This window comes from Canis lupus, chromosome 6 (genome assembly GCF_048164855.1).
Source record: "Canis lupus baileyi chromosome 6, mCanLup2.hap1, whole genome shotgun sequence".
NCBI lineage: Eukaryota > Metazoa > Chordata > Mammalia > Carnivora > Canidae > Canis > Canis lupus.
The window spans coordinates 51626710-51770888 of record NC_132843.1 but is presented as its reverse complement, the minus strand read 5'-3'; the positions used below and the strand labels follow the sequence as shown (position 1 = coordinate 51770888).

At 39.3% G+C, this 144179-nt stretch overlaps 1 protein-coding gene and 3 long non-coding RNA genes across 8 annotated transcripts; 2 read left to right on the top strand and 2 right to left on the bottom strand.

Moving 5' to 3' along the window:
* Nucleotides 1-34874: 34874 nt before the first annotated feature.
* On the bottom strand, nucleotides 34875-42741 carry LOC140635619 (uncharacterized). Of its 2 annotated transcripts, none has more exons than XR_012032957.1 (5): nucleotides 42557-42741; nucleotides 42142-42296; nucleotides 40414-40518; nucleotides 39313-39468; nucleotides 34875-35054 (listed from the first exon to the last, which is right to left on the bottom strand). It is a non-coding gene; the product is annotated as an uncharacterized lncRNA (long non-coding RNA). The 2 variants fall into 2 exon arrangements; XR_012032958.1 differs by having other exon boundaries at nucleotides 40434-40518.
* A 61-nt stretch (nucleotides 42742-42802) lies between these two features.
* LOC140635618 (uncharacterized) lies at nucleotides 42803-99728 on the top strand. Of its 4 annotated transcripts, XR_012032954.1 has the most exons (4): nucleotides 42803-43008; nucleotides 46244-46436; nucleotides 94067-94259; nucleotides 99522-99728. It is a non-coding gene; the product is annotated as an uncharacterized lncRNA (long non-coding RNA). The 4 variants fall into 4 exon arrangements; XR_012032956.1 differs by lacking the exons at nucleotides 94067-94259; nucleotides 99522-99728 and adding an exon at nucleotides 82281-83120 and having other exon boundaries at nucleotides 42821-43008; XR_012032955.1 differs by lacking the exons at nucleotides 94067-94259; nucleotides 99522-99728 and adding an exon at nucleotides 47964-48110 and having other exon boundaries at nucleotides 42822-43008.
* LOC140635620 (uncharacterized) lies at nucleotides 63749-84637 on the bottom strand. Its single transcript, XR_012032959.1, has 4 exons — nucleotides 84177-84637; nucleotides 66400-66491; nucleotides 64576-64641; nucleotides 63749-64115 (listed from the first exon to the last, which is right to left on the bottom strand). It is a non-coding gene; the product is annotated as an uncharacterized lncRNA (long non-coding RNA).
* Nucleotides 99729-115168: 15440 nt separating the features above from the next.
* Nucleotides 115169-140320, top strand: DPT (dermatopontin). Its single transcript, XM_072830505.1, has 4 exons — nucleotides 115169-115588; nucleotides 124806-124931; nucleotides 135205-135312; nucleotides 139133-140320. Exons 1-4 carry the CDS (start codon nucleotides 115284-115286, stop codon nucleotides 139197-139199), a joined length of 606 nt encoding a protein of 201 aa, XP_072686606.1. The 5' UTR covers nucleotides 115169-115283; the 3' UTR covers nucleotides 139200-140320.
* Nucleotides 140321-144179: the final 3859 nt, after the last annotated feature.

The following is a 144179-nucleotide window of genomic DNA, read 5'->3' as shown; positions in this document are numbered from 1 at the left end:
CTCCTTTATTTTAAGGGTTCCCACAGTGTCACACTTTTCCAGGGTTGGGATGGAGGTCAGGATTAATGTTTACATCAAACATGATCTTCTTTTTTGAAAGGGATAATGAGGAATGATTTTATGCTGTTTTATTCCCCTTTACAACATTTTTTTTTTGAAATATCTTAGCCATAGGTACTCCAGACAATGAGGACAGAGAACCCATTTCTTCCCTCCTTGGGAAGGAAAGAATCAGAAAAAGGTACTCTTTCAAAAAAGAGATGCCATTGCTCCTATGTCTAACTTATCCCAGACAATGCTGGGGTGTCAATATGACTTTTGTTGGATTTTTTTTGACCTTTCCCTACATTAAAGAAATTGTAGAAATTGCATTTAATGCATCTGAGTAGTCTTTTCTCCCTCAGATACATATTATAGATTGTGGATTGCAAACATGTCTCTATTTTAGTAATTGAGCTTCTGAAGCTTATCCCAGCCTCCAGATTTCTTTCAAGTATATTGGAGTGTGAAAATGGATCTCCCACACATCTAGACAAGGAGTTGTTAACCTTGGGTCCATGAACTTGGATGGAAAAAATTACACCTTTATTTTTACTAACTTCTTACTGGAGTTTATCATTTTGTTCCATTTTGACAATTAGTAACAAACAACAAATCACCACTAAAAAAAATTACACCTTTATTTTTACTAACTTCTTACTGGAGTTTATCATTTTGTTCCATTTTGACAATTAGTAACAAACAACAAATCACCACTAGAACCCCCACTACATGAGAATTGTTTAAGAGTTATATCAAAATTCTGTGCATATTCATCACTACCTTGAAGTTATCATGGTTACTAGATATGCAGTACAGTCCAATCTCATTTCTTGAGTTCATAAAGAATATATATACACATATTCATTCATATCACAAATTTGATTTTTAGTATTCTGAGAACTGTATTTAAATTGCTTTCCTAGGCAGCCCGTGTGGCTCAGGAGTTTAATGGTGCCTTCGGCCCAGGGCGTGACCCTGGAGTCCCGGGATAGAGTCCACATCGGCCTCCCTGCATGGAGTCTGCTTCTCCCTCTGCCTGTGTCTCTGCCTCTCTCTGTCTCATGAATAAATAAATAAAATCTTTAAAAATAAATAAATAAATTGCTTTCCTTTGTAATAAATTGTATTTCATTTTATGCTTTTTAAAAACACCTTGAGAAGGGGATAAGTAGGTTTCACAGACTGTCAAAGGGGTGCATGGCAACATGAAAATTAAACAACTTCTAATCTGCATGTTTGTACTCTATCTAGTGTTACCATCTTTGTTTTTAGGTTAGCTGGGTCTTAAGAAGCAATTGGATCAATCCTTTTCATTTTATTTATTAAAATCCCTTAAATATTGAGCCATGTCCCCCACATGATTTAGACTTTGTCAAATATGCCCTAGCTCTTTTTGAGAGCAGGTGATTTTTTTGTTTTGTTTGTGTGTGTGTGTGGGGGGGGGGGGTTAAGTTTTTATTTCAATTCCAGCTAGTTAACATATAGTGTTATATTAGTTTCAGATGTATAATATGACTCAACACTTCCATACATCACCTGGTACTCATCACCAGTGTACCCCTTAATCGCCATCACCTATTTCACTCATCCTTCCACCCACCTCCCTTCTGGTAACCATCAATTTGTTCTCTGTAATTAAGAGTCTGTCTCTTAATTTCTCTCTCTTTTCCTTTGTTTATTTTGATTCTTAAATTACCCATATGAATGAAATCATATGGTCATCTTTCTCTGACTGACTTATTTTGCTTATTGTTATGCTCTCTAGCTCCATCTATGTCATAGCAAATGGCAAGATTTGCTATGACAAATCTAAGAAGGATCTTTTTTATGGCCAAATAATATTCATATATATAGTTTTTACATGTGATATATATATATATATTATACTATATACATACCACTTTTTTTTATCCATTCATCAATGAATAGGCACTTGAGCTGTTTACATATCTTGGCTATTGTAGATAATGCTGCTATAAGCATAGGGGTGCATGTATCCCTGTGAATTAGTGTTTTTGTATTCTTTGGGTAAATACTTAATAGTGCTATTGCTGGATCATAGGTTTGTTCTATTTTTAATTTTTTGAGGAAACTCCATACTGTTTTCCACAGTGGCTCTACCAGTTTGCATTCCCACCAACAGTGCAAGAGAGTTCCCTTTTCTCCACATCCTCACCAACACTTGTCTCTTGAGTTTGTTGATTTTAGCTATTCTTACAGGTATGAGGTGATATCTCCTCCTGGTTTTAATTTGCATTTCTCTGATACTAAGTGATGTTGAGCATTGTTTTCATGTGTCTGTCGGCCATCTGGATGTCTTCTTTGAAGAAATATCTGTTCAGGGATGACTGGGTGGCTCAGCGGTTGAGCGTCTGCCTTTGGCTCAGGGTGTGGTCCCAGAGTCCTGGGATGGAGTCCTACATTGGCTTCCCTGCATGGAGCCTCCTTCTTCCTCTGCCTATGTCTCTGCCTCTCTCTCTATCTATCTATCTATCTATCTATCTCTATCTATCTCTATCTCTCATGAATAAATAAAATCTTTTTAAAAAAGAAATATCTGTTCATGTCTTCTGCCCATTTTTAAATTGCACCATTTGTTTCTTGGGTAAGTTTTATAAGCTCTTTATATATTTTGGATACTAACTCTTTATCAGATATGTCATTTTCAAATATCTTCCCCCATTCTGTAGGTTGCCTTTTAGTTTTGTTGATTGTTCTCTTTGATGTGTGGACGCTTTCTATTTTGATATAGTCCCAATAGTTTATTTTTCTTTTGTTTTTCTTGCCTCAGGAAACATGTCTAGAAAGAAGTTCCTGTGTTGTCTTCTAGGATTTTAACAGTTTCCTGTCTCACAATTAAGTCTTTAACCCATTTTGAATTTATTTTTGCATAGGGCGTAGGAAAGTTGTTCCAGTTTCATTCTTTTGCATGCTGCTGTCTAGTTTTCCCAACTTTATTTATTGAAGAGCCAGTCTTTTTCCCATTGCATATTCTTTTTTGCTTTGTTGAAGATTAATTGACCATATACTTGTGGATTTATTTCTGGGTTTTCTATTCTGTTTCCATTGATATGTGTGTCTATTTTTGTGCTAGTAGCATACTGTTTTGATTACTACAGCATTGTAATATAACTTGAAATACGAATTTGTGATGTCTCTAGTTTTGTTTTTATTTCTCAAGATTGCTTTGGCTGTCGGGGGTCTTCCATGATTTCAAACAAATTTTAGGATTCTTTGTTCTAGATCTGTGAAAAATGCTATTAGTATTTTGATAGACATGTTAGACTGTTTTCCTAATTTCTCTTTTTGCTGCTTCATTATTGGTATATAGAAATACAACAGATTTCTGTAGATTGATTTTGTATCCTGTGACTTTACTGAATTTGTGTGTCAGTTCTAGCAGCTTTTCAGTAGTGCTTTTTTGGGTTTTATATATATAATATTATGTCATTTGCAAATAGTGAAAGTTTTACTTCTTCTTTACTGATTTGGATGCTTTTGTTTCTTTTTGTTGTATGATTGTTGTAGCTAGGACTTCCAGTACTATGTTGAGTAAAAGTCATGAGAGTAGACATCTCTGTCTTGTTCCTGATCTGAAGGGAAAAGCTCTCAGTTTTTCCCCTTTAAGGATGATGTTTCGTGTGGGCTTTTCTTATATGGCCTCTATTATTTTGAGGTATGTCCCCCTCTATTATTTTGAGGTATGTCCCCCCTCAACATTGTTGAGGGTTTTTATCATGAATGGATGTTGTACTTTGTCAAATGCTTTTTTCTGCATCTATTGAAATGATCATATTGTTCTTATAATTTCTTTTATTGATGCAGCATATTATGTTGGTTGATTTGTGAATATTTAGCCACCCTTGTAACTTGGTAATAAATCCCACTTGATTATGGTGAATGATTTTTTTAAAGTATTGTTACATTCGGTTTGATAGTATTTTGTTGAGGATTTTTGCTTCTATGTTCATTGGGATATTGGCTTGTAGTTCTTTTTTCATAAAAGAACTTTATCTGGTTTTGGTAACAGGATAATGGCTTTATAAGTGAATTTGGAAGTTTTCCTTACTTTTCTATTTTTTTAGAATAGTTTAAGAAGTATTATTAACTAATTCCTCTTTGAATGTTTGGGAGAATATATTAATGTATTTCTAGGAATTTATCCATTTCTTCCAGGTTCTCTAATTTGTTGGCATATAGTTTTTCTTAATATTCTTCTATGATTGTATTTCTGTGGTGGTGTTTGGTATTTCTCCTCTCTCGTTTGTGATTTTATTTAATTGAGTCTTTTCTCTTTTTTTCTTGATAAGGCTGCCTAGAGGTTTAGTAATTTTGTTGATCTTTTCAAAGAACCAGCTCTTAGTATCCTTGATCTGTTCTATTTTTTTAAGTTTCTATATCATTTATTTCTGCTCTAATCTTTATTATTCCTTCCTTCTGCTGGAGTTCCTACTCCACATGTCTATGCTGCCTCTGTTTTCCAGAGGCTAGAAGCCTGAGATCTATATTTCTCAGAATCCCAACCAGTGAAGTTCTGAGCTAGGTTCCAGAAAGGCAAGTGAAATATCTGGAAAGCAGAGGACAAGCAGAGCCATTAAGTTTTCCTGTAGCAACAGTACACAGTTGTATGAGTTGTATGAACTTCAAAAGAAAGTAGATGTGACACTATCCAGCAGTTTCCAGATATCCCTCTTTGAATCATCCTTCTTTCAATGTCCTTGATGTTGCAAGTAAAGATCATCAACGATGCTTCCTAAAGTTCCTTAAGCTTCCTGATTCCTGAAACACTGCTGTTAGCTTTCCATGACTCTGCTCACCCCTAGCTTTTAGTCCCTAGCTTTTAGTCCCTATATTAAATACCTTCTTATTTGAAATACCCAGAATGGTTTCAGACTCCTGACTCTGCCCTCAGTGATAACTTTATTCTATAATGTTGTTTCTAAATTATTGATTACACATATGACTTTTGATGGCAATGAACAGAGTGGAGAAAATGTCCTAGGTAATGGTGAACCAACACAAATATCTCCTTCAAAAAATTGACCTGTTCAAGATGAAGGTCTCAATAAATGAAATAAGAGACATGCTTGATGAAATGAATAATAAGATGGAAAAAGCAGAGTAGAAGAGCGAATTTGTGACCTAAAAAACAGAGTAATGGAAAGTAATCAAGCAAAAGACAGAAAAAAGAATTACAGAAAATAGGAATAGACTTAGGGAACACCATGACTCCATCAAATGTAATAATATTCATATTATAGGAGTCCTAGAAGAAAAAGAAAGAGAAAAGGAGGCAGAAAATTTATTTCAATAAATGATAGCTGAAAACTTCCTTAAACCGGGGGGTGGAGGGGAAAAAAAAAAGATATCCAGGTCCAGGAGGCACAGAGAAATCCCAGCAAAGTCAGCAAAGCAGACCCAAACCAAGACAATTGTAATTAAATATAGAGATAAAGAAAAAAAAAATCTTAAAACAGCAAGACAGAAAGAGTCAGTAACTTAAAAGGGAAAACTCATAAGGCTAGTAGGAGATTTTTCAACAGAAACTTTGTGAGCAAGAAGAAAGTGTCATGATATATTCAAAATGCTGAAGGGGAAAAATCTGCATCTAAAAATACTCTATCCAGCAAAGCTATCATTCAAAATAGAAGGAAAGATAGAGTTTCTCAGAAAAACAAAAACTAGAGGAGTTCATTACCACTAAACTAGCCCTGGAAGAAATATTAAAGAGAACAATTTGAATTGAAAAGAGAGAGAAAAGGTGACATTATTAAGGCAGGAAACACAAGAGCAGTGACTGAATATTTCTGTAAAAAATCAGCTGAAGAACTAAAAAGAAAGATATAAAATATAAGAATATATACTAAAATGTGGAGCAAGAGAAGGAAAAAATGGATTCAAATATAAATGACCATCAACTTAATATAGAATGGTATATGCAGAAGATGTTATATATAAACCTAATGGTAACCATATATCAAAAACATGCAAAGAATAAAGAAAAAGAAATCCAAATATATCATTGAAGAAAAACTGGCAATCCAGGAAAGAAAGAAAGACAAGGAAGAATCAGGGAAAATCTTCAAAAATAACCACAAAACAAGTAATAAAATGGCAATGAATGCAAATAGACTAAATGCTCCAATCAAAAGACATAGGGTGACAGAATGGATAAAAAACAGCCCCATCTATATGATGCCTTTAAAAGGCTCATTTTAGATCGAAAGACACCTGCAGATTAAAAGTGAGGGGATGGAAAAGCACCTATCTTGTGAATAAATGTCAAAAGAAAGCCAGAGTATCAATACTTATTTTGGACAAAATAAACTTTAAAACAAAAACTGTAATAAGAGACAAAGGATACAATATAATAATAAAAAGGACAATCCAACAAGAAGATGAAATAATTGTAAATATTTATACACCCAATATGAGAGTGCCCAAATGCATAAAACAGTTAATAACAAGCATAAAGGAACTAATTGATAATAACACAATAATAATAGGAGACTTTAACACCCCACTTACATCAATGGACAGATTATCTAAACAGAAAATTTCACCATTACCTGGGACACTTTCTCCACTCTGTTCATTGCCATCAAAAGTCATATGTGTAATCAATAATTTAGAAACAACATTATAGAATAAAGTTATCACTGAGGGCAGAGTCAGGAGTCTGAAACCATTCTGGGTATTTCAAATAAGAAGGTATTTAATATAGGGACTAAAAGCTAGGGACTAAAAGCTAGGGGTGAGCAGAGTCATGGAAAGCTAACAGCAGTGTTTCAGGAATCAGGAAGCTTAAGGAACTTTAGGAAGCATCGTTGATGATCTTTACTTGCAACATCAAGGACATTGAAAGAAGGATGATTCAAAGAGGGATATCTGGAAACTGCTGGATAGTGTCACATCTACTTTCTTTTGAAGTTCATACAACTCATACAACTGTGTACTGTTGCTACAGGAAAACTTAATGGCTCTGCTTGTCCTCTGCTTTCCAGATATTTCACTTGCCTTTCTGGAACCTAGCTCAGAACTTCACTGGTTGGGATTCTGAGAAATATAGATCTTAGGCTTCCTCTGGAAAACAGAGGCAGCATAGACGTGGGAAGTAGGAAGTAGGGAGCAGAGCCAATGACAAACACTCCAGCATACAAGTCGGGTGGAATGGTGCTATATTGGGAAAAAAAAATGTAGGTTTGGATGTTGTGATTTCTAAGATCTAACCCTAGGTGTGTGACTGGATAACTCACATTTGTCTGTTCTGGGACTCAAGATTTTACATTTTCAAAGGTTTAATTTTTAAACTAGACTGCATTATGATTGTGCATTACGAACTACATGATTCTGGATTTCAGGCCTGAATCCTAGTGGTTCTGAAAATGTGGCTGTGTGGAATCCAATCCCTTGATATGAAGATTGGCTTCTCTGTTCATGAGCACTGTGAGGAGAACCTGGTAGAAAAAGGGCTAGGAATTCTTGAAAGTTTCTTAAGGTTTGCTTGTTCTGTAGAAAGAGGATGCCTGTCCTTCCTAATGCCACCTTGTACACCTGAAAACCCCACCTGCTGACTTCTTTCTCTATAGCTTATATAACTTACCTGCTGGAAAGTAGTGAAACTAATTCAAAAATCTTTACCTGAGGGTTTGATTGCTTTTTCTGAGTCTCTTCACTTTTATCTATTCCTTTGAGAGTGTTTTAGAGATAATTTCTGATTAACCCAGAGGCTTCTTTGTGTGATATAATCAAACATCTCCTGTTAATCTTGTTCATAATCAGCTTTGCCATTTCCCCCACTCACTTTATTTCCTCAGAGTCTTGCCCAATAGGAAACAAAATCAAGTGTACAAATGTCTCAAAAACCCCAACCAGGTCAAAATATTATGGGTTGGACAGAGACTTTTTTTTTTTTTTTTTTTTTGCTGCTCCTCAGAGGGCTCTGGCTCAAGTGTTCTAGGGAAGTCCCCTTCCCTCCCACAGGCAAGGATATTCTGGAGACCAGAACCACTATACCCAGAAGGCTGGGGTCATTACCCAGAGGGAGCCCAGGTGCCATGCTGTGACCAATCAAGTTAAGGCCAGAGGGAGGAAGCTCTGAATGGCCAGCATGAATTCTCTGAGCTTATTCTTCCTAAACTGAAAGGATTATTGCAGCTAAGAGAACTGGTTTAACAGGAATTTTCAATAATTAAGGGACTTAATATTTGATTTCATGCTTTACAAAGGGCAGGTCTTGGTTTTCACAGCATGTAAACCATTCTGCCCCTACCCTGATGAGGAGGGGGCAGCTCTGGGAAGATATGAGACAAAGCCAGAGGCCCAGGCTTCCTGGCATCCTTGGATCTATTGAGAAAAGATAAGCTGGCTAGATAGCTGAGGGGGAATGCAATTTGGGGGACATCTATTTTACACTGCCTATTTTCAGACCTGGAGTGACTAAGAGGAAATCAATTGAAATCACTTTTTAAAAGCATCTATTGATCACCTATGTGTAAGGATCAATGTTGGAGCTATTGGAAATTCAGAGGTAAAAAGTATACAGTTTCTTACTTCAAGATTTCATAAGCTGTTTAAAATGACTAACATATCTAAACAACTTTGATGTAATTCTGTAATGACTGCTAAAGTATGGTTATAAATATCCATTATGGGAAAGAGAAGTATTTCTTCCTCTGTGAACCCGAGAAGGTCTTTTAGAAGATTTAAGATTTGAGTGGACCCTGAAGGAAATGGAGAAATTTAATAAATAAGAGAGTAATGGGAAAAGATTAGTAAGGGGGTAAAAAACATTCCATATAAAAGCCAAAACTTAAACTGAGGCCCCAAATAGAAGAGTGAAAGACATTATTTCAGAAACAATGTGGAAATCTCTGATAAATTTGCTGGTGGGGTGTAGGAGACAGAATTACATAGTTAGAAAGTGGCCTGTTGAAGGCTGGGCTGAATAGTTTGGAATTGATCCTGTAGATAGTATGGAGTCACTAAGGTTTTCGATCAAGGCAGTGACATAATCAAAGCTGCATTTAAGGAAGCTAGTTCTGGTGGAAATGTATGGATTGACATCGGAGAAAGGGAAAGACTGGAGCATGACCTGGAGATGGATGTTATAAATGGAAAGATGGAAATAGGTCTGAAGAGGGTCACAGATGGTAGAGTTGATAGGACAAAAGAATTGATTGCCAGCAGTTAGCCTGTCTAATCCAGTAAACCACAGAGTCATAGACCTGTCCTGTGAACTATGAGAGCCGAAACCATTTTAGGGATAATCTAGTCTTTGCCTTATCTACAAGGGGACTTAGACTCAAGAGATCAAGTTTCAAATTACAATGTATTTTAGCAAAGCTGTTTAACTCTTCATGCTAATTATTCATATAACCTGAAAAGGTAATTTCTAATTCAGAATATATTCTTGTTTTATAAAAAGGCCAATTGAAGCTTGAACAGATGACAATGGGGCTTCCAAGCAGATCCAAGGAATCCAAATAGGTTCTTCTACCGTTATCATCTCTCAGTGCAGAGAAAGATCAGTTTTGATGTTTAGACATTAACATCAACTATCTTCCCTGTTCATTTTCCTTTTCCATCTTTGTGTCTACTGTTGTGTTCTTTTCTATACTAGGAAATACTAGGAAATACTGCAAAACTGTGCCAGCTGATGGTTGTGGCCCATCTAATTCCACACATCAATCTTAGTGGAATCCAGCTAAGAATTTCTGGTTGAGAAACTGGAGACAGGCCTGAGAGATCTGTCCACCATACTGAGGCACTTAGGCTAGACTATGATTGAGGATTCTTTGTTCCATTACTGCTGTGATCCCTGGCTTAACCATCACTTTATTTCATTCTATCTTCTTTGCCACGGGTCCAGCTTTCATGGCCTCACCCTGTGAAGGAAGGCAGGGATTGGCCCAAGTGGGAGTGTGTTAGATCACTCAGTTCTGAGCTGTCCTAGGAGGAGGACTTTGTTATGTAGTTTCAGTTCTGCAACCTTGGCTCCTCAGCATAGCTCAGATGTAGGGACAGGAGAAGATGCAACTTTAGTAGCTTCTGTTTACAGCAGGCCATGGACACTGGAACATTTCAGCTCTTGGCAAAAGCAGAAATAAGGATATCTTGAAAAAACAAAACAGCTCTTATCTGTGTTTTCAGCCTAAGAAGAATACAAAATTTAGAGGCAAAGAGAACTAGTAAGAATAGAAATTCATAAAAAAAAAAAAAAGAATAGAAATTCATGAAACTTCAAGCTTTGTGGTATGGTCTTAAGAACTGGGTAGAGCTTAAAGCAACAGAGCAGCCCAGAAATGCCCTTTAAACTTATAAGCTATACCAGTAAAAATTGTTATAGTTTATGTTTGTTGGGAACTTAATATGTAGCAGCCACTAAGTTAATTAAGCTTTTCTTTTTTTTTTCTTTTTGCATGTTTTAGCTTTTAAATTTGGTTAGTTGAAGTATAATTAACAAATAAAATTATTAAAAATTTGTATATTTGAAGTGTACAACACAATAATTTAATACACATCTGTGGAAGGATACCCTATACCTGTCACCTTACACATTTACCTTTTAATTTTTTTTTTTTGATGAGAACATTTAAGTTGTACTCTCTTAGTCAATTTCAATTATACAATAAAGTCTTATCAATTACAGTCACCATGTCATACATTAGATCCTCTAAGTGTTTCTTAATCCTCATAGCAGCTCTTTTAGGTAGGTTCTATTAATGCCCTTATTTTTCAGACAAGAAAACTGAGTATCAGAGATGTCAAGTAAATGGCCTAAAGTTGTGAATGGCAGAAATGGGCTTTGAAACCAGGCAGATGGACTTCAGAGCCTATGTTCTAGCATAGCTCTACATTGCATCATCCAGATGCACTATGTCATCCATCAAGAAAATAAATTAATTAACTGGTGATTAAATGTTTTGGTCATTAAAAAAAATATGCCTTAGGCATAGCATGACAATAAGGCATGAATCTGAGTTTTGCCAAGTATAGTTGATCTTTATTATTGATGGTTCTATATTTGCAAATTCACCTCTTTGCTAAAATTTATTTGTAAATCCAAAATCAGCACTCATGGTGGTTTCACAGTCATTCATGGACGGGCTCAAAGCTGAAAAAGGTTTGAATCATTCCATATACATATTCTTTAAAATCACACATTCCTTGAAAGCAAGGGGATGATCTGCCGTTTTGTTTTAGCTCTCATACTATAAGTATGTCCTTTTGCTGTATATTTAGTGTCATATTTTTTTGCATTTGGTGCTTTTTGCTAGTTATTTCTCTGTTTAAAATGGCTTCCAAACATAGTGCTACAGTACTGATTAGTGTTCCTGAGCATAAGAGTGTGATGTGCCTTCCGGAGAACATACATTTGTTGAATAAGTTCATAAAGGTATGAGTTATAGTGCTATGAGTTTAGTGTTAATGAACCAGCAATAGTATTAAGTAAAACATTTTAATAGAAACACATAAAACAAGATTATGTATTTATTGATTGACAAAAATATTGTTATCAGAGGTTCATAGGAAGCTAAGCCTGTATTTCACTTAAGAGAAATGGGTTAGTATTCCATAATTCATTGTTTGTAGAGACTTTATAGAACACAACTTTGGTGAATAGCAAGATTCAACTGTGTTGGTCATCCTTGAACGAGACAATAACACTAATAATAACTACATTTATTTATTACGTGCTGTGTGTCAGGCATACTGGTAGGTATCAGAGATACAGTCAGGATAAAGAGACATAGACACAGTCCCTTCCCTCAAGGACTTTATAGTTCCTAGAGAATATGGATACCATTCATTTTAAGAGCAATGGGTATGATGTAAAGGGAAATACAGCCTGTTATGGGAGGACATAACAGGAAAAAAATCTAATTTCCAGATGAGTACTATTAGTCTCCTATGCATGGGATACTTGGAGGCTAAATAACCTGTCCCAAGCAACCTCCTTCCCACTTTGCATAACTGCCTTTAGGAATGGAAGATGTGGGGATACCTGGGTGGCGCAGCGGTTTAGCTCCTGCCTTTGGCCCAGGGCGCGATCCTGGAGACCTGGGATCGAATCCCACGTCAGGCTCCCGGTGCATGGAGCCTGCTTCTCCCTCTGCCTGTGTCTCTGCCTCTCTCTCTCTCTCTGTGACTATCATAAAAAAAAATAAAAATAAAAAAAATAAAAAAAAAGGAATGGAAGATGTTGAGGTATGGGATGACAGAAATGGCAAGTTATCTTACTGCTAACAGAATCTTGATTTTATTGAGATTCACTTTAAATACATGGCAGAGAAATGCAAAGTATCAGAAGGCATTGCAAATGAAGAGAGAAATGAAGAATGTGCAATGCTTCAATTTTAAGAGTCAGTAAGATGCAAGTCAGTTTTCTAAGCATTTCACTATTCACAACTTTTTGGATAAATCTGCCACCTAAAACAAGGTAGTTCTGTGCAAATCCATTCCAATCTCTAAAATAGGAATTTGTCATAGAGAAACATTCTCCTTCTCCTTTCTTTTCCCCACTCTATCCAACTCTGTTGCTCTTCTCTGGGGATCCTGGTTTCTTGAGTGAGCTGTATTCAATTTTATGATTAAGTTCAGTATTGATGTTCTCTAGTTACTAAGAGTAAGAAGATAGAGGAAATAAAAGCATGTAATAAATGGTTTATTTGCAGATATTTTTGTTTCTGGTAACGGGCGACAATTCTACAGGGATCTTGGTGACGCATACACTGGAAATGGAAATATCTATAGGGAAACATTTGTTTTCCTTGCTTATGTGAACATAGAAACACCTCTCTGGCCTTGAGCTTAATGGAAGTGGTACTTTCCAGTGACAAGGTACAGATGCTAGAGGAAGAAGAAATGAAACATTCTCCTGTAAAGAGAAAGCCTAAAGTGGAGCCTAGGGAAAGGGCACCTATTGGATAGAGATCTTAATGAGCAGCCTGACAAAGTAGTCCTGTTTCCAGACCAAGAAGGACCACTTCAGCATCCTTCAAGAGGGCACAGATTCAATTCACCTCTTCTAGCGGCTTATGTCCCTGTTCTGCTTTTTGTGTTTTGGAAATCTTTGTTGTTTCAATTGTGGCCCTAGAGACCCATCCATTTATATGTACTATGCTGTCCCACTTCACAGCACCACAGTCCCTGGTGTGGGTGGGAATGATTACCCATAGATGTTCTGATGGGAAACAGACTCTTGGAAGAGAAAGTTATTTTTCCAGGACTCTCTAGCCAGTTAGTAACACAGCTGTGACTTAAAGTCTGTAACCATCAGAGGCCACAGAGCAGTCAGGAAACACAGATAAGGAATAGTCCCTCTCTGAACCTAACTAATTTACCATGTGCTGAGGGCTCAGTCACCTCTCTCTTAAAATCAGCAGCCATATAGGACGTCTGAAAGTCCTATACTCTACTGATGTCATTTTTGGACATGGGTGGTTCAATCTACAAGAAGGACAAATGAAACAGAAATAATGTCTGGAATTCAATTGCAGGACTGAACCATTAGATTAAAAAATTCCTATGCCTTGAGCAGAGATCCTATATGAAAATATAGCTGCACTGAGCTTTCTGGTTTAAAATAGGACACTGGCAAAATCCGATCTCCACATGTGTGGGAGATTTTTCACAAATGACTATTACTTGTTCAAATTAGAAGAAGCAAATCCAGTGTAGGGTTGGTTGCCAGATAAAATACAGAAAGCCCAATTAAATTTTAATTTCAGATGAACAATAAATTATGCTTTTGGAATAAGAATAAGCCAAATAGGGCAGCCCCTGTGGCTCAGCGGTTTAGCGCCGCCTTCGGCCCGGGGCGTGATCCTGGGGACCCAGGGTCGAGTCCCACACCAGGCTCCCTGCATTCTCCCTCTGCCTGTGTCTCTGCCTCTCTCTCTCTCTCTCTCTCATGAATGTACAAATAAAATCTTAAAAGAAAAAAAAGAATAAGCCAAATATTACATGTACCAAAGATTTTCATGGGACATACTTATACTAAAATTATTCATTGTTTACCTGAAATTCAAATTTAATTTAACTTTAATTTAGTGTCCTATATCTTTAATTGTTAAATCTGACAACTCTTATCAGTGACTTAAAACCAAAAGCTACTCCTAGATATCAGAAATATAAATAATATCATAAATATGATGCATTCCAAAAGCATTTGCTCAATAAATAATTATACAAATTGAATCAAGTAGAACATCTTCATATATAGGAAATATATCTATTTCACAATAACTCTACAAAGGAATTATTTTTTATGCTTATTTACCATTTAAGGAAACTAAGGCTCAGGGGACTTACTGAATTTTTCAGGGTCGCACAATTCATAGAAGGCACTGATGACATAGTTACCAAAAGTCTTTCTGTCATAAAAATCCATGACTTTCAATACAAAAATCCTGAAACTTTGAAATATCTCATAATTTAAGAGAAAAAGTTTTTAAGGTGATCAAACCAATTTTGCAATAGGTATTAGGAATAAAGCTCATTGGGCCAACTGGAAGTTCACACTGGAAACTCAGGATAAATCATCAATTTGAGTAGTTGGGGCACAGCTTCAAGAATGCTGCAGGTGTTTCTCTGCCTGTACTTAAAACCTATAGGCAACGCACCCAGAGATAGTACTGCCCAAACTCTAGTTGGAAGACAATGGAAGTTTAATTGAGGGAATGTCTTCATTTTCCAAACAGAAAAGTTGTATAAAATGTGTCAATGAAAGTTAAATTGTTAAGCTCAAAAGAAGGAGAGATCCACAGATAACAGAAATAGAGAGAACCTCAAAGTCAACAGGAGTCATCACCTGAAGCTGCAATTGGTTTTGGAGACAAGTTTTAGGGGATGAAGAGTGGCCTTTTATGTTCACAGAGGATAGGCTATTAGATCTGAATCCATTTGAGATGAGCAGCTGTAATGCAGTTTCCTCTATTTATTGCTAAGATTTTTGAAAGCATATACTGTCCATGGAAAAAGGGTTGATTAGGAAAACTAAACTAACCCAAGGAACTGACAAGGAAGTAGCTCCTCACTGGGGCCCTGGATGGACAAAATGTCTACTCTAAGAATTCAGAATCTCAAAATTACATAAGGAATGGGTGAAGAATCTAAATTTACCCTACCAAATGTGGTGCAGGAACCCCAGATTTAGAAATTAGCACAACACTTATCCAGCTCTGGTGAAAGCCCTGAGGTCCTGGCAGAAGCAAATGGGAGAGTGCTTTGTAGATGCCCTGCCACAAATCAGCACAACAGACTCCCCACTGAAAACCATCTCCAGGGACAAGGAATTCAGGGATCAAATTATCATGAGCACAAGCAAGACTTAGCAACAACATGCACAGAAAAACAGTCACTTAGAAAAAAGAGAATGAGAACACAAATGCATTTAGAATGTTCATTTTATTTTTTTATTTTTTATTTTTAGAATGTTCATTTTAGAACATTTAACAAAGGAATAGAAATCAGAAGACAGAAAAATAGTAGAAGAAAAAAAAGCAAAAACAAATACAATTTCCAGAGTTAAAAATTTTAGTCATTAGATTAAAATATCAAAACATGATTTAAACAGTTCAAAGCATGTAGCTGAAGACAGAATTAACTAATGGAAGATAGATCTGAATAAGTCATCCAGAATATAGGAAAGAGTGATAGGGACAGGGTGTACTATAAAGAGATTAAAAATGTGGATGTTCCAATGAGAAGATTTAATATACATCAGCTAGAAAGTAATGGAGAGGAGATAATATTCATAAAGATACTGACTTGGAAATTTTCTGAGCTGAAGAAAGATTTGAGTCCTCATATTAGAATTGCCCAAGTAATCATAAGGAGGATAAATTTCATAGTGAAACAGCAGAATAAAAAAGACAAGGAAAAATAAATTTTTTAAGTCATTGGAAAAAAAAAGACAGATTACCCACAAGGAGAACAAATGGCTCATTGTATACTGCAGTAACAATAGAAGCCAGAGTAAAATGGAAGAAGAGCCTCAAAATATTAAACTATGTCATCATTGAGAGATTTGGCAAAATAAAATTATTTACATACAAAAGAAGAGTGAGTTTGCTAACCACATTCCCTGGAAAAACTACAAAAGTGAGCTTCAGAAAAAGGAAAATTATTCCAGAAGAAAGAGAGAGATACACGAAGCATTAGAAAGTAAAGAAATTGGTAAGCAGGTTGGTAATCAAAATAATTGTTGATGGTATAAACAGCAACAATAAAAAGATTATTTGGGGGAGTTAAAAAAAATATGGAACTGGGATGCCTGGGTGATTCAGTGGTTGAGTGTCTGCCTTCGGCTCAGGTTTGTGATGCCGGGGTCCTAGGATTGAGTCCCACATCAGGCTCCACTCAAGGAACCTGCTTCTCCATCTGCCTACATCTTTGCCACTCTCATGAAAAAATAAAATATTTTTAAAAAGACAAGATGGAACTGATTAAAATGCCTTGAAAAAGAAGAGGTTTGGAGTTAAAGCATCTTAAATTTCTTCTATTGGTCAATGAGAAATATTCATTAAAATTGGACTTTGTTAGATATTCAAGTTAAATAATAGAAATAAAATACCTACATATTAAAAATATATTAATAAAGGTGAGGAAAAAAGAAACTTTGATAGTATGCAGTACAAGAGAAAATAAATAGTTAACATGTAAAACTACAAAAAAGAAATAATTAGTCTGGATATATTAGTAATTGCAAATAGCAAGGGATTTAACACACTGATAAAAGGCAAAGGGGTTCAAATGAATTATAAAGCTCCTTTATTCATTTAACAAAGAGGTAAGAATTGAGAAATGTTTGAAATAAAAGATGTACCAGGAAAACAAAACTGTATTACATTATTAATATTGGACAGGCTTAGATTTTAAGACACGACCATTAACAGGAGAAAGGGGTTATTTATTAATGATTGAAAGACTGATTCATCAGGAAAATATAGTTACATGTTACATATTACATATTACATATTATATAATCATTACATATTATCAAGAGAAATGGACAAATATAAAGATCAAGCAAATAACAATTGGTGAAAATAAAAATATTTTAATATGAGTATTAATAGGCTTGGCTTAATAACATATATAGAACACTTGAACCATCAAATGGAGAATTTGACACATACTCTTCATCTAATACTTTTCCAGAAAAAGGAAAGTAAGGGAAAACTTCCAAAGTCAATTCATGAAACTATTCTCACTTTGATAGCAAAACAAGACAAGGACAGTTTCAGAAAGAATGCTTGAGGGCAACCTCATATTTATAAACATAAATATAAATTTCATAAAATATAAGGAAACTGAACCTAGCCATTGTTATTTTTTTTAAGTCCATCATGATCAAGGAGGTATGTCTATAATGCAACTTGCTGTATTAACAGATTCAAGGGGAAAAATCAGACAAGCAACTCAATAGACATAAAGGAGACATTAGATAAAAATTCAACCACTCTGTGGTTAAATACAACAACACTTAGAAAACTATAAAAGAAATAGAACTTCCTTCTCTTGATTAAGGGAATCTAACAAATGCATACAGTGGATATCACACTTACAACCTTAAAATCTTTTCCTTTAAGGTTGAAGAGATAGCAAAGATGCCAGCTCATGTGGTTTCTATCTATCATTATTCTGGAGGTCTGAGGTGATACAAAGAGGCAAGAAAGTGAAACAGGAAGAATCAGGATCAATTTGGGAGAAACAAAATTTCCTATATGTGGACAAGCTGTTAGAACAATTATCTGAGACACTTTGTAGGTGATGAGAGTAACATTAGGAAATCTGTTTGAAGGTGGAGAGAACGGAGCAGTTTTCAGGATGCGGGTGTCATTGTGCAGGCATGTAGTGGTCTGAACACACCCCAGTTCCCACCATTCCTGCTCCAGACCTATGTTTAGTTTGATTACTCTGTGAAGTCTGTCATTTTCTGTGATAGATTCTCTCCCTGGTGCTATTTCCTACATTGACCACTGAATTGCATGTTTCCCTAACATTTCTTCTTGTTCTTTTACTTACAAATGTATAGTATAATTGTGGCATGGACTGTTAGAGAATTTGGGGGCATCACCAAACAGAGAGCAGAATTTCATGGTCCAGCTAATCCCTACTTCTAGTCAACACACAGAAGGATTTTAGATCCTTGCATTTTTTAGTGAAAAAAATATTATTGAACTTAATAGGAGGCTCAATATTCTTATGATTCCCTTTCAGCATCTAGCAACAGAGGCACTGACAATACATTTTATCCTACTGTGAAACTGCAGGCGGAGGACCCAGAGAGTGAAATTTATTTGCTCTGAGAGCTGCACTGATTGAATGGCTGTCACAGCTGGAATGATATGCAGGGAGAGAAGACATCATTGTCCCAGGAGTGAAAAATAAATAGACATTAAATAACATTGGATCCAACCACCAGAGACTGAGGTAGCTCATAGAGGGGGAATATTTTTTTTCCTCCTCTTGAGAGTTATTTTATCTTTTTTCTCCTAGATTTTCTTATCTTCTTGGTGGCCTTGGGAATACGTGCTTCTACAAAGTCACTTCGGATGCTTGTAAACAAATATACACCAGACATTTACAAAATGTCTTACAGTTTATAAAGCAATTTTGCATACGTTGTCTCATTAGATGCTCACTAGATCCCTGAGTGGGAGGTGTGGTGTCATTCCCATGGTGAGGATACTGACGTTCAGAAAGGTTAAGTGACTTTCCTCAAAGTCATACAGCTCATTCAAGCCAGTAGGCTATCTGATTCCAAATTTAGTGTTCTTCAGCTGTGCATTGGAACCCAGTGAATGATACAATGAGTAGCAGTAAACAAGACATCAGAAGACATATGTTTGAGATAATAGCTTTCCTGGGAGCCCAGACATCTGCAAGGACAAAGGACAGAATACTATCTCTGGGGACATTTCCATGGATTTCACCCGCTGCAAAGGGCTCTAGTCAGATCCCTTGAATTTTAGTCTTGACTTGTCCACTGTGTTTGAAATCTTGGGCAATTTATTAAAATTTTCTGATCTTAGTTTCTCTATTTTATTAAATACAGTTAGTAACAATTACTCTAATAACATCACCATTGTTGTGATAATAAAGTGAATAATAAGAAACACCTTAGATACCTGAAAGTGCAATGTACAAATGAGAAAAGTATTATCCTTGTCAAATAATGTAATAAACAACACTGCAAGCTTTGGTCTCATGGATTCCCAGGTAAATACTGAAGCAGCCGAGAGGTATTACATGCACTTATTTTACTAATTTGGAAAAAAAAAAAAACACTGACATATCAATATAAAAATCATCCATATTGCTAATATTGAAAATTGATCTAAGTAGAAGACTTTAAAGTTTCCTGCGCTCCCTTGCACTCCACCTTCCTGTTTGCCTGTTAGTCTGGCCCTCAGAGTTCATCACTGTTGACTGCTTCTTGTTCTCTTTCCTTTGTTCCTTGATTTTCATGAATAGTGCTACTCTGAGAAAGAATATCACTGTGCAAATGATGACTCCCACCTTAGTATCACACAGGGTTTTATGGTTTCTGCAACACTTGCTTGAATATCATCTCCTTTGAGCCTCCTAAAAGCCCTTGAGAAGTGCTTGTTATGGCTTTTGTGTTGTAGTTCAGACAGGCAAGCATGATCATTTATTGAGTGTGCACTATAAGCCAGATGCTGGGCAGGCCATGCAAAATCAAAGCCACAGCCCTGAAGGAATAATAGCTTATTAAGGGAGATAAAAATGATATATATTGACATCTCTATGTTAAAAATCCATACAAAACACAGGAAGACCACAGAAGAAAGAGTGAACTGATTCTGCATGAGCCTGATAAGGAATAAAACTTTGGAATATTTTATGTAGAAGATTATAATAAAGCACAGTTTTGAATGATATTAAAATCCAGAAAAGAAGTGCTTACTGAAGGTCAGACCACAAGACAAGACTCAAATTCAGATATTGTGGTTGCAAGTCCAAGGTCCCTTTTCCCATACTCTGCTGTGCAGTTTATGTATTTGCCCATTCAAAGCAGGCATACGTAATGTTTAACCAGAGTTAAAGGAATTTTCTAGCTTCAGAGACATTCAGCACAACCAATGGAGAAATGTGATTGCCTGAATGGATTCTAAAGTGCCTAGGGTTACCAGTTACTGTAAGAATAACCTTGGTTAAAAAAAAAAAAAAAAGAATAACCTTGGTTTATTAGGGTGTGTTATGGTGCAAGACAGAGAAGTAAGTAAAGTTTGCTTTTGTAATATTTTCCCTCAAACCATTCAGAATTCCTGCATCCTCTTGCTGTCTGTGGCTTCTCAGAGGCCACACTCGGGTAACATACCCAGGACTACCAGACCATACCAAATTATCCACTAGCAGCGATGAGCTAGTTTCTCATAGTGATACCTACTTACCAGGCTGCTAAGGAATCTAGTGCATGCTAGCATGATGCGATCAGTAGCTAATAATTGAGGCAATTTAATGTAGCTAATGTTTAGTCCAATTAAGTATGGGATTTATAGAAACTACAATTCCTTAACACAAAAAACCTTAACTTTCTAAAGGTACAATGTGAGGTATCATGCTGCCTGAGGGAGGAAATATTTGTAGTTGGCAGGGGTTGAAACCACCAACTCCGTGTGGATGTAATGCTCCATCTCCCGATAGGAGAAGGAAGTCTGTGTTTAGCTTACTTGTTTATTTTCTATGCTGGAGTGACTGGCCATTGTGGTGGAGAAGAAGGAGAGAGGCTTTGTTTTTCTAAGACAAGGACAAGACATGGTGTGCTCAGCCCATAGGGGCTTGTTCCCCTTGGCCTTGTGTCTTATCACCCCTCTGGCAGGAAGGAAGAAGCCTGCTGGGGTTGAGGGCTTTGGCAGAACCACCTCCGGTTTCCTGTTCTTTGGGCTGCCACCGTGGCAAGGGACAGGTAGCAGCGGGGAGCACTGGCTGCCAGAGCAAGGGTAGCTTAAAGAAGTCAGAAATTAGGAGAAAAGAAGCCAGCCCTAAACACATCCTGTATGTTTCAACCAGCAAGCATGATTATTTGGACTAAAAGAGCTCAAAGGTCCTTCTGAGGGGAGCCTTCAGTGACTATGACTCATATGAAGAGAAGGGGCCGAGTGGCAGTGGGGAGTTTTTGCTAAGCGAGCCAAAAGTTTGGTGAGTCTTTGCCTGTCCCCATGACACCCTTTTATTTCCAGGCCTTCGCATCTCCACGGTAACCTGCATGGGCAGGCACTATGCCTGCTGTGTTTATTGCTCTAGTACAGCATTTAGCACAGTGCCTGACACAAAATAGAAAATCCATAAATATTGTTCAGTGACGATCTACTTGAGGTGAAATCCCGTTAAACCACTTTCTTCTTTACATTCTAAAATTCATTCAGGCTTACACTTAGGTTAACAAATAAAACTTGTGCATAGGAAAAAAGGCTGGAAGGAAATAATCAAAATATTGATAATAACTATCTGGGAGATGTAAACATATTTATTTCTCTCTGTTCTGCTTTTTCCAATTCTACATAATAAAAATGCTCATTTCAATCATGAAAAAAAACCCTAGAAAACCTTAAAAATGTAAATAAATGTAAATAAAATTCATTTGTTGGGGGGCTTCTGGGTGGTTTAGCCCTTTAGGCATCTGCCTTCAGCTCAGATCATGATTCCAGGGTCCTGGGATTGAGCCCCACATCAGGCTCCCTGCTCAGAGGAGAGTCTGCTTCTTCCTCTCACTCTGTGCGTACACTCACTCTCTCTTTCTCAAATAAATAAAATCTTAAAAAAAAAATCCTTTTGTTGGAATCTATTTACTCTTCTGAAGCAATAACATCAATCTACTGACTTCTTCTGGTGTTTGGGTAAGGTGAAGCTGTGGGTGGTTTATGTGTACACATGTGCATGTGTATTTATGAACATGTATGCAGTTATATATGTACATGTGTGTTCCAACAGAGATGATAACTCATTTTTCCAAAGTAACCAAATAAGAAAGACAAAGGATGTACTTGGTAAGTTTTTCCAGAACAACAGCACCACATAATTCCTCTAGGAACATTTGCAGAAGTGACCTCCAGCTGATTAATTCTAAGCCTCATCTTTTGCTGGGCCCATTTCCCTATCACCTTCTTCCTCATCCCCTACTCCTGCCATATTGGATTGATTGGCACTTCCTGATGAGGGTAAGTCTTCCCTATCTCTGCAGCTTTGTACCTGTCTACCTGGGAAATAGTGCTCATTCAAGAGGCAGCTCACATTATTATCATATACTGCCCCAAACCCTTTCTGACTTCCTTTCTAACCCCCACCCCCACCTGTAAGGACAACCAATGCCCCCTCCTCTGGGCTATGTTTATGCCCCATGGGAGTCCCCATCTGAGGCCTACAGCCCTGAACTGTGCTGACCTATACACATTTGTGTCTCCACTAGACTATGGCTCTCCAAGGATGTGCAGCAGGCCTGACGGCCAGCACTCAGCCCAGTCCTTGGCACATGGAAGGTTCTCAAGAGGTGTTTGGTAAGTGAAGGAACAAATCTAACTACAACTTCTCAGTCCTAGTGACAAGGAATAGCACCAGTGAGAGGAGACAGCCTTGTGGGAATGTGGGTTTAAAATTATAACAGAAGGCAGAGGAAAATGAGGATTCATTGTGGCCAAATTTTGGAGATACAAGAAGACTTGCCACTTGTTTTGGATCTATCAATGCTTTAGTTTGTTGTTTTTGTCTAGGAATGTCATCTAAGATTATGCTGCTTGTATCTGGTATATCACAAGTTCTATGATTTGGTGGTAAGAATGCAGAAACTAGTTTTTACACCTCCATGGCAATCACTGTTTATTAAGAAACAAAACAAAACAACTTTTCTCCTTGAGTCCACAAAAAAACAAAAAACAAAAAAACAAAAAACCTTGAGATGCTGCCTAATTTAGATGTAAAAGTTCATGCCAAATACTTCAAAATAATTATGATAATGATAAGAGTATATTCATAAATTTAACAAAAATTTTCAAAGCACCTACCACTGTGTGCCAGACGCTGTCTGTGAATCCAGGCATGGCTTTTATGGGGACTAGGGGCAATGGGTCTTTCCCACTATGGTATTGCTGTAGTGGAACTGATCCTTCCTTTCCACCATTCTTCCATGGGACACCATACTTTGATCCCAGCTGGAGAAGGGAAGGACATTTTACCATTATCCAAACAGGTGAAGGAGGGAAGGCTCTTCCCCTTTCCTAAGATCTCTCTAACTGGTGAGGATACACTAACCATGGTGCTTCAGAGGACAATGTAAGCCCCAAAAGGGGAGCCCCAAAGTTCAGGAGAGAGAAAAGAGGCTTTCATGTGCTGAAGAGTGGGGAGGGACTGTGAGACAAGAGATTTGAGAAATGGGAATTGCAAGGAGAGATCAAGATGAGAAATGTGTAAGGAAATGATATAGAAGAGAGGAAGAGACAAATGCACAGATGGATACTGAGGAAGAAATGGAGGAAAGAGAGCTGGAACCAGAGAAAAAATGGCGAATGGAGAAGAAAGAAGGGGGCAGTTACTCTGCTGTGTCTAGACCATGTGCTCTTCTTGGGGAATGTAGGACCTCTCACTGTTCAGACACTTAAACCCAGTTCAAGGTCCTTAGACACTTAAACTCAGTTCAAGGTCCATGCCTGCCTTTCCTCTTCAGATCCAGGTGTTTGGTCTATTGTCTCTCTCTATCTCTCCTTTTTTTTTTTTTTTTTTTTTTTTTGGTCTATTGTCTCTTATCTTTGTTGCCACCACTCATTGTCTTTCTTCTTGAGGCTCTGATGCCTCCAGGAGTTGCTGTGATTTAGCATGAAGATTTCTCAATCACTTCCCATTCCATAGCCTTTTTAGTGCCATTCAATTAGAAGAAATGAAGGATAATCATTCATTCATTTATTTATTCATTTACCAAATGACAGCTTATCAAAATCTAAAAAAAATTCTTCTGTGGGCATACTAGAGCATAATATGGCTCCTGACTCTGTCCAACCCTACTTCCTACCCTCCTCCCTCTGCTCAGACCGCACTGAGTGTCTGGCTGTTTGTCAAATACAGCAGGCAAGCTCCTCCTGCGTGTGTTGTTCTCCCAACACTAACACTAGGCATTCTTCCATCTGAGAATGCTCTCGAGGCAGTAGTTCTATGACTGGCATTCAATTTATGTAGGTATCTGCTCAAATATTACTTTCTCCTAAAAGCTTTCCCTAACAAAGCTGCTGCGAATAGCCTTCCTTATCAATCTTCATGGCCATACTCTGATTTTGCCTTTCATATCACTTATTACTATCTAGTTCCATTCATTCATTCATACATTCATTCATTCATATTTTTGTCTTTGTCACTAGAATACAATGTGTTGAGAGACATTTAAACATGAGTCTCTCATGTTTCTGCATGTCCAGATTCTTTCCAAGTACATTTGGAAGAGAGAGTGTATTCCTCTAAAGCAAAAATCAGGAAAGTTTGCTGCATATTAGAAAACCTACAGGTCCCCTAAGCCCAGGGGCCCTCTTCTGCACTGCAGTCCATTGCATGTGTAACTGTCACTGGGTACTCTAAATCTCAATTCAAATAGGGCAATAGCAGTGCAGGAAAATGCCTATTCTCTTGTATCCATGGAAATGTGGCAGGCTTATCTTTGGTTTGCAAGAAGGGTAAAATGCTTTCCTTAACTAAACCCTTGACAAGAGTTAACACTCAGCTATTGATTTGTATCTTGGTATAGCCCTCCTTGCTTGCTTACCCTCTGTCTCTATTTCTCTCTCTCTCTTTCACACACACACACACACACACACACCCCGCTACCTGTACTGGATCTCCAGTTCTCTGTTAGGCACATTAGTGTCTAACAATGGATAGACATCTGCCCTCATGGAAGCATCCCAAGACCTAACCAGGACCCCCTTCTGTGTCCTATTTTAGGGAACTTCCCATTCTGTGAGCCCAATCTCAGATCTCCCACTTCCCCATTCTATGTTTTGCACATAGAATGTCAGTTTAAGTAACCACCCAACTTTTGCCCAAGGCTTGCAGAGATTTGTTTGATTTATAAGGGTTATTTATAATTTTCATTGTTCATAGGCAAGGCTGAGGATTTACAAGGTTGTTTTTGATGTCTCTCTGATCCTCAGCTGTCTTGAGAACATTTGATTCACAGGAGAGTGTCATAGCTAATGATAGAGGATCAGTCTGTGAGTCTGGTTTGCTATTTTGCCTAAAGTAACTGAAGTGTATTTTTAAAGAGATATAAGTATTCACATTAGTAATAGAGGTACATGCAACAAACAGTATCCCCAAAGGTCTTATTAACTAAATTTTGATAGATGAAATTGTATTTTCTCATTCAATTATATTATAATTTTAGAGATAATAGTATTTATTTATGAGTATTGCTAAATGGTCTACAGTAGGGAGTGATTATTGCCTCATTTTCATTCTCCAAATGTTTATTTGAGCATCTACTATATGTCCAAAGGATTGTGTCAGGTAAACAAGCATATACTAAACAAGTTAGAACAAACTGTTAAGTATTGGTATAGACAAAATGCTGTGAAGGTTTCAGAAAATGGAGTGATAAGGAGTCTGTCCAGTTCTTACAGTATTGAGCACAGGGCCTGATTTATTTAATTTTTAAAAAGATTTTTTTTATTTATTTATTTATTTATTTATTTATTTATTTATTTATTTATTTTGAGAGAGATAGAGACAGAGACAGAGATAGTGAGAGAGAGCACAAGCGAGGAGGAGAGGGAGAAGCAGGCTCACCACTGAGTGGGAGCCCAACACAGGCTTGATCCCAGGACCCTGGGATCATGATCTGAGCTGAAGGCAGATGCTTACCCAACGAGCCCAGGTGCCCACAGTGCCTGATTTAGAGTAGCCCTCCACAAATGCTCATTTAACTGAATATAGGAAAGAGCGTATCTTATTGGGAAGATCAATAGTTTTATGGAAGAAATGTTATTTCACATAGATCTTGAGAAACAGGTAGGCTAAAGCAAAATTTCTGGGGAAGAGACCAACATTTTAGCAAGTGCATATGAAAGTGAAAAGATGAAGTTCTCTGCCTTTGGTCTGTTTATAGTAACTTTTCATGACTTTGTTCTCTCCTTCTCTACTTTATTACTAAATAGTATGAGTAATTATATTAATGATTTTAGCTGGCAGTAATTATTACTAATTAGTGACATTTCTTATCATAACATGTTACTCATTATCTTCTCTTTTCCAAAGAAATAACTTTCATGATATCTAAAGTCTTTTTTGCACGTTCAAAGTAAGTTGAGAACCACGTCCACTCTAGGCAAAACTGTGAAGCAAGCTTCACAAACTGTCATTAGCTTTTCTTGCCCAGGCAAGAACACAGTACTCATATTCTGGAATACAATATTTACATTAGTATAGACCATTCTTGAGTCTCAATTTAAAGAACCCACTGTCTGCTGATCCATAGCTAATTTGCTTGATAAACAAATGGCTAAAAAATTATATCATAATGAGTTGTTTTCTCTGTGTTACATATTTAAAGGAGGCAGCACCTGGCCAATTTGAAACTCATGGTCAGTTCAAACAGTGGGAATTCTGTTCACTGTGAAAAGCTGGTAATCAAAATATGTTAAACGGCACACAGCTACATTTACATTATCTCCTTTGAAATGGTAGAATTTTAAAACTGAAAAGGACCTTGGAAATCATCTAATCTGATACTGTCATTTAAAATCAAGGAAATGGAGGCCTAGAGAGGTAAAAACAAGCAAGTAGGGAAGCAACTAACCAAGCAAATAAAACATATCCAAAGTCATGTATCAAGCTAGCAGCTAAGCAGCACCAAGTTACGTGAGACTAAAATTTTTTTTTAATTATTTTTTTTCTTTATTTATTTATGATAGTCACACACAGAGAGAGAGAGAGAGAGAGAGAGAGGCAGAGACACAGGCAGAAGGAGAAGCAGGCTCCATGAACCGGGAGCCCAATGTGGGATTCGATCCCGGGTCTCCAGGATCACGCCCTGGGCCAAAGGCAGGCGCCAAACCACTGCACCACCCAGGGATCCCACGTGAGACTAAACTTTAAGTGTTCTGTTGCTTAGGCCATAGTTCTTAGCAATCTTAAGAATTATCACTTATCTACTGTTCTGAACTAATTTAATCTCTAATTAAGAAATGATGTGGGCAGCCCCGGTGGCTCAGCGGTTTAGCGCCACCTTCAGTCCAGGGCATGATCCCTGTCATCAGAAGTCATCCCAAGTCATATCAGAAAGGAAGCAAATTCCATTCAACAAAATAGAAAAACTACTAGTTTCTAGGTGAAGTCACAGACTTAGTCACAGTCATCTAAGGTCACAGAAAATATTCATGGTTCAGCTGAGATGAGGACTCGGATTATTGGCCTTCTTGAAATTTTCATCTTGAGTCCCAGAACTTCTTCAGTGGATGCTTATTTCATACAATATTCCCACCTGTGTGTAAATTTTAAACTAATAAATTAACCCATGGTCAAGTATTTATGAATGTCTCAAGATAATTGCCCTCTGAGATACAGAGGGGCAGAGTCTCTATTACCAGAGTTTCCATCTGTCTGGGAAGAGTCTCAGCATATGTTCCACTTGGATCAAGAGGGTTAGACAAACATGATTCGTAAGTTTCCATAGGTAATCTTGGGCTTACGATCTTGATATGTACACCTTAGAACAAATAATAATATGTAGCAGTAAAATAAACCAGAGCAAAGCTGTTGACTCAAGGCTCTAAATGCTCACAGATTTTCTGTCTGGCATTTTCACTCCTTTCAAAACATATATTAATGAGGCTGACCTTTTTAGTAATTTGATTTTGACAATGGCACAGCAGCAACAGAGCTCAAAGTCTGACAGCCTGATGTCGGCAAGCCAAGGAAGTAATTACTGCTTTAAATAATAGAAGAACTGCATGAGTCCCCAAAGCAGGCAAATTTTATCCTCCATCCTCCACACCATATCACACCCACTATCTATCTGTGGGTTGACTTCCTAGAGTTCAGAAAAATGGGCTGCCCTCTGGGGCCTCCAGACATAACAAGCAGATTGGTAGCCATTTTGTTTTGTCATCAAGTCTTAGGTTTGAAAGAGTCCATACCAATCATTTCCTCTAACTTTCAACTCTAAGTAGTATTAACTCTGAAAAAAAGGGCCCACAGACTGGTTGGATGTTTCCAGTGAGGGAAAACCCAACCCCTGGTTCAGTCAACCAAGGATCTCAAGAATATGCACTCTGAGGCAGGGCATTCAGGATTACGTTGTGTGAGTAGAGCTGAGAATCATAGCTCTAGTCTCCTTTTCTTCAGTTCTTTCTTTCCTCCTCATTCTGTTCATATTATTTCTCTAAGTTTACAGAGTTCTCTAAGTACCCACTGAGCATGCAAGATTTTGATTCACAATTAAATGAAGGACCATATGAAAATGTGTTTTGCCCACCTAACCAGCAGGCCATAACTTTGGATAGGAGGGGAAAAAACACATGAAAGATTATTTTTAGCTTAAAACGTGTAAGCAAACTCAGTTTACAAAGGGCTCATTGAATTCTCTGTCTAGCCATTCCTTATTTCCCCATGGCATTATACTTTTCCTGGAACAATTACATCAGGCTGGAAAATTTAGCTTTTGGTTTGTGACCAGATTCATCTCCTGTCCCTCATGTGTTTTATCAGAGTTAACTTTCAAACAAGGAAAGGAAACTTCATTTTCTCACACTGAAAGCCAAGATGTTAAACCATTTTCCAAACATCACTGACTTGTCCAATGATCACATCCACTTCTTGAGCATTGTACTGGACTATTCTAAATTATCCGGTTTCTTGTATCTATGAATGATACATCCAAGGGGGCAGAGACTTGCTGGACTTCCTCATTCATGGAGAATAATTGATAGTTAATTCCTGAAGGGCAATAATTAACCTATATATCACCTTTGTGCAACTTGACAAAATATTCCATCTGCAGGAGAGGCAATCCAAAGCTGTATAACTTGGCTGGCAGAAAGAGACTTTGTGAGAAGCAATAAAGCATTCCTTCCTCTGAATAGATTTTGCCCTGTGCCATACCCTGAAGTGGTAGTTAATACTAGCTTCTACAACAAAGAAACTAAAAATTACCAGTGGCTTATTACAATAAAATTTTGTCTTGAGTTCACATTGAAATTGCTCATCAACCTCCAACAGGCAGGTGGGAGAAGACAGAGAATGGGGAAAGTCAAGCAGCTTCTTAACCTTTCAGCCTCACTTCTACTTATATTTTGTTGATATGAACCAGTCACTTGGAGGGACGTAGGTAAAAGGGAAAAGAAAATCTGGGAAGTGTGGTTGATATGTGGGGAGCCACTTTTCAGATACAAAGAGATTTCTGTGCCTGAAGATTTAATAAAATGCATTTTGAGCAAGTCAAGGTATCACTGTGCAACATCCTCACATTTAAGGAATCCAAGGAGCTGCTTTTGGCCAATATGGGAAGCTTTTCAGATCCCAATTGTTTTGGGTCATAAGTTCACATGAACATCGACTTGGAAGTCAGTCAGGACTGGATTTAAAAATCTCACAAATTGCTTAGCCACTCACTTTCTGTTTCTAACCTATAAAATACAAAAGGGAAGTACAAAGAATTCCAATTAAGCATATGAATGAATCACTTGTTTGCCTCTGTTCCTTTCTGAAATCTTAGTAAAATGGGTATGAAATGTAAAAACATTATAATTTATGGATCTAGGAGGACAGTGACAGCATGTTAGAAATGTCAATACAATTTTAGATGATGGATAGTGAATTAATGAATAATAAGTGATTTGATATAACAAAAGCAAATAAAGCTTCCCAAAGTAAGGTGAGAGTGAAGAAAGCCCACAACAAGCAAATTGATTTATACCATAGAACCCTATAAGGGCTCAAAATTGGAAGTACCAATTACTTCTATAGAGTAATACTGAAAAGAGTGTTGCCTATAAATACCCTGGGAACCAAGGAGAGATGCAGTGCCATAAAAAACATGTTTTTAAAAAAATCTGAATGGTAAGACCCCTTGCTTGGTTCATGGACTTCAAGAAGTCAGGATTATTTTCTCTCCTTTCTGGAGAAGCTTCTGGACAAAAGAAAAGGTCTACACATACTGCTGTTGGGAGTGTATTAGTTCCAACTGCTACTGTAACAAATGACCACAACTCGTCAGTTTAAACTAATAAAAATTGTTATCTTTCAATTCTGGAGCTTAGAAATCCAAAATGGGTCTCATTGGGCTAGACTAAAGGTGTTGGCATTCTGGACACTCGGGGCAAACTGTTTCCTTGTTTTTCCTGCTTCTAGATGTTTTCCACATTCTTTAGCTTATGGCAATTTTCTTTCAGTTTCAAAAACAGCAACATCAGACCAAGTCCTCTTCTTCTTTTTTTTTCTTTAATTTAAATTCAATATAATTAACATATACTGTATTACTAGTTTCAGAGGTAGAATTTAATAATTCATCAGTGACATACAACAGCCATTGCTCATTACTGCAAGTGCCCTCCTTAATGCCCATCACCCAGTTACCCCATCTCCCCACCAATCTCCCCTCCAGCAACCCTCAGTATGTTTCCGATGATTAAGAATCCCTTATGGTTTGTCTCCCTCTCTGATTTTGTGATCTTTCTTTTTCCCTCCCTTCCCTTATGATCCTCTGTTTTGTTTCTTCAATTCCACATTGGAGTGAGATCATATGATAATTGTCTTTCTCTGATTGACCTATTTCTTTTAGCAAAATACCCTCTAGTTCCATCCACATCATTGCAAATGGCAAGATTTAATTTTCTTGTGATGGCTCAGTAATATATATATATATATGCCACATCTTCTTTATCCATTCATCTGCCAATGGGCATCTGGGCTCTTTCCATTATTTGGCTTTTTTGGATGTTGCTGCTATAAATATTGGGGTGCATTATCCCCTTAAATCACTACATTTGTATCCTTTGGACAAATACCAGTAGTGCAATTGATGGGTTGTAGGGTAGTTCTATTTTTAATTTTTTGAGGAATCTCTTATACTGTTTTACAGATTGGCCGCACCAGTTGCATTCCCAACAGTGAAAGAGAGTTTGCCGTTCTCCGCATCCTTGCCAACATCTATTGTTTCCTGAGTTGTTAGTTTTAGTCATTCTGACCAAATCATTGTGGTTTTGATTTGTATTTCTGTGATGACAAGTGATGTTGAGCATTTTTTCATGTTTCTGTGGACATTTGTATGTCTGCTTTGGGGAAATGTCTGTTCATGTCTTTTGCCCATTTCTTAACTGAATTTTTTGGTTTTATGGGTGTTGAGTTAGAGAAGTTCTTTACAGATTTTGGATACTAGCCCTTTATCTGATAAAATATTTCAAATATCTTCTCCTATTCTGTAGGTTGCCTTTTAGTTTTGTCAACTGTTTGCTATGCAAAAGCTTTTTATTCTGATGAAATGCCAATAGTTCATTTTTTCTCGTTTCCTTCGCCTTTGGAGATGTGTCTAGCAAGCAGTTGCTGTGGCTGAGGTCAAAGAGGTTGATGCCTATGTTCTCTTTAGGATTTTGATGGATTCCTGTCTCACATGTAGGTCTTTCATCCATTTTGTCTATTTTTGTGTGTGATGTAAGACAGTGATCCAATATCGTTGTTTTGTATGTGGTTGTCCAATTTTTCCCAACACTATTTGTTGAAAAGACTGTCTCTTTTCCATTGGATATTCTTTCCTGCTTTGTTGAAGATACTTGACCATAGAGTTGAGGGTTCTTTTCTGAGTTCTCTAGTCTTTTTCATTGATCTATATTGATCTGTGTGTGTTTTTGGTGCCACTAGCATACTGTCTTGATGATTACAGCTTTGTAATACACCTTGAAGTCCAGAATTGTGAGACCTCCAGCTTTGTTCTTTTTTTTTTTTTTCCAACATTACTTTGGCTAATCAAGATCTTTTCTGGTTCCATTACAAATTTTAGGATTGTTTTTTCCAGCTCAATAAAAACTGCTGATGGTATTTTGATAGGGATTGCATTGAATGTGTAGATTGCTTTGGATTGCATAGATATTTTAACAATATTGTACTTCCAATACTTGCGCATGGAATGTTTTTCCATTTCTTTGTATCTTCCACAGTTTCTTTCATAAGTATTCTATGGTTTTCAGAGTACAGATCCTTTACCCCTTTGATTAGGTTTATTCCTAGGTATTGCATGATTTTTGGCACAATTGTACAAAAGGGATCAATTCCTTGATTTCTTTCTTCTACCTCATTGTTAGTGTATAGAAATGCACTGACTTCTGTGCATTGATTTTATATCCTGCAACTTTGCTGAATTCCTGTGCCAGTTCTAGCAATTTTGGGTGAAGTCTCTTGGGTTTTCTATATCATGTGTCATCTGTCAAGAGTAAAAGTTTAACTTCTTCTTTGCTTATTTGGATGCGTTTTATTTCTTTTTGTTGTCTGATTGCTGAGGCTAGGATTTCCAGTAGTATTGAACAACAGTGGTGAGAGTGGACATCCCTGTTGTGTTCCTGACCTTAGGGGAAAAGCTCTCGGTTTTTCCCCAAGACCAAGTCCTTTTCATGCTGCCATCCATCTGATTCTCTCTTCCAATTCCTTCTTCCACTTTTAAGGATCCACTAGGTCCTTGTGATTTCACTGGGCCCACCCAGATAATCCAGGATAACTTCTTTATTCTATGGTCAACTGATTAGCAACCTTAATTTCACCTACCGCCTTAATACCTCTATGTGCATAACATAGTATAGTCACAGGTTTGGAATTAGTAGATAGATTATAGATACCTTTGGGAGCCATTGGATCGCCATTTGTGTCCCAATCTGATCACCCTGTGAGTGAGCCCTACCAACTCAGAAGCTCTGCTCTTGCAGAGAGAGTCCCTACCTGACTTTTTAAAACTACATCCTTCTGTGTAAACTCACAGTCAGGGACCACCAGATATTAGAAAAGTGTTCAGAAGTTAGAGACACATACATGGGCACATACAGGCACATAGCAGTAGATCAACATACCACACCAACACACATCTACACTTATCCCTCTTCTCCCTCTACATGGCCCTACTGAACATAGAGTAGGGATGTCCATTAGGTAAACTGGGCCATTCTAGAAGGAGCAGAGCTTATATTATATTTTCCGTCTTATCCTTTAGAATGAAAATAGAAGAAAGGCCAGATCCACTTATTTATCAAAGAATAGGTGAAGCTGTACACACACTGGTCTGGGTATCTGAGTCCTGTGGTCCAGGCCAGTACAGAAAGGTCCTTGGAAGTCTATGAAAGGAATTTTCTGGCAATAAGTAAAGAGGTTGGGTCTGAGTTAGAGTTGGAGATCTAGGTCCAATTGGCTACAGACAAAAGGACGAGATCAGAAAAATTGTTGGGTTGTTAGGTAATACAAGAGAGGCTGGGAACATGGCCATGCGCACAGTACAGGTTCTACCTGTATATCTGCTACTCTTTCCCTTCCCAGTCCTGTTATTTCTCTCTTCCCTCTATTTAACTTTTTTTTTCTCAGCTTTTCTCCTTCTTTCTCTCCTCTAGGCTTTTCTATTTGTTAAAGTCTTTATACTATGACAATATCCACCCATTTTATACATAAATGTACACTAGAGTCAATTTACCTTTTTCCCAATTGTCCTAACAATTTTATAGAATTGTCATTGCTGACATATCATTTCTCCTGTCTCCTCAAGATTCCCAAAGAGCATGTGAAGCTTAGGAAAGACTTTTAACAAATGTAAAAAAAAAATTTCTTTCCTTTCATTAGATGTATTCTGAGAAAATGTGCTAATGGAAGAGGTGGAGATTTTGTTGCCTTTAGTCAATAAACTTAATTAAAACATTTCAATTACTCCTCAATTTCACCGTGGGTTAATGCAATATCTTGGTTACAGTCATTTTGGTAGTGATGATGATATCAATGAATGTTAAATGCTAGGGGAGAGGTAGAGGTTAGCTCAGAACATTCTGCTCCTGTGTTGATGATTCATATCCCAATGCATGCCAAGAGGAGAGCTTTGATATTCTAGTTTCCCAAGCTAAGCATTTACTAGAACTATCAACAGCATCCCAATAGTCAAAAGAAGATCACAATTTATTATTTTTTTCTTAAATATGAAAAGGAAGGAATTAGGTGTTTTTCAAATATATAATTAGATTTCAATTTCTACACAATCATGTCCAAATTGATATAAAAGAAAAAACTTGCATCAAAACTTCCTAAAACTACCTACCATTAAATACCTGTATATTTGATTTGCTTCACAGTTTTTAAGTTTTAACACGTGAAAAAATAATTTATGTATGTAGTCCAATATTTCAAGCAGTGCTATAATGGTTTATAATTTTAAAAAGTGGGCTCTCAGCTCTATCTTTTCCCATTCTTGATTTCTTTTTTTTTTTTTTTTTGTTTTTGTTTTTGTTTTTGTTTTCCATTCTTGATTTCTATTCCTAATATGTGACCTTTCAATTCTTTAGATCTTTCTAGGTATTTTTTTTTCTTTTTCTTTTTTTTTTTTTTTTTTATGATAGTCACAGAGAGAGAGAGAGAGGCAGAGACATAGGCAGAGGGAGAAGCAGGCTCCACGCACCGGGAGCCCGATGTGGGATTCGATCCCGGGTCTCCAGGATCGCGCCCTGGGCCAAAGGCAGGCGCCAAACCGCTGCGCCACCCAGGGATCTCCTTTCTAGCTATTTACCTCCATCTTACTAGAAAAAATACTGTGTTGCTATTTCTTTTTTTTTTTTTTAATTTTTTTTATTTATTTATGATAGTCACACAGAGAGAGAGAGGGGCAGAGACACAGGCAGAGGGAGAAGCAGGCTCCATACACCGGAAGCCCGACGTGGGATTCGATCCCAGGACTCCAGGATCGCGCCCTGGGCCAAAGGCAGGCGCTAAACTGCTGCGCCACCCAGGGATCCCGCTATTTCTTGATTTTTCAATTTTACTTAGTTGATTTCCTACAATAGAAAATGAGGACTTAACTTTTTTACTCTCCATTGTCTCTGCACACTTACACTTCCCTCATCCCCTTATTCAGGATATATTATTGTCACAAATTTGGGTACATCAATATTCAGGTCTTACAAGGTTATGATGATATTAATAGCTGGGCTACATGGAGTATTACATTATGTTTCTCATTCCAATTTTTCTGTCAGTGGAATTCATCATCACTTTTGTGGTTATTTGCTTAGTTTTCAGTGTCCTACAACTAATTCACTTCCAAACCCCCTATCAGATCTGTAAGACACCTCTCTTTATATTCAAGTATATCACAAAATGTGTAAATATTTTTTTCTGTTTGTTTTGTTTTTGTTTTTGTTTTGTGAACCATCACTTCTGGAAACTTTCTCTCTTTTGTTTCTATGTGTACTGGTTGTTCACTAGCCCAATAAATAGCCATTTTCCTGGGTCTTCTTTTCATTATTATTTTTTAAATGTCCTTTGTTTTTTTTCCTATGTTGGATATTGCCTCATGGTTTTCTAAATTCCTTATGCCTCCTTATTTTTTGTCTATTCTCCTTTCTGATGAAAAACATTCTTTTAGCAACTTACTTTAAAAAAAAAATTATTTATTTATTTATTTATTTATTTATTTATTTATTTATTTGAGAGAGAGAGCACAAGTGGGAGGGACAGAGATAGAGGGAGAGAGAATCTCAAGCAGACTCCACGCTGAGCACAAAGCCTGATGCAGGGCTCAATTCCTGGACCCTGAGATCATTACCTGAGCTGAAACCAAGAGTCAGATGCTTAACTGACTATGCCACCCAGGCACCCCTCTTTAGTAACTTTCTAAGAAAGAATCTGCTATTGACTGAATGTTCATGTCTCTTTCAAATTCATATTATAAATGTATGCCCAGTGTGATGGTATTTGGAAGTGAGGCCTTTGGGAGGTGATTAGGTGAGATCCCATTTGGGTGGAATTAGTGTCCTTATTAAGATGCATCAGAGTGCTCCCTTGCCCCTTCCACCATGTAAGAACATGGCAAGAAGGCAGTTCTCTATGAGCCAGAAAGTAGTTTCTCACCAGACATCAAGTCTGCCAGCACTTCGTTTGGGACTTCCCAGCCTCCAGAACAATGAGAAAGAAATTCTGGTGTTTAAGCTAACCCATGCCATAGACTTAAGATATTTTTATCATAGCAGCACAAATGAACTAAGACCAGGTTCAAGGTGGATAAGTGTTTTGAGACTTTGCGTATAAATGAAAATCTCTTTATTCCACTTTTTTTTTAAGTGATAGTTTATCTGAGTATTCAGCTGTAGGTTGGAATTTAACTTTTCCTCAGTCTTTGAGATGCTTTTTTACATTACCTTATAAATGCTAGATTTGTTGTTAATAAATTGAATACCATTCTATTTTAAGTTGTTTATGTGTTACTTTTTTCTGTTTGTGTTTGTTTGCTTGTTTATTTCTTATCTCAAAAAGTACTGAGGATGTCTTTAGAGTCAGTGCTCTGAATTTCCTAGTGATGTGCTTCAATGTGAATTCTTTTTCATTCACCATAAAGGGACCTATGTAAAGTACTAACACACATCGAGCATTACCAATGATCATGTGAAGGCAATAACAAAAAGGCTTAACCTTCATTAGATTACATGAATGAAGAGATTAGATTAGAGATTACATGCTCTAAACATGTGATAACATGCATGCTCCCATTTGTTTCTTTTTTTCCCTTTTTTATTGAGATATAACTGACATAACACATGTTCTTAGTTTCAGGTGTACAACATAATAATATTTGCATATGTCGATATATACAAATATACTATTTGTGCATATATAAGGTATATACATGATCACAATAAAAAGTTAATATCCATTGCCACACATAGCTCCATATTTTTTTCTTGTGATAAGAACTTTTAAGATCTATTCTCAGCAACTTACAAATACGCAATACAGTATTATTAACTACAGTTACCATGCTACATACTATATCTCATGATGACTTATTTATTTTACAACCTAAAGTTTGTAGCTTTCACCCATTTTACTAACTTATAACCCCCCTACTGGTAACCAGCAATCTTCTCTGTTTCAATGAGTTCTGAGTTGTTTTCTTTCTCCACTTATAAGTGAGATCATATGGTATTTGTCTTTTCCTGTCTGGTGTTCTCACTTATCATAATACCCTCAAAGTTCATCCATTTTGTTGCAAATGGCAGGATTTCCTTCTTTTTATGGCTGAATGATATTCCATTGTGTGTGTGTATTTTCTATATCCATTTATTCTTTGATGAACACTTAATTAACTTATGACAAAAAAAAAGCTAAGAATATACAATGAGGAAAGGACAGTCTGTTCAATAGATTATGTTGGAAAAACTGGACAGCCACATGTAAAAGAATAAAATTAGTTGACTATCTTACACCATACACAAAAATTAACTCAAAATGGGTTAAAGACTTGAGCATGAGACCTGAAACCTTAGAACTTTTAGAAGAAAACATAGACAGTAAGCTCCTTGATATCATCATTGGAAATTATTTTTTGGATTTATACCAAAGCAAAGGCAACAAAAACAAAACCAAACAAGTAGAACTACATCAAACTAAAAATCTCCCGGACAGCAAAGGAAGTCAATGACAAAATGAAAGGGCAACCTACCAAATAGGAAAAAATGTTTGCAAGTCATGTATCTGATAAGAGGTTAATACCCAAAACATATAAAGAACTCATATAAATCAATAGCAAAAAAAAAAAAAAACTATTTCAATTTAAAAAATGGGCAGAGGCATTGAATAGAAATTTTTCCAGAGAAAACATACAGATGGCCAAGAGATACATGAAAAGATGCTCAACATCACAGATCATCAGGGAAAGGCAAATCAAAACCACAATGAGACATGACCTCACACCCATTAGATTGGCTATTATCCAAAAGACAAAAAATAACAAGTGTTGGTGAGGATGTGGAGAAGGGGAAACACTTGGGAACTGCTGGTGAGAATGCAAATTGGTATAGCCACTGTGGAAAACGATATGGAGATTCCTCAAAAATGTAAATATAGAACTGCCATATGATTCAGCAATTCTACTCTGGGTGTGTATCCATAGGAAAACAAAACACTTACTCAAAAAAGATATATGTACCCTTATATTCACTGAACATTATTTATAATATCCAAGATATGAAAGCAGCCTAAGGAACCATACATGGATGATAGATAAAGGAAATTTTGCATGTATACTATATACAATGGAATATTATTCATTTATTTCTTATAACAACAATCTGAGACAAGAACCAGTATTATTCCCATTTTATATATGAGGGAAAATGAGGTGCCAATGGTTAAGTAACTTGTCAAAGATCATACAATGAGAAAATACAGCACTAGGCTATGAAACATGATAGGCTCATAATCACCATGCTGCAGTATTAAGAGACCAAAACATTAAAAAGGAAATTTTAGAGACTTACTTTATAATTAGGGAAAACCAAAAAATATAACTAGAAGACAATCAATAAGTAGCCTATTAAAAGTGCAAAGGGCATCAATTATTTAAATGAAAAAGAAACTAGAGGAAATAGAGACATGGTAAATCCAAAAAAAACTTTCTAGAACTAACAAATTTTTAAGCCAAAAAAATACGGTTCCAGAAACTCCAACTAAGATTCAACTATAGTAACTTAGGGACAATAAAAACGTTGATATAAGTTCTTTTTATATTTTCATTTTTTTATTTTTTATTTCTACACACTTACTCTGCACCCATTTCTCATGTCTTATCCTAAGCCAATCATGGATAATGATGAAAGTGTCTCCAAACAGGTTTGGAATTCAACAAGACAAATTTTTCCATCCTTCCATCCAATTATTTGTTTATTATCTTAGTCTCTAGGACACAAAGATGAATAAAGTATAGTCCCCTCTCCACAAAGACTTTGTAAAATAATGGGAGACACAGAAACTTAACCTATGCTGTAAGTGTAATAATAAGAGATAGACATCAGAATTTACAGGGAGAGGAAAAAGGGCCTCCTGGGACCTGGGAGAGTCAAGGAATTCTCCATTGAGTAGTGATGTCCAAATTAGGTCTTAAAGGGAAAATTGAAGTGAGACAAGCAGAAGAGGGAAAAAGAGGGAAAAATGAGCACAATAAAGCACCTTTAGTGGTACTAAAGCAAAAAGTACATCCTTTGAGGACTGAAGCTGCACCCATCATGGTAGGCCATTTATGTCGGGCTGGGTACTTACATGTTATCCAGGTGGTAAATAGAAGCCACTGAAAGCTTTTCATCAGTGAAGGTCATTCCAAAATCTTCTACTGTTAGCCCCGGTATGCGACCTCTCATCTTTGTGTGATAGTGGGAGCTAGCTACTCTTCCAGGAATAATGAGTTGGATTGCCCTTCTGTTAAGATATTTAAATTCAAGTAACTTATTCACCCACCTTCAACCTACTTACAGTGACACAGGCAATTGATATCCTAAACTTTCTTCTGTTAATGCTGCTTTATGGAACTTCTGGCTTAAACTCAATATATCAATGGACAATGAAGGATATCTCCCAAGCTCACTGCAACACATACATGAATGTCATTGTCCTTCTTTCTTACAAAAATAGAAGAGCAATCTATTATATCTTATATCCCTCACTGACCCTCATGTTTTCCCATTTATTATTTTGATCTTTAGAAATTGATAAATAAACTTAATAAACTAATTTATTCTAAGAAATAGATCATTAATAATGGTCTATAATATTAACTCTTCCTAATAATATATTTGCATATTTGCCACATTCTTCAATTCTCAACTCAAAGCAATCCTTAAAGTGGGAATGTCAACCACTTGACAGGTCATTGGAAAAGGAATCTGTGGCTGGACTTTCCATCACATATTCCTCCAATCTTAACATGTGGACAGTCTCATACACTGTTTATAGTCAGAGTCAGAGTGGCTGAGTTTTCTCTGTCAGGATGTCTATGAGAGCTCATGGTGGCAATCTGCCATGGGGAAGATACTGACCTTCTGAAGATAGCCAAATTCAACCCAGATCTTGGCTCTATTAATTTGACCATATCCACAAAAGAATTTCTACAACTATGCATTGCATTGCAAGCATACCTGCCACTGTGTTACTCAAGATATAAGATTACATTCATTCCTAAATTTGTATTCTGCTCTCTTTATGTGACCCCTTATCATGCAAAGTGACCACAAAATGACTTCAGAGGAGATGTGCTCTTCCTTACTGGAAGTGCACAGAAGTTCAGATAGGAAAATAGTATATGCATTCTGACTGCTATAATAAAATACTACATACTGGATAGCTTAACAGAAATTTATCTCTCACAGTTCTGAGGCTGGAAGTACCGGCATTGTTGAGTGAGGGCTCTCTTCTGTTGCAGAGATCTTCTATCCTCAAATGGTGGAAGGCAGCGAGGTATCTATCTAGAGCCTGTTTAATAAGGGCACTAATATTATTTATGAAGACTCTGCCTCAAGACCTAATCATCTCCTAAAAGCCCATCTCCTAAGGTTTAGTATTTCACAGTATGAATTAGGTAGGGACCACAAACATTCAGATAATAGCAGTGTAGCGAGTAAACCTAAAGAGGTGAGAAATGAAAGGTTTTCAGGCCTCTTATCATTGGAGTTAGGGTTTGGAAAGTGCCAGAATTTCCTAGTTTACTGGTCTATATAGTGACACCAATTTACAGAATAGTTTTCATTGATCTGCTCAACATTTTTATCTGAAGCTTCTTAAAGTCTAAAAATTGCTTAGTAAGCAAAGTGAATATAACCTAACTTAATTGATAAATGTGATTTTAATTTCACTTTAGTTGTAAATGATTTAAAATATATTTAAGTAGCTTAAATTTTTATGGAAGCATTCTCTCTCTATATATGATAGATCATATATTGTATATATAATATATACATATATTTTTTATAGATTCTCTTTATATATTATATTACCTATTGAGGGCATATATACATTCAAACAACTAAAAATTCAATAGATATATTATGTATACATGTAAGTTTTGTGTATATTTTACATATTGTATAACATATATACATTCATATAATAAATGTAATAATAATAATAAATGTAATGTAATGTAATAATAATATTATTATTATAATAATAATAATAATAATAATACATTCATATAATTCATGTAATAAATGAAAATAATGATATTTTCTTAGCCCATAGTATAGTTAGTATAGTTAAATTCAGGTAAGCAATCTACAAGTGGTTCTCAACCTTGGCTTCAAGTTGGAATCTTCTTGATATTCTTACTTAATAGACTTGGGGTGCATCCCAGGCAACTGGGCTTTTAAAACTTCCCAATGATTCCTGTGCATAAAGTTGAAAATTACTAATTTAAATCATACTTCTACCTCCATAATGATCAGTGACTATATATCCATAATCACCCCATTAGTGACTGTATATTACATGTCTTCTTGTGATTTCATTATTATATTTTAAATTGAAATATAATACAATAATGAATTGTAATTCATCATCCTACTGTGAACACAACAGCCATGTATTTTCCTCCTCAGTAAACAGATAAAGGAAACAAGGCTCCGAGAAGTTAGATAACTTGCTCAAGGTCACATGACTAGTGAAGTGACAGAACTTGGAATTTAGGTGGGGTGGGTGCACTAACTGAAACTGGGACTGTCTGATTCCATGCCCAATGTTCTTGCCAGCTTGTCACACCATGATGTCTTCTCTTCTGCAAACCCATCAAGATGCAAGATTAAAACTGTAAAGGCTATGGGAGGAAATTGATTCCACAACACAAAAATAACATTTTCTTTTTTTATAATTCACATCTTTCCTGTAACTTTCTTTGTGACTATACAAACCCATTGGTCTGGGTCTTACCACTTGTGGTACATGTTCAAAGCTATTTTGAATATTGGAGATTTTCCTAGGCAGATGTACTTAGTGATATCCATCCACAAGATCAAAGGCCAAGACAAGTACTCATGTTCTTGGTCCTAGCCTTTCTTCATCATCTTCTACCCATCATCAACCCTTTAGATAAAAATGAAGCACCTGACTTTCCTCTGGTTTCTTGAAGTCCTGCATTCTTGTATTTTGGGTGACAATAGGAGTATAGAAGCATACTACCAAGTAAAAAAAGTGGAGGATTACAGTGTAAGGAAACATGAAAATATTGCTTAGCTGGTGTTATGGATTTATTTGTGTCCCTAAAAAAAAAAAAAAAAAAAAAAGATATGTTAGAGTACTAACTCCCAGGACCTCAGAATGTGACCTTATTTGGAATCAGGGTCTCTTTACAGAGATAATCAGGTTAAAATGAAGTTATTAGGTTATGCCTTAATCTAATATTTCTGGTATCCTTATCAAAAGAAGGGATTTGGATAGAGAGAAACACATAGAGTTAGAAGACAAGGTGAAGAAACAAGGACACAGGGAGAAGATGGCCTGGAACAGAGCCTTCTCTCACAGCCGTCAGAAGGAAACAACTACACCAACATCTTGATTTCAGACTTGTAGCCTCCAAAACCACAGGACACTACATTTCTGTTGTTTAAACCACTCATTTTGTGGTACTTTGTTGAGGCAGCTCTAGAACACTAATATAGCAGGTGAGTGCAAGGCAATCAGGTTCCAAGAGAGCAGCCAGATGGGGCTGATGTGCTCTGCTTAGCAAACATTAAAGTCAGGGAATGGGAGTCTCCAGGGAACCCCCCCCCCCCCCAGAGCTCTGCATGTGTGCAACTCTCCTCCTCCATCACTGAAGAAAAAAGCTTCTTGTCTGAGCAGTCAGCATCTGGTTCTCCTTCCACCTGGGAGCAACTTAGTCTCCCTGTTGCCATGCCAACCATTGAGGTCAGAAAATTCAGGTTCTCTCTCTCTCTCTTCTGCCAAAAGGCCACCATTTAGGCTCTTAATCAGGTAGGCTTGAGGTCTTAAATTTTCATTCTAAAATGGATAAGCCATAACTTTATCTTTTCCCCTGATTTCAAGGATATAGTCTATTTCTATTAGCAGGAACACTTCTATGTATCTTGAAAAATTCACCACAGGTATTAGGGCAAGTTCACCAACTAAAGTGTTTTGGTTCTTTGTTGTACACAGAAAGGTGATACTCCCTCAGGCTTTGAGCCAATAAATGCACTTCTTTCATTGCCTGACATCACACACATATCTCTCTTTGATTCTCTCCTGTCTGTTCCACCCTCCCTCATCACATACCACACCACCACAGGTATTCCTGTGGGAGCTCAGGTGTCAGACTTCAGGCTGCTTATTTTATCACTATGATGATGACAGGGCCATAAGTTATTCATGACTAGCTCTCCTGAACAAAATGAATAGACAACACATACTCTGCCCTTGTGTCCATAAAGCACAGAGACTTACAAGCATATAGAGCATCATGAGAGGTCATGATTGAGGCTTTCTGGAGGGCCTTAGCATTAGAGTAGCCAGCTTTAAGGAGCTGGAATAATAGTTATGATCTGTTGAGATTCACGTACACAGTGACTATGAACATAGGTCATATTTATAAAGTTCTCAAAGAAGGGTGCATTGTAAAATATTTATTGACTGGAATGAGAATAGTGGGAGGCATGCAAACAGGAGAAGTTCTGCAAGAGTCACCACAGCACACAGAGCAGCCAAGATGGTGGCAGTGACTTACTTTCTACCTCCTTCCTGTCTCCCATGAATGCTGACAGAACTTATGACCACTAGAGCCTAGAAGGAGTGTATAGCAGAACTAGTGAATGTACTGTGCCAAAGTCATTTGACATTTATGCTAAATAAAAGATTTTTCTTCCAACTTTTCTTTCTATTCAGTTAGTTTTCGATAAAGGTATAAAATTACAGGAACACTCTCAAGAAAACAGCATTACATAGACAAAGTTTAAAAAAATGGGGCACCATAGGGCTGGATTGTGAATCTTGGCTATACTGTTTTATTAGAGTCTGAAATTGGGAAATTTCTTTGATTGGTATTTTGGGGAAGGGATCTATAAGGGAATCTTTGCTGATAGATTGATAAGTTGTAAACAATGTATCCCCCGTTCTTCTCTTTTGGAGTCTTTCCTCCCCTCTCTCAGCACATGGGCATGATGATAAATTTAAACATCCAAATGAAATGAACAATTATCTGTAAAAAAAAATTTATCAAGTTTTTCTTCAGAAAACAATTTAGGAGTTTTCTAAATTTTTCACTGGCTGACTTAGATGCAGTGCCTTCCTGCTCTCCTTCCATATTTAATTCTCCTCCATGTCTTTTTACCACCATTTTATTTTTACCTCCTTGTCTGTTCATTTTTTTATTACATGACTTTTCCCCAACTAGATTAAATTTCCATGAGAATAACTTTTAAAAATTGTGTTGTTGTTTTTTGGGGGGAGTGGTGTTTCTGAACTGTCCTCTGCAAGGTCTAAAACTCTCAGAATATTTCACCTGCTTCTAAATCCTCAAGTAGGCCCATATTTCTTTCTTTCTCTCATTCTTTTTCCCTAAAAAAACACAAAAACAAAAACAAATTAAAACAAAAACAAATGCATACAACACCCCAAATATCTCAAATGACATTATCTCTGAGCCTTGCTAGATAATTGGCTTATTAATTCAATTGAGACATTACTCATGTAATTTGTATAGTAATAATATAGTTAAATTATTAATTGTATAATTAATATATAAATAAAGTATATAATTAAATAGTCTTATTCATTTAATTCACTTTTTGTATATGTTTGATGTACCATTGTGCTGTGCTCATTGGTATTATTAAACTTGTAAGATACATTTTCACTTTTAAGAACTATTGTCAGTGACCCTAAATTAACTTTTGGGAACTTCAAGCCCTAAGGCAGGCAGATATTTTCTGAGCCATAGAAGTAAATGATTGTTACACTTGTGAATGGCAGTGAGTTCCACACCCAGGGTGACACAAGAGCACTAAGGAGGGACAAATGAAATTCAATTCTTATGACAAGAAGGTCCTCATCTGATGCAGGCAGCCCTGAGGCTGCTGACTGGTAAATTATCTCTGTTAACTTTGTCCTATCAACAGATTAGCAGGGAGCCCTTTCTGAGGGGCTTTGAAAAGCATCTGAAGCCCACATGAGAGACACAGAGGGAGAGGCAGAGACACAGGCAGAGGAAGAAGCAAGCTCTCTGCGGGGAGCCCAATGTGGGACTCAATTCCAGGACCTAGTATCAGGCCCTGAGCCAAAGGCAGACACAACCACTGAGCCACCTAGGCGTCCCTGGCGTATGGGTTTTTGATGATAGATATGAAAGGAGATTTCTAGGTAGATGGTAGACAAACCAGCAGAGTCAAAGGGGTAAAGCAGTGAGGGGAATCTGGATTCTTCTGTACATCTATTCAATCACTAAGCTTCTGAAGAAATAGCATGTAAAATGAATAACATGAAGAAAGCACTCTGTTTAAAGGAAGGCCTTTAGGGGAGTTACATATAAAGCAAATATTCTTCTTTCAGTTAGGTTGTTTGGCAAATATGGGTTTTTGATATTAAATGTTTTTTATAGCATAGTACCCTGTGTAAACATAGAGGAGAAGTAAGCATATGAAAATCAATAAATGTGATACATCATATTAACAGAATGAAGGACAAAAATCATATGATCTCAATAGACTCAAGAAAGCACTTGACAAAATTTAATATCTTAAAAAAATTCCCAACAAATTTAGGTATAGAAGGAATGCATCTCAACCTAATAAAAGCCATAGATGGCAAGGCTATAGCCAACAACATATTCAATGGTAAAAGCCAAAAGCTTTTCTTTTAAGATCAGGAACAAGACAAAGATACCCACTCTCACCACTTGTATTCAACACCATATCAGTCCTAGCCAGGAAAATTAGTCAAGAAAAAAAAAAAAAAGAAAGAAAGAAAGGTATCAATATCAGAAAAGAAGAATTAAAATTGCCTTTCTATATAGAAAACCCTGAAGACTCTACAAAACTGTTAAAACTAATAAATTCAGTAAAGTTGCAGGATACAAAATCAACATACAAAAATTAACTATGCTTTTAATACACTAGTAAGGAATTATCTGAAGAGAAATTAAGAAAGCAATCTCATTTTCAATAGCACCAAAAGCAATAGGATATACTGTCCTACTCTCTCTACTTTCTCTACACAGGAACTGGCAGCTGCCTCGCAGTGGAGAGCAATGTAAGGAGCAGCAGTACCTAGATGTATCAGGTCTCCAGGGCCATTTGCATTTTAACAAGAGGCTTCAGGAGATGCAAAACAGTAATTCAAAGAAACATATCTCTAATAACTGAAGAGGAATCACTTAGGAATTCCCTCAAATAAATCATCTGGGGAAAAAGGTCAGTTAATGCCCTGCATTGGTCTTTCTATAATACTGAAATTTAGATAACATCTCTAATAATTTGAATAATTAGGACCAATCAGGGCTAATCAATTTATAGAATATTTGCTATTTAAACTCCCATTTAGGTAGACTATGGAGGGCTGAAATAAAGTCTTTGATTAAAGGATTTCATTATTTTCATTCAGTAAATATGGTATACCTACTATATCACAGTCACTGCTCTAGTATCTTAGGATACACTAGGGAACAACACAGACAATGGTTCTGCCATCAGGGAGCTTACATTCCAACTGGGGACCCAGACAATACACAATACATTGAATAAATAAATATACATATAATAAATATAAATATATTTATATTTATAGTGTATGTGAGAAGAGAAGTAATAGAGCAGGGTGAGAGAGTTTGGCTCTATAGAGGGGTGGTGGGAGTCTGGGTGGCAGGTTGTAGTATTAATAAAGTGGTTAAATTAGGGTTCATTGAACAGGTAAGAGAAAGGAGTGCACCAGTGAGATATCTTAGGAAAGAAGTTTCCAGCATATAGAAGAACTAGCACATATCCCTAAGAAGGAAGCATTTTTGAAAAAAGCAAGAAGAGGAGAGTTATTGAAACAGGGGCAACAAGGGGAGAATAACAGAAGAGAATTCAGTGAGGTGATATCCGTAGAGCAGGTCTTACAGGGCTTGTAGGCCATGGTAAGGACTTGTACTCCCACTCTAGCTAGAAAGGGAGACAAAGCATATTTTAATTAGGGCAGTGAGGGATCCCTGGGTGGCTCAGCGGTTTAGAGCCTGCCTTCGGCCCAGGGCATGATCCTGGAGACCCGGGATGAGTCCTACATCAGGCTCTCCGCAGGGAGTGTGCTTCTCCCTCCCCCTATGTCTCTGCCTCTGTGTGTGTGTGTGTGTGTGTCTCATGAATGAATAAATAAAATCTTTAAAAATAAAATTAGGGCAGTGACATGATCTGATTTATATTTTTAATGTATTACTGCTACTGCTCTGTTGGGACTGTATAGGGGCAAAGGTAGAAGCAACTAGAACTGTTAGGGGAATTGTATTCCCAGCAATTGATAATGGCAACCCAGGTGGACCATAGCGCACGGGAGGTGGTGAGAAGCAGTAGAGTCTGGATATGTCTGACAGTTGAGTCTATAGGGTTACCTGATGTATTATCTCAATGTGAGAGACAAAGAGGAGTCAAGGTTATCTCCAAAGTTTGGCCCTACCCACTGGAAGGGGAGAGTTGTCAAAACTGGAATAAAGAAGGCCATGTGTACTGCAGGTTTGGGAGTAGGGACTAGGAAAGACTTGAAGTTCCTTCTGGATATGTTGACTTGGAAATATCTATGGATATACAAGATGTTGAGTTGGTAACTGCAAGAGAGCTTTCTGAGTCTCCCAGTGTATTCTGGTGTCTCACATACAGTGGATCAGCTCTGCCAAGAGGCTGGTGTAGCACAGTGACTGCAGATGAAAGGTGGTAACTTTCCCTACTTTAAAACCATCTTGTGTCCAGTTTCATTCCCAGAAGAAACCTCAGCAAACAGAAAGAACGAGGGACTTGGATATGCCCCAAAGGCATGAGCATCACTTATCAGGCATACATGTGCAATAACCTAATTGCTGTAAGGAATGTCTTACCTCTGCTGGAGCTAAATTTACATGTAGGTATTTACTGATTAGCAGAATACCACATTTAGTGGTAAATCTCAATAAAATCCATCTCTGTAAAATCTCAATTTTACTTGCTTTTTATATTGGTTAGACTATTGCGATAGCACATTCAAATAAAAATATTATGGGAAAAATCATGTATAATCTTGTTACTATATTACAATGACTTCTTTTTTTTTTTACTTGTTTTATTTTCAGATCCTTTTCCATTCCTTTCCAATTCTATATAAAGACATTGATTAGGATATTTTTCAACATAAGACTCTCCTCATTGTGCTGGTAACTCAGAGGGGCCTTTGGGGAAAAGTGTAGCAGGATTCAGCCCACAGTAATAGAGGCAATTAGAGCTAACAGTGTAGATAAATAGAACTGAATTCCATTGAAACATCTTTCTGTTTTAATAATTTTCCAAGATAAATGGACAATTTATTGTATTTCTGCCAATAATAACCTACTCATGAGAGTTTTGTTTTCATATGTATCAGGTGTTTGCTTTGTTTTGTATAGTTTTTTACCATTTACTGTTTACTTTTTTTATTCTGAAGACTACCTAATACTTTGTTCATACTTACACATTCTTATTTTATTCTCAATTTTACGGTTGTAGTACATAGATAAAATAAAATAAGGTCCCTTAAGATAGCCCAGGATATATTTACTGCATCTTGCAATATATGATCATTTTTCACTTCCCCTACAAATTCCTAATGTCATTCAATTCAGTTAAGTCTCCAATTGTCCTTTCCTCTATATTTTTGAAAATTAAATATTTGAAGAACCAGCTCCTAAGAAAACAGTGACAGACTATAGAACACCTATAGATGTAGGTGGTATTTTTGCAAAACCATGATCAGTAACAATGAGAAATAGTGGCCAAAAGACAGGACTCTGGAATCTGAGGAAGATTTTCAGAAACAAAGGAAGATCCTCATCAAGAAATGTATACATTAACCAGAGAAAAAAAAACCGTATGATCTACAAACTTATATGACTATGCATCCCTATTAATAAAAATATTTTAGATCATTACCCCAAAAATGTATGCATTTATGTAAAATACATGTACAATTGTACTAGTATACTATGTATCATAAAATATACCCAAAGCAGAAATTAAATATAAGTTAATGTAAATAGCATCCTAATAATCTCATCCTGTACCCTAGTGGACCATCTTTATTCTTGGGAAGCATGCACCCCACTGGAGCGACCAGTGAACATAGCAATTGAATGCAGTAGGATCTTCCAGCTAATGGCAGCCTCTCGATATTCCCTGTGTTTCAGTTCCAGATGCCGCCTTGCTGCACCAAACACAAAACCACTGTGGTCTGCTCCTGTCACAGTGGCCTATAAGTGACCACCCCAAGCGGCCAGTCAGTCTGACACTGGAGACAGGGAGGCGTCATGTCAGTTTAAAGGACTGGAAGGGGATAAATGCCACAGTCTCAACCGGCTCCTGCCAAGTTCAGAATACGCCAAGCTTTTTGTAGGGCCTTTGAATGATTTGAATGAGTGTTCACCCCTGCCAACAGCAATACAAAAATTGCCCCTCTCAGAAGCAACACTTTGCTATTTGCACAAGGCATTCTCTCTCCCAGGAAGGCATTTCCACTTGATCATATGCCAGCCACTGACAATCTTATGATTGCCTTACATACACTTGGGTCCATATTACTTGGTTGTTTCCCATCATGGGCTCCTCACATGGAATTTGCCCACTTTTCTCCTGGAGAGAATGTGTGTTTCAGTCCGTATGTGCTGAAAGTCCATTCATGCTGTTCAAGGAAAACTGCTTGAGTTTCAGTTGATACTCAGAGAAGGAAATAAATAATTACATCTTTATTTTAAACAAATGGACAGTCTACATAAGTGGCAATAGAATAATTGAATTCCTCTTTATACAATGAACATAGACACAAAGTTATTGGCAAGCCATCATACTCCTGATCTTAGGAAAGTGCCATGATTAGTCCTTTGTTTCATCTTTTTTAGTGATTTGGGTGGTAGATGATAGATCAGCTGAGCTGAAGATATCCAATAGCAGTTCCAAAGAACAGAAAAGTGAGCCACTTAGATGGTTTGGTTCCTATGTAAAATACTCTTAAAGAGAAAGAACAATCCAGATTATAAATTAGGGCCTTTATTTATATCTGAATATGAAGAATAATCATTTCTTGGCTTAATTAAGTCCCTGTAATTATTACTAAGTTTCAACAAAGCGTAGTGCAACTTAACATCCCTCCTGGTATGAAATCTATATGATAAAAATTAAATATGATACTGAAACACATTTTCTTTTTATAGCAATCATTGCTTGTTTTTTTACCTCAATAGAACATTTCATGAAATTGTTATTATTGACAACTTAAATATTTTTTTTTATTTTTTTTTATTGGAGTTCAATTTGCCAACATATAGCATAACACCCAGTACAGCACATTTTAGAACAAGAAAAGACAACTTAAATATTAATAGAACTTTAGTTAAATACTGGAATTTTTTCTTGACAAAAGCCATTAGCAAATTTTCACCTTTTTCCAAACTACAGATTTAATCAGAGTATCTGATTAAAGGCTAAGTAAAGGAATTCAAAACAATTTTTTAAGTTAAAAAATATAGATTTGACTCACTGTGTTGGCACATAAGGGTACTCTGGATAGCTAGTTTAGTATCCTGGCATATACAAAAATGTATTATGTACTATTTAGTATGAGTACCGTATGTGTGTTTAAATCTACAATGTTCGTGTTGCAGATCTGTGAGGTTTAATTATCATACATATTCACACTACTTGTCCTACTCACAAACACTAAGAGTTAAGATATATAAAGGTACTTATATATGTGTCTCCAAATCTCTTTTGAGACTAAGAAACTGTTAAAAAGAATAGAAATTATTTTATAGAACCTTTGGGTTTAAACAGGACCTAAGCATCATCTCTCCAATCCATTTATTGAATGGCTGAAGAACTTGAGGTTTGTCCCAATGACTCACAGCTGTGAGTCAAAGACCAGAAGACAGAAGGTCTGACTCTTTCAAATTCTCCTTAGTTTTTAACCAAAAATGAGCCTAACCTTGGCTTCCTCCAACCAAACAACAAAGAAGAAAATTTTGAAGTTTAATAAAAGTTTACAAAGTTAAGATTTCCTTGGTATATTTGGTTCATTATTATTGTATATTCCAGTACACTATAGGAGACTATACAGCAGTTTATTATACTGATAATATAATCCCTTATTGGGCTTATATTTATTCTAATGGAACAGATGTTCTAACTCATTACTCATTCCCAGTCATGTACCTCCTCTTGCCACCAGACTATCTAAATTATATTAACTACATACAGTATAAGTCTGACCTCTTATTTCTGTGATAAAAAATTTTCAGTGAACTTTCATTTTCCACACAGGTCAAAGGCTAAGCTCCTTCACATAACCCTGTCCATATTTTCCACCTCATCACTTGCACTGTCTGCCTCAGTCTTTATCTTCCAACAACACAGCTGTTGGTGGCTCCCATACATCTCATATTGCCTATTGACCTGCATTTGTTCCTGCTCTGCCCCTCACCCACCCCTGTCTGAAACATGCTCCTCACCACCATTCAGCCCACTCCACTCCATGGCTCATTATGCCCCACCCTTGGCCCTGCTCCACCAACTGGCTCATGCTTGAGGTTCAGCACTCATATGACACCTTCTTCAGGAGGTTTTCCCTAATACCTCCCCCATTAGCTGTCCCTCTTCCTCCATGATTCTGTATTTCTCTTTATACTTAATAACAGCTTTTAGACAGATCATGAAATAAATCTATTTTACTTAATTCACTCTGAGTTCCCTGAGGGAAGGACAATTTTACAGCAAATGTAGGGTCTGATATCTCATAAGAACTTGGCATTGGCATAAAGCTCAACAAATGTTATTGGGATGATTAAACGATTAATCATTAAATGAGTTAGTATATGTAAAGTTCACAGAACAGTACTTGACATATAGAACATGAAGAATGCCAAGAAATAAATGAATGAGTAAACTTTAAGATCTGCCACAATCCTGTGTTCTTCTGACTGGTAAACATTATGCTTCAATACCAGTCAGATGGTAGGTGGATGATCACTGGAATTTGCCAGAAGAATTGGAAAAAAATTTTGATTTGGGAGACTTCTATGAAGCATCTTTAAGAGTGGGTGTATTTTTTATTGGCTTTGCAGAAAGTACTAAGAATAAACTGCAAAAAAATCAGACAGTTTCATGAAGCTCTTTCAGTATACAAAGAATACTGCTAGGTGGATTTCCTTCCTAATTCCTTGGCATTCATAATGTTTGCCTTTAGTTTATGACTTAAATTTTATGCCTAATTTATCCACTAGGGGTCAAACTTTTATATACAGTGTATCTCATCACACTAGTATTGCTGGCCTAGGGGAAAAAAATTTACTTCCTTCTCGGTTTGAGTAAAAACTGCTGTTTTCTGTGTGTGGATTGCATAGTCAGCCAATCTCCTATCATAATTTGGGGAATAGGCATAAATAAAATTTTTAAAGAGAATGGTTTTCCTCCTATCTTATATCTACTTCCATTCTTACGAGAAATGGGTGACTGTAGCATTGGCAATTCAAAGAGTATATGTTTGTGAAATGGTATATATATAAGTTGCCTCTGAAAGCAGCCAGTGGATTCAATCCTTTCTAATTCTGATGTAATTAATTTTCTGGTTTATTTTTGTTAAATATCTATTGCATACTATAAATTTGGTGCATTCATGAACCTTCATTTCTTCCTTAAACTACATTAATTAATTTTTGAAGAATTAGAATAATATTTGCATAGTCTCTTATAGTTGACAAAGTATTTCTACAAGCATTGTGCTATCTGATCTTGTAACACTCAACTTAGTTGGATAAGGAACAATAATTTTATTACATTCATTTTATAGTTGAAGAAATCAAGTTTTCAGTAGTTAAGTGACTTGCTCAAGGTCACACAGGCAGAACATAACAGGACTAAAATGAAAATCCCATTGGTGAAATAAGATACCTGTGAACTTCCTCTCTTGAAATTCACTTGCAAGATCAGTTTATATTGATTTCCAACATTCTTTAAGTCACCCTAATAAATATTTTTCATATGTATTTGTCTTCATAAATTGATAGATTCTTAGAAAGAAGAGTTTGGGGGATGAATTAGTGTAATTTACAATCTCTGAGAAGGTAAGTATTTCCAAACCTGTGAAACTGAGTCATCTTCTTCTTGAAAGTTCTAGGTACTGAGCTCTTAGTTAACACATTTTTATCACACTGATGATTTAAAAGTTATTCTTTACGTAAAACAAAAACCCACCCTGATTTATCACTATTTTCTCGCCTACCCTCTGATATAACAGAGAACTAAACATCACTTTTTTCTGTTCTGGAGAAGATAAAAAAAAATTCTTCCCCATTTTCTTTTTTCCTTCTTATTCTCATGCCAGTTCTTATTCCAAATATTTGCTGGCAGCATTTCTCATCTAATTTCTGCATGACCACTGTGGCCTTCCCTATGCCACCATGTGGACTGCATCATGCACAAGCTCTTATCAAGTCTTCCTGATGGCAGAAATCTTCTCAGTGTATCATAATCAAGTTGCTTCAAACTAGTGATATAGAGAAAAATGTGGAAACACCCATGGAGTGGAGAGAAGGCATAATATGTGCAGAGAAAAAAGAAAAGATAGGAAGGACAACAGACCTCTATTTGGAAAGAATGAAGTGTGAAGACAGTAGAGCAAATCTTCATTGTGTAAAATAAAAACAACAAAGACTGGAAGGGAAGAAGTGGGACGATACTTCCATTTGTAAGATTCTCTATGAAATTACTAGAATGCTTACTTTCACAATTTAAATGTGAATACTATAAATGCTTAAAGCAACCAACCAAAACACAGCAAATACTTATAGTTAATAAACCAACTAATGAGATAAAACAGAATCATAGAAAATTAATCCAAAAGAAGGTAGGGAAAAAGAGAAACAGGGGAAAAAACAAATGAGACAAAAATACATCAAATAACATTATGTTAGAATGAAAACCAACCTTATCAATACATGTTAACTGTAAACAGCTAGACATACTGATTAAGAAACAGAGGTTGTCCATCAATAGATAAGGAAGATATATATATATCATATGTCTTATATCTTCCTTATCTTATTTTTATTCTTATCTTATTCTTATTATGTATATATAATATATATATAATGGAACACTACACAGTCACATAAAAAGGATGAAATTGTGCTATATGTGACAACATGGAGGGACCCAGAGGATATTATACTAAGTGCAATAAGTCAGAGTGAGAAAGACAAATACCATGTGATTTCACTTATATGTGGAATCTAAAAAACAAATGAATAAACAAACTTACTCCTACTTACTTATGTTTGCTTTTGTAGTTTGTGCTTTTGGTGTCATGTCAAAGGATCATTGTTAAGACTAATGTCAAGGAGATTTTCTCTTATGCTTTCTTCTAGGAGTTTTACTGTTTTAGTTCTTGTGTTTAAATCTTTAATTCATTTTGAATTAATTTTTGTGAGTGTTGTAAGATCAGATTGTCCAGTTTTCTCAACACTGTTTATTGAAGAGATTATCCTTTCCCCACCAAGTATTCTTGGCTCCCTTGTCAAATATTAGTTGACTATATACCTGTTGGTTTATTTCTGGGCTCTGGATTCTGTTCCATTGTGATATGTGTATATTTTTATGCCAGTACTAAAATATATTTTTGCCATATTGTTTTGATTATTATAGCTTTATAATAAAGTCTGAAATCAGAAAAAAAGTAAATAAACAAACTAACACAAAGTAAATTCAGACCTATAAAAACAGAGAACAAACTGAGGCCTGTCAGAGGCAAGAGAGGTGGGGGGGGGGTGGGAAAAGTGGATGAAAGGGAGTGGTAAACACAAGCTTCCAGTTATGGAATGAATAAGCCATGGGACTAAAAGGCACAGCATCGGGAGTATAGTCAATGATATTATAATTGTGTTGTATGGTAATAGATGCTAGCTACACTTGTGATAAGCATAGCATAATGTATAGGGAAGTAAAATCCCACGTTGCATACCTGAAACTAATGTATCATTGTATGTCAACACTACTCAAATAAAAAATAACATAAAAAGAAGCAGACATTGTCAGATTATATTAAAAAGCAATATTCAACTATTTGCTTCCTATAAGAAATCCACTTTAAATATAATGACATGAATAGGTTAAAAGTAAAAGGATTTATAAAGATTTACCTTATAAACTCTGCTCAGAAAAAAACTGGGATGGCTATATTAACATAAGACAAAGTGGACTTGAGCAAAGACTATTACTAGGGACGAAAGTTCCATTTCATAAAAAAGGAGTCAATTTTTCAAGAGGATGTAAAGATCAAAAATATTTATTTACCTAATAACAGAGTTTCCAAAGAAATGAAGAGCTTCAAAAGCTGACAGAACTAAAATTAGGGAAGCCTGGGTGGCTCAGTGGTTGAGTGTCTGCCTTCACCTCAAGTCGTGATCCTGGGGTCCTGGGATTGAGTCTTGCATCAGGCTCACCACGGGAAGCCTGTTTCTCCCTCTGCCTATGGCTCTGCCTCTCTCTGTTTCTATCATGAATAAACAAATAAAATCTTAAAAAAAGAACTAAAATAAAAAAGAGACAAATCCACAAGTATAGTCAGAGATTTCAGCATCCCACTCTCAATAATTGGTAGAACAAATAGGCTGAAAATCAGTAAGGCTATGGAAGACTTGATAGCACTATCAACTATTGATTTGATTGAAATCTATGGAACACTCCAGGAAACAACAACAGATGAAGCACTCTTTTCAAATGGACAAAGAATATTTACCAAGGCATACCATATTTTGGTCCGTAATGCAAATCTCAATAAATTTGCAATAATTCATATCATAAGAGTATGTACTATGACTACAAATGAATTAAACCAAACAGATAACAGAAAGATCTGTAGAAAACTCGAAATATTTGGAAAATAAATAATACAGAACAAAATATCCAAGGACAGTGGAAAAACTACCAAAAAGTATATAACATAGGTGTAATGGTAATATCAGGTGAAGAAAGAAAGAAAGAAAAAGAAGAAATAATTGAAATAATAAAGACTAATAATAATTTCCCCAAATTAATACTAACATCAAATCACAGATCTAGGAAGCAAACAGCAAACAGAATAAATGCCAAAAAACTATGCCTAGTTATAGCATCAGAGATAAAGAAAAAATCATGGATCTAAATAAGGCAAGAAAACCTTGTTTTATTGTACTTTGTTCTATCTTGCTTCAAAAAAATATTTTCATTTTTTACAAGTTGAAGGTTTGTAGCAACACCATATCAAGCAAGTCTATCAGCACCGTTTTTTTAAACAGCATTTTCTCACTTCATGTCTCTGTGTCACATTTTGGTAATTCTTACAATATTTTAAACTTCTTCATTATTATTATATTTGTTAGGGTGGAAGGTATACACAGCATATGGTATATAATTTGTTACACTGCTGATTGTGACTGCTAAAAGCTCAGATGATGGTTAGAATTTTTTAGCAATAAATATTTTTAAATTAGGGTATGAGCATTGTTTTTTAGACAAAATACTATTGCACACTTAATAGACTGTGATATAATGTAAACATAACTTTGATATGCACTGAAAAACAAAAAATTCATTTGACTCACTTTATTGCAATATTTGATTTGTTGCACTGGTCTGCAATCAAACCTGCTATATCTCTGAAGTTTGCTATATTAAAAGAATTATACAACACAACCAAGTGCAATTTATCCCAGGTGTGCAAGCATGGTTCAACATTCAAAAATCAATTAATGTAACCCATCACATCAACAGACTAAAATAGAAAAAAATCACATGATCACATTAGTAGATACTGAAAAAGCATTTAACAAAATTCAACACTCAATCGTGAATCCTAGAAATAAAAGGAACTTTCTCAACTTGATAAAACTATCTACAAAGAACTTATAGCTATCCATCATACTTAATGGTGACAAATTCAAAGCTTTCCCACTAAGATAAGATACAAGACTATGATGTCCACTTTTTTTTCAACACTGTACTGGAAATACACCTTGCTAATTAAATAAGGCAAGACAAGGAAATAAAAGGTATACAAATTGGGAAAGAAAACATAAAATTACCTTTGTTTACAAATAACATGTTTCTTTATGTAGATAATCTGGAAGAATTGACAAAAAAGCTTTTGAATCTAATAAAATAAAGTTGCGGAATACAAGATTAATATACAGTAAGTCAATCACTTTCCATACACCCTCAATGAATAAGTAAAATTTGAAATAAAAAACAATATTGTTTATATTAGCGCCCCCAAAATAAAATATTTAAATGTAAATCTAACAAATATATACAAGATCTATATGAGGAAGACTACAAAATTCTGATGGATGAGATCAAAGACCTAAATAAATAAATAGTCCATGTTCATGTATAGGAAGACTCAATATTTTCAAATGTCAATTCTCTCCAAACTGATGTATAGATTAAATGAAATTCCAATAAAAATCCCAGCAAATTATTTTGTAAATATTGATAAACTGATTCTAAAGTTTACATGGAGAAGTAAAAGCTGCAGAATAACCAACCAATATTGAAGAACAAAATTGGAGGACTGCTACTACCCTACTTCAAGACCTACTATATCTAATCAAGATAGTGTGAAAAAAGAGACAAATAGAGCAATGAGACAGAACAGGGAGTCCAGAAACAGATTCACATAAATATAGCCTACTGATCTTTGACAAATGAACAAAGGCAATACAAAGAAGCAAAGGTGATTTTTTTCAGCAAATGGTACTGGAAGAACTAGACATCCACATGCAAAAAAAGTGAATGTAGACACAGAACTTATATTCTTCACAAAAATGGATCATAGCCCTAATGTAAAATACAAACCCATAAAACTCCTAGAACATAGTATAGAAGAAAATCTGAATGACTGTGGGTATGGTAATCCTGTTTTAGATACAACACCAAAAACATGATCCATGAAAGAAATAATTGATAAGCTGAACTTCATTCAAATTAAAATTTTTTGCTCTGTGAGATACATCCAGAGAATTAGAAGACAAGCCACAAACCGGGAGAAAAGCACAACTCGATTAAAAAAAAAACAAAACAAAACAAAACCCTGTTATCCAAATATACAAGGAACTCTTAAAACCCAACAACAAGAAAACTAACAACTCAACTTAGAATGGGTCAGATATCTGAATAGACATCTCACAGAGGAAGAAATAGAGATGGTAAATAATCATATGAAAAGATGCTCTAATATGTCATCAGGGAAATGCAAATTATAACAAGATACCACTAGACACCTATTAGAATGGCCAAAATCTGGGACGCTGACAACAGCAAATCCTGGCAAGAAAGCAGAGTAGCAGGAAATCTCATGCATTGCTGATGGGAAGGCAAAACAATACAGCCACTTTGGAAGACAGTTTCACAGTTCCCTACAAAACTAAACATCCTCTTACCATATGATCCAACAATGGCAGTAATTGATATTTACCTAAAAGAGTTGAAAACTTTTGTCTACAAGAAAATCTGAACATGGATGTTGATAGCAGCTTTATTCAGAGTTGCCAAATCCTGGAAGCAACAAAGATATCCTTCTATAGGTGAATGGATAAAGTGTGGAATATCCAGACAATAGATTATTCAGTGCTAAAGAGAAATGATCTATCAAGCCATGAAAAGACATGGAGGAGGATCCTTGAATGCACATTACTAAGTAAAAGAAGCCAATCTGAAAGGCTACATAATGTATCATTCCAAGTACTTAACATTCTGAGAAAGGCAAAATTATGGACAAAACAAAAACTTTAGTAGTTTCTAGAAGAGAAGAGAGTGAAGTAAGGAGATGAATAGGCAGAAAAGATGATTTTTAGGACAGTGAAAATACTCTGTGTGATATTATAATGATGAATACATGTCATTATACATTTGCCCAAATCCATAGAACGTACAACACCAAAAGTGGATTCTAAGGTAAACTATATTGACTTTGGGTGTTTATGATGTGTCAGTGTAGATTCAGCCTTCACAGAAACGGTACCATTCTGGTGAGGGATGTTGATAAAGGGAATGCTATGCATTTGGGGATACAGGATAAGTTGGAAATCTCTGAACCTTCCTGTCAAATGTGTTGTAAACCTACAAATGCTTGAAAAAATATATTTTAAAAAGTCACATACTGTATTAATTTGTGTAAGACTTTCAAAACAAAAAATTTTACAGAGTTGAAAGATATATGAGTGATTTCCACAAGCCAGAGATGATAGGAGAGGTCAGTGGATATGTCTATAAAAGAGTAGCACAAGGGAGATCTTTGTGGTGATGGACTAATTTTGTATTTTGGTCATGGTGATGGTTACTTAAACCTACATAAGTTATAAAAAGAACTACACATACTCATTGTACCAATATTATATTCATGATTTTGATATTGTACTACAATTATGTAATCATTGAAGAGGCTGTAAACAGGCTGAAGGACACTCAAGGCTTTTTCGTATTATATTTGTAGCTTCCTGTGAATCTATAATTATTCAAAATAAAGTTTTAAAAATATGCCAATTATTCTCAGATTGATGTATAAATTCCATAGGATCCCATTATTCTTGGAGGTCTTTTTTTACAGTAATTATCAAGCTGATTCTGAAATACATATGAAAGTTCATAGGACCTAGAATAGCCAATACAACTTTGGACAAAGTCAGATGACTTATACTACTTGATTTTAAGATTTTTTATAAAGCTACAGTCATCAAAGTAGTATTGCTTAAAAGATAGACAAATAGATCAATGAAAAAGATTCTAGGAATAAACCCATATATACATGCGAAATTAATTTTTTACAAAATTGCAAAGGTAATTTAATGGAAAAGGTAGTCTTTTCAGTAATTGGTGCTGGCACAACCAGTTATCCAAATGTAAAAGAAAAAGGGAATTTAGATTCAAATCCCATAGTCTATACAAAAATTAACTCTAAGTGGATTATAGAGCTCAATGTAAAACTAAGTCTATAAATCTTCTGTTAGAAAACAAGTGAAAATCTTTGTGAGCTTGAGTTAGGCAAATATTTCATAGATATGCCACCATGAACTAATGCATGAAAGAAAGCAATTGATAATTTGGATTTCATAAAAGTGAGAAACTCTTAGTCTGTGAAAGACACTGTTAAGAAAATAAAAAGACAAGTACAGTCAGAGAGAAAATATTTGCAAATGAAATATCTGATTATGGTTTTATATTCAGCATATATAAAGAAATCTCAAACCTCAATAACAAGGACAATAAAATGCATGGGGGAAAGATGTACACAAAATTTCACCATACAAGATATATGGATGGTAAATAAGCACATGAAAGATATTCAATACCATTATTTACTTGGGAATTACAAATAGAAAGCACAATGAGATCCCATTGCACATTTATGAAAATGGTTACAATTTTTATACTGTCTATAGGGCGCCTGAGTGTCTCAGTCAGCTAAGTGTCTGTCTTTGGCTCAGGTCGTGGTCCCAGGGTCCTGGGATCAAGCCCGCATCGGGCTCCCTGCACAGTGGAGAGTCTGCTTCTCCCTTGGCCCCTCTCCCCTGCTTGTGATCTCTCTCTCTCTCTCTCCCTCTCTCTCTCTCTCTCACACACACACACACACAAATAAATAAAATCTAAAAAAAAAAAAAAAAAACCAACAAAAAACAAACAAAAAAAAAACCTGTCCTTAGCATGTGTTCACATAGAATGGGAGGATAGGAACATGGTTGGTTGAAGTCTAAAATGGTATTAGCACTTTGGGGAAAAAAATGTCAGTTTCATCAAGAGTTAAGCATATATCTAACATCTATTCCAGTCATTCCACTCTCAGGCACTTACCCGAAAGAAACAAGAAAATGCTTGTGCATGAGGAATATATTCAGAGCAGCTTTACTTGTAATAGCCTCAAACTGGAAAGTACTTTCAACAGGTAAGTGGTACATTCACGCAGTGGCGTACTATTCAGCACTAATTCACACATGCAATGGATGAATCTTAAGTAATCTTGCTGAGTGAAAGGGAATAAGTGAAGCCAGACCAAAAAATAGTACAGGTAATATAAGTCCATCTATATAAACATCTAGAAAAATGCAAACAAATTTACAGTAACAGAAAACAGATCAGCATTTGCCTAAGTAGGCTGGGGATAGGGGTGGGGAGCTAGAGACAGAAATCACATAGACAAAAAAAAAAAAAAATCCTCAGGTGGTTGATGGCAAATAAGCTATTTTATTCTGTTCATTGTCTTGCTTGTTGTGATGGTTTTGGGGGTTTACGTATAAGTCAAAATTTACCAAATTGTACATTTTAAATATGTACAACTTATTATATGTCAAGCATACCTCAATAAAGCTGTAAAAATAAAACAAAAAAAATGTTAAGTGATGGCAAGCAGACAAAAAGACAACAGTAATAACAATGAATCTAGCTAAAGGCAGACCTGGAAGTGCCGCTGTGAGGTTCCAACACTTCCCCTATTGCCACCTTGTTCCTCCTCCGGGATGGAAGAAGGATCTCCTTTCCTCCATGTGTACTCTGGGTCCTGCCCCTTTGACCCTGGTCAGAATTTGCCTCCTTAGCTTCTCATCTCCCTCCTATCACCAATCTTTTACTGTCCTTGCCATCAAAACACAAATGTGCTATTCTCATCTTACATTAAAAAAAAAATCTTGTTAAACTAAATATATCCCAGTAGATACTGACCCTTCCCACATACATACATGTACATATACACCATATACATGCACACACACATATGCAACATATAGTCCCCCAAATCTGATCACAACAGTCTCATAACTTTCCCAAATTTTGTGAACTTGGACATGATATCTCTGCCACACTAAAAAACTAATGAACTAAGATAAAAGTTAACATAAAATACTTACTCTGTTAATACACACTTGCCATGGACTTGGAGATCAGATAGACCTAGTTTTGAATTTCAGGTCTGCTGCAGCCTAATAATGTGACTTCGAGTGGGTTATGTAACTCCCTTTAGAGTTTTTACTACCTTTAAAATGCATTTATGATACCTGTTTGATCTATTTTGGAAAGCCTATGTAAGGAGTGAGTGAATTGTGTTTCCACGTGTGCCAGCAACCAACCAGGAATACATTAGATCCAGTCAATATCCAGTTGCTACACTTCTGCTTGTCTTGCCTCCACAGACAGGATCATCCTCCAGTTTCTCTTGTCCCCTTTCTTCCAAGGGGTTAGTTTGTTTCAAGGTGCATGAGTCAGCACAGCTGGCACCTCTCACAAATTGCTCACCTCATTTTCCTTCAATGCGCCAATCTCCCTTCAAGCCCAGTGAGCATTGCTAGGCAGCAAGGCTCGCCCCCACATCCACCCTGAGAATGCTTGCTGGGTACGGAGCATGGCAGCCCTGGCTTACTCAGAGCTTTTAAATAGCTCTCATTCTCAAAGCCTGACTCAATGTCTAATATCTCCCTAAAACATTGATTTCTTTATAGCAACTTAATCTCCGTATGCTTTTTAAAATCACCTTTCATACACAATCAACATAGGAACAAAATAAAATATAAACAAATAAAAATAAAAGCATTCCTATACTACTTATAATGTGTATCTCACAGTAGGGCCACTTTTTAAGTATTCTCTTGTATTAATCTCATTTGGTTTGTGTTTATATATCCCTGAATACTGCATAATCCTTGAGGACAAGAACAGTTTTCTTTTGGGTTATGTAGAAGTACTTAATATAGTGCTCAATTTATATTTGTTCCATTAATGATGATGGTACCAACTGAAAGATCATAAATACCCAAACTTCTCCCAACTCATGGATTTCTTTACTTCTAGATTTCTCCTCTCTCTGGAATTCCTTTCCTCTTCATCTCTATTCCAGAAGGTAGAGGCTCAATTTAGATCACACCACCTCCATGAGACGTTCTTGTATTGCTTCAGTTTAAACTATTCTCTCCTCACCCCTGTCCTTCTATCATACTAGAATGGGACTTACAAGACCCATATGGCAATTACTAGCTATGAGAACATGGGCAAGACATTTAATCTCTCTGAGCCTTGGTTATCTAGGATTCTAAAATGACAGTAATGACACCTATCTCACAGAGCACTTGTGAAGGTCAAATGAGGTAATGTACATGGAATTTCTTTGTAAACTGAACCAGGATAAACAAATGAAAGGGATAATTATCTCTATTACAGCTTTTATCTTGGTCTGTCTTGTATTGTACTTACTTGTCAGTGGATCTGTCTCCTGAACTGGTTTGGGAAATACTAAAAGAGTAAAGAATGTTTTACTCATCTTCATCACTCACACTGTGCTGTGCACACAGAGGTGACATTGGAGCGTGTTGAATTGAATGTGATAAATGCATACTGGAACCAGGCCCTTCTTCCTACAGAGAAGCAAATGTCTATCACAGCATTTGTAATTTTATAGATAGCAAAAAAAAATCAAAACACACAAAAAAAACATATTTGCCCTTTTTTAATGCACCAAAAGATGCTTTACAAAGGGGAAAAAGGGAGTCATTTCTCCTGATAAGTGCCACATGTTCAAAGACTGCAGAACAAGTAACTAACACAATTCATCAAATGAAATTATAGGAATTCAGGAAACAGCAAGTCCTAATTAAACCAAAACAACAATCCACAGCAGATGCACACTCTATTTGCAAGCTATGATCTTGTATTTTAGTATCCCACAGGGTTTGGAGTCAGGACTTGCAGCAGAGGGGTTGAGCTGGGAGCCAAGATAGGATGATGGGACTGCTCTTGTGGAGGAGTCTAGATTGGAATGTCAGATGTTCATATTCAAAGTCAGAGATGTCTTCCATCCAAGGAGTGGATGGTGCTCTTAACCAACCAACTGATTTCCTGGATCCAAAGATGGAGGAATAATGTTGAGAATTCTGTTACAAATTGTTTCTCTTTTATATAACTTCTTCAGGAGGTATCTTCTGACCCTCCTGTCAGAGTTGGGCCATTTATCTCTGTGTTCCCATTATTCTTTGTTCATCTAGCCATAATACACTGGGAATAAGAATAGTCACTTGATCCATGTCAGGCCAATCAGACTTTCAATAAGGCTTTGAAAAAAGACTAAATTAGTCAAGTGAAGGTAAGCTTGAAATCCCCCAAGAAGAAATGTTGACTAGACTACTACTGGATGTGATTTTGGAGACCTGAAAAGATCTGTGGGCTGAAAATATACATTTGTTAATCACCATCATAGAGATGGCTAGCCATGTGGATGAAATCTTCCAGGTTGAGAGATTACAGGGGTAAGAGAAGAGAGACAGGGAAGAAGGGCAGAGGACTCAAGACTCAGACTTACTGTTTATTTACTTGATGAGGGATTTTAGGAAAAGACCTTGATCATCCTGAGTGACAATTACACTTTCTGAAAAAAAAAATATTCATTCAGTTATTCATTTGTTTAGCTGACAAAGAATTTCCTAAATGCTTATCATGAGCCAGATGTTCTGCAAGATATTAGGCATACAGTGGTAAAAATGACACAGACTTTGTCTTAAAATATGTATATAAATCCGGAGTGAGACTGAGATCAATGACAGAGACAGAGTGAGATAGAATGTAGCCAGGATGGTTTTGGTGCCCTTTTAAGAGGCAACCACTACAGACCTAGGGGATCATGAGAAGTTTCTGGAAGAAATACATCTAAGAGGAGACCCATATTATCTGGGTGAAGGTTAGGAAGTAGGAAGAAGTGAATGTGACAGAGGGGACAAGTGCAGAAACTCACAGACAGGAAAGGACATGGGGAAATTTGAGGTATAGCATTTTCATATGATTCTGGGCAAGAGTATGCCGTGAGGAGAGACAAGAGAGGCAGGCTCCATCCAGATTATGAAGCATCTTGTAGGCTGGCTGTAGGAGGCTGACTTTCATCTTGAAGAAAGTGAAAAGCTAAGCAGGGGTTTTAACCACAGGAATTCTTTTAATAGAATTGTGTTTCAGCAATAGAATTCTTGTTTCACTGTGCAAACTGGATTGGAAATAGGAAGGCCAGTTAGGAGACTTGTTTAAATAATCTACATAAAGGATGATGATACCCTGAATCAAAACATTGGTTGTAGAGATGGGGGTGGGGGGTACTTTGGATTCTAGAGGCAATGAGAGGGCAAGATGCACAGCTGCTAGCATTCCTAGGGCCAGCAGAGTCAAGAGAAACATCTTCAGCAGTGAGATTGCCTTTGTTGTAAGTTTAGCAACAAGTAGCTACCAAGATGACCTCTGACCTTGGTAAAATTATATATATATATGTGTGTGTGTGTGTGTGTGTGTGTGTGTGTCTATGGATGCATGTTTTCCACAAGAAACCATCAACCAGGACACCCTTCACTTTCTCATGGAGACTCTGAACTTACCATGTTAGCGTCTAACCTTGCGTCCTGTGCACCCTAACTCCAGTATCTCTCTCTGTGCCTTGGGCCCTTCCATTTTTATCTTCTTATGAACAATTTCTCTTCTGCCTCTTGCACATTCAGGCCCTTCTTCTCCATGGGATCCTTCCTATTAGCATTTAAATATGCTCATGTCCTTCCCAAGGCATAGGACTCAGCCCTGATCCTTCTGCCAGTCCATCTTTCTCTTCCCCTTTCCTACCAAATGTCTTGAAAGAACAGTCCAAACTCCTTGACCCCCTTCTCTCCCTTTCAGTCACCATTCAGCACATGTTAGTCTGATGTCTGGTCAGAATTCCTTTCCTTTGTGTTTACAGACAGTTTTTCACATTGAAAAATACAAAAGAGAACCAAAAATAACAAAAACCACATAATCAACAAAAAATTTTTAAATGCTAACAGTTTTCACAAATACTTCAGAATGATTTTTTCAAGAAATAAAATTGTTGTTAATACCACAGTTCCACTCCTTTCCTTCTCTCTTCATAGGGCAGGCATTACCAGGCACTTAATGTATAGCCTCTCCGTTCATGTCCTGCTCTCCAGGGCTAGCACGATGCCTGGCACACAGCAGTATCCAACAAATATTGTTGAATTCATGAAAAAAGAATATTTTATATTTAAGTGCTTAGGGGAAGTGGGGAAGATTGTTATTTTTCTGAGAATAAGATGGAGAAAGGTAAGTTACCTGGAGGAAATATATTCGTGTAAAAGAAGCAGGGTCCCAGACTCACCTTTAGGGCTTCAGGAAGGACAGTGCCAGTCTGCAGGCATATTGCTGGCAAGGTTACAAAATCCTAGCTTTCGGTCAGAAAATCCAAGCTTCCTGGAATACAGTTCAGTGACAGGTAAGACATTGCTTCATAAAGTAACTCATTCCATACTCCTTGCTTAGACAAAAGATTGTTTTTCACTTTGAGATCTCTTTTCAGGTATTTCCATAGCAACCACTACACATGACACATGTGTGGCTAACACAGACAGAAAGTTTTCTCCTTTCAAATAATGGTGACATGTCTCAAGAGGAGGATACTTGAAAACATCAATGTCTACGGCAAAGCAATACACCAGAGAGAGCAAGGAAGGGAAGGGAAAAAGAAGGAAGAGAGAATGTGAGTGAAGATTAGTTACAGAGATGCTCAAGTTGTAGTCTTCAATGCCTACCACTTAAACACACACACATACACATGTACACACATGTGTACATACACACACATAAGGAAAAATATGTGCAATTAGGGGAAAAATCAGATTTGGGAGTCTATACCTGTTCTTAAACCCTGTGTTTCAGCAAAGTATTCTGTATGCCTGCTAGTTGCTATGGAAATACTCTGAGGAACTTGCCACATGCCTTATGTCTAGCCTCACAAGGGAGATACTTAATCATGCAAATAACATATAGGTCTAGGAAGAGAATAGAAAAGTAGGGTGGATCATTATGATTTCATTTCACAGACTCAAAAACTTCTTAATGCTACACATCCAAACAGTCTTAGTAGCCACAGATAGGAATAGATTTTTCACTAGTTTTATAAGTGAAAGGCTGCCAGGCATCCTAATTTAGCTAGAAAATAGCATCAATCTATATAGTTCTGTGAGCCAAGAAGTTTACGAGAAAAGAACAGACCAGGAGTCAGGAAATCTGTCTTCTAGTACGAAATCACAGTTATGCACCTATTTGACCTTGAATAGGTCAGTTTCCCTCCGTGGGCCTCATTTTCTCAATTCTCTTTGTAAATTGAGAAGAAAGGACTGGGTAATTCCAACAGATTGCATCATTTAGGAGGCTTTAGGTTGTAATGACAAAAAAAAAATTAAAATTGGCTTCAAAATAAAGGAAAAGTATTGGATCGTGAAATGGAAAATTCCAGAAATCATCAGGCTTCAGATAAGATTTAATTTAATGCTTAACAATGTCACCAAGGACCCTGTTTTGATATCAACTTAACCCTGAGGCTGGTTCCAAGATGGTGGCCAACAGTCTCAGAGCTACACGGAACCTCATGTAGCAGGAAAGAGGGAATGTCTTTGCACTGGAATCCCAACAATCACTCAGAAAGTTATCCTAATTGAAGCAGCTCAGATAGCAAACCCACCCCCTTAAAAATCACAATGGCCTGGGGGGTAAAATGAATTTACTAGCTTAATTTAGGGCAAACACGCTCCAAATCTGGCACAAAGATAGGATTCAGTTTCCTTGGAAATACATGAATCTTTAAATGGAAATCAGAGACAGTTGGGAAAGGGGTAGAGGGAATTCTGAGGAGACAATCAACAAATGTCTAGTCTGGGGTATCTCCAATTCTGACATATTTTATTTGCATTTTCTGTGCTAACAGAGAAGCAAGTTAACTTTAAGCATGAAAGGAGATACCACGTGAAGGCACTTGTGCTTGAAAGTCCCTACAGCCTTTGAATTTTGCCCTAAAACTAACCTTGAAAGTAAACTATCCAATAACTTCTTAGTTTGAGGTTTTTTGGTCTTTAGACAGTTAATTAAAATGAAGCATATAGGAGAGGAGGGAAAATACACATACACACTCTATACCGAAGATATTTCCATTCTACGACATAGTAATTATCCTTTCTCTATTTTGAATTTCTGGTCCTAAAATTCATCTGGAGTTTTTCTCTATACTTTTATAATTCTCTGAAACTATTCACTTTTTAAGAATTTTGATAGGAAACTTGATTTTTAATGAATAGAGGTACATTTATCCTTCCTTCATTGTCCATTCAACATATACATGTACACACACACATATACCCATGCACTAGAGAAGAGGAACCAGTATCTGCAAGAATGAAACTAAAAGTTTCATCAGTTAGGACATTCTAGGTGGAAGTAACAAAAGGCAAAATCCAAAATGGTTTAAATGTAAGGAAATAGAAATCTAGAGTTAAAACAAAGATAAGTTGGTAAATTTATCAGCTTAATTATATCATCAAGGACCTAGGTTCTTTCTATAGCTTCACTATGCCTTCCTCAACACCCTGGCATACCTTTGTAGGATGACTAACCTCATGGTGTCAAGATGGCTGCCACAGCTGTATCATATGCTGATGGCAAATCTAAACATAAGAAAGAGTAGTTTTTCCTCATGCTTTCTTTTTGGAAAGCAAAACAAAATCTTTCCCTGGACCATTACTTCCCTCCAAAAATAATTCCCCTCATGATTCTTTGGGGAAAATGATGCCACATGCCCATTCTTATATATCCCCAGAGAGGTGAGTTATCCCAGTTGGTTACCAATCAGGTTCACCTCCCGAAACACTTGATTGCCTGATACCTGATGCTAACTGATTCTGCTACATAGGATGTTCAGAAGGAAACACTCTAGGGAAGAATGTGTAGCATGACGACTTTCTCTTAAGCCCCAACCCTCAACTCACAGTAGACTTTTCCTCATGTCTCATTGGGCAGAAACAGGTTACATGTCTGTTTTGAAATAACACTGTTACAATACCAAAATTATGTACTGCAATAACTCCTCAATTAAAGTTCATATTCTTATTATTATTGGCCATGGGAATAAGGGGAAATATTATCACTGTGCCTTAATCTACCCCTTTATACAATGGGAATAGTATCACAAGATTAGCCTCACCATTGACTTTTGAAGGCTAAATGAAATGGCATGTAGATATGGTAGTATTTCATAGATAGTACTTCCTTTCTTATTTTTCTATTTTTTCCTACTTTTCATCATAAAAAAATACTAAAACTATGAAGAAACTACCAAAAGTTTAATCAGGGAACAGGCATGATCTGAAGGGTGTTTTGGTAAGATAAAACTCAAGGTGGATAAAGTAAGGATTTGGGTGAGTTTTTCTGTTAGTAGACACTTTCCCTAAGCTCCACCAATACTACCACTCTTTTTATTAATTGTTAAAATTTATAACTAATAAAATGCTTTTTTGGGGAAACTTTTATCAAAATATATCCTTTGGTTATTTTTACTCCGTGCTTCAATTTGCCATCCAAAAAAAATGTTTAAATAATTTAGTTAGCCAAGGTTTTCCCTGGCAGAAAATAGGCTACCTTTATCTCAGGAGTTTACGCTTGCTTACTTCTCCAGTCTTCCCCATTTATCAGAGATTCTGTATCTTTCCTCAATATGGAAGTGAGACAACTCTTCAGTCTCTTGTTGGAAAGTGTCCGTATGGAACGCCTGGGTGGCTCCATGGCTGTGTCTGGCTTTGGCTCAGGGCCTGATCCCAGTCCCTGTGAGGAGCCTGCTTCTCTCTCTGCCTATGTCTCTGCCTCTCTCTCTGTATTTCTCATGGATAAATAAATAAAAATCTAAAAAAAAAAAAAAAGTCCTGTAGAGGGAAGACAACCTTCTGCTGTGAGGCTGTTAGAAAAGTTTTTTTGGAGAATGGCTATAGTTATACAATGTCACCCTTGAATTCCTTCAAATTTTGGAGTGAATTCCATGTAAATTCAGTGATTTATTTATATTAGTTTGACAATTTGATCTAGGAAGTCCTGTTTACTCTCAATCTTTTTTCCAGCTAAGCACCAAATGGTACTTTGACGATCTTCCCTTCATTCTTTCAAATTAAAATCGTTGGTGGATAGAATGTAGTAGCTGGGATGCCATCAATCTGTGCTCTATAGAACACAGAAATATAAATACAGATTTTGAACCTGGACTCTCCTGCAGTAAATCCCTGGATTAACTGCTGGCTGATACATTGCATGGAAATGGGAAAGATCATCAAAAAAACAACAGATGAGGTTACCAAAACAATCAGACTAGAAAATGGATGGCTCATCTGTTTTGACCATCTAAATGACTAAATTGAATCTAAGATTACACAATCACTTCTCAGTTAAAAGCTTAAAAGGAAGCCTGAAGCTTGTTTACTTAAAGACTTATTATTTATCGTACTCAATGTGTAGTTAATTTAATGCTAAATTTTAGGTTAAGTTTCTAAAAAGACAACATTATATGGTCTCATTCATTTGGGGAATATAAAAAATAGTGAAAGGGAATAAAGGGGAAAGGAGAGTAAATGAGTGGGAAATATCAGAAAGGGAGACAGAACACGAGAGACTCCTAACTCTGGGAAACGAACAAGGGGTAGTGGAAGGGGAGGTGGGCGGGGGGGTTGGGTGACTGGGTGACACGTACTGAAGGGGGCACTTGATGGGATGAGCACTGGGTGTTATGCTATATGTTGGCAAATCGAACTCCAATAAAAACATATGCAAAAAAGTTTCTAAAAGGATAACTGAGGTCATATATGTAAGCAAATCCTATTCATTTTATTTACTCAGTCATAAATGTTATCTGGTCTGTGCCCTACACTATATGAGGCATAGAGAATATAACCTCAAACATGATCCTGCTCTCAAGAAACTTAAACATATAGCAGTAAGTATCATATTAAACTTGATAAAGATATGAATATGGGCAAAGAATATTGCTAAGGAACATCAGAGTCACGCTGAGGGATTAGGAAATATTTCCTAGAGAAAGTAATGATTGTATTTGTTTTTAGAGGATGATTAGGAGATGGCTTGTCTATGAAGGTGGTGGTGCTGGTGGGAGAGATATTACAACAAAATGACAGTCACAAAGGCATGAGAGATAGAACAGCAGGAGCACACAAGTCTCTAAACAATGTGAGTGGAGGGTGACTGGATTGCAGTAAGTGGCCTGGGAAGAACTGATAAAAGATAAAGAGGAGGAGTGAGATTCAGAATATAAAGAATTTTGTGTTCCAAGCTAAAGCACTTCCATTTTACTTCAAAAAAGTCTTCTTTGGGAAGTTCTTTTTGGCTTCTGTAATGAGGTCAAACTCCTCTCACAGTGCTTATAACACCATGAATCTTTTTTTTTAATTTTTATTTATTTATGATAGTCACAGAGAGAGAGAGAGAGAGGCAGAGACATAGGCAGAGGGAGAAGCAGGCTCCATGCACCGGGAGCCAACGTGGGATTCGATTCCGGGTCTCTAGGATCGCGCCCTGGGCCAAAGGCAGGCACTAAACCGCTGCGCCACCCAGGGATCCCATCCATGAATCTTTTTTATGTGGAGCTTATCACAGATGTTATTTTGGTTTACTTACATGATCAAGTGTCTGATACACATCCTTCCCCTTTAACAGATTGTAAGCCTTCTGTGCTTCTGCTTGTTTACCACACATACCTTTGTTTATACTGTGTCCTCTACTATAGATTCCATGAGGGACTCTGTTCACTTCATTCAACTTTGTATTGCCAGAATTACAGTGCCTGGCACATGGTGGACATTCAGTAAATGGCTGACTGACTGAACAGACAAATGAATGCCAGTCTGGGGAGCCACTGAAAGTTCTTATGAAGTGGATGACTTGCTGGATTACCTTTCCATCCTGGAAAGATCCCATAGGGAGTAGTCTTGAATGATGAATGCAGGCAAAGAGATTAGCTAGGAGGCTATAGGAGTAGTACTGTCCAGACATATACAAGAGTTTGAAGTAAAGTTGTGTCAGAGGGGGTGCTGAAGAAAACAAATTTAAGAGCAGAAAACAGATTTATTGATACTATTTGTAGATACTACAAAGCTTGTTATCTACATCACTTGGTATTAATTGGGTGAAGGAATAAATGAAATTGAGACATTCAAGATGACTATCCTAGGTTGGGTTCCCATGAAATAGACTCAGGATTGATTGGTATACAGAAGGTTTATGAGGAAGTGCTCTTGGCATTGACATCTGTGGAAGAAGAGGGGAAAGGAAGGGACAGGAGGGGAGGGGAGGGATGGCAATAAACCAGGTTTGGCAGAGAGGGAAGCTGGCTCAGATGCAGTCTCATGAAGGCCTCAGCCAACCCTTTGAAGAGCTCTGAAAATGAGATAGCCCTTTGAGTAGACCTATATTTGAGGAGAGTCTGAAATTTCATATTTCTGCATCAGTCATTCACTAGATGAAGACTGCCCCAAGAAAGCAGCACAACCTTCATCAAAGCAACCCTCTTCAATTCAAGCAGCTCAGAGGAACCCTTATAACTCAGGGATGTCCACCAACAACACTCCAGCAGTTGGGGAAGTACATCTTTTGGTCATAAAGGAGAATCTGGCTGGCACATCATAGCAACCACTACAATGAATCCCTATTTTGAGCAACTAAAAGGATATTTGAAGTTAAATTTTATGGGTAAAACTATTAATACAGTTTGTAAATATAAAATGTAAGGTCTTTGGGTCACCTGTAAAGAACTGCCCCAAAGGGCTGGGTTACAGATAAATGTGGGAGTCATTACAGTGGAAACAGTGGTAAAAGGTAAAGGAAACAGAGAAAATTGGACCTAAGCAAAGGAAGAAAAAATAGGATGAGGCCAAGGGAAGACAGAATTTAAGGCAGGACGAAGCAAGTGCCTATGCCTAAATGTGCCGAGAACCCAAAACCATATGGTGAATTTAGCAAAACTTGCTGACTTCTGCCAAAGTGCTTTCACAGAATGGGGGAGGGGCAGAAACACGGTTATAGCATGTTAAGATCGTACACCTAGCAAGGGGCATTGCTGTGTGAAAATAGGAAAGATTATTCTCTAAGATCCTTGCCTGTGAAGGGAAGCTAAATCACAAGGCAGTAGCTAGAGGGGGACATGGTGATCAAGGAAGGTTTTATTTGGTTTTGGTTTGTTTTAAGACAAGGCATAAATATCTTTATGCCCAAAGAAAAACAGCCACTAAAAAGTTTAGGACCAGGAGAAAGGGGTCAAGAACACATCAGAAGATGTGAAAGGATAGGATCAAAAGCAGCAGGAAGGAGTTAAGTTTTGGAAGGGAAGGAGGGAATAAGGAAGGTAGTGGGCACATTTATGGAATTGTGAACTCACGCCTCAATTTTCTTACTTACAGGAGTAGGTAGAAATGTCAAAAAGGTGGTGATAGAGATCTAGAAACAACAGAGATGATGAAATTAGTTAATAAGAACATTGAGACGTCTTCTATAAATATATTCCATATGTTCAAGGATGTAAAGAAAAACCAAACATAGTGAGGAGATAAATAGAAGATATAAAAAGAACCAAATGAAATTTCTAAAGACACAAAATGTAGCATCCAAAGTGGAAATTTAACCAAATGGAATTAACAGTGGCTTAGACCCCAGGGAAAACTCACAAGACTTGAAGACAGAGCAACTGTTCAAAATCAATCGTGGGGAGAAAAACGAAAAACAAAACCAAAAACAAAACACTGGAAAAACAGTGAGGAGGGAAAGGTTTCCAGAGGCACAGAGGAAACATCTACTGGGAGATGCTCAAGGAGCATAAACTTAAAAGACCTTCAACTTGACAGGACAAAGATGGGAGTCAAGGAGGCACAGGTGAAGAGCTTGTCCCTAGGGTATATGGTGGAGTGTGGCCATTCATTTAATTTATTTTTAAAATGCTTACCAAAGCATGCTCCTATTTGTGCTTTCTATGTGTTATACTTTGTCCTAACCCTAAGAGATAAAATATGTACAAGGCTCTGTTTATAGTCTACACAGGGAGGCAGGCAAGTTAACAGGCAACTACAGAATAGGATGTTAACTAAGTACAAGCACAAGTCTGAGGACATTTAAGAAAGTCACTACTTCCCAGGCCATGCAAGTACAGAGTTAGCACCTGACTGATGGTGAGTGCTCACTCTAGATACCTCTCTGGTCTCACCGTTTCTGGGTGCTGGGTAGGACAAGTTAATGATACCAGAGAGAAACATTGGATTTAGGATTCAACTACCCACAGTTCCTCCTATCCAGTGTTACTGCCTGCATTATGGCAGAATCCAGCATTTGAAGGAAACCTAAGCCTTTGCTTCTGGAGAAGAACTACTCAACACCGAAGCCTTGGATCTAGAGGCCTTCCTTGACTACACCACCACTAACAAAAAAAGTTAAAAATAGAGCTATCCTACAACCCAGCAGTTGCACTATAGTAGGTATTTGCCCCAAAGATACAAACATAGTGATTCTAAGGGGCATCTGCACCCCAATGTTTATAGCAGCAATGTCTACAAAGCCAAACTATGGAAAGAGCCCAGAAGTCCATCAACAGATGAGTAGATAAAGAAGATGGTATATATATAAAATGTAATACTACTCAGCCATCAAAAAAATGAAATCTTGCCATTTCATTGTTCCATTTGCAACAACATGGAACTAAAGGGCATTATGCTAAATGAAATAAGTCAATCAGATAAATACAATTACCATATGATCTCACTCATATGTGGAATTTAAGAAACACAACAGAGGATCATAGGAGAAAATAAAACAAGGCGACATCAGAGAGGGGAAAAACCATAAAAGACTCTTAGCCATAGGAAACAAACTGAGCATTGTTGAAGGGGAGGGGGTGAGAGGACAAGGATAATTGGTTGATGGGCATTAAGGTGATGTAATGAGCACTGGGTATTATATAAAACTAATGAATCACTGACCTCTATCTCTGAAATAATAATACACTATATGTTAATTAATTGAATTTATAGAAAATAAAATAAAAACAAAGTTTAAATTTCATTCACAGCTTCTTACTTTGATTCAGCACCTCCTTTCTGTATTCTATCTTCTCACCAACAACATTGTATTGCATGTGTGGTCTTTCCTACTAGACTGTGAGCAATCTGAGGACCAGGACTGTTCTTATTCAGTGTTGTTGTGGATTGTTTTTTGTTTTTGTTTTTTTGTTTTGTTTTGTTTTGTTTTGTAAAACATTTTAATTATTGCAGTAAAATATATGTAACAAACTTTTCCATTCTGATCATTTTAAAATATATAATTCAGGGCATTAATTACATTCACAATGTTGTGTAACCATTGCCAGGATCTATTTTTAAAATGTCTTATTCAAGTTTTGTATCCTTATCACAGTGCATGGCACAAGTGTGATTTTAATCAATACTTATTAAATGAACTGTTGAAATGATGCATGAATTAATCCAGCAGTCTAGAGGTTGACTATAAATACACAACAATTAAGATTTCCTTTTCTGCTATGCAAAACAGTGACAGAGAATAGAGACAGTACAATTTAAACAAGCTTTAGAGAGTAGAAGAATCAAATGGAATATCTTTAGAAAGAGAATCTATGCTAATGAGGAACCAGGGCATGCTTTTGATGAAGCTACACAACAGTACTCAATGACCTCCATAAACAGGTGATAAATTCCTTTGCTAAGAAATAAACTTTCAAAGGAGGTGGACCTGTTAGCCTTTTGCAGATGATTTGACTCCTGAAGATGTTTACAAAGTATTCCAAAGATTTTTCATGTTTAATCAGTGTTTTATCTCTCCTCTCTAAGAGGAGGATATCCTTGTTCTTTTATTGACTTTGGACATGAAAATTAGATTGACAGTAATAACTCTCCTTGGTGCTTCATCAGTATGGGAGCTTCAGGACACTAGGCATAGAATGGAGGTAAATACTGGCTTAATTTCACAGTGGCGGGCCAGTTCTATCTAGAGGCAGGGAAGGAATGCAGAATAACAAACAGAAATCATAGGTGGGGCACCTGGGTGGCTCAGTGGTTGAGCGTCTGCCTTTGGCTCAGGTCATGATCTTGAGGTCCTGAGATCGAGTCCCACATCGGGCTCCCTGTGGGGAGTCTGCTCCTCCCTCTGTCTATGTCTTTTCCTCTCTCTCTTTGTGTCTCTCATGAATAAATAAAATTAAAAAAAAAGAAATCATAGGTCATATGGAAAAATTAATAAAGGTTTGTTTTATTCTAGTGAAAATTTTCCAAATATGTTAGCATGCTGTCCAATTTGCTAATGTTCCCTGCTTCATTCACATTGTACCCGGGAGGAACTTAAGATCTGTCAACCCGGAGAGCCTGGTGTGGCCCAGTGCACTGGCTGAGGCACAATAATGACCAGTAGGATGCTCCTGTGGTCAGAAACACAGCTGTAAGTCCCTTCTCAACCTCCTACTGGTTCAATGAATCTTCTTTGTATCTATGTATTTACGATCATCCAAATTTATGTCACTGTCATGAGTATTAGAAAACAAGTGCCATAAACTAATGTCCAAATGACTTTTTCTTCCCCTCAGAATAACTCTGCTTCTAACCACCAAACAAATCTAAAAAAAGCTCATGCTACCTCCTTCCAGAGGCATGAGTGCGCAGATGTGGTATATGAATTAGAGTCTAGTTTACTTTAACCTATGTGAAAGCTCTTTCCACTGTCATAGGAGACAAGTAAGCTTTGCCCAATGTGTTCTCAATTACTGGCTTCACTTCTTGACGGGAAAAATCCTGGCAATTATGGTCGCTGCTGCCAAAGGAATAATGGTAACTAGGAGAAAAGAAATGGTCTTTAAGAGCTTTTTCAAGCAATCCATCTGCATTAAGTAAGAGTAAATGACCAACTGATTCCCTCAAACTTGGGTTCAGGAGACTTTTTTTAGTAAAACTCAACCATCTACTAATTCTTTTCCTTTCCTTTGTGTACTTCCCTGCTCTCGTTCCCAACCAACTCATAACTGTAGTTCTTCAGCAAATGTGAATTGGTGATCCACGCTAAAAAAAAAAAAAAAAAATCAGCTTAAAGTCACTAAAAAGATAACTTTAATTTATTTATAAGTTTAAAATTCAGCTCCTATAGGCATTAGCAAATATCCTATAAATGTACACAAAGATAATTTATAGTTTCTGTAGCTCAAATTCTTGTGCTCCTTAAAAAGATCCTGCAGGGAAGACACAGGGATACTCAAAAGCAAGATAGGTGTAGGGCCAGAACTTCCCTTAGGGACACACTGATGGTGGGATGGTGGGAAGGTAATTTTAGGAGCTTCTTTTAAAATTCTAACTTTTCTGTGGCCCCTTTCAAAATGTAAATATTTTATTTGAGAAAGTCTACTAATTAATTCATTATTACTAACTAAAGCTTCAGCATGGATTTTTTTCCCCCCTTCAGAGACAGAATCTAAAAAAGAGACAGAAAAAAAAAAAAAAGAGGATATGTGAAGGTTACCTCAGAACAAGTACCTTCTGAAGGCAGAGGCTGAGGGACATCTGCATCCAGGCGGCAGGCCAGTGGACGCACCGGAGGGAATTGCCAGCTTGAGAACACAGTAAAGCTTAGGAAGGATGAGGACCCCAAATAAACTTCACTTCAGGGTTCAGCTCTGGACCAGCCTCAGCTCTATCACCTTCTCTTCCCAGGGGTTCCCACTGTCCAGCTCTCCCCCACCTCCCATCTCCCTCACCGAGGCTCTTCTCCAGAGCTTTCTCTGCCCAGGGACAGCCTCTCACCAGTGACTTCTTCGATCTGGTGAAGCCTGTGCTTCTCCTAGACCCCGTCTCTCTTCAGAGAGGGTGTGAAAGAAAAGAGAAAAAAGAAAGCAGAGCCAGGACCTCTCCACCAGCTGGTGGGCTGGGCTTCCTCTGGAGGTTCTAGAGTCTGGAAGATATATGCCGGGGAAGGGGGGCAGTGGGCCTCAGAGCCTGGTGTCCTCTGGCTGGGGAGTAAGTCCCCTCAGCACTCAGAAACCATGGGCACGGGGAGGAGGGGAGCAAAGGAGTTAGGTCGCCATGGGCAGTGCAATGTGAGGGACATGGTCTCCCCACACTCCTGCCGGAGACTCCCTTCCCCACCAGACCCCGTGCTGTGGGAGCACAACTGTCAGAGGCACACAGTTTCAGCAACGAGCTGTCCCTGCCCCTGGTCCTTTCCATTTTCTTTATCATGTACATAGCCTTGAGAGCATCTTACCCGAGTCACTGATACTTCAGTATAAAATAATCCAAAAACTCCTTTAGTCACAGGAGAAGGTGTCTAAGCGCTCTAGCTGCAGGGTTGGGGTACTGTGGGGACAAAGAGGAAGGACAGAGACAGGGAGGGGAGACATGGATGTCAAACGCCTTCGCTGACAGGATCTCTAGCCCCGCCGTAGTGGTGCTTCTCACATCTCGTCCTCCCTTGTTAGGGCCCACAGGGTGTGTGGGTGCGTGTGTGTGTGCATACGTGTGCATGTGTGTACCCACCCAGCATTCCAGTATGTAGCAAGTCTGTGGTGCACAGTAACTATTGAGCCTATAGAGAGTGTTCTAGAATTCTGTTGTGTTACAAATATTTACCTGTGATCCGGTGCAGAACGATCAGTGAGAAAAAAGAGCTCAGAAAGTGCCTTTCATCTCACTTCAGTAGCTGCTAAAAACTACCAATTTTCTCCCTCAACCTCTAAACTGAAAAACTTCATTTGTCTCACAAAAGATTCAAATTATACCCACAGAAGTCACCTCAAAACAGAGTTAACTGCTGTTCTGGAAGCAACCTGACACATTTTCCAAAATCCTAGGGCAAAGGAACGGTCAGGTGTGAAGCTTCTGTTAACCTATCTCAGAATGTAAGGTATAAATCCATTTGGGAACAAACCACTTACCTGCAGCCTTCTTTGCAGGGATGAGGGAGCGGGAGGTGGAAGGATGCAGAGAATGGCAGAAAACAAAAAAGTAGAACTTGTGAGTCCCCCTGCTTACTGCTTATGAGTGTTTCCTAGGACTTCTTGCTCTGACACCTTCAGGAAATTGCTAGGCCAAGTTTTTCTTTTCCCATTTGATGCTGCCATAGAAACCCTGTGTGTGCCTAGGTGGAGATCGCATCCTACAGGAGAGCCTTGCCAGGCCCAGGTGACTCCTACTACCATGAAGGTTCTGTTCATCCACACGCAGTTCTCGTAACTCTGCTACGCTTATGGTTATTTTACTCAGAAAGAAAAACCCATGCTGTAAAATTTCTCAACTATGAAAATAGTGTCCTGGTTGTTTCCCAAACCCTCTTGGACCTGTGTAATCAATCAATCAGAACTCCTTGCAGATTTAGACCTAAATTATTTGAAGCAGTTTTGGATCTTTCCTTGTTATCTATTATGTAAATGGAAATCCCAGGAATGAGAATAGATTCTGATTCATATCTCCACAAGTGAATATCTGGATTAGGACTTGGCACTTTTCCTGTAAAGGCCACATGGTAAATACTTTAAGGTTTCAGGCCAAATGGTCTCTGTTGCAAACACTCAACTTTGCCCTTGTAGCTGGAAAGCAGTCATAGGGCCTAGACAAATGCATGTGGCTGTGATGAAATTAACCTTTATTTACAAAAACAGGCAGCAGGCTGGATTTGGCCTGAGCCATGGGTTGTTGAGCCCTGATCCAGGTAGATTTCTAAAATACCACTTTAAAAAAATTTTTTTAAAGATTTTATTTGTTTATTTATTTATTTGTTTATTTTTTTATTTATTTATGAGAGGCAGAGAGAGAGAGAGAGAGAGAGGCAGAGAGGCAGAGACAGGCAGAGGGAGAAGCAGGATCCATGCAGGGAGCCGGATATGGGACCTGATCCTGGGTCTCCAGGATCACGCCCTGGGCTAACCGTGGCGCTAAACCGCTAAGCCACCAGGGTTACCCTAAAAATTTTTTATGTACTCCCTATTACCATTATCTGAGCATTAAGAAAGTTCTTAAACTTGCATAAACTATCTATACATTATATATACAATGGAATATGACTCAGCCATCAAAAAAATGAAATCTTGCCATTCACAACAATATGCATAGAGCTAGAGAGCATTATGCTAAGTGAAGTAAGACAGTCAGAGAAAGACAAATACCACATGATTTCCCTCATATGTGAAATTTAAGAAAGAAAACAGTTGAACAAAGGGGAAGGGGGAAAGAGAGAGAGAGGGAAGCAAATATAAGTGACTCAATGATAGAGAACAAACTGATGGAAGGGAGGGGTGGGTAGGGGGATAGGCTGGAGGAGGGATGGGCATTAAAGAAGGCACTTGTGATGAGCACTGGGAGTTAGATGTAAGTGATGAGTCACTAAATTCTACACCTGAAAGCAATTTTACCATATGTATGAATTTAAATAAAAACTTGAAAAAAAATTTAAAAGATTAAAAAAAAAACCTATTTATACATTTATGTAATTTTCTTAAAAACACAACATAAAAATGTACTTTTAAATGTTTTTTCATCATAACCTTACAGATAAAAAAGACGCAATACTTTCCATCTGGCTTAATTCCAATTCTTTCTCTGAACACATGAACATGTTTTTATTCAGTTGTAATTCTTACCTGTACCCCATTTGCTATGTTGTCATTTACATCGCATACTCCTATAGAGCCACTGTTATATATTGATCTATTCTGCTTACTTATTTTTAAAGATTTTTCAATAACTATTTCACTATATTTATAAAGCTGGCTTACTAAAAATTTTCCTTTTGTTAAATATTTGTATTTTTCCCATTATTTTTCCATGAGCTAAAGAGGGCTGCTATAAAAATCTTTGTACAAGTGACATCCAAGAAAGTTAAAACCCAAATGTAAAAGCTATGTTACTTTTGCTAGCTCTGCTAATTATTATGCTTGAAACCTGGTAGCATTATACACTAAAAAAATACAGCCAGATAATTATTTTTAAAAAGCAACCAGATTGTAAATTCACCGAATTGCCCTTCTTATTAAATGATGTCAGAAGACTATCCTATACAAAAACTTTTTCCAAGAACTGTGATTTGATCTTAAAAATGTTCTTTTAATTCTGTAGTACTTTACAGCTATCAAATATTCTTTCACAGATTCGATGATATATCTCAATATTACTGTATAAGCTTACCTGTGCCAATGGCTTAAATACTTCAATCTATGTTCAAATGGGGTACTTTTGTATTCTAAATGAAACAGTTTCATTAACCTCGTCAGCAACCACATAATTAACATCCCAATACTGTTATGCACAAGTTCATAATATTCTTTTTCCAAACAGGGGAGAGTTGAATCTAAAGGTTAGAAGTTGCCTGTTAGAATAAAAAACTTTTTCCTAGCTTAAAGTTCAGATATTGCTTGGTATTTCCTGGCAGTAAATTCTTGCCTCAGATCCACTGGACGCACTGAGGACTGAAGTAGCAGAGAGAGCTAGATAGAGACACCATAAAGAAATGTTCTCAGCCATTCTTTGTAGAAAGGGGCTTTCTCAAGGTGGCTCTCATTCAATTGGAGCATTTCAGAAATACAAATCACCTACCTAAAACAATTGAGACAACTGGGAACTGACATATAGACTGGTTCTTAACTTTTGTTCTGCTGTTTACATCTTTAGGCATTTAGCTCAGCAAGAGAAAGTGTTGAAGATCAGTACTTCTGAAACTATCTATGGTAGAGAATCAATTTGCTTTTTTTTTTAATTTTCAAAATCTCACTGATACCTTTATAAAACACAATAAGAAAAAAAAGTAAAATTATCAGAAAAATAAGCAAAAATCAAGACATGCAAAATACCAATTCCCAATTATACATTTACTATTGGAGACAATTTTAATTTCTTACTATTACAGTTAATATACATAAATGTATTATGTTAATAATCATGTTAGAGTTAAGTAAATGCAATCAGAACAAACATAGCATAGGCAAAATTATAAAAACTGAACTCATTTTTCATTAAAAGTGTATGTATTAATGAATAATACAGACTTTACCTTGCTCAATATAAACAAGTCGAAGGCCCAGACTTAGAGCAGTGCCATCTTCAAAGGTCTGGGCTTTAGAGTTAGATACCCGACTAAGCATGTAACTTAGTAAATGCTGAAAAATGATCTCCAGCCTTTCTGTTGCAGGTCAACCAGCATGAAAAAGCTTTAAGGAGATTGAATGATGAAAAATGTAAAGAGCAAGCATGCATTTGGCTTCAGGGTACCACCTAATAAAAGGAGTCAGATATGCAGTGAAAATCCACCACATAATAGACTTCTGAACTAGTAGGAGTTCAACAAGGCTGCCAGATACAAATTCAATTTACACCATCAGTAATCAACAAGGAACTGTAATAGAATATGAGCTGCCATTCAGAACATCAAGAATCTCTCAAGTTTCTAGGAATAGAAAGAAAAAGGAAGGCATAATATTTTATAGATAAATCATTTAAATTCCATAAAGGGCATAGAAGAAGACATGAATAATGAATGAATGGAATTATCTGATATTATAAATCTGTCAGTTCTCCCCTAAATTAATCTATATATTCCATATGTTCCCAAAAACTCCAGTAGAAGTTTTTGAGACAAACTGAATCTAAATTCTACATTGAAGAATTAAGTTTCACAAATAGTTGTCAATTTTATGTACATACACACACACACACACACACACAAGAGCAGGGAAGGATTGTGTATACCAGCACAGTAGCAGAAGAAAGCCCAGGATCAGAGATGTGTGTAAGGAAGACATCCAATAGAGATGGGGAGTAGATAAATTGTTTAGTAGATGGTGCTAGGAAAGTTGGCTCCTTAAAACTGGTAGGAGAAAATATGCCCACAGGGTGAAAAGATTTTTTTGCAACAAGACCATATAAGCACAAACCACAAGATAGGAAAGTGTTGGGTCTGACTACACAAATGTTACAAATCTCTATTCAACACGGGCACAGAAAGTGGTTGTTAACAGGTGTGTACCATACCAAGAGAATGTTCAAAGTTTAAAATCAATAGGATTAATGTTTAGATTAAAAAAGAATTCCTATTGGGGTGCCTGGGTGGCTCAGTTGGTTAAGCTTTCGACTCTTGATTTCAGCTCATGTCATGATCTCAGGGTATGGGAGCGAGCCCTGCATCAGGCTTCATGCTGAGCACGGGGCCTGCTCTCTCTCTCCCTCCCCTTCTGTCCCTACTCCCTGCTTGTGCTCTTACTCTTTAAAAGAAATAAAATTCCTATTAATCATTGAAAAAATAGGAAAATGGGAGAAGTATATAAATAGGCAATGCACAAAAGGAAGAAACCTGAATGTCTAATGTTCAAGAGACTCTCATTCTCATCCATAATGAGAAATATCAACATTAAAACAACAATATTAGGCCACTTAATATCCACTCAATTGGAAAATTTTTAAAATTACAGGACTGCAAGATTTCAACAAGTTGGAAGAAACCAGAACACATGTGTTTAGCTGGCAAAGTGGAACTGGTATAGTCTTTCTGGAAAGTAATCTGGCAGCTCATAGGAGAATTAGTGTCTGGGTATCTTATAATCCAGCAGTCTCTCTCCTGAGAACGTGCATAATCTTGCATAAGAAAATCTTGCATTAGCCCATAAGACATTGCAAAGAAAAATGTACGCAGCAGATTTATTTGTAGCAGCAAGTAGCTGTCCATTATCAAATGGAATATTACACAGCTGACAGAAGCAATACACCAGTCAGCATATATTAGAAGCAAGAAGTATAATGAGACACTATTATATAAGCTAAAAGCACATACATACACAAAATACCACTATACGTGTCTCACAGATACATACGTATCAAGAACATCTATTAAACATCATAGGGGTGGTGCCTACTTAATGGTAATGAATAGTAAAGGCAAATGAGGGATGAAGGAGAAACTGAAATTAAATAAGAAAGAGACTTCATGTGCACCATTAGCTGAGAGAGGTGGTTGATTAAATCAAAGCTCTGCACCCAAAACCCAAAGAGTTCAAAGAAAAGTAGACATACACAACACAGAACAGAGTATTACCAAAGGCACTCTTGGATCTCAGTAGACACTATTCCTGAGCACGTGGAAACATGTGAGCCCCGTGGGATTGAAAATGCAGATTGAGTCTGTTCTCAAATTCATGATTCTTCCAGAGTGTTCTTCAGTCTCTGGAAGTTCTTTTCCATTCTGCAACACTAGTGAAGATTAGCCATGTGGGGAGCAGAGGGAATGGTTTCTCTATCCGGAGACGCTGGTGACAAACCTCCTTCCTGGCTGAGGTATCCTAGAAACATTCAATTTGTGTCCTTGCCTGAGTGATAGAGACCATGTTTTTCCTTTACATGCTGGCAGTAGCAAATGTCTCTACCATGGCTGCCGTCCAGAGAATTCGAAGCCAGAGCTTTGCTCTGGGCGAGCATCCAGAAGAGTAATTTGGATTCCATAGCTGAAGAGCCCTAAACTTTAAGGAGGACCCGGAGGCTATGCTGACTGCCTCTTCAAGCCTTTATGAGTTGAAGAGGGAAAGAGGCTGGTAGCCCTCAGCCATTGGATGCTGGCCTTTGATTTTTGTTCTTTTACAGGATGCCAAGGTGCTTAGGAGGATTTCAAAAGCAAGAGGTGAAGCATTACCCAGGGTAGTTCATGTTTTTGTTTTAGATCTTATCCTACCTCCATACTGGATATGTTTAGTTGGGTAAAATTTTCCTTATGAGTGCTGTGTTTGTGAGAACACTGAAGTATGTTTATCTTTTCAGTGTGGGAGAAACACGAGTCATGGACAGAGCAAGCAGGTTCCTCCATGAGGAGACAAAAGGCCTCCAAAGGCCTGCCAATTCCACATCCAATATTCTTCAATAAGCTGAAAGTCCCATTATTCTTATTAATTCTATTATTTAATCATTTTAAGTATCTTAGTGTATGCTGTTTATAAAACAAAATCTCATTTCACAATTTTAACAAAACTGCTAATTAGCTACTCTGATTCCCGGTTTACAAGTAAAGAATGGTATCAGAGAGGTTCCTGCCTTGCTTCAGGTGACACAGCTAAGATACAGCAGACCCAAGAGGCAACTCAGGTGTGTTTAGGTCCACGTGTAGAGCCTCACACCATCTTCATATTGGTCTTAAAAGCTTCTGTTAAGATGCAGATGTATTTTATGCAGCACTTTGGAAACTCGGTCATCCTCAGTACGTTGGTATTATTCATTGGTCCAAATTAGGCAGATGTGGCCTCAAAAGCAAGACCTTGAAAGAGTGAAGCACCGAAAAATAAAAGGCTCCCACACTTGGGACACTCCTCACTTAAGGAGAGCAACATAGCGGCCAGCACACAGGAGAGGAGCAGTCAGTAAAATCCCTTCCTCTTCCTGTCTGTCTTACACATGTACTCCGTGGAGTGTTAGGGAGAAATGGCTGGACACTGGAAGAGATAGCAACAAAAAGTTGCAGACACTTGGGAAGGGTGATAACAGACTCTCCTCAGTAAACACAACGATTTTTCCAATCTCACCACTCGCACAAGTGCTGTGCTCTGTGCCATTTTTCTAGCTAAAGCTGATGGTACCGAAGCAAGGTACTGGTTTTGATGCTTTCCCACCATTTCTCTGTCTGCTGAAAACTCTGCGAGAAGGAGCCCACAGTTTGTCAGTGTAATGGGTCAGGGATATTGACTTCCATGCCCCGTGATAACAGGTAATAATAATTGTACTTTCAGTGATAGCAACTGCTAGTTAAGTACTTAGTATGTGTAGGATGCAATGTCAAATGCTTTCTAAATATCTCATCTCACTTGATCCTCCAAACAACCCTCAAATTTTGCTATCATTACTTCTGCTTTACATGATAAAAACAGAATAGAGAGGTCAAGCAATTTGCCCCTGACCACCCGGCTGGTGCATGGTGGTGCTAGAACCAATTCATTTCAGACTCCAGATGCCATACTCTTGACCCTCACATTGTAGTCTTTGTTACTGTTATGCTAACCATCTATGATCTGGGGAAACTAAGGCAGAGTGTTAACTCATTAAGGTAACAGCTGGGATAGCTTTGTGACTTAAAAACATACATTTGCTTAATTGTCCAGCCATGCATTTTATTAATATTTATGGTGAGAAATAATTTATATAATTGGCATCTGCAGTGAAATATAATGGAACATAGTATATTATTAATAAAGGAAAAACAATTAACAGTAAATGTAATCATATCATAAGTGTTATTTCCCCCATAACTTATTGTATTTTACTTAAAAGCCTTCTTTTATTTCCTCTAAACTGAAGATTCTTAATCTTGGGTCCCAAAGGTTCATGGATAGAATTCTGGGGGTGGAAAAGGGAGGATACATATAGATTTCAATTTGAATAGGAAAAAAAATGACATTTTTGCTTCACTAGCCTCTAACTGAAATGTAATATTTTTCAGTTATAAATATTGCCAACAGACTACCATGGTATATTTAGCAACATCTAACTTTGTCACCAATAGAAATTGTAGATTTTAGAACATTATTTTCAGGTATTACAAATATTTCAAAATATCATTTATGCTTATGTATACTTAGGAATATAATAGTTACTGGACCAGCTGCTAGACCTTCTATTTAATACTTAAATAAAGAAGCGTATGTGTATATATTACTATATCACAAATATTTTAATATTTTGGTAAGTGCATTTGAATATAATTTGTCTCTGTTGTAATCCTATGCAGTTTATTTTATGTATTTGAAACATTATTGAGGTGAACCTGAGGGCTTTACCATAGAAAGTTTGAGAACTGCTGCTCTAAGCCATGCCTTGGAGATACATTTTCCTACAAGTTGGGGCTGGAGTACAGAGAAGGTAAAGCTGCCAACATATGCAGAGCAAGGCGGCCCGACCCTCAGACCATCTCTGATAAGCTTCTTCCATCTACCTTGCTCCAATGAGATAGATTTCTCTCTTTAGTTAGCTTATGTATTCATGATCCCAGAAAGCAGCAGGTCTTCATGAACAGAAATTTCAGCAGTTGGTGTCTCTCCAAATATCAACCAAGACTCAAAGCTTACAGTGCTGGCTGGTCATTAAAGAGCTTAGTGCTGATGCCTGGGTCTTGTTGGGCTCTTTCTGTGATCCTGGACAAGTTCCTCAAGACTCAAACCTCAAGCTCATCTTGTTTAAAATTGGGACAAGAAGGGTTGATATTTGTAAAGTGCTTCACATCTTTCAGATTACTCTTACCTTATCCCTCGAGCTCTCACACCGGGGCTGTGGGGGCATAAATATCATTATGTTGTATTAGATATAAAGGAACTGACTCTGAGGGTGCAGGGTGGCTCTAGAACCTGGATCTTCAGACCCTCAGCAGGGTCACCCTCACCCTGCCCACCCCCATAGAGGTAGCCCCCGGGTACCTCTCTACATGCTGTTTCCATCCTTAAAGACATAACCCCTCCAACGATGACCTCTCATTTCCTCCCATCATGATCCCTCTACCTCACTCTCTGTAGTACCTGCAGGCTGCCTTCTGACCTTACCTTTGACCTTGGATTCCTTCCTTAAGTTGTTAACACTCTCATGTGCTCAGGTCTGAATCTTGGGCCTGAATCTCATACTAAATCTTGGGGTGGCCACAAATTCACTGACTGACCCTGGAAAAGTCACTGAAGCTGCCTGAGCCTTATTTTCTCACTTTTAAGTCAAAGATTTGTCATAAAAATTAGACGGTGTAAAGATGTTTTTGTAGAACTACAACAGCCACAGTAAAGATAGGCTAGGTGGCAAGGTACGGAGAAAGGTCCTGACTCAGGTCTTGGCAAGGACAATTCTATTTGTATAACCTGGGAAACATTATTCTCTCTCCTCTCCTGAGCCTAAGTCCTCATCTTTGGTAGCAACGCTTTTACCTTTCTATTAAAGTTTTTGTGAAAATAAAAGGAGACAGTGACAAAAGTCCTTAATGCAATGCCTGCCCCTCAATACTTTGTGTGGTGGTGGTGCTGTTACTTCTTTCTCTTTGGGAATAGAATCTTCTCTCATATATTTTATGCCCCACTACATCAAGCAATGAACAGGTCTCAATCCTTGAGATCTTTCTGATGTTTTTCACCATTTCTAAAGACCATAGGTTGTATGATCCATTGCACACTGTTTGGTTCCACTGCACAGGAGCCTTCTGAGGCTCTCTTACCCCCACTTGACACCCAGCACCATGAGAACAGAGTTCTCATTTACAGTTCTTCACATTCTCCAGTGTTGGCATGGTGAGGGGCAAGGGAAGGCCCTCAATGAGGGTCTGTTGCTAACCATAATCATGCTACCCATGTAACATCCTGGGTTCCAGGCTGAAATAGGGCTAGGGCTCTGATACAGGGCCTACTCTACTTTCTCCTTGTTTGAATTCTTTTGACAAAAGCAGCCCTTAGGTTTAACATAAATAGAGAACTAAAACACCCATGGAGAATGCTGTAATTTTTACTACAGGAGTTAATCATCAGCTGACAAATGAAAAAGGTAAGTTTTTATAGGCATTTATTGCTAAATTAATTAAATGCACAGCTGGGCACTATAGCACAATCCCAGCAGATATAATGAAGTTAGCTATATACCTCTAGCTCATTGATTTAGGGGCTCATAATTCTTGATATTAAACAGTTAAGATTGAAGTCTTTAAGTATCTGAACTGTGATGTTTCTGGAGTGGATATCTTACTTTTGTGTCACATTTTACAATACAAATCTTTTTAATTTGCATATCATTTGAGTCTCACAACAGCCTTGTGGAGTGGGTGGCATTATCTTCATTTTTATAGAGGCAGAAACTGGAGTGTAGTGAATTAAATCACTGCTTAAGGATATACAGCCAGTGTATCTGTTATTTACTGATGAGTAAATTACCCCAAAATTTAGCTGCTTCAAACAACAAACATTTATTCTCACAGTTTGTGTATGTGAGGAATCAAGACATAGCTGAGCTGGGGGGCCTATGATTTAGTGTCTATCCTGAGGCTCTGGTCTAACTATCCCTGAGGGCCCATCTCGGGGAGGGTTGGTTTCCAAGGTCAGAATGGGGTGGCATTTAGCTCCCTGCAAGCTATTGGACCTAGGGCCTCAGTTCCTCATAAACTGTCCATCAAAGGCCTTCCTCAGTTCCTTGCCATGTGGCCAGCTCCATGCAATATGCTACAACATGGCAGTGGTCTCCACCAGAGAGTGAGAAAGTGAGAGAGAACACCCAACACAGAGCCACGGTCTTTTACAACCTAGTCTTGAAAGTGGCATCAGTCATTTCTTCTGTGTTCCATTCATTAGAGGGGAGTCAGTAAATCTGGCCACACCCAAGAAGGAAGGGTTCCAGAGGGCTGTCAATACCAAGGGACAGGGGTTACTGGGGATCATCTTAAAGGTTGCCTCCTTTAAGACTCAAGGAGTCAAACTTAGTTTAGTGTTTTGTCTAATTCATCATGTTGCTCCAGCAAGGATCCATTAATTCCTTCAAGTGCTTATTGCTGGGACTCTTCTTGACTGAAATGATACAAAAATAAAATCTGTGACCTGAGGAGAATCACAATATATGAGCAAAGACTGTCTGGATGATGACAGCGTGTGGGGATGAAGACAGCACTAGCAAAAAGCCCACGCTGTGGTGGGAAATCTGAAGTAAGACATGCTACCCAGTCCTGCAGGGTTTGCCCTCTGCCACAAGTGCTGACAGACTGGAAGGACTGGTGAGACCCGGTAATCAGAAGACATGGAGAAAGGCCTTTGCAGCAACTGGGAAGGCAGAAATCAGAGAAGGTCCTCCCTTCATCCAAATACAAATTATTTGCAACTACTAAGAGGCAAATAGCTCCTGTTGAGACTGGAGAATTTATTGTGTGCAGTAGTTCTCAGCCCTGATTTACATTAGAGCCATATGGGAGCCACCTGGGAGCTTTTAGAGAGCTCTCTCCCTTAAGTCAAATGAAGAAAATCAAAATCTCTTCGGGGTAGGACCTGAGCATTGGTACTTTTTTTTTTTTTTTTTTTTTTTTATCTTATGGCTGCCTTTTTTAATCCTCATACCCATCCTATGAGATAGATATTACGATTATCCTCATTTTACAGATGATTTACTTCTGTATACTTCATTCCTAAATTTAAGCTACATGGTATTGAACATGGTATTGATTTAAATACATTTCTGCTTCTCCAAAGTACCCATCACTGTACCTTGCACTAATGAACTAAACTTTTAATGTTTACTAAAATAATTGCTGCACTCAAGATAGTCATCTTTGGGTTGCTATAAAGCAGTGATAAGGGGAACCCTGGGTGGCACAGCGCAGTGCCTGCCTTTGGCCCAGGGCGCGATCCTGGAGACCCGGGATCGAATCCCACATCAGGCTCCCAGTGCATGGAGTCTGCTTCTCCCTCTGCCTATGTTTCTGCCTCTCTCTCTCTCTCTCTCTCTCTCTCTCTCTGTGACTATCATAAATAAATAAAAATTAAAAAAATAAATAAATAAAGCAGTGATAATAAATTATAAAATACTTGGGCAGGTTAGTTCTCCAGGCTTCTCCATAAACTAACTTCTGGCTATTAGGAATGACTGGTTGGAGCAAGAGTACAAAGCCTGGTTCTCTGTCCTAAGTTCAGGATAACTGGGAAGGGCTGATTCAGCCCAGAGCTCCTCTGGGACCAGCTGAGGCCTTTGTTTGAGACTGCGTTGTGGTTCACTCTTCTCCCTTTACCCAATTCTGCTTCCTTTATTGTCTCAGGTCTTGATCTTAAGGATCCGCCCCAGTAAACTTCTTGCACACAGATGTCCATGTCTCCATATTGGAGGATCCAACCCAAGACTAAAGAAGCACAGATGGACCACATTTATTAACTTTATTTTACTTTCATAGACATGGTATCTCAAAGTGGAAATTGTACATACTTTATAATCAGAGATATCGACACTTATCTGGGATCAGCTCAGGGAACTTACTTACTCTCTCTGAGCCTGTTTGTTCATTTCTGAAGAACGATCTTACTAGGATTAAAAACAGTTCACATAAAGTACCTATCACGACTTTTGGCAAAATACAGGCAGCCAGACCATGGAGGCCTGTAAATTGGTGAACCAAATACCCAGTGTACATCTCTTACCTCTGCCTTGCACCACCACACCAGTATTTTTTTTAAAGCGTTCTAGATGACCCCAAGATGTCAGGGCAAGAACTACTAAGCTCAGTCATGAAAGAACTTTGTTGACAATGCTAAGAAGTTTACATTTTATTTTGAAAACATCAAGGGAGATTTAATAGAGGGCAATGACTTGATTAGATTTGTATTTGAGAAATATTTTGCCTATACAGTCTGGAAGATACAGAGGAGCAGACACTGGAGAGTAGGAGACAGGTAAAGAAGTCTCTGCTATAATCCAGTTTAGAAATGATGGTGATTAGAAATGGTGAACTAAAACAATAGCTTAAAGACATAGGGGATGGGACAAATTTGAGAACATGAAGATAATAAACAGATTGCCTGTGGAATGTGAGGGGAAGGTTAAGCTACAGGTGAATGCAAGTTTCTGGCCTGAAACAGCAGCAAACCAGTGTGGTTTTCCAAGGAGAGAAATGCAGAGGAGCAGCAGGAATAAGTGACAACCTGGCAGAAATGTAGAGTTCAGTTCAACAGGACATCTCAGTGGAGATGCACAGCAGCCACTGAAATTATGGTCAGGAGCTGAAAAGAGGGATATGAACTGGAGATTATTATTTAAGGACCATGAAGCCAAGGAAATATATGAAATCACGAAAGTGAAGGATGAACCTCTGAGGAAGAACAACATAGAAGGGGTGGACAGGGAACGGGTAGCTGACCTCCAAGACTGAGAAATAGTATCATAGGACTTGAATGGAAAACGAGAGGCATCTAAGGAAAAAGAGAAGAAATATGCATAAAAAGGAGGTAACCAACAGGGCCAAATGCTTCAGAAATATGAACAATAACTAAACTTTATAAATAATCCCTCTTTCAAGTAGTAGTTTTGTATTAGGCACTTCAGAACTCTTCCACAAAAATTCCCGAATTTATGAATTCATTAATCAATGAATATTAGAACATCCTGATTTAAATTATAAGAATATCAAGAAGTCTGCAGAGAGAAGGCTCCAGCAATAGGATGAGCTGGTGTGGGGACACCACCCAGGAGGATATCCAGCCATCTATAGAAAGTTTAGTTTCTGTGGGCAAGTAGAAAATAAGAAATGGATGTTGGAAAGCCAGCCAATAGTGTCTGCTATGCAGGTTTCTTCAGGTGTCCTTCAAACAATTGTGCAAGGCAAGGATTATCACCTCCTTTTTTATGGATGAAGAAACCATGGAAAGAAGAGTAAAGAAGCTTCCCAAGAGGACACATCTCAGGAGTGGCAGACCCATGGTTCAATTCCAGTGTCCAAATTCCCAAGCCTATGGTTTTTAAACAGCTTATAGCAAATGATCCTTCTATAGTTCCCCCATAACAGGGCTCACATTCTTCTCTTACTGCATTGTTTCTTAGGCATTTATTTCCCTGTTCATGTATTTGTGAAAGTGTTCTTTCTACTACTATGACGTCACATGTCTGCGACTTCAGCTAAGGCTACTTCTCCAATCTGTCAAGATCATTCAGAATTCTCATTTTATGCTGCAAGGTGTTAGTTATTCCTTATAACTCAGGATGAACTAAAGATAGAAGCACACTTGGCATCTTTCAAGTCAAGTGACCAAGACTACTCTAAGAGGGATTAGTGGTGCATCCACCTCAAAGTTAAATGGTCTCTAGAAACTGACTTTTCCTAGCTTCTTTGCAAGTTTGCTGTGGCACAGTCATATGTCTTATTGATGATAAGATAAGCTATATTTATTTCCTATTTTATCTATGTAGCTCATCAACCTGCCACAGAAGAATATTAAACCATTTACATGAAATGGTTTGCATTTTTTTTAATAAAATGGCTTTAAAAGCTGGTTTGTTTTTATAAACACCTGTAACTGTCCATGAGTTAGCAAATTCATCATCTATCTTTCTCTAGAGTCTTTCCAAGAAACCAGGTCACAGTGATTGATCAGCGGTGCCCACAAAATCTTTCTTTGCATTCTCCTGTTTCCCTACATCTTCTCTCTTCCTCTGACATTTGCAGCTAACCTTGTATTCATTCCCCAGAATTTCTTCTCCACAGGAGATTTAGCTAAGTTAGCCCTGAACCATGCTCAGGAATGAAGTAAGCACAGACCTGAGTAGTGGATTTTTGATGGGTTATTTAACCCTGCAGCTTCTACAACCCATGACATTCATGTGTATGTCTGTTCAACATTCCAAAGGGGGAAAACAAGGCAAATGTAATGGGTGGGCACCAAATCTAGTATAGTTTTAAAGTAGCATCATTTGCTTTAGGTCCCAAAGCCCCATTGGCTAGTGATTTGATCCTTTCTGCTCACTATCTTTCATCCTTTGTTTCCTGAAGGACAGCTGTGGGTTATTTGCAAGACCAATATACGGTAGGAAGACACTGACATCAGGAGAGTTGATAATAGCTACGCTGATGGAGTGCTTACTGTGTACAAGGTGCTGTGCTCAACACTTTCACATACTGTAACTCTTTTGATCTTTTAACAATGCTGTGAGCCCTATTGCACGGCAGAGGAAATTGAGGCCTGGAGAGCTTAAGTAATTTACTCAAGGTCACTCAGCCAGGTAATGACAACTTAAATTCCAATCCCAGTTTTTCTATCTTCAGAGATGAGAATTCTTAACCATTCTGATACTCCATCTTTCAAAAGCTTAAATAAGCAATAGCAATCTCCTCTCAATTCATTCATTTAACTCATACATATTGAAATTTTGCTGTGTGCCCAGGACTTGTGTTTAAAAAAATAATAACACTTTATCTGTTCCCTTGGGTGCATTCATTCTTAATCCCCCAAATGTTCCTTCATACAGTAAAGTCACCTTGCATTATGACAAAGGAAAGAGGTCCGGAGAAGGCATGCTGAAGAAGCTAGCTCAGTTCTCACCAATCCTGGAATGAGCTGAAGAGAGGGCCTGCCAGGAAAGAAGGTACATGAGCCCTGAGTTACCTGTGGCAGAGCACAGGAGGAAGATGGGGCTACCTAATGTGTGTATAAGAAAGCAGGTATGTTTCTATAATAAATCATTAGAGGTGAAGTGTAGGCTACTATAAAAGATGGAAACACAGACATTAGCAGTTTTCACCCACTCAGGATTCTTCACTATGAACTATTGGGGGCTTATGAGAAGGACCTGAGGCAGGGCCAGAGACCAGAGAGCATCCCTTAGTGGTACAGGCCAGCTACCAACAAAGCATGAGACATCACTTTCCCCTCAAGAACAAAATCCGTAAGTTGCCTGTGGGAGGGCAGCTGTCCCTGTCACCCCCAGATCAAAAGTAAAGACCCATTAGGGAGAAGGGAATAAAAGCTCCACCCCTGGGTGAAGGAGAAGAAAGCATCCCTGGACCACATCAGTAGACGCACCCTCCGCTGGGGCATGGGGGTAGAACCAAAGAGAAAGGCCAACCCCAACAACCTGAGCCCCAGGGCATGCCTAACAGCTTGTGGCAACAATCAGCTGCAGTGTGGTGCTGGGGATGAGGAAGAAGCAAGGAGAGCGGTCCTCTCAGATGCACAAGCACACAGAAAAGCAAGAGATGCAGGTGTGTGTGTGGTGATGGGACACTGAGGAAGACTATCAGGCGGTCAACCCTCACCAAGGATGGTGCCAGAAGAATCTGAAGCTGGTGGCACCCTGAAAATAACCACAGAAACGCCAAAAGCTAAAGTTTGCCTGGGTTGCATTTGGACTTTTTGAACCTGCAGGCTCATATCAATTATCAGTTCTTAAAAATAGTTTTGCCTCTCTCCATTTCTATTCTGGATCTGTGATCCCCAGCTAGTCGTCTAGTCTCTGTTGTCCATACTTTGACATTTTTCATCCCACTGTGTCTCAGAGCAATGTCCTGGCTCATTTCTACAAACCCCTCTTTTATGTCACTTCTTTCAGCTGCATAGAATCTGCTGCTTCACCTGCCCATGAATTAATAGGTTTCAAGTATCACACTATCTTCTATAGAAGTTCTGTATGCTCTTTTTTGACTGTCCCTTGTCATTTTTATAGTCTCTTATTCCTTGCTCATACTTCTGGCCCTTCTTTTATATATTTAAACATATTAATATACATATTTTTAAAACTGCAATTAATAAATCCAGTATCTGAAGTCCTTGTGAGTCTAATTCTACAATCTTTCTGCTGGCTCTCATTCATAACACTTCATTTCTTACATGCTTTTTTGAGTGAATTCTTATTTGATTTAACTTTCTGGGAAAGAGGGTCCTGCTGAAAGTATATTCTTCCATAAGAACTTGTGTTGCTTTAGCCAGATGATGGAGGGCTGCTGATGGAATACCACCTAAAAATAAAATTCCAGTGTGAAGTTGTTTTTTAATTAAGTAGGTAATATAAATTTGGTATGAAACCTTCAAGAAGGCAGGCTTTCAATTAAAAAGTCTCAGGGAACAATATTTTTTCCTTCTCCACCTATGGCTAAGTTTAAGGCAGATAATTTTCCTTATACATCTCTTTGTGAAGTTCTTTTCTTTTTTTCCCCCTCTTAATCTAGTCTTTGTGTAGAGTAGATGAGATGACCCTGTAGCATCCTGGCTTTCTTTACCCTTCTTTGTTGAGTGGGTTCCTATAACATGGCTAGTCACCAAGGCCACCAGGAATGAGCTGATGGCTCCAGGATAGCTGGTGGTTTTAAAGCTTACTCTTCTTTTGGATTCCTGTATTTAATTTATTTTCAACAAGCTGAAATTGCTTATAAAAAGTAAAGGAGCAGCATGTCCTAATGGTGCCTGTTAGTGTATTCCTTGTTTGAATACCAGGTCTGCTATCTTAATTATTGTGCAATCTTGGGTAATCTATTTGCTTTCCTGAAATTGTTTTGTCATTTGTAAAACATAAATAAATAATACTGAGCTACATTTTTGACTCTCATGCAGACTCAAGAATAATGAATGCAGAGTGCCTAGAACAAAGAGATCTTGCCTGGCATTTAACAGTGGCAGTTATTACAAGTTTTATTAGCAAATTCTTGGGATAAATGTCCTGAGAGCTTTAAAAACAACACACTGGCCATTTCCAGGCAGGCCTGCTGCCCACTCAGCCCAGAGTGAGAATAACAAATAAGAAGCGTGATTAGGAGTCCACAGGACTGTTGCATTATGGGTGAGGTGGTGGTAAAAGGGATTTATCTTTTTCTCCATCTTTTGTATATCATTCTGTGTCCCAATCAGAAATGATCCAGTAGCAAAAATGACACTTTCTCTGATGTACAAATACCTGCCTCTGAAAAGAAAATAATAAGCAGGATAGGGAGAATCTCAACCAAAGAGCCAACTACTGTCATTAAATAGAATCTTGAAAAACAACAAGAGTATAAACTCAGTGGTATTTGGGCTGTTCAGTAAGCATTCTCCATCTGCCAGCATGATGGCCCTCTCTCCTTTTGGTGTATTTGTCCAGATGAAAATTAATGAGAACTTAATGTCCATTTGAAAATTGTTGGGTCTATTGGATTTCACATGTGGCAAAGCATCACTAATTTTAAAGGATTTTTAAAGTTTGTTAACTGATGGTTATGGGATTGTGGTCACTTTGGACTTTTTTGTTTACTGTGTCTTGCAGCAATCATTCAAAATCTTGTCTTTCAAAGAAATAATTATGGCGGCATCATTAAGTGGTGGATGTCCTACATCTTACGAAATACTCACCTGTGAAACTATGGAAAGGGGCCATGGTCGCCATTCCTTCTCTTCCCTTGAGGGATGTTTAGATTAAATGGAATTGACTCTGCAGGCAACTTTACCTCTTTCCAATGCTCATTCAGCCTTCCATAAATATTACATGAATCCTACAGTAAGCATCTAGCTTGAGCTCCTCAGAAAACAGACTGAAATATAGATTGGCTGGCAGGCTTACTGAGAAGTGCTTTGAGATTCAGCATATATAAGTAAGGAAAGCAGAGTCGGGCAAAAGGAGAAGTTGGAGGGTGACATAGTGCCAACTAAGGCCCCACCTGACCTCACAGAGTGCTCTGGAACAGAGGATGGTCTTTCAGAGTTGTCCTAAATTGAGGCAATGAGCTCATCCTTCATACCACTATATTGACCAGTCATTGGGCTGCAATTGTAAAGAGGACAAAACTTTGGGCAAGGAACTTTCTTCTGCCAGAGGCAGTTCCTGAGGAGATATGGAGCTATGAGCCAGCAGCAGCCAGCACTCTTAGCAGCTGGGAAAAATGCATGTCTCCATCCTGTGGTAGGGCCTGGGTGATGCCTCACAGCTTTCCTTCACACAGCAGTACATCAGGGAGCAAAATCAACACAGTCCCCAGCTTCATGGATAGTCACAGCATTTCTCAATTTCCTTCATCTTGACCTTGAAGAGTCACCACTCCTCTTGTCCCTGGTGGCCCTGTCCCCACTCTGTCATATTCCACCTTATCCCAGCTTCCTTTCACCCACAGACTAGGGAGACAATAGTGATCATAGTTAATAAGGTTTGGGTCAGCACTGAGGCATCTTCCAGTGTGAGCAGAGGACTCTATTAGCGCAGTGATGCATTCCCAATGGTTCAGCTTCCTGAAGTCCTCAGTGTATGGTGCGAAGCAGGAAGATGTGAAAATGACTAAATTGATGCTTATCAAGAACAATTAGCTCTGGATAAATAGGAGTTACATATTCTGTAATGGGCATGGATGTGTCTCTGGGCGGCTGGAACGTTCCTCCCTTAGCTACTGAGGGAGTTTCAGTAATCAGGTACAATATCTTATAAATCATTTATAAGAAAGGATGAGACAAGCAGGGGACTCAGATTATTTCCATTCTATGGAGGAGAAAACTGAGGCATGGCACAGCACAAATGTCCCCCTGGGCCACACACTAACGAAATGGTGGAAATAATTAAAATAGCGACGAGTTATCAAGAATCCACTATTCCCTTCACTGTTAGACCAACATTGTGAAAAACATTATCGCTGCTTTTTACATCAACTCTGGGAGGTGAATATTAACACACTGAGGTTCAGAGGTTAAGTGACTTGCCTAGGTCACACAGCAGTTAAGTGACAGGATTTGGGACCTGGCTGTCTTAGCCCAGAGCCCAGCTTCTTTACACTATCTCACGCCCAGGCATTCCGGTCTGTGGCTTAGCAGAGCCTGCTGAGAGGCAGGAAAATAGCACTGGCATTTGAAAGATTTGTGAGTGGTGGGTGGGGATTTCAGATAGGAGTGCCCGGGACATGGTTACAGGTGAATTTTGCCTCGGGTGAAGGCTGCTGCATAACCAGGTGTTCCTAGCGTAACAAATATCATTGAGTTGCAGTGGGACACAGGCCAGTGAGGAAGGAGCATAGGGCCTGCCTCAGCTCAGTGGAATGAATAGTGCAAGGACCCAGCCCTCAGCTTGAGGAGTGGGCACCGCTGCCTTTCATGTGAACGTCCTTGCAAGGGAGAGCATCGGGGAGAGGCAGGAAGCTGCTAGCGTGGTCTTCACAGCTGGGCAGACAAGGTGTCAGTCTCAGACTTTCTCTAGGGTGAGCCTTGGCTCTGTTACTTCACCTGTGAAGCACAGCTTCCCATCTGGGAATCAGGGACATTCTGATCATCTTCACTGCAATGTGACAGAGATGAAATGAGAATGTGCTTTTAAAGAGCCAATCCCAGAGCAGATAGATATATGGGCTCCACTTTTGACCTTCCAGTTCTGGAATGGCTAGGTCTTGGAGAGCCAGATTGCTTCGCTGGCGGATGAGGTGTGACCCAAGGGCAGCCCAGGCCGGTTTGGTGTTACCCGTGCAAGCCAGACCCAGACCTGGCCTTTATCGCTCTGTGGGAAGGCAGGGGGTGTGGTTCTGGTTCACTGGTTGGTGCAGGCAGTTTCCACCAGGCTGACTTAGAAGAATGAGGCAATGAGTACAGGAACTGCCTGAGGCCAGATAACCTCCCCACAAATGGCACAGGCAGCCCTGCTCTGTGCAGAGAGCAGCAATGTGCTGGTGGTGTCTGGAGCATCCTACAGGGCCTAGGAAGGGGTAAAAGGGAAATCACATACTTCTCAAGGTCTCTTACAAGCCTCTGGCATTCCCTAGGTCACCCATAGTTTTGAGCAGAGCATGACAGCAGTTCCCACCCCTGCCAGATGACTCCTTGTATTTTGCCTTGTATTCACCGCACAGCTTTAGAATAGTGAGAGCCTCCGGATTCCAGTCTAAATGGAGCTGACATGACACCAGAGCTTTCACATTTATTATTCCTCGGGAGCCTTCCGCTCTACTATAATTTGCAATTTATATGGTGACCTGTTTCTCACTTATCAGTGACCTTGACAGAGTGCCCTCTCCCTGCCAAGCATGAGCCGCACAGCACAGGGTGCCGGAGTCCTGACCCTGAAGCACACAGCATGCAATAGAAACCTGCTGACCTGCTTCCTAACAGAATGACCTTCAGTTCTCTGAACTTCAGCTGCCCCTTCTGCAAAATGGGCATACTATTAACGTACACGTGGGGGCCAGTCAATGCTCAATAAAGGCAACTAATATGAGGAATAGTAGAATAGTTTTATCATCAATGTGGTCATAATGAAAAGCAAAAAAAAAGTGTGTGTGTGTGTGTGTGTGTGTGTGTGTTAGAATGAAATTCAGAGATGCCATGACTTGAAAGAACCACAAGATGCACAAGTATGGAGAATGACCTTAAAGGCATTTATTTCTGACAGATGGCCACACTGGTACCGATAAAAGTCAGTCAGCTCTAAGGGGGCCTCAGCTTTAGAACTGCATTTTAACGAGAAAGATTTTTAACTTAGTTATCATATGGCTCAGGGGTGTTGGTGATAATTTCATTCATTCCACAAATATTTTTACTGCCTACCATGTGCAAAGTTTTCAAAATAAAATAACTGCCACATTCAGATGGGAGTGATACATACAATTTCTTGTTAACCGGTCAGAATCATGTGGAATGATGCTAAAAGGAAGGAATCTGTGTGCACAGATTCTTCTAGCATCCTCCTTGCCCCAGAAGCCCTCTCCACCACATCCCATCCCAGCATGAAGGTCCTCACTCATTTCTTGGGGTCTCCTCCTTCCCTGATGCAAATCAGTAAATACCTATCCTCGCTCATCCTATTTTTGGTTTCTTCCATGCCCCAGTCGCAGTGAGTTCTGAGAAATAAAACTGAGATGATATTTCACTTTATGGAAATGATTATAATCACAATGAAGCCTCAATCAGTCCTGAGAAGCAGGTTGGGCACTTAGCAGCTTGATCTAAAGAAGTGAATCTAATAGGATTTCAGACACCACAATAGAGGATGAGATACATACAGATCGTTTTGCTTCCTATTATGGCATTTTTTTTTTCTGAAGAGTAAGGAAGAAAAGTATTTGCAGGAAGAAAATGGGCCAGATGCTGACTTGGGCTTTGGAAATAAGTGAATAAGACAGTCTGAACATATTTTTAAGTAGAAAAATGATGTGACTTGAAAGGTGCTAAGATACCTAATGCTTTTTTCTCCAAATAGAGACTTTAGCCATATTATGACTGTGACATTTTCCCCTCTGTTAAAATCTCTAGTGCTTGTCATCTCTCACCTCCCACCTGACTTGTCTTCTGTTTGACCTGTTGGATCGATCCTTAAAATGGTACAGTTCACTAAGTAGGTTTTTACAAAGGAATTTGTGATTGTGTTAGCACAGTGCTTCTGTTAAGTGGTCAATCCTTAAGTCCGTTTTCCTGACATTTTAAAACAGTGGTCACGGGAATTTCCTTCAACCAAATCAGGCCAAAGCTGTTTCACAGGAGATTAGTCTTAATCAAAATGTGATTATTTTATTTATTTATATTCATAGTCTCAAGTCAAAATATTTTTTTTCTTGGGTTTGGGGAGCTTCATATTGGACTTACCTCCTTTGTAGTTCTTTGCTGAAGTGTTGGAGCAGACCCCATCTGAGGCCACTTTCATAGGCCATCTCTACGAAGAGGCAAGGAAGATCTTGCATGATTCCATGACCATTGGCGAGACTCTGCAAAATGTGCTTCCTTCTCCATCTCAGAAAAGCAAAATTAGCATGTTTCTCAGCTGGTTGTAGGGCAAATATCTAAATGCCTGTTGGGTAACCATGCCATGCTGGTGATTTATGGAGTGGCTCTCTAAAGACAGTGGCACTCAGAGGAACCAACTGACGACCACAAATGTGAAAATATTATTCAGAGGGACTAAACTCTTCCACAACTATTAGTGATTGAAAACTACTCAGAGTTTAAAGTTCTGTAATAGCAACAATACACATTTATTGAGCACCTGTTACTGGGCCAGATACTCTGTTAGAAATGGGGTGTAATGGGTGTAATGGATGAATAATATAAAATTTCTACCTTGCAATCGATAAGTGTCTAAGATAAACAAGCAAGTACACTGAAGTTTGGGATGTGACATAACAGGGGCCTTTGAAACAGGAACACACAGGTGGGGCACTGTCTAGATGGGAGGGCCAAGGAAGGTTTGTCCAGAGAGGTGCCACCTAAGCTGAAGTCTGGAGGGTGATTTAGGAGGGGCCAGTGAGCAGGGAAGAGGAGATGGATAGTGTCCATCCTGTGCCACTGAAAGATTGTGCAAAGGCCAGGACATAAGAATGATCACAGTGATTTTAGATAACTGGTAGTCATTTGTGTGGCTGAATCATTCAGCTCTGGGGAAGAAGCAGGGGACAGACCATCAGATGACATCTCCTATCTCCTCAGTCACTGATTATTTTCCATAACCAATAAATTACTGGTGGCTTCAAACACTAAACAAAGTATTTATTTTTTTCAAGATTATATTGTAAATATATTTCCAGACTGGAAAGAGCCTCTCATCTAATGCAATCCCCTTGTTTAACATGTGAGGAAACTGAGGCTCAGGGAGGTGTGATGGCTTATCCAAGGTTCCCAACAAGCTTTAATAAATGCTTTTGCTTTAGTAAATGCACGAGTATATTACTTTCCCAGACAGGAAGTATATGTATTGTCAGAGTGAATACTTTTTCAGATCCAGGGATAGCATTCATACAACTGCAATTCAGCTCGTGAATGGATTATTTATAAAAAAAAAAAAAATCCAACAAAATCACTCTAGAAATCAATGATACTGAAGTCTTCCAGTCATTCAAGGTAAATGTCTATTCCATAACATATTCTATTTTTTAAATTTAATTTATTATTTATTTATTTAAGAGAGAGAGCACAGGCACATGAGCGGAGAAAGGGGCAGAGGAGGAAGAGAAGGTTAAGCAGACACCATGCTCAGTGTGAGCCCAACAGGGGGTTCTGTCCTACAACCCCAAGATCATGACCTGAGCTGAAACCAACAGTCAGTTGTTCAACCAACTGAGCCACCCAGTTGGTTGCAGAAGTCCCTGGACTTCTTCAGGCAGTAAGACACTATTGCTGAGGTGGTAGCTTTGACAGGGGCTCTGGCTCCCTCCCCCCCCCCCGGAGCGGTGCTGGAGACAGTCTATTGTTCAAGGATCTCCTTTCGGGATGATGCAATCTCATTTGCAGAGTGTCCCTGTGGTTGAAGAGAATAAATTACTTCTACAGGGAAATTAACATTTTAGACTCTATTCCTTGGACACTTTCCCATACTTATAATCAGCATCTGGTTTTGGTGTCTAGACTGTGAACTCTAAAGTCAGAATTCTGAAGTTCAAATCCCATGTGCTCCTCTGTAGTACATTCTAGATAGAAAAGTAGAATGTTAGAGATATGAACCCTTTCCTCCTAAAACACAAGGTGTACTTACTCATGTTGTATCCCACTTTTAAGGAATGTGAGTACGTGTTAAGGACACACCTCCTGGGAGAAACGTTCTCGTCCTGGCACTGCCCATCAGTCTGAGTTCTGGCCGGTGAGCTGACTTGCAGGTGAGCCTGTGCTGACACCTGCCAGGAAAGGAAAGCAGCAGAGGCATCGCACATGATCCCTGACCTAAAGCCTTTGTTCAGCGCTTGAAAATACATACTGTATTAGCTCTTCTTCCTTCCAACTGCAATAATAATGAACACTTATATAATGTCTTTTATCCTAGGAGCTCTGAGGGATTTACTGACATTACAGAGCTTAGTTCCTTTCTGATTACCATGGGAAAATGTCAGTTCTTGTTCCTCAGGACAATTACTGCTCTTACCCAGACACCACACACTGGCTAAGTCATCATCCCCAGGACAGAAGAGGGGGGGTTTCTATGCCCTGAGGGCAAATCAAGACGGAGACAAGAAGGGACTTCTGCAGGCAGTAGGACACTATTGCTGAGGTGGTGGCTTTGACAGGGGCTCTGGCTCCCCACTGGAGTGGTGCCGGGGTCGGTCTATTGTTCAAGGGCCTCCTTTCCAGATGACGCAATCTCATTTGCAGAGTATCCCTGTGGTTGGAGAGAATAAATTACTTCTACAGGGAAATTAACATTTTTGACTCTATTCCTTGGGCACTTTCCCATCCTCATAATCAGCATCTGGTTTTGGTGTCTAGACTGTGAACTTTGAAGTCAGAATTCTGGAGTTCAAATCCCATGTACTCTATGACCTAGCTGTGTGACCTTGGGCAATTTCTTAGCTTCTTTCTGTGAGTCAGTTTTCTCACCTTCACAATGTGTACAATCCCTTTGTTATGAAGATTAAATGTGATGATGAACATAAAGAGCTCAGCCCTGCATCCAGCACAGAACCACGTGGATGGCAGCTTCCCTTCCATCCATACTGGTTGCTGCTGATATACTCACTCACAGAGTTAAGCCAAGTACACTTTGCTTCTATGAAAAGGAACAGGAAATTTTTTTTCTCTGTTATGATAATCAGGATTAAAAAAAAAAAGATTTATGAATTGAGACCCAGCAAAAACAGTATTTACTTTCTCAGGTCCTTTGCTACTAATAGCTCTTGCTCCACATGCTAGCTTTCTGTCTTTTGTCTTTCTTTTTGTTTTCTTTTTATGCTGACATCTTTGAAGTAAGATATTTATATAATTATTGGATTGTTCCTAAAGGATTAAAGGTTAATGGAGAATTTTTATTAGCTTGGTATCAAAACCCAAATCTCCTGATACCCTGTAACATCATTATTCATCTCTTATCATGTACCTGACATATTTCCAGTGCTTTATATCTGCTGACTTATTTGATTCTCACACTAACTCTATGAGTTGCTTAAAACAATGGAAATTTATTATCTCACCATTCTAGAGGCTGGAAGTCTGAAATCAAGGTGTCATCAGAGCCATGCTGCCTTGAAGCCTCCAGGCAAGAATCTTTCCTTGCTTCTGTATCACTTCTGCTGGCTCCTGGCAATCCTTGCCATTCTTTGGCTTGGGATGCATCACTATAGTCTCTGCCTCCTTCTCCATATCACTCTCTTCTCTGTGTCTGTGTGTCTTCTCTTTTTATAGGGACACCAGTCATTGGCCCATGGGCTCACCAAGATGATTTCATCTTGAGATTCTTAACTAATTACATCTGCAAAGATCTTTATTCCAAATAAGGTCAAACTTTGAGGTTTTGGGTGGACAGAAATTTGTGGGGGGACACTATTTAACCCACTTCACCAAGCCTTAGGAAACCATCACTGCTGTTGGTTTGAGTGAAATAAACAGAGTAAATATGCACCTGCCTAAGAGAGAACAAGGTCCATTTGGTGCTCTAGAAAGCACAGGGTCAAATGCTTAAAATCAAAATACCTCAGAATATATGGATAATTTGGTCTACCAACCTTATCAGAATAAACTACTTGATAGATCCTAGGAATTTTGAATTAAAGTACATATTCTTTGGCATGCCCAACTGAAATGAGCTGTATGACCTAGCCACACAGTCACCAAAAAATGGACATCTTAATGTTGAAGTCATCTAAGTGGGTTATGGACACATACTTATATACATACACACACAGAGATAGAGAGAGAGAGAAAAAAAAGGGGTTGATATAACATTACTCTCAGTATTATTATATATATCCAGACAAAAAGATCCAAAACTCTTTGCATTAATGTACAATTGGAGACTTTTCTTTTAGTTGATGCCATTAGTTACTAAGTTTTTACAAAGTATGAAATGGCAGGTTTGTCTCTTCATCCCACGAATTATATTTTATCCTGGATCCAACTCCTTTTGGAATTTGCCACAGGCTGTTCCTTTTATTGTTGATCATTTTCTCTGTAATGTCACTAGCCAGATGGCCACATGATGTTCAGTCTTGCTTCAGTTATTCCTAGAAGCATTTTTGAGGGAAGAGAAATATGACTTGAGAAGGGAGGAGTGAAGAATGCCTTATTTCATTGCCATTGGCCTCTTTCACCTCATCCCTGCAAGAAAATGCTGATTCAGCACCCACATGGATGCAGCAGTCCCTGTGCTGGGCTCAGCACACACAAGCGTGTCCCTGCTTTCAGCTGGCTAGTCATCCAGCTCACCAGAGAGCAGCTGCTTGGATATCCCCAGATAATGATAAGTCAGAAAAACCAGAGTTTCTGAGGTATGCCTTGATCTGAATTTGATGTCTTGGGAGACATAGGACAAAAAGAAGTTGTCCCTTGCTCTTATAGGTATTTATAGGGTCAAAGGCTGAAAGGGACATTGGGGAGCACTTGATCCTGTCTCCTGATTTCAGTCAACAGACAGCTGATAAATATTTGTTGAATATCATCAATGTACCAGGCACAGTATTATGCCCTGCAGAAACAACAGTGTGTAAACCCAGGCACAGAACTCACTCTACTGGAGCATATATAGTTCAATGGGAGATGTCAGATCTTATCCAAAAATTACAAAAATAAATATGAACTTGTGAAGGTGATGAAGGCTGTGAAGAAAGTGCACACCGCATCATGGGAGTGAGATGGGAATCTCCTGAGTCTAGGTGCTCAAGAGATTTTCTCAGGAAGTAGACTCAAGTTGGGGTCTAACAGGAGAAGCTCTGCAGAAGCAGGCAGGAGAGAAGAGCATCCTGAGCAGTGGGAGCCAATAAGCTCACTGTGGACTCGCAGGCCAGTCCCTCTCCAGGCCTGCAGCAGTCAGTGAAAAGCGGCCAAGAATCTTGCAGTCTCTCTCTCTGTGATTCTGATACAATCCTGAGAGAGCCCTCATTTTGGGAGCACAAGCTCTGTGTTCAAACGGACTTGGGTGACCTCAGGCAAGTTCCCCTCTAAAACTGTGGTAAGGCGTCCCTGAAAGAGTATGAAGATGACATCCAGTATAGTAAGTATAAACATTCTGCACAGACATGCCCCTGTAAGTATTCAGGTCAGCCAGGTGTCATTTTCCTGTGCTCCGGAAGGTCATCAAGGAGAGACTGCCTAATGAGGAAGCCTGACACACACACACATAAGGACAAACCAAAGGAAGGGACAATGTGTTGTCAGTACAAGACTTATCTCTGACTTCCTGAAAGGAACAGGTTGCAAAGGTGGGCATTTGGATAAAGTGTTGTAAGAGTTGAGGATGGAAAGACCATGGGCGGAAGTCAGACTGGCTTCACACTGAAGAAGGAACCATACCAATGCTTCCTGACATCACCTAGCTGGTGAGAACATTCTCCTCCCTGTGAGTAGCTAACAACAACAGCAGCTGGAGACAGATGTCCAGTGCTGGGAACAGTAGTACTCTTTCAGGATTTTCCTTGTATTGAATCCAGCCCATTATCACTTACACCAGTCAGGTCTCAGCAGGAAGCAGCTGCACACTCCAGAAGGATGACTGGAGAGAATTTGTGAAAGGACTGTGTACAAAGATGGGAGAATGGTTCAGGTGGAACATCTTGGGTCCAGAAATGGCTAGAAACTGCTGAACACCACTCCAGGGTGAGGAGATGATGTTACTGGAACCTAGCCTTGGAAGAGGGACCAGCCAGTGGAAGCCAAGGCTTCATGGAGAGAAACCCAGGCATTGCTGACTAGGGCTTGGCAGGCAGGGAGCCAGGAGAGTTAATAATTTGACCTTCTCCTCTCATCCTTTAACATTCCACTGTACCTCCCATTGGCCAAATCCCACCAGGAACCAGAGCACAAGAGGCACATCCATCCAGCACATAAATCTTCCCAAACACAGTGTAGAAAAGAGATCCAGAAAGTGAAATAGAAAATATGTAGCTTATCTTGCAAAATGATAATTCTTTTTTTTTTGAGTACCTGACTCTGTTCAAGCACTTTCCATGTATTGTCTTATTTAATTTTCATGATAGATGAAAAGTAATGTGTGTGTATTTCTGTACGACTGCATGTATGTACACACACACACACACACACACACACACACACTGCGGGGCTTTTGCAGCAGCAGGAATGCTGCAGCTCTATGTGTGCTTCTGCTTAGGTGAAGCCAGCCCATGGTTGAAGAGAGTTGGGTTATTTGGGTAGGTGTTAAAACTGCAGCACTTAAAAAACTGGAATAGAAAATGAATGTCCTTAGCTCAGCTGCAGGCTGTTGCTGGGGATGGGAGGAGGGCGGAGCTGCAGGTCTCAGTTATGCCCTGTCACTGTCTGCGTGGTGCTGAGCAGGACACAGTCTGGGCTGTACAAAATCAGGATTACAGTGCAGAGCTCTCAACACTGCGCATGTGCCCCAGGGCTGGCAGCACACGTGGACCTGGACCAGTAGCTAGGTACTTGGCAGAGGAGACTTGCCCGGCTCTGCCTCATACTTGGGAAGAATACAAAATCAGAAGCATTCTCAGGGAATGAAAATGCACCTTAGCCTATGGTTCCAGACTTTGGAATGCATAAAGCTCCCAGAGGAGAGCTCACGCAGATTCCAGGGCCCAGCCTGCAGGGATTCTGCTTCAGCAGGGCTGACTTTAGCACATCTTTCCCTGACTGTGATGCTGCAGGCTGTGGACCTCACTCAAAAATGCTGATTTGGGGTGGGTGTGTGTCCTTAGGCCTGGGAGTGGGCTTCCTCTGTGACCATGTCCAGCACTCAAAGCTAGAGGTGAAGTGCCAAATGGAAGTACAAGTGTCTAGTTGCCGCAATGGAGGCAAGAGCGTGGATCTTAGAGGGTAGCCAGGCATGATCAGAGGAAGCAGCAGATGGGAACAGTACCTGGGGAAACACCTGGCAAAGAGTGGAAATACCGTCTCCTCTGGAGAGGAAGGGCACTTCAGGGAGGCTATCCCTGCTGCTCAAACCCAGCCCCATAGCCTTCAGAATGGTCAGAGGAAAGGGCTTGGTAAATGTGTCTAACTGGATCTTCCAAAGCACTCTAGAATGGGTCACCCTGCTTCTGTGCAAGTCAGGTTCACGAGTCCCTGCCTAGTCCTCTAGAGCCCTGAGAAACATGGCAGGGCTTCCTGGGATGGTCAGAGTGATGTAGGGTACTTCAGGATCCTCAGTTTGGAGCAGGGAGACACGAGTTTATTATACCCACATGCTATCACCCAGTATGTCTGTAGTTTTGGGCATGATACTACCTCTCAGAGCCTCCCTTTCAAAATTGTAAGAGAAGTAATGAAGCCAGCTTTACCACCTCCATCAATGCAGAGATGAACTGATTCATGTTGGAGCGCTGCAAGTAGAAGAGAGTAAATATGTACCGGGTGCCTCCAACCTGCTAGATGGCATGGCTTATATACCCAGGTCTGAGCATTTATAAAGCCAATTTGAAACTCGAGACTTTGGCTTGGAATATTACTTAAGATCTCCTTCTCCACCATGAAGGCTCCTCCTTCTGCCTGCCACTCCCAGGCCTCCTGAATTCTCCTTCCTCATGCCCTGCTTTTAGTGCCCAGTCCCGTCCTCCTGACATATGCAGACTCACTGTCTCCGTGACTTCTGCCATCCGCACTCATCTGTGTGGAGTAGTGGAGCCCCTGAGTGGTTGAAACAGCACATTCCTAGCTTCACCATTCCCAAACAAATTCCTCCCGGCATTCATGTGCTCAGGAATATTCAGCTGCCTGCTGAGCCAGGTGCTCATTACACCTATTTGCATGATGAGCCCCTCTGCTCCGGTGTCTAGTGTTTCTCCGAGGTGATAATGACAACCTACATTTGCGGCAAGCTTTACAATTCATAAAGGCTTTACAAGTCCATTATTTGGTATGATTCTCACAGCAATCTCATGGCAGTGAGAGGGGCAGGTACTGTGATTTTCCTGCATCTTACAGATGATCAAACAGGTTTTCTCTAACTCAGTGGCTCTCAACCAGAGGTGATTTTGTTCCCCAGGAAATATTTGGCAATGTCTGCAGGCATTCTTGGTTGTCACGTCACAGGGAAGGGTGATGCTGCTGGCGCGTAGTGAGTGGATAGAATGCTGTTCAGCATCCTACAGCTTTCAGGACAACAAAGAATTATCTGGCCCAAAGCATAAGGAGTGTCAAAGTCAGGAAACTCTGGTTTAATGTCATTTAGTTTACTTGTAGAACCAGGATTTGGACTCACATATTTGGATGCCAGGCATCTCCACTCATCTGCCACTGCCCTAAAGTCCTGCTATAACCATTTGGTACTTGGGATAATAAAATCACCTCACTAAAAGAAACAGACTGATGAAGTCAAGCCCCCTTTGTGTCTTGTGTCAGCTCTAAAAATTGGGATGAGTTACCAATCCTCTCTCAACCTCATTTTCCTAAATCATAAAATGGCTATGCTAGAACTGTGGGAAGACTAACTCATCAATCACAAGTAAAGCACATAGCAGAGTAACTAGCACACAGTAGGTGCACTGTGTTCTACCCCTCCCAATCTTCCCTCTTCATTCCCCTTAACTTTGACTCTTACTCTTTCTCCTGCTGTCTCCAATACCAGCACTTTTTACCTCTCTGGTAGCTCTCAGGACCGACCTCAAATGGCATAACGGTGGGTCCCACAACAGATCTTAGGAAAACAATGGATCATGCAAACAGTGCCAAGCTTGAGGAACAAGAGGACAGCCTGCGTATGCAGAGGCTATTTAAGACCTTCCTCAGCTAAACTCTGAAGCTGAGAAATGTTCTTTTTAGGGGAGAGAACATGGTTGGTTTGGCAGACACATGGCATGGAAATCCTCACAGTGTGTGTATGTATGAAGACCCTGTACATAGAGATGCAGTTAAATCCTGATTTTTAAAAAGATTTTATTTATTTATTCATGAGAGAAACAGAGAGAGAGGCAGAGACATGGGCAGAGGGAGAAGCAGGCTCCCTGTAAGGAGCCCGATGTGAGACTGGATCCTGGACCCTGGGATCATGCCCTCAGTCAAAAACAGATGCTCAACCACTAAGCCACCCAGGCATCCCTGCCCTAAATCCTGATTATAGACAGTAGGGAAAGGAGAAAAAAGAAAACGTGCAAAAATGGAATCTTCCTGTAATTTCCAGCCAATATTTCAGGCTAAGCATCTGCTCATCTGGGGCTACCAACTTCATCCAAGCACTGCAGTGAGCCATGCCTTCTGCCTTTCCCATAGCTTATCCATGGAGCCAACAGGTCATACCCAGGATACTGCAGTGAATTCAGTCTGCTCGAGAGTGACACCATGAGTGTAGATCATTTTTCCTGCCAACATGCGACAAGGTCTGTTTCAATTCAGAGAGCATAAAAATAACTCACTCAGAGGGTTAAGTTGATTCTATGGTCATTCTGGGGGCTCCCCATTGAGATCAGGCCAGATTGGAGTCAATCCAGACCCCAAAAGTGTCACCAGAGAGGCTGTGGCTTTCTATAGCTCTCAGAAGAATCTTCACCAATAAGAGTATTGGTGAAGATGTAAAGAAACTGGAACCCTCACACACTGCTGGTAAGGATATAAAATGGCTCAGCTGTTTTGGAAATCAGACTGACAGTTCCTTAAAAAGTTAAACATGAGTTACCACATACCCCCACAATTCCACCCCTGGGTATATATCCAAGAGAGATGAAAACCTATTGTCTCTCAAAAACTTGTATATGAATGTTCATAATAGCCAAAGGTGGGAACAACCCAAATGTCCATCAAGTTATGAATGGATAAATAACATGTGGTATATCCACACAATGGAATATTGTTTGGCAACAAAAAGAAACGAAGTCCTGATACATGTTACAACATGGATGAACATTGAAAACAGTTACACTAAGTGGCTGACCAGTCACAAAAGATCAGATGCTTCTATTTATATAAAATGTCCAGATTAGACACATCCATAGAGACAGAATGTAGATTAGTGGTTACCCAGGGAGGGAAGAATGGGGAGTCATTGCTAATGGGTACAAGAATGTCCGGATTAGACACATCCATAGAGACAGAATGTAGATTAGTGGTTACCCAGGGTGGGGAGAAATGAGGAGTCATTGCTAATGGGTATAAGATTTCTTGTTGGGTAACAAAAAGGTTCTAAAATGGATTGTGGTAACAGTGGTCCAATGTGAATACACTAAAAGCCATTTAATTAAATGCCTTAACTGATTAATCCTGTGGTATGTGAATTATATCTCAACAAAGCTGTTAGAAGGAGGAAGAAGAGGAAGAGAGGAAAAAGAAAGAGAAGAATCATCCAGGCTTTGGAATGGTTATTGGCCGAGTCTCTCCAAAACATCTCAGGTTCATTACTACTAGGAAATGAGATAGTTCAGTGATTACTGTGTGGGATCTGGAATAAAATGAATGATTTGGAGTCAGATAGACCTTGTATCACTCAATTTCTCCTTACCAAGTGACTCCTAGAATTTGGGTAGAGTTTTCTGAGATATCTTCCATGTGATGGTTCTCATTTCATTGTGCATCAGATTACCCGGAGGGCTTGTTGAAATGGGATTGCTGGTCCCCCCACCCTCCCACACACACACACACCAGATTCATTAGGTCTGGGGTGGGGCCAGAAAATGCATTTCTAACAAGTTCCCAGGTGATGCTGATGGTTCTAGAGCCACACTTCGCTGATTTAATATTTAGTTCTTGAAAGTCTTCAGATTATTGAGCACACGTTGTCAATAACAGCAGAAATCCATAGTGCAAATTAGTTGTGTGTGTGTATTCATGTAAATAACCTCATAAATATTTTGTGGCAATTCGTTCCAAGTGTCGATTTATACCTAGTGAGAGCAGTCTTTTTGAAATAAGGAAAGAACTCATGGAAGTGAATCAAAAATCCTGAAGGTCATAACCTCCCAGCTCTAGGAATCTAAGCCAAAACACTAGCTGGCCACAGTTTCCTCATCTGTGAAAAAGGAACCCCAATATGGCCTCACTAATATAAGTAATAAGATTGTGAGAAAGATAGCAAGATTCTCTAGTTGAATGAATGGTAAAGTGCACATGTGTTAAACAGGTTCCAAATGTCCACTCAGGAAAGCCATTCTCTGTGAGGCTTCCAGCAACTCTCTCAAACCCCTCAGCAGTTTCTGGAATTCCCTAAGACATTGCATAAGTTGGGATGCTTTTAGCGCTAAGTAACAGGAATCTACATCCAAACTGGCCTAAACTATCAAGATGTTTACTTCTGCACATTACAGAGAGTCCAGTCATGGCATCTTGAAGCTGTAAGACAAAAGAGGTCTGCCCAGAACAGGTAACAGGCAAGGCCTGGAAATGTTTGGAAAATGAATGTACAATAAAGATAAGTGCTTCAATGACTTGCATTGTCTCTGGAAGTTCTTTAAGGTTTAGGATTACTCATACACCATACCCAGAATACGGGATAGAACTCATGAGCATCATAATGCTATAATTTAAAGCCTACATGCGAAAGGGATGGAGAAAAATCAATCAATCAATCAATCAACCAATCCTCTATAGTAGTGGTTCTCAACATTGGCTGTATGTGAGAATCATACAAGAAGGTTTCACAACCTGCTCAAAATCTTCTGGTCTGAAAGGTCTGGGATGAGGCTCAGACATTTATGTTTTTCAAAAGCTCCCCAGGTAATCCTTAAATAGTAATTTTTGATGGAGGTGAGAATGATTGCTCCAGCATATTAAAAATCAAAGTTACCTGAAGCTTGAAGGACACTAGTTGCCAGCGGTGGGGAGTTACTTAGGGAAAAAGTGGAAGAAGATGATCCTAAAAGCAAAACTGAGTCTCATTTACCTTTTCAGTCCAGAGCCTCTTTCCCTCCCTTTGGTAACCATAATCTCAGAGCAAAATGCACGCCCAAACACACATACACATGCATGCACATACACATTTGCTTTCTTCCCATGTGTGACTTTCTTTCTTCTTCAAGGTTACCTTGATTAATCTAGACTGAATGCCATCTGGTAAACATGCTATAGGTTGGACAAGGCATGAGATTTACAGCGTGATTTCTTTTTCTCTAGCTTCACGTTCCTTTCGGAAAGTGGTTCTTAAACTTGATTTGAATAAGAATCATCTAGAAAAAAAATTTTTCTAACTGTAGGTACATGGGCATCTGCTGTGAAGTTATGATTTAATAGGTTCTGGAGTAGACCCCAAGAATCTGCATTTTAATAAGCTTTGCAGGGGCCTAAGAGATAATTGGTCTATAACCACAATTTAAAGAAACTTCTTTAAGGACAACCCTGATGAAAAATGAGAAATACTATGCACTTAGGAGACACTCAAGGGGCTCAAAAAATATGAACAGCTAAATCACCAAAGAAGACATATGATGGCCAATAAACACATGGAAAAATGCTCAAAATCATTAGTCATTTGGGAACTGCAAATCAAAACCTCACTGATTTACCTCTAGAAACCTAACACCCTATTAAAATCGTTAAAATTAAAAAAAAGAAAGAAAGAAATGGCAATTTTCTGGTAGGGATGCACAGTGGTTCAACCATGTTAGAAATCAGGTAGTTTCTTATAAATTTAAGTGTATACTTAACCTTACGATCCAGCAATCCCATTTGGGTATTTGCCCAAGTGAAATAAAAATATATTCACACACAAAAAACCTGTGTGAACACTTGGGTGTTCATGTCAGCTTTTTTCACAATTACCAAAAACTGGGGGGAAAAATGTCTTTCAACTGGTAAATGTATAAAGAGCCTGTAGTATATAGTCATACCATAAATACCACTCAATAGTATGAGGAAACCAACTACTGACACACACAGCAATGTGGGCTAGTCTTGAAAGCATTATTCTAAGGGAAAGGAGTCAGGCTCAATAGACTACTTACGTATGATTCCATTTACTCGACATTCTGGAAATAGCAAAACTATAGTGATAGAAAATAGAACAGGGATTAGCAGGAACAAGGGGTTGGGGAAGATTCGACTACCAAGGGGCATAAAGGGGATTTGAGGGGTTAATGGACCTGTTCTACATCTCAATTATGGCACTGGTTAAATGACTATATGCTAAATATTTTAAAAGATGAATTGTGTTATCTGTACATTATAGTTAAATAAAAAGAAAACCCCAACATGGAGGGGAAAAACCACAAAGGATAAATTCAACTTATTCAGATTAAACTCATTATATACGTGAGAGCAGAGCACAGTTTGTAGACGTAGCTAGGTCCAATTTCAGCAGCCTAGGAGGATGCTCAAGTGCAGAGATAGTGCCTAACTTCTCTCCCTATGGGCCAACAGCACTTCCATGTGTGGCAATAATTCACAGAGTAGCCTTGCAAACTGGCATGCCACGTGTACACTCAGAGTCAAAAGACATGAGGCTGAGAACTTAAAAGAAACCAGGCATCTAAACTTGCAGAAAGCTTAATGACTCTGTCCCTTCACCCTATTATTTTGGTGTTTTGAAATCACTCTGGGCATCTGTGGGGTCCTGCAAGTCTAGTTTGGAGAACAAATGCAGGGGTTTACTGGGGGAAGGGAGCAGAGGGAGGGAAGGTCCTGAGTGATGAGGGGGCAAACACACTGTCCTCTCAGGTGAAGGCTTCTAAGGGGTGTGAAGCCATTTGCTTTAATAATCTATTCACAGGGTTGGTCTTTCTCCAGAGAGTTTCTTTCATTTGTATGTTCCTTACATTTTCCTAGAATTCCACCTTAAAACAAACTGGATGGACTTATGGCCAGGATCTCCACGCCGAAAAGTTTTGCTTAAACGATGACACACTGCAGTTGGAGCCTGCTCACCCACATCTGGAAGCCACATGTCAGCGGCAGCTGTATAAAACGGTCAGCCCAGCAAACCTAGGGTGACACTTTTTGCCAGAAGCCCAGGCAGCATGGACCTCACTCCGCTATGGGTGCTTCTGCCACTGGTCACCGTGGCCTGGGGCCAGTACGGAGACTATGGGTACCCATATCAGCAGTACCATGACTATAGCGACGACGGGTGGGTGAATCTGAACCGGCAGGGCTTCAGCTACCAGTGTCCCCACGGGCAGGTGGTGGTGGCCGTGAGGAGCATCTTCAACAAGAAAGAAGGCTCGGACAGACAGTGGAACTATGCCTGCATGCCCACGCCGCAGAACCTCGGGGAGCCCACGGAGTGCTGGTGGGAAGAAATCAACAGAGCTGGGATGGAGTGGTAAGGGCAGCCTGCACTCTGGGGGGGGGGGGGGAGGGGGAGGGGGCATCCCAGCATATCCCTCACCCTGGGCGGGGGGGGGGGGGGGGTCTGCTTGACCCCAGCCTCTAAAGACTAGACCAGGAACTCATTCTCTCGAGGGCAGGGCTGCTGCCCAGTAGCCCACATTACAGGACAGAAATCCAGGATCTGCAGTGCCCATGGCAGATGGGCTCCTCTGTGGCTCTGCTCCTTCCAGAAGCGGCCCTCCTCTCAATTTGGTCCAGGGACTACCATGGGTCTGTGAAATGTTTTCTAGGCTGCAAAATGATAGGTACAGAAATGAAAAGTTTTTAAGACACTTTATAGCAATTTTAACATTGTTGTAATGTCCAGAAGGCATTCTCGTTTTGTAGTAATTTACTTTTACTGTTTTACAAAAGTATTGGTCCACAATAGTTTGGGGACAATAAATGACTAGACCTACCTCACTACAGACAGTTTGAGAAGTGTGGTTTTTGAAAACAAGTGAATGGAGGAGAGCGGGCAAAGAAATTCAGGCAAAGAGAAGTGAAATTAAATACCTCTCTGCTGCGCTGGTAAAATGTGCTCTCTCAGTCATAAGCACCAAAGTCCTTCTCTCTGTCTGAATTTAAAGTGGGTTTCACTGCCAGAAAATAGTTTACTAAAGACTTTTAGGGAGAAGCGCTGTTCTCGCTCGACTGGGCTCTGCCGCAGTCAATGGCATGGAAATGATCCAAGCCTGTGCTTTGCTGTGGGGTGTGACAGTCTCAGCCCCAGTAGTTGGTCAGGAGCCCATCCCAGTACTACTGACTGCTAGGTTGGCTATTCATGCAGCCTGGATGGGGAGCAGGACCCCTGGGGGGGGGAAGGTGGATCCTGGGGGTGACAGGCTCTGGGGGAGCCAGGTCCAGGGAGGAAGAAGCCCAGCTAGCAAGGTAGGCTGCTGCGGTGCTATCTGTAGAGCAGGACTCTATGAGGATTCCTGCAGGCATGTGGTAGAAAGAGCTTTGGGGTGGTCAAACTCTGGGGGATCACACGATCAGCAGACAGAACCATGATGAGACACTGAGAGGAAAAGACACTGACACGTGTGTGGAGGAGCCAGGCAAAAGAGGGGACTTCGGAGTAGTCAAAACAGCTGCCATTTATTGAGTGCTTACCCTGAGCTAGCACTATGCTGATGCTTTATATGGATTACCTCATTAATGCTCAAAACAAATCTAAGTCATTTTATTGGTAGACAAACTATGCTCTAGAGACCCAAGTGTTTCCTCAGCTAGAAAGTGATAAAGCCAGGATTTGGATCTAGTGAATTTACTCCAAAGTGTGTGCTCTTGGCCACAGTGATGAGCTACTTGAGAGCCTGCTGCTCCCACCTAATGCGGGCTATCAGCCCATCCAGGGGCCAGGACTGGACCCAGGGAAGTTCTTCATCCTGGGAGGATGGGATCTGCAAGGTCACAGTGGAAGCCCAGCCCTGGAGGACTAGGCCTCTGGTGAGCAGATTTAATTATCCAAAACTCCTTCTGATAGGTGGCCAGCTCAGAGTCCAGCCTTGTCTCAAAGATTCCCACTGCCAGACCCATTGCCTGGCATGGAGCACAGGACCAACCTAGGTATACTGTCTGCCCTGTCCTCTCATCTATGGGTCATTATATGGGTGGGGTCCCTTTCTAATGTCCCTTTTTAGAGCCATATAGTAAAGCAGCACTCAGAGTTGATTTCTTAACCCCAAAGGAAGAGCCCTGGGCTCTGAGTCAGAAGGACTGGATTCAGATCCAGTTTCCAAGACTATGTGATCTTGCACCAGGGATTCAACTCTCTAGGCTCCCATCTCATCTGGAAAATGAGTGATCATACTACATGATCTCAGAAGAATCCACAACTCCAATACCCCATGCTCTGTTTGGCCCTGAAAATGCACTTGGATTTTTCTTGCATTCTGTTGATCTTTGTGTTTATCCCTGCTAGGGAGAGAAGGCAAATGATGTTTAGTTTTAAACTTGCCAACTTGCATCTGGTTTGTCATTAACTCCCAGACTATTTGAAGAAAAGCAAAAAAGGAAGGGAGTGGACATAACATGATTTTGTTTGGCCAATGAGAGTCTAGTGAGAGGCTGACAAGTAAGATCACTCTTCTACCTCTGCCTCCACATTTTGGGCTATGCTGACTCAAACAATTTTCTTTCCCCCTTTCCACCCTCTGTTGCCTCCTACTCTGCTAATCACAGAGTAAAAAACTGTACAAACATGAAAAACAGCTCCTTTACAGTAAAACTCAACTGCCCCAGGTCTGATACCAATTACCCCAGAAGCATTTATTTCAATGATTATTGCTTTGAGTTTAGACTTCAGTCTCAGTGAAAAATCTGGAAGAAAAGAATTTGCTCATAGGCTGAGGGATAGTTACACTTCCCATGGGCTGCAAGTTTTCAATCTGCCCTGAGAGAAGAGTTGTTGATAGTTTTGTGAATTTGGCTGCTTCATATAAATGAATCAGCTTGCAGGTTTATTTTAAGAGGGAGGAGGAGTCTCAACACAGATTTGACAACAATACATAGGATCTACTAAAGACATTTGCTAACTGAAGCACAGATTTAAAAGTGCTCCACAGGGCACCTGGGTGAAACTCAGACTCTTGGCTGCAACTCAGGACATGATCTCAGGGTCCTCGGATTGAGCCCCGCCTCAGGCTCTGTGTTCAGCATGGCGTCTGCTTCAGATTCTCCACTCTCCCTCCCATTCAGTCTCCCCCTCTCTCAAACAAATAAATAATATCTTTGAAAATAAAGAAATGAAAGGTGGTGCTCCAAGCATAGCTGAGTGGCTCATAACACTATTGTTTGCTATAATTTCTCTGTAGAAAAGTACCTCTTCAGGTGCCAGATTTGAGTGTGCATGCTGGCTCCCCTACTAATGACCACCAAGAGGCTTTAACTGAGTCCTAAGAGTGGCACTTTGCCATTTCAGAGCATGCCTAGGCTGTTCTCAGGGAATCTTCTCTAACTTGGCATGGCACAGGCTATAGGACATGTAGATACTATGTGGAACAAAATGAAGCTGGAATTTTTTAGTGAGGATGAGCTGTCATGTGGTAGAAGGAACTCTGGTCTTAGAATCAGGAAATCTTGATTCATAGCTCCTGTTTCTATCATCTCTTAGCCCTGTGGTCCTGAGGATTTGATTTGTCATTCTGGAGAAAGGAAGGTGTGGCACCCACCTCACAATAGGGGATATCACTGTGTGCTTATGGGAAAAATGTATAAAGGAACTCTAAATCTCAATGTAAACAAATGCACGTCACAGGCAGTCAATACAAGTTTAGTGAATCTGGAATTTGATGAGGCTGGTTTTGAGCAAGGCAGATTTACATGGAGCCTGAATTCAAAGTAACAACATTCTGTGTATTGGTACTTGCTTTCTTACTGCCTCCCTTCTACCCTGGCCCTGGGCTTCAAAAGATCTCAGGAAGGTATTTTTAAATGGTAGCTTCTATTAGAGCTGACGAACCCTGGGAAATACTCTATGCAGCATCAAATAAGACAAAGTCCCATTTGTGAAGCCTGTTTTGAAGAAGACAAATAATATACAAATACAAATCAGCTAATGACAAGTGCGCTACAGCAAATATATATCAGGTTGGGAGTAGAGGGTGGGAAATGTGGGTTTCCCATGGTAAACTGAGAAAGACTCTCTGAGGAGGAGGATGCCGTATGTTCTGAGTGCTCAGAACCACAAATCGGGGCGAGGAGGATTGCTCTGTATTATACAGAGCCCTCGTCTCCAGGAGAGTCAGATTATGGAAAACTGAGCTCCTGCCCACTATTCTCAGTCTCAGATTGACCTTGATGCTAACACAGCTCTGTTGGACAGTTTTCCTTTCTTCTCTTCTCCATCATGTGGCTTGTCTTTGGTGAGTTCTTTTGCTCACTCATTTACTACCAAATGCTTATTATCACAATTTTGCCAGACTCCAGGAACATGAAGATGAATGACATACAGTCAATGCCCTTGAGTTATTCCTAGTCTAATCTTAGCTTGTGCTTACTGGGACAGTCCTCTAGAAAGGATTCCAGACCAAGTATAGTACCAAGTATAGAGTAGGTTCCAATGAGTATTTGTTGGGAGATTTGATGAACATTCTAAAACCCTGTGACTATGTCATAAATGCCTTAGAGCAACTCAAAGGATTATTCTGGGGAAAATAGAATTAATAGGAATCAAGCTTTACTCTAAAATAATGAATCTCTCTTGGTGGAATTTAAGCCCTCATCAAGCTGGATTGTGGGAGATATTTGGGGGAGTAAAGAAGGCTGTGCCATACAGTCTCCCCAGCACAGAGAGCTCTTTTCCTATCTCTGCGTTTGGTTGGAAACTGGCTAAAAGGACTGGAGCACATTGCATGTTTGTGGAACTGGGAGGAAAGAAACCAGCACAACTCACCCACCCATTTGATGTGACTATGAAAGCTTAACCAAGATTACACTGCTTTACACCATTCTACACCAGACTCATCACTGTAAGAGTTTGAACTTTTTATAAATTTGGACCCAAACCAGTAGAGATTGGAGGGAAAGATGAAAACTCCATAAGAGTTCACCAACAAAACCATACATGTGCAAACTTTCCAGTCACAGCCTCCATCATTTGGCCTGACCAATGACTCTTGACCCAATGAAGGATGTAGGAGACGGGAAAAAAGCCTGGCTAGAGGATGGGCCAGAAGCAAAGGACGTTCTTGGAGCAACTCCCTGATTGCTCATGTACAAAGCTTTGGCCTCAGAAAAATGCGTTTGGATCCTGCTCTTCCAGTTTCCATGTCGGCCAAGAGTTTGGCGGGTGTCCTTTTTCATTCATTCCTTGCAGTGACTTAGATGAGGTTCCACACAGTGTGGTAAGGATAGGGTGGGGACAGAACTTGGGTCTGCTGCTTTCTCAACAATAGCTCTTCCCCTATTCCCTGTTGTTTCCTCGTTTTGTTGCTGCAGACACAGGAAAGGGTTTCTGTCTTTGCTTTCCAGGTGACAGCCTAGAGATAAGCCACTTTCAGAAGACTACCCTCTCAAAGAAGGTCCTTGAATATTGTCAGGAAAAGATAACTAACTGCTTTGTAATTTGCCCTCTAGAAAGTTTCTTCTGGCAGGTGGAGCAGGGCCAACAATGATCCAGTTTATAAAACAAAATTTAGCCTTCAGCTTTCAAAGAGATGGATGGTGAGAGAGAAAATATGCCTTCTGAATTGAGGAATAGACAGCCTCTGAAGCAGGGCCCCCAAAAACTCAGACTCCAAGGGGATGTTCTTAGGGAGTCCACACCCACGGCTCCACTAGGGTTTGTCACAATCCACCCAGAAGCCTGCAGTCTTGGGTCCATACTCTTGTGGGGTGGTTCAGGAGCATAGAGCAGGCACTGAGAAGTGAAGCAGAGCCTTTGGTGTGTCTTCACCACTAGTCACTTTTTAAAAATTGAGTTTGAACTACTTCAGCAATTCCAGCCCTCTCCTTTTCCCCCATCCCCCTCATGTTCACAGCAGTCCTCACCCCTGTTCCCATGTTTGTTATCCCAAAGCTGCAGCTTGTGGCCAAATGTCTAAGTGAGTCTTGTCAAATAAGGTGCTTTTACAAAAAGGTGATGGAAAAGGACAGGAAGTGAGAGGAGGAAAGCCCATAGCTCTATTCATGTCTCACCCTTAGCCTAAGCAGGCTTTGCTCCTAAGGGAGAAGGTGGATGTGGGGAGATCATCACTCACTCTTGGGGAAGTCTCAGGGCCCTTTCTGGATCTGAGTTATAGGCTTTTCAATGTCAACCTTGCCTCTGGTGATAAAAGACTTCTGACCAGTTATCCATTCATTCTTTCTTCTGTTAAACATCTGCTAGACACTGTCAGGCACTGTGTAGAATTCAAACTGAAGATTGAATGATCTTTCCCCTTAAGGAATTTACCATCCACTAAAGTATCTATACTATAAAGTGGGTGTGCATCAGCAACAAAGACAGCCAACCTCTCTGAGCTTTGTTTTAGGGAAACAGTAGCTCAGGGCCTGCATTGGAGTCCACTAGATTTCTTCTGACTGAAGGACTGGGGAGCCAAGGTAGCTTTGGCCAAGTATGCACAAAATTGTAGAGTGGATGCAATGAAATACGATGACAATAATAAATAGCTTATTAATCATCAAAAACATCAATAATAAATAATTTATTAAGCACCAGAATGTATATGCATTGTCTTATTTGGTCTTCATAAAACCATTTAAAAGTATGTGCCCATTTTACAAGTGAGAAAACTGAGGCTAACAGAGGGTATGAAGCCTGCCCAAGGTGACACAGCCAGAAGTGACTAGAGCACCAGTCCTACAGCATAGCCCATACTCTTAGCCCTTCTGCTTTACTAATCCCCACATGAGTGTACCCTCAAAAAAAATCTAATTCTGGAAGAATTAATTTCATTGTGTTGGCCTCATGCACTATGAAACTCCAATGCATGCTTGCTTTACCAAAACGTGAAGACTGTGGGACAGGAGTTAGGTGAAGAGAGCTCTGCTTGGTTTTCTAACTTTCACCAGATGTTCTCAGGCCCTGGGCCTCTAGTATCCAAATAATCTTCACAGGGCAGCATTATCTGAGGTGGTGTGTGAGGGAGTGACACACACTACCCGTATAGGATTGTGGGGCCAGCTGCCTGGCTGACAGCTGGCGGAGAATTCACGGAACTTGGATTGCCTTCAAACTGGTACACCATGAAACAGGTCAGCTTATCTTGCTACACTTATTTTTACTTAAGAGAACTTACCACCCTGGGAACACTGTCCCCTGTGGTGATGAGAGTGCACAGGACAGACCAAAACAATGAAACAACAGCCACCAGGAAACCACAGGCTTACTGAGTTTCTGAAAGGGCTATTTTAGAGGAAGCCAGAATTGTAGTGATGGTGAGAAGGAAGATCACAGAAGCATCATTTACAACTTTGAGTGCTTTCTATTGAAAAGCTCTCACACTGCTAGAATTAGGATATAATAGACTATCTTGGACTATCCACTATCCCAGACCCAAGCATTCCATTCCAATCATGTGGCTTCCAAAATATGCCAAATGTTTTCCAAAGTGGCACTTCTCCAGATGAGATGTGAGTAATGGTAGAGAAGGAAAGCTAGCACGTCAGGGCCATAGGTCTCAATGCACACTTTAATCTTAATTTTAATCTGAATTCCTGATCTCCTATATCTGAGGTCTCTAGGGTCCATTAGAACCTCTTCCAAGTCCCAGGGACAGGCAACTCAGGCTAATCTGCAAGGCTGGCCAAGCACCAAGCCCATCCCTCAGTTCCTTCAACACAGAAGCACTGTGATTAATACAGAAGAGTAGCCAGGCACAAGTTTGTTGAGTGGATGAACAAATAAATGCATGCATATTTGAATGTAGGTATGCGTGAATGAATAAACGAATAATAAATGAGCAAAAAGGACAGATGTTTTCTGATCAGAGTCATGAAATGTATTTAATATCTAGTTTCATCAGATCCACAAGATCATTTCTACCTATTTCTACCTATAGAATAGAAAAAACACAAAACCAGTCACCACCAATGGCTTTATAGTTTGTGTGTCAGCAAGGTCCCTCTCACCTATCAGCACAGCGTACTTTTTCTTACTTTATATGTTATATTTTCTGGAAACTTATCTGTACTTGGAAAACGGGGTTGTGTTCCAGTAGCTATCAAGCTATACATAGACAATCTCCTGGTCTGCTCACTTATGAGAGGGAAAATGATCAGTGTCTGGGTGGATAGGAAATGCAGAGAACCTGATGGACTAAAGACTTATTTTGGAAGGATTTGTGAAAGACCCCACCTTATGTAGGAGCCCACTGTGGTAGAGTGGAGAACAGCATCCTCATCATCCAACAGAAAGTGGCAGCCTTCAGGCACCAGTGGGATATGGGGTACGGGTGGGAGAAAGCCAATGCTTAGTTAGGAAGGTGCTGTGAAGATAAAAGGCAGCTGCAGCCCAGCTAGAAAGAAAGAATGATAATGCATGTGGCCTCAGGGAGGGTCTGTGGACCAGAGAGGAAGAGTTACCTTCTTGGGAGAATTAGAAAGATCATCTAAGAAAGGTGAAAGACCCCTGGAGGGAGTTTGATAAGGTCAGTTGGCCTCTCACTACCCTGTAAGGAATGCCTCCATATGCCAGGACCCACTGTGGGCACTGGGGGTAAATCCAAGCAAAACCTGCCCTAACCACAGAGATCTTACAGTCATGAGAACCTGAGGATGTGGTCCCAGTGTCCCTCTGCATGGCCCTGGACAATGTGTTGCACCCATCTGGGCTTTGTAGCTATGTGGGGCTAGAGTGAACAAGTGTCCTATGCTAAGTCCCAAGGGTCTATTTGCTCTTTTTTTTTTTTAAGATTTTATTTATTTATTCATGAGAGAGAGAGAGAGAGAGAGAGAGGCAGAGACACAGGCAGAGGAAGAAGCAGACTCCATGCAGGGAGCCCGATGTGGGACTCAATCCCAGGACCCCAGGATCACACCCTGGGCCGAATGCAGGCGCTAAACCACTGAGCGACACAGGGATCCCCCCTCTATTTGCTCTTGAGCAAAAGAAATGTTGTTTGAAGTTCATCCATTCATTGTGTGTATCTTTGTCTTCTTTTTATTTTAAATGCAAGTAAAATAAATTGTGTTCTCTTTTAAGTGCCATAAATAATACAATCTTGCATTTGTGAAAATCTAGATGCTTCTATACCCATCCATTTATGCTTTCTTCTATCAATTCATAGAAGTCTATCAGGAGCAGTGCTCCCCAATTTCCTTCAGCTCAAATATTCTGAATCATTTGAATTTTAATGGTCAGCATATATTATTTCTACAAATATGATGAAGTCTTTATTATTTGCATTAAAATAGGATAAATTGGGGTGCCTGCCTGGCCCATTCGGTTAAGCTTCCGACTCTTGATTTCAGCACAGGTCATGATCCCAGGGTCCTGAGATCGAGCCCTGTGTCATGACTAGGAGTGAAACCTGCTTAAGTTCTCTCTCTCTCTCCCTCTACTGCTCCCTCCCACCTCTCTCTCTCCCTTCCTCTTGAAAAAAAAGTAATAAATTGTCAAGGATCTAGGTCAGTTGAAGCATGGCCTGGCTCAGTAGCTGTGGGACCTGGAGTTTTCGGCATCCTTGTCGTTAGTTCACTTGGAATGGTTCTCTTCTCTTCAGGTACCAGACATGTTCCAACAACGGGCTGGTGGCAGGGTTCCAGAGCCGCTACTTCGAATCTGTGCTGGATCGGGAGTGGCAGTTTTACTGCTGTCGCTACAGCAAGAGATGTCCATATTCCTGCTGGTGAGCCTGGTAGCCAAATACAACTCCTAAAGACTCCTGGGGCTGAGGGAGAGTTTGGGGGGGTTCTCTGGTCCATGTTTCTGACTTCAGATAAGCCTGGGTTGTCATGAACAAGCTTGGAAAGCAGCATGCAGCTGATAGAAGGAAATGAGTGTATAAAATTAATGAAAAGGCTAGAATAATAATCATACTGGGATAGACCTCACAGCTCATCAACCCAATACATCTATACCCCTCTTTTGGCAGGAAAGAAACAAACAGAACAGTAGAACAAGGAAGTCACTTATCCAAAGATACCCAGCTATTTTATGGGGTTTCACCTCTAGAGCTGAGATCTATGGACTCCTATTACAGTGCTCTTTCTCTCATCACATCCAAGGCTGCGGGGGACCTGTTTGGGAATCTATTTTTTTCTTGTCACAGGTCAGAGTGGCAAATGTAGTATATAATTATACACCAAAGAGGCTAGTGTTTTCTAGATCAATTGGTAATTCCAGTTGGTATAATTTTGTTCCTTTCCTGCTCCCTGGGCTGATGCCAAATATTCCCTGATCTAGCTTTCAAACTGACTAGGAGAATATGTGTATATTTATTTACCCTGATAACTTCCACTGGGTGCTGACAACACAACTTATCCAAAGTTCTTCAGTCTAAAAACAAGCCAGGCATTTCTGCCTTGGACAAAGGGATCTAAAAGTGTCAACATTTGAAGCTTGGCTCACTCAAGTGATTTATCTCTCTGCAGTGTGATGCTTAAAAGGGGAGCTTTGCGGGTTATGTTTTCTTCTGCCACCAGACAGTGTTACTCCACAGACGCCCACACAGGGCACAATGGCTCTAGGCATAGGCAACTCCAAAAGCTAACATTTTTCTGTCTAAAGTAATGATGAATAATAAATTCAGAGCTCAAAGCCAGTCAATATCAGTAGCCGTATGATGGAGCAGGGGCTTGCTCCAGCTCTCCAAAGATGCCCCCATAAAGCAGTTCTCATCCTACCATGGCAGGTGAGCAGGGGTGGCTAGGATATTAGGATAGAACTATGATAGATACTGAAGCAAAGACCTAAAGCCTGCACGTGGTGGGGTGGAGTGGAAGAAGCACCAATGGGGCAACAATGAACTTGAGCTCTTGCCTCTATATTGACAGGTCCCCTCTCCTTAAGTCCACCACTTAAAATGATGGCCAACCTCTTTTGGGTCTCTGAGATTTTTAAGAAATCTGATGAATGCTGTAGATCTTGTCTTCAGAAAAAATAAAATGCACCTCAGCATATTCAAACAAAAGTTTACACAGCATTTCCAGGAGCCTTCAAACTCCCTGAAGGCCACCAAAAGATCTTTGAGGTTCTTTTGAGCCCTAAAAATTCCTTGACTCCAAAGGTGCCTTTGCAAAAGGCAATACAGATGCCCATAACTGTTTTCAAAGAGAAGATGAAGGTCTTAAAGATGACTGGGCCCCACAGAGTCGAAGAGAAGGTAGGAGCCTGCCCCCTGGGACATGAGAGGCATGGCTTTCCCCAATCTTCCCATCCCCAGGCTGCTAACAGAAAGTGCCCCCCCCCCCATCTGCCTCCCTTGTTGCAAGGCATTAAAAACCAGTTAAAATGTAAATAAATTATTTGAAAGAGTAAACAGTTAATCCATTACTACATTAGCAAGACTTCCCCTCGGGCTCCAAAGGAATACATCAGGGTTGTGGTACACTGTGTGATCCAGAGGAGCATGTTCAGGAGAGAAGGGATAAAGAGAAGTCAGCCCCGAGCTACTGTGGTAGAGAGGATGGACAGCCTAAGGACAGTAGGGAATTCCAAGTGTGTGTGGGGGTCCTGTTTTCTGCCCCTCATGGATGCCCACTATAGCACTTAGTGGATTACATTTGAACTGGAAGATACATATGTCCCCAGGGCCCAATGTAATCCTTGGAACATAGTATCTGCTTGATAATTATTGAGTGCATATTTGAATAAATGATTCCGAATGGCATGCAGAATAAGGTGAAGAGGCCCAGAAAATATAATTTACTTACTTAACTCTAAAAGTTTGTGTTTTTTTTTTAAATCTGGTTTTAAATCCAACTTTCCCATCCTTACCTAAGAATGTAAGCTCTTTACAAGCAAAGATCTTTGTATTAATATATTCCAAGCCCTTAACTAATGCCAAGCACTTATTAGGCACTCAACATTTGTTGAATGAATGAATATCTTTGGCCTACTTTCTAATTCTGCGAAGATAAAATGAGATAATATATGTCTGGTATTGCCACTGGCTTTGATCACACAGAATGGACCTGTGCCCTTCAACCTTCTCAGCTGCAGTGTAGACCCAGTCTCCTGACTAACTGAAGGGTCTTTCAAAGGCTGACTCTACCCAAGGTCATGACAGTCAGGGGTGGGATCACCCATCAGGAAGCAGAACTAGTGACTGGAGCTGGTTGTGCAGAGAAACAAGAGATGTCCACTTAGACAGTGTAACCGGGGGTGATGGGCTCTTTGCTCTCCAGGCAAGGGAGAAAGGACCTGGGACACCTGCAGGTCACATCACTGTAAGGACCGACTTCTCTGCCAAAATAGGTGGGAGAGTCTGCCCCTCTAGTGGTCACACAGTCACTGGCTGGCCACCTAGCTTCTGGCCAAATAGAGCAGCAACAAGAAGTGGACGTAGGACCCAAGGCTTTTGATGATAAGGCAGGCAAGAAACTGAGGCTCACTCATTTTGGAAAAATTGTCAAACAGCAGTGGTGGGGGTGAATGGAGGTAAGGGTGGGATAAAGGAGAAATATCTAATCTTCCCAGGGTCTGGAAGATACTCTATGCAGTCTGTGATCTGCATCACTATCCTGAGCATTGTTGCTTGAAGTTTACCCTGTTTCTTTGAATGCTGAGACCCAAAGACATCCAGGTCTCTATGTCTCAAAATTCCACTAATTTTCTAATGATGCTCCAGATTTCCATTGGTCATTTGGGAGCCGGTTCCAGGCTCCTCCTGCTCCCCACAAGTATTGGATGTCCTTCCTCTCACACACTTTAGAAATGACTTCTCAAGTTCTCTTAGATGCAGCTCACCAATTGCTAAGATGTTAAGAATTTCATGAACATGGAGATGCACATGTATGAACAAAGTCCTGAGGTTAAAAATGAAAAAAAGGAAGATGAGCAACATGTCTTCAGTTGCCCAAGACATTCAGGGCCCTATGGCAAAACTGACCCTTAGCCTTGGTCTACAATAGCCTACCCCCTCCCTCACCTGACTCTACCACCCAGACATGTCACTGATGGCCAGCAGAATCCATGGGGGAAAAGAGGAGAGAATTACTCAGAAAGATACAGCAAGTCAACTTGGAAGTATGTCCCTCTGAGCAAGGTTTTGTTTATCTGCATCTATTTCTGACTTCGTGGTGTTAGAGCTGAGAGCCACTGCGGTTGTCCAAGGAAATGGTACTTTTTCAAAGGGAAGCTTGGAGAAGCAGCAGAATGAGATTGCAGTATGCACCGTGGTATGCAGTTCATGACTCACTATCCCACTGGGGTATCTAGACATTTTAGTGGCATCCTTAAATTGCCTGAGTCATGACGTTATATGTCCTTCTAAACTACATGAAGCGACTAGAGCAGAAATTAGGTCTTATTTCTTCAGCATCTCAGCATATTGCCTGGCACAATATAGACCCTTAATAAATTTCTTGAGTGAATGTTGCAGACCCATAGGAACAGTAACAGTGGTGAAACCTGACATTGGTACGATGATGTTTTATAGTTGGAAAGGATTCTCTCACAAGCATTATTTTATTTGATCTTTCTAACAGCCCGTCAGAGTGAGAAGTGTTTTCCCACACCTTCCCACAGCGAAAACTGCTGATAACTTTCCTATTTGAAGCCTCCCCTCACATCACTTAAACTGGCTAGAATTACCTCCCAGGAACTGGACGCATGTGGGTGGGAACATTTTTCTCTCCTACTTTGAAAGCCATTTTGCAACACTGAGCCTGACCCTGTTTTGAACTAGCTAAATGAGCAACTATCATCTTTGCATTTGCAAACATTTAAGGATTTAGAAATAGCACCACTCTTGTAGGAAAAGAAAAGAAAACAAATCATCCAACCAACCCCCAAATGAGTGCAAGATTTATTTGTTCACTGGGGACCAAGGTGCCGCTCTCATTTCAGACTGTGAGGTTTCTCATTGGATTGTATGGCCTCATTGAACTTTGGCAAAAGAGTGAATTATGGATAGATTCAGACATGCTGTCATTAAACAGTCCCCACAGGATTGGATACGTATATAAATTTTACACATATTTATTTACATATGAGAATTCAAATTCTTAGTCCAGTCTTCTGCAAACCACAAACACATGTCACTGAAGAAGCCACAACCCTTGAAAGCCTGTTTATAATAATTCCCCAGTCTCCAAGCAGCTGCAGCCCCTGCCTGCCACGCACCAGTCTGTCCCCCATCAGCATGCAAGGGAGGCTGGCCAGGCACAGGCTAAGGGTTCCAGGAACCGATGGTTTTGAATTGAGCATCGATTTCCGGTTCATCTCCAGACCTGTGGCCCTTCACTAGATTCGTTGCATATAATGTTTTGACGGAAAAAAATAATGTCATTCCTCAGAATCAACATAGATGACATTTCAGTTTTCCTCCAACCTTGAGCTCCTGTGACTCTCAAATGTCACTTTCTCCGCTGCTTATCTCCCCTGAAGCTCAGGTCCTACACCAGAGAATATTTTTCTTAATTCCTAAGTAGTTCTAGTTAACAACAACAAAACCAGCCAACTAGAACATTCTCCTTCCCTGTCCCCACCCCAAAGCCTCAATCAAAGCTAATCTTTAACTCCTCATCTCATGGTTCAGATTTTAATACAAGATGGATGTTGTTTAATACAAGACTGGTCAACAAGACCAGTCCCCATGAAATCATGGCAGGGACGAGAATGATGTCATAGGCACCTCCATTGCTGTTTCTGTAACCTCCCACCCCCATTCAGGTGCCTGCTCAGCACTGTGCCCAGAGGCTGGTAAGAAGGGCAGCTTCTATGCTGGTTCCTCAAGCAAGTTAGAAGCTGTTATGACAGAGATGAAGACACTCACACTCCATTTTAGCTAGTCTACTTGCCTTTCCTGGAGTCTAGAGACAATCATTCATTCCTCCATTTATTAATTTATTTAATTGGCCAGTCAATGTGAATGGATATAAAATAAGTACAATTTATACACTTTGATTCTGTTCCCTATGATAATGATGATGATACTTTTATTTATTGAGCACCTAGCCCGTGCTCATGTGTTAGCTCTTTGCCTTCTCACACACAGAAAATATGATAGTTTCACACAGATGAGCAAACCGAGGTGCAGAAGTTGTAACTCTTTCACATTTCCAAAGTCTGTTCAAGCAAGCCTATCTGCCTCCCAACCACATGCCCTCTGCCCCATCCTGGTTCTCTCAATCCAGGGGAGAAAGTAAGACCCACAGGGGTGAAGTATCAGGTAGCAACACAGTTGATATCTGGAAGAAAACAGGAAAGAGGGGGTTATTTTAGCTGGAGTAGAGATGTTGGAGGTGGAGTTGTCCCCATCAGTGTTTAGGACCAAGATGACCATGATGTAATGTGGCTGATGAAAGCCAGCAGGAGTGGAGACAAATGTGTTTGCTGAGCAACCCCAGGCATAGACGGTGAGCTAGAAATTCAGTTCCAAGAGAGAAATTTGGAAAATTGTCAGAGGTTTTCCTCCTTCTAATTTAAGTCAGAGATATCTCTGGAACTGGTTTCCCTGTTGTGATACATATTTGAATCATTTGAAATACAAATCTCCAAAAAGCTGAAAAAAGACAGACATGAACATGCAAGGTTCTTTCTCATCCTCCCGGGGTCTAGGGTCTTTCCACAGAGGAGGGCACTTTGGTGGCTACAGAGACCTGGTCATTCAATTCCACAGGGCCAGTTCCCCAGCTCTCTGGAGGAGAAGCCAAGTGGCTGCTCCTTTGCACATGCTTTCCTTTGTACATAACTGCATTTGGGCCGTATTTTTTTTTTCATCTTTGTAAAAATAATTCAAACAAGTTCTGTTGTAGCTCCTATTCAGGATGCCATACCATTAACAAATTAGTCTAACCTAAAATATACCCATTCCTGCTAGTTTACCTGGAAAAGCAGTATGCAAGAGCATTGCTCATGAACAGATTCTGTTTATTAAAAAAAAAAAAAAATCCTCACTGATTTGCCTGTCAGAGAAGGACATATTCCTTGTAGCTGGATGTAGAGTGTAGGCCAACCTCAAAATATCAATTCTACAAATGTTGAATTTCTCCTCCATGCCACTGTGAACTAGCTCATTAAGGCTTATATGCTGCCAAGTACCACTGACCTTTAAAGGAGCACACCTTACTGGTCATCATCATGAAAACAATGCTTTTATGGGATCCTGGTTTTTTTTTTTTTTTTTTTTTAGATTTTTTTAAAATTTATTCATGAGAGACACAGAGAAAGAGAGGTAGAGACAAAGGCAGAAAGAGAAGCAGGTTCCATGCAGGGAGGCTGATGTGGGACTTGATCTCGGTTCTCCAGGATCACACCCTGGGCTGAAGGCAGCGCTAAACCGCTGAGCCACCCAGGCTGCCCAGGATCCTGTTTTTTTTAAACCAAATGCTAGATATGTAGTGCTGAGAAGTAACAGGATATTAAAACAGTATATTTAAAACAAGGTGCTAATTGGGAAATGGAGAAAATATGGGCAAAAACAGAATTAGAGGTTGGACTGAACAGAAAAAGCTTCTCTCAAATGTTGTTTGAACATTTGTTGGCAGAAAATGTATTATGGGGTAAGGAAGTGTACCCCAGTAGCCACTCATGGAGAAATGAGAGGAGGTAGGATGCTTGGGTGGCTCAGTGGTTAAGCATCTGCCTTTGGCTCAGGGAGTGATCCCAGGACCAGGGATTGAGTCCCACATCAGGTTCCCTGTAAGAAGCCTGCTTCTCCCTCTCCCTACATCTCTGCCTCTCTGTCTGTGTCTCCCATGAATAAATAAATAAATAAAATCTTTTAAAAAAGGAAGTGAGAGAAGGAACACACACACACACACACACACACACACACACACACACACAGTTCTTTGTAAAGGGGTAGATACAGATCCTGATAGAAGAGCTTCAGTTATATACCCATCTCAGTCCATTGAATAAAGGCATCTTACTGATTGGCCCTTTCCTTCATCTTGCCAAGCTAGACCCTTGCTTGACTGTTGTAATTCGTCTAGGAATATATGGCGATGCTCTGCACGAAGTATGCTTTGCCAAACAGCTGCCTGGAGTGACCTAGTAATTCACAAGGAAGCTGGAACCACACAGAACTCTTCCCCACCCGCCCTCAGGAAGCTCAATGCCACTGCTTATGAAACCCTGATCTGTTGCTTCCTTGTAGCGTCTTTTAATTTCCTGACAAGTCTCTATGCCTCTGTTTCAGTGTCTAGCTTTAAAAGTTTAAATTCTGTGTTTTCTCAGAGGAGCTATTACTGGGGCTTTCATTTATTAAGGCATTTTGTGTGTGCATGATGTCATCAGGAACTAAATGGAGACACACCTATCCGGTTCTAAAACTCATATTGAAACAGTAGTTCCCTCTATGGATGGTTTTTGGGAGGTTCACTTTCTACTAATGATTTGGGCCATTTCTCCCTATTTTTAGTTGCATTAAGCAGGCATAATTTACATCAATGTCCAAATTCCTTCCCTGGCCCTCTTAATCCAAGGTTCTGTAAAATAGTCTAAACTTATCTCACAGTTTTGTAACAGAACAACAACCACCACCAAAAATCAAGTAAAACAAAACCCTAACTGGGACCAAGATGGAAATTTACCAATGAACATGCACCATGCCTTCTCCAGGGCAATCTAGAAGTGTACTGATAGCCGTCTCCCACAGAGAGGCTTCCAGACAGACTGTCCAGTTGATCTGGGGGCCTATCTCTGATCACTATCAAAAATGAACAATAGAGAGTGCCAGTTAAAATACTGGATAAATTTTTCCCTTTTGAAGCTTAAAACTTCACTATTTTTTATATGCAAGCCTTTCTTTTCCACTTTATTCCAAATTTGTTTAACTAAGCAAGTAATCTGACATCAAATCAGCAAAGACTTAAAAAATAAATATCTAGGGGCAGCCCTGGTGGCTCAATGGTTTAGCGCTGCCTTCAGCCCAGGGCCTGATCCTGGAGATCTGGGATCGAGTCCTGCATTGGGCTCCCGGCATGGAGCCTGCTTCTCGTTCTGCCTCTCTGTTTCTCAAATAAATAAATAAAATCTTTAAAAATAAATAAGTAAATAAATATCTAGACTGATTGTTTCCAAATAATTTTGCCATTGGATTTAGTTTAGTGCAGTATTGCCATATATAGATTTTTGCCTTTGAACATATAAAAATGTTTGGCAATTAGTTTTTGTACATTGAATCTCAAGAGTGCCTCAAAGTTCTAGAAAATATTTTATGTTCCCTGAAGTACAGAAAACACCTCTTACCCCATTTTTTTAAATTCTAATTTGTATTATGTACGGTCTCAACCAATGCCTCATTTTGGGATAAACTTTAGCACTTGTCAGCATCCTCATGGATCACAAATCTATGGGATCCAAGTAAGGGCCTATTAAGTCCACTTATGAGTCATTTAGCACTTACATTATAAAGAGGAAGTCCTTGTTTGGGTCTCTTTAGAAGCACAAAATAGATTTCTGAATTAGCAGAGCCTTATTTCTCTTCATGAGCACATTAAGTGAAAATACATGTAATGCATTCTGGGTTGGGCTTGGCATCCTAATGAAGCATAATTATGTCTTTTGTTTTTTAGATTTTTATTTTTATTTATTCATGAGAGACATAGAGAGAGGCAGAGACACAGACAGAGGGAGAAGCAGGCTCTATGAAGAGATCCTAATGCAGGGCTTGATCCCAGGACCCCGGATCACAACCTGAGCCAAAGGCAGAAGCTCAACCACTGAGCCACCCAGGTGCTCCAGAGCAATTATGTCTTGAGAAAAGTCCCAAAACAAGGATAATTACATCATGTGAAGAAGGAACAATTGTAAGGATAGAGAATGGGCATTCAGGGCTCTAGCTAACTCCACATTATCTTGAGCTAACCATTGATCTTGCTGCATCCAAACACTGAGATTCTCCTTGGAGAGCTTCCAGTTTATAAATCAGTCTTTTTAAGATTTCATGATAATCCTTGCAATATTAAGTTTACACAGTGGAACATCTACCATCAGCATATATACAACATACATACAATGACACAGTGAACCCAAATCAGATGAAATTACTGCCACTTACAACTGCCTTGGAGAAGCAGACAACTTTGGCAGATCCATTTCACAATGAAAGGACTATTTTGGTCCCAAAGATCCCATAATGAAAATCAGGAGATTCTAGATTTATTGCAGGTGAGCCATGGCAAACTTACTCATGTAGAGGCCTTGGATTAACTTAATCTTGGAGGGGGAAAGAAGGAAAAGGAGAAGGGGGAAGAAGAAACAAAATTGCTCCTATGATCCACACATATCTTTTCTAGATCCAGTGACAAACCTATAATGTAGCTTTCATTCTTCTATAGACCAGGAAACTGAGATTAAGTGACTCTCCCAAGGCCATTATTTATTCAGCAAATACTTACTATGTAGTAGGAACTGTTTCAGGTGCCACGAAACAATGGTGGACAAGGAAAAGACTACCTTTGTGCGGATTAAATACAACTTCATTTTTCATACACTTTAATCATAACTCACAGTAAAAAAAAACATATTAAACTATCACACCATACATACGTCATAAATACATGTATATACTACATTTGAAATGAAAATTTTACACAGATACACAAGAACTTATCTTTAGCATATGCCCTGATATTTTCTATTCTACTTTTTCTTTTTTAAAGCTCATTTGGTAATAACCAATTAAATTGATTTCATGATCCACTAATAATCATAATCCACAGTTTGGAAACATGATTCCAGCAGGCTTACATGGCATGGACTACTATTGATAGTAATTAATATTTCCTCAAGGACTGGGGAGTTATCAACATCTTGTGTAGTTTAACGACAAGAATAAGAAAGATGAGAAGCAGAAGGAAAGCACCCATCTTTTCACAGCCTGGAATGGTTTGGTGGGGGCCATCTAACTCTGGCTTGGGTATCCTGTCATATTCAAATGCCATCTCTTCTTTGTAATAATAGTGTGTTTTATCTTTTTCCTGTAAACTTTTATTCTTCTTGCATAGGCTGACCACAGAATATCCAGGCCACTATGGGGAGGAAATGGACATGATTTCCTACAATTATGACTACTATATGCGAGGAGCAACCACCACTTTCTCTGCAGTAGAAAGGTGAGCCTTCCTAGGGGCTAGGAGCTAAAGGAGGAGCCAGGGACCAGCTCCCAGCAAGGACCACATTGGCAGGAATTTCCATCCACTTTTTCCCCTAGTTTATTTCCTACTTGGTTTAGAATTAACTGAGAGTTGCCTGGGTGATGGAAGGCCATGGGAATGGAGCTATTTTCATAAACCCATTTCATGGAGCAGCTCACCTTTAGAGAGGAGGATGGGCTCCAGGCCACTCAGAGCACGAAAGCCTCAGCTTGGTCTCCTACGATGTTCTAGGCTCTGCTCCCTTCACTCGATTTCAAAGAGCACTTTTTCTGATCCAGTATCAGGAAGAGAGGGCAAAAATAGTCAAAGGAGTACCCACTGTCAAATTGGACCTCCAGGTGCCCATGCTGGTCTCTAGATAACCCCTACCTTGGGTTGCAGGGAGGGAGAAAAGAGAAGGGGAAGGGACTCCGCTTCCTTAGAAAGGAAAGGGGAGGATTTATATAACCTGAAGGCAAAACAAAATTCTTCCTTTCCTAAGCAGCTCCCCAATCCTATTCCAAACGCTCAGAACAATAGGAAGAACATGAGAACTTTCCTCCCTACTCAATAAATTCAGGTACTTTTGGTCAGGTGATAATCACTTTTACACAGTGCATGAAATCCTGAAAAGTCATAGTAAATGTTTTACAAACAGAACAAAACTTACATTAACTCATTAAATAATGGACTATGATGAATGTGAGTGTGACTTATTTTTCAGGGATATTTATGTTTTAAATGAAATGATGTCTCCCCTAACAGAAGTTAACATGGCCCAGAATTTAAAAAACAAGAACAAAACAATAGAACAAACATTAAACAGCTCTGAAAGACACATTGCATGGTGTAGACTCCTTTATGTTTATTCCTAAGACAACCCTTCATTTCTCACACGTTAATCATTTTCACTTTAGATCCATTTTTAAGCAGCTTAGTTGCCTATTTTCTAGAAGCAGAAAATTTAAAAATAAACAGGATAAATAGTACATGGAATGAAACTTTCTTCACCAGCAGGAATAGTTAAATGAAGTGGCACACATGCAAAATATATTTAAGAAAATATATTTAAGAAAAGTAAAGATTAAAAAGAAAAAAAAAGAAAGGAAAGGAAAGACTTTAGAACTCAAAACCGTGGGGGCAGCCCAGGTGGCTCAGCGGTTTAGCGCCGCCTTCCACCCAGCACATGATCCTGGGGACCCGGGCTCGAGTCCCACATCGGGCTCCCTGCATGGAGCCTGCTTCTCCCTCTGCCTGTGTCTCTGCCTCTGTGTGTGTGTGTGTGTGTGTGTGTGTGTGTCTCATTAATAAATAAATAAAAATCTTTAAAAAAAACACGTGGGAGCCTGGTGACAATTAACAGGTGTGTCACCCCTGAGGACAGACTGGATAACAGTGCAGCAGGGTGCTCAGTATTCTTAATAATGTCTCCAAGTCAATAAGAAAATAAGTTCTGCATTGGCTGGTTAAGAAGGCAGGAAATAGGGCAGCCCGGGTGGCTCAGTGGTTTAGCCCTGCCTTCAGCCCAGAGAGTCTGTCTGTGTCTCTGTCTCTCTCCTTGTCTCTCATGAATAAATAAATAAAATCTTTAGAAAAAAAAAAGAAGGCAGGAAATAATATAATAAAGCCTACTATCCAAAATTACTACTACATATATATAGTTAAAATATTGAATTCCCTTTGGCTTGAAATTTTTCAGTTATGTGGATTAACCCCAAATCTTGGAAAACAGATATCATGCCATGCATTTTTAAAAAAATGAACATAGCCATGTGATTTTTGTTGCTGTCACTAACAATCAATGGCTTAAAGATCCACAGCATGTGTTCCTTCAACTCTGCTGAAAGATACTAAGGCCATCAGCTTGGAGAAATATCCTCAGTCCAGGACCTACTGGTCAGGGACCTTCCTTCCATATGCAGATCATAGTGGGTTCCTCCTGGAATGGAGTTGCTCAGCCTGAGCACTATTGACATCTCAGGCCAGATAATTCTGTTGCCGGAGCCTGTCCTTCATTGCAGATGTTTAGTGGCTTCCCTGATCCCTATCACTAGATGGCAGTAGAATCTCCCCTCCCCCATAATTGTGACAACTAAAAACCCCCTGGGGGAGCAAAAGTGTCCCTGCTTGAAAGACACTGTCCTGGAAAGAAATCAAAGACTGAGCTTGATTGAGTCCCTTGGTTCTCTTAGGACCAAGTCTAAAATTGGCTCAGCATCAATTAACAGCCTCTTAAAAGAGTAGTGTGAATGCCTGGCTTAAGAGCCTATTTATCTGTCTGTTGGTATACAGATAAATAAGACTCATTATAGTAATGAAATTCATTTGATAAACATGCATGCCACCAATATGCTAATCTCCATCTAAAAGAAGCCATGTCCTCTGTTGACAACTGCAGGAATAAATACTAATAAATAGTTGGGCACCAAGGCTCTCAGGACTCGTACCAGGAGAAGCTCTTCCAAATCATTTTAAATAAATCACTTGGAGCAGCAGACTCAGAACTACAAACCCTGATTTAGGCTGACCAATATGTCCCATAGCTGCTGGCAAGAGGTATCTCCCAGAACTAAATGTGGTCAATCTCATGTTCCAGATCAAAGGCTGGATGGAGACCTTCTCAGTATTACCTGTTGGTTAGGATAAACTCAACTGGGAAGAAGCCTCCAGGTTGAAAGGGAGAAGGATAATTCGAAAATTAAATGACCCAGCTGTGCTTTGGAAGGATTTGCATGATCATATCTGGAATGACTCTTGATTTTTGCCCTTTGTTGGGACTTTGCAGAGGATTTCACAGCCATGTCCTCTGATAGGGTTATGGGCATGTAATTATGGAGATATTGTTGTGTAAGAGAAAGAATAAGATCTCAGGTGGACACTTGGAATCTGAAATTGTCACTTCATTGTCTTAAAGAATGTCACATGTTGCTCTAAGTCTACTTCTCCACCTAAATTATGAATCATGGTGAAGAGTAAATGAGCAAACCTGGACACCAGTGCAATGTTTTTGATATACTGAATGCACTCACAGAATAATGATTACAATTGATATATCACTGTTATATGATATTACACCAGAATAGCGCCATGAAGAGTAGGCACTCAATAAATTTTTGTTCAATAGGTGAACAAAGAACATAGGCTTGCCCTTAGCAAAGAACATTCATTGAAGTGTATCCACACCACATTTTCCAAATCTGAACAATTGTATGTACTTTCATACCCATGCCTGACCTCTAGAACTAATACGCAATTCAATTTCTGTTATGCATGAATGGCAGGCATTTTCTTTTTGACTTTATGAGGCTTTAGAGTTATTTCCCTTCACTTAGTTTCCCTACAGTAGTGTTTTCTGAAGGGAAACACATTGTGTATAATATGGAGCCTAGAATGTAGTAAGTATTCAGTAAAAAAATAAGTGAGCAAATGGGTGGCCTGTTTAAGAGAAGATTCTTTACAATGGAATGGAGACAATGTTAAATAAATGCTTTTATTTCAAGCTGTTAACCTATTTGTCCTTGAGGTACCCGTGGGACAGAGCAGTGCCAGCTGACCCTGAATGACAAATAGGACCTCCACATAGCCAGTAACCTACAATGTGCCACCTGCACAGAGGAGGGAGGTGTCTAGGACTCCAGACCTCACAGATGATTACCTGATGGTTTTCTAGAGACTTCCTACAGTACAAAGTGAGATAAGGTGTCCCTTCAGTTCCTAAATTCTCCAAAGGTTGTTCACTGCTTTTCCCTCAGCAGTGATTTTTCTCACTGGCATTGGTTTTCTGACTCTCTCCCCACAGGGATCGCCAGTGGAAGTTCATAATGTGCCGGATGACTGACTATGACTGTGAATTTGCAAATGTTTAGCTCTGCCACTTACCAAATCTGGGTGAGGGGAAGGGGGCCAGGAGACCTGAGGATGTCCACATACATCAACATCAGCTGGAGCTCCGAAGCGGTTTCTGCTGCTCTTTTCTTCTCCCTGAGTTGGTTAGTGGCTGCAGTGCCAGCTTCCTGGGCCTTTCTGACTAGTATCACACTTACAATTAAATACACAATTAAATCATGTTCCCACTTTCAACATATTCCATAGCAACCATTTTATATGACTGACAATGGCTTTCTTGCACACTGCATATACAGTGTGCATGCTCACAGCCAGAAAAAAGCCTGGTTCCTGGGCCACCTCTCACAGCTTCACTACTGCTTTTACTACCAAATGAGCTGCAGGCAGGCCTGGGGCTGAACAGTATCTATGACGAAGTTCAGTGGAGTGGAGTAAATGGCGGAAATTAAAGAAGGTGGCAATGAAGGTTCTTTGCAGGTCAGTCTATTTGAATGAAACCCAGGGTCCTCATCAAGCCTTAATGGGACATGCTTCTACTCTTCCCCTCCACATAAGCCATGCTTGCTTGGAAGTCCAAAGTGCAGAGTTCTGTGCTCCAGGAGGAAGGGGGCAGGAGGTAAAATGGAAAGATGAAAGAGTCTGGGCAGAGCTGAAAGCCTTAGCATTGGAAGAATTTCCTGAATTGAAGGAAGACTGTAGCCATACCCAGTTATGCCAGTGATGCAGAAACCAGAGAAACCTATGCAAATCTGGCTCGAGTCAGACAAGAATAAGGAAAAAGACAGAGAGAATGAGACTCCAGTTAGGAACTTGAGGGGAAAGAAAGAATGGCCAGGTTGCTTTGGGAATAGAAAAGGTTGTTTGAGTTACTGGCACCAGGAGATGTGTTCAGGACTCCTGGGAATACTGGCATATGCCCTGGTAGCCATAGAAGTTATCAGCAAACTCACCAGGATAGGTCCCAATTTTCTAGCTGGGAAAGGCTGCCCTGAGACTCTATTTCCCTTCTATGTATAATTTAGGGATATATTTTGCAGAGTTGACACTATCTTTCCTCCACCTGTGATGTCTCTGTCCCCAGCCCTTTGTACTTTCTTCATCATAAAAGGAATAAAAATGGTAATATTCACTGTGCTGCAAATGTTAAGGGTCAATTTTTGGTCTCTACCCCTCCCCTTTCCAATTATTCATCCTATCCATTAGGAAAATGTAGCTTATCATTGTGACTTGTGCCAAGCATGGTGCAAGGCATCAGGACAACAACGATGACGAGAAAAGAGTATAGTTAGCGAATCTAATAATTAAAACATAAAGTGCTAAGTGGTTTCACTAAAGACTGAACGAAGGGTAGAACCACATTTTTTGGCTTTGGATGTAACCTAATTTGCCATCAGCATACTTCGGCCCTCCTCCCACCAACATGTCACATGCATTTTTGACACTGGGAGCCCCAGTTCTCTTTATCCACACAGTTTACCTTTTGTTCCCAAATCTGTGCTGCCCTTCCCACCTCCTCTCCTCCAGTGGACCCAGGACAGCAGGTAGCCAGGCAAAACCACAGGGGCTATCTTCTTTGTCATAAACCCCATCCACATAGCCAAGAGGGTGAATCCAGGCCAGTACAGATGCATTTCCCACAGTGACATCCTTGTACTGTGAGGGAGAAGGCAGAGCTAAGGTGTCCTCTTTTGCCCTACAAGGCCATTTTTCACATTATGGCTTTGCTTTACTTCCTCCATTTCATCGTTTTCCTCTTCCTTGGTAATTTTAATTTACAGCAAGCCTTACTGTGTTATTTTTCACAAAAGGAGCCATTAATATTTTAGCAGCTACAGCACTGGTGCAGGATGGCAGCCAGGAAATGGCCTTAGCTGGGTGTGTGGAGCACAGTTGGAAGGCAGCCATGAGGAAAACAAAAGGCTGGTGAGAGGGGCTACAGGGAGGGAGGATGCTGGATGGAGGGCTGCAGCTGGGTGGGGCAGTCCAGGGATGGCAAGAGAGCAATGCCAAAACAAAACAAAACAAAACAAAAAACAAACAAACAAACAAACAAAAAAACCGGATAAAGCAATTCAGTAAGTGCACCAAGTAGAATAAATAGTTAAAAAAAAAAAACTATCCTTTGCATATAGGTCAAGGACAATGATTGTAAAGACATTATCGTCTTGGTTCAAATCTGAATCATTTATATCATATGTCAATGAGGAAGAACTATAAGCCTGGGACTAAGTGTGTTCTCATGACTCCGATCTTTCTACTCACTTACTCCATAGCCTTGGGTAAGCCACCTCCCCATTCCATGAGGACATTCATTCAGGTAACTGTTGTGGTTTCTTGCAATTCTAGAATTCTGTGAACTCTATTGGTGAACAGAACTCTATTCTGTGAACTCAAAATTGTTTAGCAGAAGACTGGCTAAGGCATTTTCTTCCAGATCCAAAGCCTGGGATTAGAATTGACAGAGGATGGCTTTGTCAGATTAGACAAATTCCCAGACCACTATTTCCTCATCTGCTTGGTATGGACAGGAACCCCTCTCTTGACAACTTCACAAGATGGTGGCCACACAAAATGGAAAGAAGAGAGACAGGATTCCTGCCTCCCAGGGCCTATAGTCCTAATGGGAAGAGATGAGAAAATGGAAAATGAAGACACAGGTGTAAGAAAATTTTCTGAGGAAGCCAAGTCTCTACCTGGCCCTGAGGGACAAGGATAACTGCTGAAGTAAGTAGACGAGCATGTGGGATCTCGTTCAGACTGTCCTAGTGGAAATCCTGGCTCTGTCACTTACTAGCTTCATGACCTTGGCCCAGTGACCTCCCTTTCCCAATTGATTTTCTTACCAGTAGAGATAATCATTGGACCTGCAGCATGTTGTAAGGATTACATAAGATTTCATAGTGTCTTGCACGTAATAAGTACCCAGTAAATATATTAAGAGGAATAGAAATATTATTGTATATATTAGAAATAACATTCCTCAGGCAAGTGGACATTAGTAAAGGTCAACAATAGAAATGGTTTACCAAAGAGGTAGAGCTTCTGTTTTGCTCTCATTCATTTCTTCATTTGTTTAGTCACTGAATCTATAAATTATTAAGGGATTATCATATACCAACCACTGTTCCAGGCACTGTTCCTGCATTCCAGGGGATTATACACTAAGGAAGCCAGATAAACAAACAGACCATTCCAGTCCAGTTTGAGAAGTTAAGGATAGGCAGCATTTCAGTAGACAGTGGTGATGGTTTGAAGTAGAGAGGAGATTGTGTCATTTCAGGCCATGGAAACAATATGAAAGTAGGCACAAAAAGTTGGATGGACTTGGGAAATCTTCCCCAGAACACACTGGCATCACCAATGGAGTCTAGGAGGCCCACCATGCAGTCATAATGACCAAAGGAGAGATTGGTAGCTCACATGAGCACCGTAAGGCATTCCATTATTTAGGCATATGAATTGCAATTTATTGTCTCTATCTGGAACTCAGATTTCAGTTGGGGCCTCCCAGAAATCTAGGGAGTGGGAATTCATCAAGTGTTCCCTCCTTGCCCCTCATTCCTTCCTCATACAGTGTGCCATGGCCTAGGGAAGTCCTTTCTCTAAGTGGGGTCTTCATCAACACATACCATCTTTATGATCAACTGTTTTGACACAGCCATGAAATTTGACATTTTTTTAGTTGCTTCAGAAGAATGTATTCTTACAAAAACATTAGTTTTTGCACAAACTCAGAAAGATAACCTAAGCATTCCCATCTTCCATGTTTTTTTCTTACATAATGCAAACCCTTGCTATGCAGGGGTTTTCCTATCTTTAGCTGGTCTTCCATCTAGCCTCCTGCCTGCTAGGCTCTCTCCTAAACCTTCCAATCTTTTCCCCCCTATTAATAAGGGAATATGTTGCTTCATTCAGCCCACGCCCAAACAGGTATGCCAACATAACCAAGGTCATATTGTAGCCAATAGCATCTACTCTCCTTACAAAACCTAATCAATTTCAATTAAACCACTTCTGTTTATTCTTGTTAAATTAAAACACTCTGTTAAGAAGTGATAGCTGAACCTGGTTACCATTTTGGGATCCAGAGTCAATGAGGTAAGTGAAACCTTTACAAAGCGGTGCCTAAGTCTACATGGATGTATTACCCTTTACTTATTGAATTACCCTTTACTACTGCTGAATTTCTTTTATCAGTTTATTCCTTTTGGTAAAGCAAGAATAAGAAACACACTTACTTCAAAAGTCTTTTAATGGCTAATAATGATACAGTCACACATAGCTCAGATTTCAGGGAACTTACAACTTTTCAACAGAATGGAATGTCCATTGTCTTCTTAAAACTAAAAACCAACCAAAACTCCCCATGTACTTTAAACCGTTGTATTAGATTCTGCTGTGCCTTGCTGATGCTGGAAATCTACAATTGTGTGACCTTCTTCTTCCCTCGCTGATGCATCCATGAGTCAGTTATCAGCGTAAATGACTACATGTCTGTATCAGTGAAAAAACTAGACTAGAAATAGTTGAAAATGCAAATTATTACATTGTCTGCACTGTGGCATCACTCTTTTTTTTTTTTTAAAGATTTTATTTATTTATTCATGATAGACATAGAGAGAGAGGCAGAGACACAGGCAGACGGAGAAGCAGGCTCCGTTCAGGGAGCCCGACGTGGGACTCGATCCCAGGTCTCCAGGATCATGCCCTGGGCCGAAGGCAGGTGCTGAACCGCTGAGCCACCCAGGGATCCCCATGTGGCATCATTCTTTATTTCTTTGCTCTTCTTTCCTTTTCTGCCTTTCTCAACTTTAAAAAACATTGCCTTTGACTATGTTCATAATCAGAAAAGAAAAGTAATTTTAATCTCATAGAATAAAAACAGTCACCAACTGCCAAACAGCTCAGCCCTAGGATCTCGTTCCAGCCGAAAGGTGAGCATATGGTGACTTCATAGAAAGAGATTATAAAAATCAAACCCTTTCATCTAACCAGCCGCC

Excerpts from the sequence above, each read along its gene's own strand:
- DPT (XM_072830505.1), top strand. The coding sequence starts at position 115,284 with ATGGACCTCACTCCGCTATGGGTGCTTCTGCCACTGGTCACCGTGGCC. Across the intron at positions 115,589-124,805 it reads AACAGAGCTGGGATGGAGTG|GTACCAGACATGTTCCAACA; the intron begins GTAAGGGCAGCC and ends TCTTCTCTTCAG. Across the intron at positions 135,313-139,132 it reads ACTTTCTCTGCAGTAGAAAG|GGATCGCCAGTGGAAGTTCA; the intron begins GTGAGCCTTCCT and ends CTCTCCCCACAG.